Source organism: Micromys minutus (assembly GCF_963924665.1).
Source record: "Micromys minutus genome assembly, chromosome: 14".
NCBI lineage: Eukaryota > Metazoa > Chordata > Mammalia > Rodentia > Muridae > Micromys > Micromys minutus.
The window spans coordinates 53317703-53458430 of NC_137983.1; the positions used below are offsets into that span (position 1 = coordinate 53317703).

The 140728-nt window shown below is 49.8% G+C and overlaps 5 protein-coding genes across 13 annotated transcripts in view; 2 read left to right on the forward strand and 3 right to left on the reverse strand.

Annotated features, from left to right (window-relative positions):
* Nucleotides 1-25524: 25524 nt before the first annotated feature.
* On the reverse strand, nt 25525-32727 carry ING1 (inhibitor of growth family member 1). 3 transcript variants are annotated; one of them, XM_080928372.1, is made up of 2 exons: nt 32609-32727; nt 25525-27273 (listed from the first exon to the last, which is right to left on the reverse strand). In XM_080928372.1, exon 2 carries the CDS (start codon nt 27125-27127, stop codon nt 26570-26572), a length of 558 nt encoding a protein of 185 aa, XP_080784498.1. In that variant the 5' UTR covers nt 27128-27273; nt 32609-32727; the 3' UTR covers nt 25525-26569. The 3 variants fall into 3 exon arrangements, with proteins under 3 accessions (XP_080784498.1, XP_080784496.1, XP_080784497.1); XM_080928370.1 differs by lacking the exon at nt 32609-32727 and adding an exon at nt 31766-31936; XM_080928371.1 differs by lacking the exon at nt 32609-32727 and adding an exon at nt 30212-30347.
* A 5881-nt stretch (nt 32728-38608) lies between these two features.
* CARS2 (cysteinyl-tRNA synthetase 2, mitochondrial) lies at nt 38609-70294 on the forward strand. 3 transcript variants are annotated; one of them, XM_080928534.1, is made up of 15 exons: nt 38609-38818; nt 38998-39048; nt 41407-41524; nt 46821-46892; nt 47388-47493; nt 51104-51187; nt 56560-56692; nt 57265-57398; nt 60176-60243; nt 65711-65777; nt 66131-66269; nt 66749-66872; nt 68102-68200; nt 69693-69899; nt 70170-70294. In XM_080928534.1, the coding sequence occupies exons 1-15, from the start codon at nt 38640-38642 to the stop codon at nt 70239-70241; spliced, it is 1653 nt and encodes a 550-aa protein (XP_080784660.1). In that variant the 5' UTR covers nt 38609-38639; the 3' UTR covers nt 70242-70294. The 3 variants fall into 3 exon arrangements, with proteins under 3 accessions (XP_080784660.1, XP_080784661.1, XP_080784662.1); XM_080928535.1 differs by having other exon boundaries at nt 56563-56692; XM_080928536.1 differs by lacking the exons at nt 56560-56692; nt 57265-57398.
* Nucleotides 70295-70861: 567 nt separating this feature from the next.
* NAXD (NAD(P)HX dehydratase) lies at nt 70862-85887 on the reverse strand (the record flags this gene model as incomplete). 4 transcript variants are annotated; one of them, XM_080928914.1, is made up of 10 exons in its annotated part: nt 70935-71214; nt 72077-72197; nt 73418-73538; nt 74129-74233; nt 74315-74365; nt 77230-77338; nt 78677-78765; nt 80061-80106; nt 81069-81219; nt 85780-85887. In XM_080928914.1, 10 exons carry the CDS (start codon nt 85817-85819, stop codon nt 71064-71066), a joined length of 984 nt encoding a protein of 327 aa, XP_080785040.1. In that variant the 3' UTR covers nt 70935-71063. The 4 variants fall into 4 exon arrangements, with proteins under 4 accessions (XP_080785042.1, XP_080785041.1, XP_080785040.1 ...); XM_080928913.1 differs by having other exon boundaries at nt 85666-85819; XM_080928916.1 differs by lacking the exon at nt 72077-72197 and having other exon boundaries at nt 70862-71214.
* A 13985-nt stretch (nt 85888-99872) lies between these two features.
* Nucleotides 99873-121962, forward strand: RAB20 (RAB20, member RAS oncogene family; the record flags this gene model as incomplete). Its single annotated transcript, XM_080929032.1, has 2 exons — nt 99873-100350; nt 121026-121962. 2 exons carry the CDS (start codon nt 99873-99875, stop codon nt 121553-121555), a joined length of 1008 nt encoding a protein of 335 aa, XP_080785158.1. The 3' UTR covers nt 121556-121962.
* Nucleotides 121963-125145: 3183 nt separating this feature from the next.
* Nucleotides 125146-140728, reverse strand: part of COL4A2 (collagen type IV alpha 2 chain) — a 130795-nt gene continuing 115212 nt past the window's right edge. For both annotated transcript variants that reach the window (XM_080928448.1, XM_080928447.1), the window contains exons 31-48: nt 139407-139577; nt 138783-138926; nt 135784-135906; nt 135322-135503; nt 135032-135095; nt 134808-134882; nt 134389-134496; nt 133900-134007; nt 132831-132902; nt 131948-132073; nt 131300-131416; nt 130187-130348; nt 130005-130103; nt 129598-129744; nt 129348-129464; nt 128261-128452; nt 127179-127465; nt 125146-126309 (exon numbers count right to left, since the gene is read on the reverse strand). In XM_080928448.1, coding sequence (XP_080784574.1) covers nt 126052-126309; nt 127179-127465; nt 128261-128452; nt 129348-129464; nt 129598-129744; nt 130005-130103; nt 130187-130348; nt 131300-131416; nt 131948-132073; nt 132831-132902; nt 133900-134007; nt 134389-134496; nt 134808-134882; nt 135032-135095; nt 135322-135503; nt 135784-135906; nt 138783-138926; nt 139407-139577 — 2552 coding nt within the window. In that variant the 3' untranslated portion in view covers nt 125146-126051. The remainder of the gene's footprint in view (nt 126310-127178; nt 127466-128260; nt 128453-129347; nt 129465-129597; nt 129745-130004; nt 130104-130186; nt 130349-131299; nt 131417-131947; nt 132074-132830; nt 132903-133899; nt 134008-134388; nt 134497-134807; nt 134883-135031; nt 135096-135321; nt 135504-135783; nt 135907-138782; nt 138927-139406; nt 139578-140728) is intronic.

Below are 140728 nucleotides of genomic sequence, written 5' to 3' on the forward strand. Positions count from 1 at the left end.
ATGTCCAGTTGGATGCAACCTGCCGCCCATCCTCGTGGGGCTGCAGACAACACACACAGAGTCCACCCAGACACCTAAGCTGAGCGCATGTGGTTCCTCATCTTAACACTGGTCTAAGCCGGTCTGATCACACACGCTCGCCAGCCAGCCATCCTGACACAAATGCATACTTACAAGTTACCTATGCACCTGTGTATGTGATGCTCTTGGTGCAGTGCTTGCCTACTGTGCATGAAACCCTAGTTTCAACACATAGTGTGGAGCCAACCAGGCAGGCATTCAGGAGGTAGGAACAGAAGGGACAGAAGCTGTAGGCCATCCTCAGATGCACAGCAAGTTCACAGCCTGAACTAATTGATGCCACAGCTCTAAGGCAGGACAAAGTATTCCCAGAGCCTGGGGAGGAACCTAAGTGTCCAGATGAAAGCCAAAGTACACCAGTCTGTTTCCTCCATCTATCTAGGCTTTGAGGAGGCCGGGTCAGCCCCACACTTCTCTTGCCCTATACTCCTCCCCTCCTTTCTGCAGAATATGATTCGGCCAGTCCAGCAGAGTACAGAGCCACTGTTTCCTGATAAGCCGTCTCTCTAGCCCGTAGTGCCTATTTTTTAAAACATGGAGCCAGAAGAGGAGCATTCTGCTAATAGCTTAAGCTATTCTGAGCCACAATAAAAATTTTAGCCCATCTGTCTCCAGAAGGTTTCCTCACATGTCTTTCCAAAAGATGTTGATTTTCCTTGTTACTTTAAAAAACAAATCACCTTTCTCTTGAAAGTACAAATTAAGAGTGTTTCGCTACTTTTCAATGCCTGCCAAGAAGTGCGCATCTGACAGCCGTTTGCCTTCCAAACGATATGTGAAAAATCTTGAACTATATTCTCTCTCTCTCTCTCTCTCTCTCTCTCTCTCTCTCTCTCTCTCTCTCTCTCTCTCTCTCTCTCTCTCTCTTAAAGGAAACTGTTTAATTCACCTTGGAGCACAAGGCTCTTCTAACTACGTTGTTGTAAGTTAACTAGGGTAACTTTATGGTCTAAAAAGGGCTTGGTGTCCTGCCCATTCCAAAGGCTATCAGTAGCCTTCTCTACACAAAGGTCTGGTTTTTTCATCTCTAGGTGTCCAGAGTCACCCTGGAAGGCTGGAGCTTGGCTAGGGAGTCTGTGTGGACCCCTGTGCTGCCGTCTCTATTACCTTACTCTAAATCCTTTTCTTCAGCCTTATCCGGCGGTCACAGGTTTCCAACAGATAACAGCTGCATTTTAAGAAATAAGCCAGGCTGGAGAGACGACTCAGCAGTTAAGAGCACCGACAGCTCATGAGTCATGGTTGTTCAAGAGTTCAAATCCCAGCAACCACATGGCGGCTCACAGTCATCTGTAATGGGATCTGATGCCCCCTTCTGGTGTGTCTGAAGACAGCTACAGTATATATATATATAATAAGTAAATCTTAAAAGAAAGAAAGAAGCCATTTACTGTCACGCGCAGCGAGCTTTCCTCAGATGCATCGAGTGTTTTCAGAATTTAGTTTTGATCTGAGCACAGCACTACATGACCGCGATCTCAGCATCAGGAAGGCACAGGCAGGAGGATCTGGGACAGGCCAGCCTGGTCTACCTACCGAGAACTTGTTCAACCCTTGTTGTCCTCATAGTCCATAATAATACATTTAAGACACACATTGGCTATATCATGCAAACAGTGACAAGAAAGTGCTCAGTGTCTCCCCACAAGATAAACTGAGGAAGCGCCGTCTCTTTATGGGAGAAAGCCTATGGGGCAGATCAAAGCTGCCATTGGATCCATGATGGGCTGACTTCACTTGCCCTGTGTTGGGAGCTGGGCAGACACACACCCTCCAGGGGATTCCTGCCAGAGTTGAGGAGCCTCCATCCATTCCTGCAAAAGAAAGCCACGCATCCTCCAAGGGAGAGGCACCCTAAGAACCATGGCTCAGAACTCTTCAGGAGACTACGATGGACAAGATAGAGGGACGGTCCTTGATGGGAGAAGCCTGAAGAGACATTGCTGTAGAGCTTGCTCACACATGGTCCCGAGTGTAGCAAACTTAAAAGATTAAAATACAATTGTCTGGGTCGGCAAGAGGGCTCAGTGAGTGAAGGTGATTGCTGTAAGTTGATTACCTGAGTTCAATCCCTAGGACCCATGTGGTGGCAGGAGAGACCTGACTCTGGCTAGTTGTCCTTCGAGCTCCACACACACTCTATACCCCAACAACCAACCAGTCAACCAACCATCAACCAGCCAACCAACCATCAACCAACCAACCAACCAACCATCAATCAACCAACCAACCAATGTGATTTTTAAAAAGACAAATCAAAATTGTTGCACTTTTCTCAAAGAAACAAGGTCCAGGTAGAAATTAGTCACTGAGAAGCTGTGGCTAGCTTTTAATGTCAACTTGACACAGGCAGTCATTTGAGAAGGACACTCGATCGAGGAAATGCCTCTGTGAGACTGGATTGCAGTCAGTTCTGTGGGGTGCTGTCTTAATAATTGATGAGGGAGGGTCAGCTCACTGTGTTTGGTGCCACCTCTGGGCAGGTGGCCCTGGTGCTATAAGAAACCAAACGGAGCAAGCGGTAAAGATCGATCGAGCTAGTAGCAGCGTTTCTCTATAGCCTTTTCATCAGCTCCTGAGATGTACTGCAAGCTATAAGGTGGCACAAACCCTTTTGCTCATGGTGTTTTACCACTACAACAGAACCTAAACTCAGCTGAGAGGGTTGTGTCCTGGGAGCTGCCTGGGAGCTGCTTGAATCCAAGGCTTGTGCTGTAGTTAACTTTAGGGAGGGGTGTAGACATGTGAAGCTCTCTAGTTTGTGTAAATCTCATCTTTTTGTGAAAGAAGTCTACAAAGGCACCTCCACCTTTGGCCCGGCAGTCTGCAGCAGTGAGCCGAGAGTCCGGTTCCTCGGTTCCTACGGCGGCACAACCAGCTTGGCTTCTACCATGGGATTGGACTAAAGCTGCCCTGAGTCAGACCTACACTAGTCACATGTTGAGTTTTGACAGTGTGCTGTGGTTTAGGGTCCTACATGGGAAAAGTGTCTCCATTTTCCGGTGTTTATCTGGTTCTGCATCATTGGCTAGCACTTTCAGCTTCAGCAGTGTCTTGGTACAGTGATTCTGATGGTCATGTGACCTGCTGCTTTGTACTCTGTAGGTTTTCTGTCTCTTCTTCCTTTCCTTCTTTCTTTCGTCTTATGACTTTTAGGCTCCATCCCTCCAGTGGGCTCTTGCTCCACTGTCCCTGGGCTTATGGTGACGCTAGGTGCCTCAGCAACAGGACTCATACTGTGGTAATTATTAAAAAGGGGTGAGCCGTTCCATGCACCATTCCATCCACTGCCCTGGCCCTGGTGGGCCACATGAAACTATTGTGTTAGATTCCTCTCAATGGCGCCCTCCTGGCTGGTCCCACCCCCTTTGCTAGCCATAAGCCCTTGTTGTCCTCTCCCTGCGGAAGACCGGCCTCGAACTCTGCCCACACTCCAACCAGCCAGACAAATGTAAAACTCCAGAAACTTGTAATTTAGCAATGGTTTTCTCTCAAATTTTCTCAGTAAATTTTACACTCCATAAAACATCCACACCATAAACTCAGAGCCAAATTATATGCTAGAATTTGCCCTTCTAGACAAGACAAATCATCCTATACAAACCCATCCCTTATAAAATATTCATATCGGCCTGTAGCTATGCAGAGCCGCAGGGAGATTCTTCCTCCTCGCCTTCCTCCATCTTGCCTCTCTGTTCTCCTGCTTCCCTCTCCCTTTCTAAAACTCTGTTCCTGCCTATCTTTTTTTTCTCACCCAATGACAGGCCTCTTATCTTTTACCTGGTGCCTGCCTTCATCTGCATAAAAACAACCTACCGAATTACGGTAAATTAAGACTGTTTACCTCATGGTAGACAGGAAGTGAGAGAGACAGGATGGGGTCAGAGGCAAAATATCTCTGAGGAGCCAGGTGTGATGGTGTGGCCTTTAATTCCAGGAGTTAGAGGCAGGCAGACATCTGTGAGTTTAAGGCCAGCCTGGGCTACATTGCACATTCCAGGTCAGCCAGAGCTAGTGAGGCTGTTTCAAACAAACAATCCTAAGGTGTTGTAAGCTATTCACCAGAGAAGACTGTCCAGACATGGGTTTAAGCCAGTAGAGAGTCTTTATTAGCTAGCCAGCGACTACTCTGAGTGTTCTAGTGCAGCCCGGAGCCTGTGGGATGGTTTCTCTGCTAGGTATCCATCACAGCTGGGCAGGTCTGCCTAGCCTCAAGCACCATGCTGCCAGGCACAAGGCTTTCACCTCCATTGTTGGGAAGGCTTTCTTCTTAACCAGGCCCTTTCCCAGATGCTGATGAAGTGGGGGTAACCCATGAAGCCCTTGTCAACTCCGCTGAGATGTGGGGGTCATGGAAGACAAATGAGCTTCTGAGGCAGCTCAGAACAGCTCATGCCTTGAACATGTGAAAGAGATCCACACTGCCTTGAGCCGACAGCCCTATAAATCAGCCCCTGCCTGCGAGAAGGTGCCAGCATCGCTTCTGCACTCTGTCATGGGGCTGCTTAGTAAGATGTCAAGGAAATACAGCCCTGCATGGAAAGCCCTCAGGAAAGGCAACTGAGAGCACGTGAGGAAGGAAGAGGAGGTGGGAGGGAAAAGCAAGCGCAGGGCTGCTGTTCCAGAGACGACATGAGCCATGAACCAGAGGAGCCCATAGTCAATTAATTTCCTGGGTGGCTGGGAACAGGGGGCTGGTCATGGGTTCATCAGTGCTGCTGACACAAGCTACGGTTTCTGACGAAGAAGCAGAAGTCATGTGACAAAGTTAGGAGAATGGTACCAGTCAACCCATGGGGTAGCTGCCTGACCCCAGCTGCTACATACCACTGGAGAATTTCTAGTTGCCTGCAGATATTGGAAGGCCTGAGATGTCAGCTCCAGTGGGAAGAGAGAAACTCTCACAGGCTAAGTAGAACTACCACGCCTGTCCCTCCAGGAGAGCAGGGTATGACCAAAGCTCACAAACATTGGAGAAGTAGGCAACCGAGTTGCCAAGGCAATGTCGGGATATCTATAGCTCACTTCAGCCACAGGAAAGAACATCTGTTTTTACTCAGAAGCCAAGTCATACTTTCCAAGTCAGGCTCAGCGCTGGCCTTTCTTTTACTGGCAAACCTGAATGGCTTCTTGTGTAAACACTTTAGTAACTTATTCCTTCTGAAGACACACATGGGGGTGGGGGGGGAGGAGACCTGTATCAACCTCCATGCATGGTACTCTAGCCCCTGAGGCTAAGCTAAACATATATGAACCTAAAGAGAGGGGAAGCAGCTTTGTCATTCAAACTACTATATCCAACTCCTCTTTCTCTGTCTCTGTCTGTCTGTCTGTCTGTCTGTCTGTCTCTCTCTCTCTCTCTTGCTCTGCTTTCTGTGACAAAGCTTTGCTATATATCCTAGGCTGGCCCTAAACTCACAGCAATGTTGCTGATTCACCTCCCGAGTATTGGAATTGTAGGTGTGAAATAGAAACTTAAGTGTTCTTTGGAAAGTCAGTTGTGTTGGTGGTGTTTTGCTGGGGCAGACACATGAAGCAAACACTAAAGTAAGCACGTGAAAGGACATGTGATGAAGGATTCTTTACTAATGACACACATGTATTGGTCTGCCTTACAGTTCGTAGTTGGGTTCCATTTGTTGGGACTCCATAGAGAGAAACACACCAAAAAACATTAATGGTTTGATGTGGCTTCTTGTTGCTTCCATGGACTTGGGATGACTGGCAGAGTGATGCTGATTGATTGGTGGAGTGATGCTGATTGATTGGCAGAGTGATGCTGATTGATTGGCGGAGTGATGCTGATTGATTGGCGGAGTGATGCTGATTGATTGGTGGGGTGATGCTGATTGATTGGCGGGGTGATGCTGATTGATTGGCGGGGTGATGCTGATTGACGGAATGATGCTGATTGATTGGCAGAGTGATGCTGATTGATTGGCGGGGTGATGCTGATTGGCAAGTGATGCTGATTGATTGGCAGAGTGATGCTGATTGACGGAATGATGCTGATTGATTGGCAGAGTGATGCTGATTGATTGGTGGAGTGATGTTGATTGATTGGCGGAGTGATGATGATTGATTGGCGGAGTGATGCTGATTGATTGGTGGGGTGATGCTGATTGATTGGTGGAGTGATGCTGATTGGCAGAGTGATGCTGATTGATTGGTGGAGTGATGCTGATTGATTGGTGGGGTGATGCTGATTGATTGGCGGGGTGATGCTGATTGATTGGTGGGGTGATGCTGATTGGCAGAGTGATGCTGATTGATTGGCAGAGTGATGCTGATTGATTAGCAGAGTGATGCACATGAAGTTTGCTAAGTCAGACTCATGTGCTGAGGCAAGACCCATGTAGGACATGTGATGTTTGGAGGGAGGATAAAATGACTTACAGTGACAGAGGCTGGGCTTGGCTCGCTTGCACAGCTAAACACTTGTTGGCCTCTCATCTTCACCGAGCTTAGCTTTTCCTGGTGTCACAGTTGGTCCTTGTTCCTCGTGCTGACTTGTGTTGATCTGCCTGAGGCCTCCATGTTCCAGCTGGATTGTACCACTGTTGCTGCTATCCCGACACTACCGAACTAGACTGTTGGTATATCCAGGAAGTGTTTGAGAGTGAGTTGACCTGCTGCTGCTACCTGTGAACTGAACGGCTGATTTCCTGATAACACAGATGAGATTTGCTCTAAAGAACCATCTCTAAACAGGTCCATTTCCTCCACCTCCTTTCTTTTCCACTACCTCTGGTAGGTGGTGGGCTACAAAGGAGGTAAAAGCATTTAAGAACCATCATCAAAAGTAGGCGTTGAAAAAAATAAAGTTACATAGGTGTACCGCCACACCCAAAGTAGAGTATTGGGAGCTGAACTTGGGCCCTCAGGAAGAGCATTCGATGCTCTATCCACTGAGCCATCTCAGTCTGAGCATCCTCAGAAAGACCCAACACGCCTTCTTTATCTTTGGACAACAGCAAACACAGATGCCTGCCTAGTGTCCAGGGGATGTGGGATGCTTTGAAGTGAGAACGGAGGAGCTGTTTGTCTTCTCTGTCAAGAACCATCCATGTTGCTTCTAGACACACATGTGCCTGGCTCCTTGGTTGACAAAGGAATGAGATTGTCCTCCAGTTTGCTGCCATCTTGGCAGCAGGCCTATGAAACTCATACATGTTAGACTCCAAACACTGCTTTCTCTGGTTGGAGGACTTTGCTTTTAATTATATTTTGCCAGCGGTTAATGGTGCTCTTTCACGGGAATGTTTCTGAGATTTACTTAGCCAACTCCACCAGTGTCGTCTCACTGGCTTCAACTGTCAATACTTAAAGGTCAGGCTTGCTTTCTTCTCTCAACAAGTTATCTTTTGATAACACTGTTCACACATACTGATAGCAAGCCTGGGGTGTATACTCACTGGGGAACTGTTATGCTGTTGAAGCTCACTGGGAAGCTGGTTCTGGGGGTGGAGCTGATCCCTACACTTCAAACTCAAACATGTGAAGTATCCTGCAAGATCCTAGGTCTGGAAATGGGTTGCCTCCCATCCCCACCCCAGGACAGGCAGGGAGCCAATAGCAAAACAGCGCAAAAATAAGGTCCTTGAGGATAGCTGGAAGATGAACCTTTCCTAAAAGAGGATACAATAGTTTAATCTATGACATAAAACCTATGGTCACTGTGGAGGTCCACTATGGTGGTTCCTTGGGAAGAAGTGGGATCTACTTCAAGATGGACTAAGCCACTCTTGGGCATTCCCATGGCTGTTCCTGGTTGTCAGCTTAACTATATCTGTGATGAACAACAGTCCTGATATGGAAGGCTCCCCTGTGAGAGAGATTCTGCTTGACTGGAAGTGGGTGAGTCTACTTCTAGATCTTGAGTCAGAGAGACACAGCTTTAATCTGGGCCACATCTTCTGCTGGAAGTCTATATATCATATAGTTTTATATTACATAGTATATAAGGACATGGAAGAAGGAAGCTATTGCTTTTGCCTGTTTGCCCTCACCTTACTACCACAGCCATTCCTTCACTGGCATTAAAGCCTAGTTCTTCAAGATTTCAGCATATACTGAAGACCAGCAGAGACACCCAGCCTTGTGTGCCTGAACAAATACAAGATTCTTGGACTTTCTGTTTACACACAGTCATTGTTGAATTAATTGGACCGCAGCCTGTGTGTTAGTTAGGGTTTGACTGCTGTGAACAGATGCCATGACTAAGGCAACTCTTATAAAGGACATCATTTAATTGGGGCTGGCTTACAAGTTCTGAGGTTCAGTCCATCATCATCAAGGTAGGAGCATGACAGCATCTAGGCAGACATGTTATAGGAGCATCTGAGAGTTCTACATCTTCATCTGAAGGCTACTAGCAGGATACTGGCCTCCAGGCAGCTAGGACAAAGCCCACAAACACAGTGACACACCTATTCCAACAGGGACACACCCACTAATCATGTCACTCCCTAGCCCAAGCATATACAAACTATCACATTCCACTCGCTGGCCCTCATAGGCTTGTTCAAACACATAAGTCAATGCAGGTCATATCTAGCCATAGCATAATAAATTCAGTCCAACTTCCAAAGTCCCTATAGTTCATAGCAGTCTTAACAGTGCTAAAAACCCAAAGTTCAAAGTCTCTTCTGAGATCCATCCAATCACTTAACTACAATCTCCAAAGCAAAACAGAAAACCAGCTGGGCAAACTCCAAACTCTGCATCTCCATGGCTGATGTCAAAGAGGTATTCAGATCTTTAACTCCTTTTTTCATCTTTGTTGGCTGCAACAAACTGCTTTCTCCTGGGTGTTTCCACTCCCTGTTAGCAGCTTCCCTCAGTAGATAACCACAGCTCTGGCATCTCAAACATCTTGGGGTCTCCAAGGCTACTTCAGTGTTACAGCTTCTTATTTCAGTGTTTGGGATCCACACATGATCTTCTGGGCTCCTCCAAAGGGCTGATGTCACTTCTCCAGCTCTGCCCTCTGTAACACTCTAAGCTCAGGTTGATCCACTTCCCTGTCACTGCTGTTCTTGGTGATCATCCCATGGCACTGGCATCTCCAATACGCCAGAGTCTTCCACTGCAACCAGGCTTCACCAATAGCCTCTCATAGGCTCTCTTCATGATGCCAAGCCTCAAGTCCTTTGCATGACCTTTCAGTCTTGGGCCATCAACTGCAACTGAGGCTGCATCTTTACCAGTGGTTTTCTGTGGACTCTCATAGTGCTGAGTCTCAGCTGTTCTTCATGTCACCTTCATACCTTCAAAACCAGTACCACCTGGGTGACTCTTACACATTACCAAGTCCAGCTGCAGCACAAGGTACAAGCTTGGCTATCTCTGGAACACAGGTTCTACTAAAATGACCAAGAACGTGAGATAGGTGAGCCAGGGGCCTCGGGGGAAAATCTCCTGCAATCATTCTGCTAGAGAAACACAGCGATACAATGACTATTAATGACATACTGCTGTACCCATCGTCACGTCGCTCAACCCTCATCAATGAAGCTGTTTCTTGTAATAGAAGGGAATTAACATAGTGTCTTAGTTAGTGTTACTCTTGCTGTGATGAAACATCATGACCAAAAGTAACTTAGGGAGGAGAGGGTTGATTTCACTCAAAATTCCATACAACAGCTCATCATCAAACACAGTGAAGGCAGGAACCTGGAGGAGCCAATGGAAAAGCATGGAGGAATGCTGCTTACTGGCTTGATCTCTATGGCTCGCTCAGCCTGCCTTCTTATAGAACTCACCACATATAGAGCAGCTCAGGGGTGGCTCCACCCACATGGGGCTGCATCCTCACTCACATCAATCACTAGTTAAGGAGATGCACTATAGGCTTGCCTACAGCCTGATCATAGAAAGCATTTTCTCAACTGAGGCTTCCTTGTCTCCAATGACTCTAGCTTGTGTTAAAATGATATCATACTAGCCAGCACAACTGACCCATCAACTTGACACACAAACACAACAACTCCTTTCTTGTTCATCACCAAGATCATGGAATTAATAAAGACATCACAATATAAGGCATTTCACAAACTTACAAACTTTCACAGTCTTTAGACACTCAAATACTTAAATATTTCAGTCTATTCAAAATAACCAGTCTCTTTTATAATCCAAAGACTTTAAAAAATCTGATGTCTCTCAGCCATGAGCCTCTATAAAGTAAAAATAAAATAAGTTAAATACTTTCCTACTTTAAGAGGAAACAGCCAGGATACAATCACAATCAAAGCAAAGCAAAACCAAACTCCATCTGTGTAAATAATTCATGCCGAATGTCTGGGATCCACTCATGATCTTCTGGGCTCCTCAAGAGGGTTTGGTGAAGTTTTTGGCCTCACCTTTTGCAGTATACACAGCTTGTCTTCTAGGCTCAGGGCAGCTCAACTAACCAACTGACGGTCTTCAAGGTGGGCATCTCATCATACTGGCATCTCCAAAATCTGGGGTCTTCTGCTACAACAGAGATTAACTTTCACCAATAACCTCTCATAGATTCTCTTATGGTACCAAGCTGTGGGAAAACTGCTAATTAAGGTTGAAGTCTATCATGACCAGATAGCCTCTAGCATTGAGGACGGAAACTCAAGCAGAGCAGGAACTTGGAGGCAGGAGCTGATGCAGAGAATGTAGAGAAGTGCTGCTTACTGGCTTGATCCCTGTGGTGGTTTGAATATGATTGGTCTAGTGAGTGGCACTATTAGGAGGTGTGGTCTTGTTGGAGGAAGTATGTCGCTGTGGGAGGTGAGCTTTGAGAGAACTTCCTCCTAGCCACCTGGAAGCCAGTCTTCTATTTGCCTTAGGAACAAGATGCAAAAACAGCTCATCTAGTGCCATGTCTGCCTGGATGCTGCCATGTTTTGTTCGGTGGAGAGACACTGAGTGTCCACCGCTCTAGAGCGGGCTCCGTGCTCAGGAGGAGTCAGCCAGTGCAGAATGACTCTATGCTTCTGTGTGTGCTTTTGTTGTTATCTTCATGGTTTCTGTCTTTCTGGGTTTTATTTTGTTTTCTGGGTGTTTTTGGTTGTGGGTTTCTTGTTTCTGTTTTTTTTTTTTTTTTTGTTTGTTTGTTTTTGTATTTCGAGGTAGGAAGAAAGAACATGAGTTGGGTGGGAAAAGTCTTGGGGGTCTTGGAGCAGGGGTGGGAATATGAGCAAAATATATTGTATGCAAATTTAACTTTTCTTTCAAATATAACAAAAAAAAAAAAAAATAATGAGAAGCCAGAAATTCAGTCATAGGACACTCATCCATGGAGAGAGCTCAGCTGGGAACTCTGACTGACTTGTCTTAGCTCCCCTAGTCTGGGTTTGTGAGCTTGGTGACATCCTCACCATCTTGGTCTTGCACTTGGAAACCTTGCTGAGGGGCCGCTGCTCACTCCGGACTCCCCTGGTCAGGAGCTCTGGCTGCGTGCCTCAGCACGTTTCCGGGTCCAGTTTCCTGGATGTTCGTAAGCCCTGACTGGACAGTGTGACCTCCCGTTTGCACACTCACAGGCTAGACGTTGTCAGTGCCAGGCCTGGTGTGTTGCTGCCTGTCATCTGTCCCTCCAATCCTCACTATTTCTGTTTTACATTTAGCTTGCTATGTACGTAATAAACTCACTACAGTAGTAAAGCTACTGTAGGCCACTGTGGACCAGACACAACCAAGTCCACACAGCACAAAAAGCCATGAGCTGGGAAAGCTGGGGTATCGTGGACGGAAGAAGCTCTCCCACCTCGGAAGTCTCTGCTATCACCCATGCTCCCAGCGCCCTGCACAGCCCAGGTGGCAGTGGCTTCCTCTCAGCCCACTTTTTCAAGAACTCCTTCCTCAACAAGAGGTTCTTAATCCTTAGGCTGCGTCCCTGTCTTATGAGAAGCCTAATGACAAGGGACACAGCAGTCCCGGGCTGGAAAAGAGAGAATAATAGCAGAACTGGAAGACCAGCCTTCCCAACCCCCATGCCAGGGCTGCCCTCCGGGTTACAGGCTTATGTCCCCCAACTCACAACTCTTTCTACCTTCACGAGGCAAGTTAATGATTCCTTGGGGCTGTCATGGCTTGGGTTTGCTGAGTTGCTTCTCATCTCTCTGAATGTAGAACTAAGGACTTAAACTGAGGAGCAGACTGAATACACATCTCCCACTCCCCTGGCTTTTGTTGTTGTTGGCTTTGTCTCAGTCACTGCCAACACACCCACCCAGCCCTGGATCTCCAGATGTTGACAGCTTGCAGCTGACACTTAGCATTTACTCCAGGTCTCCCAGGGAACAAGGAACACGTGGCCTCTAGAAAGAAAATGCAGTCATGCAGCCCTAATATGTGTCACCTAAGATGGGACCTCCCCCAGAGGAAAAGTTCCTCACTAAGTAGTTAGAATCGTCTCTCAGAGGCCGATGCAGAGGGTATGAACGGCCCACTCCTGCTGACTCCCCTAGTTCTTTATTGAGCTAACGGGAAGGTTACTAAGTTCCTCCACTGGGAATCTCCTACTGTGGGTTCTGAACCGTGGATGTCTCCTCATCCCTCACGCTGACCACACAACAGGCCGCTCACTCTTCCTCTTCAGAAGGAAGAACACACTTCAGCCATACTCTGCTAGGGTTCACTGGATGCTCCAGCTTGGCCAGGCCCAATCCTGTGCCAGACCTGTGGTGAACATCAGGCCCCTGTGTCTGGGTCCTGGGCTCTGGCTGAGTCCTACTCCTCAAAGGTCAGACCTGCAAAGCCCTGCGAAACGGTTGCCTTCAGACTGGCTTCCTGTTCCACTCCTGCACAGTCCCCTAATAACCTCTCAGCTCCTTCCTGCTCAGCATCCCCTCTTGAGTCCTTCCACAGCCTTCCACAGGCAGAGGGTTTGTTTGGCTCAGGCTCCATGCTGGCGTGGGGCATTTTGAACAGGAAACACTCAGCTCAACAGACTCTCTGCACCCTGAGGTATGACTCTTGAGCTGAGTCAGGCCAACTTGTCAGAACAGAGTCTGGCCATCTACACAGGAAGCAGATGCTTGCTGGACTCAGAAAGGCAATAGAAGCAACAAAGGGGGCAGACATAACCATCAAACATGGAACCCCAAAAGAACAGAATTCAGGACTCAGTCAGGTACCTGTGAGCCTGGGTTCACACAGCATTATTCGGGACATCCCAAGGACGGAAGAACCTTGGGTGCCCATCAACAGACGGCCAACAAATACGTGATGTACACTCATAATGATGTATCACTCAGCCCTGAAGAGGAAGATGGTTCTGGTACACACAACACTGGACGGAGCCTCAGACTAGAAGGTGTTAGCTGAGGAGACACTAAAAGTTCATCTGCATACGGTTACCATGGCCAGATGGTCAGAACCCCTTCGTGCTGGTGCCCTGTGCTGTTCTTGGGTTGAATAAGCATGGCCCATGAGCCCCAGGTTTGACCTGCAGCTCAAAGATCTAAGGGAAGAATAACCTGCCCCCACCTGCCAGTTGGTTTCATAGAGCTGGCGACTTTAGCTGGCACCAGGCACCGTGAAGAAACAAGAAAAAACAAAACAACAACAACGAAACCCAGATTTTTTTCCCTAAGAGAATCCTGTGAGGTTTTTCTACAGATGTAAAACATATACTCAAATAAAATAAAAAATAAAAAGGCCTCATTGTGGGGGTTGGGTCAATAGTGGGAAAAAACAGCTTCTTTTTTAAAATTTCATTTTGTTTTTGAGATGACAGGGTTTCTCTGTGTAGCTGTGGCCGTCCCGGAGCTTTGCAGGCCAGACTGGTCTCAAACTCAGAGATCTGCCTGCTTCTAGTGCTAGGGTTAAAGGTGTGCCACAGGCTGTCTGGAAAACAAACAAACAGACAGACAGACACAAAAAGCTTCTGTTAGGCATATTTCACTACATTAGAAAACAGTTCAAAAAAATGGACGCGGAGTGCCGACTTCCAAGAGGCTGACCACTACCCGAGCTGCGGCTCTTCTCAGGCCACACGCCCACTGGCACCGTGTGGCTGCAGAAATCTCCCTGACACAGAAATGCACAAGGAAGGACAGACAACCTCTGGCTCCATCCTGAGGCCACACCCCTCTGTTTGAACTCACTATGCAGGTCCCTCCCAAATCAAGCTGCTGGGGGTGGCAGGGCTCAGGTGACAAAGGCTGAGGTATCACTCAATAGACCCAACATCTGACCCTCAGATGACTTGGCCTATCAAGTCTCTTGCCTGACCAGCCCTCAGCCTCTGAGACAGCAGGTGCATCAAAAGCCTTCCAGGTCTCCCTATAGACACTGGCTGGCCAGCTAATGTCACCACCCTTGTCAAAGGTACAGAGGGTGCAGGGACTCCAGTAGGTTCACCCCACGTCTTTACCCATGGATTCTGCCAGAAACTCAAGTGTTAGTCTAGTGTAAGAAGGATCAGACTCCAGCCGACCCTCCCTCACCCCACTGTATGAAGGACCAGGGACTCCATCGGGGACATCATTTACACAGCTGACACTCCTGTCCTGGACCAGCTCTTTGCTCCTTTTTAGCCCTGAAGAAACACACCCCAGGGCCACCATGTGCTTCCTCTGATGAGGACACTGTTGCTGTCACTTTGTCCCCCTACAAGAGTAGAATAAACCCTCCCAGAGGTGCTCTCTTCCATCTAACCCCCCATCTGATCCAGTTACTGCTTAAGTGCTCTGCATCCCACAGAGCATGCTCAGACCGTTCCCCAAACAGGTTGGATCTGCTACACTGGACCCCTCGGGGTGCTCCCTCACCCCTTCTCTGTACTTCTGTCTGTAGTGGCTGAAGCGAAGTTTAACAACCTTCATTGCAGGAGGCCGAAGTCTGAGGGATTCCCTGGGCTGAAGTCAAGGGGTCAGGGGTCAATGCCTGGGGACACTGGGAATGTCCCCTTCCCATCCTCCAGGCTTCCTTCTTTCCCAGGTTTGGGGCTTCTTCCTGGAGTTTGTGATCTCTACTATCACACTTGCTGTCTCCAAGTTCCTCCTTGGATATTCTTGTCCCTCCCAGAAGGACCCCCATGACTTCGGGAAGGTCTCCCAGCCTCAGGGCCTTATTCACATGGCTTCCTGACATAGGAGGCATTTGGATGAAGACCTCTCAGAATGGACATTGTTTTTCATGTAATCTCCAATCACTAATTCACAGCCCAACTCCAAGAAATGTGCTCCTGGAGTTTGTATCTCCAACCCAAAGGAATATAAGGCTTATTCCAAACAGCAACCCAGGGCAGCAGGGGGCCTTCAGCTGGGATCTTTGAGGGCCCACAACAGGTGACCAAGTCAGCTGCTCCCAGAAGGGACATCAGATGGTGTTGTGTCAGCTGCCATCACAGATACGGTGACGGGGTCTCCAGGTCTCCCTGCCTGCTGTCTGCCCTCTCCTGGTCACTTTGATGTGCTTCCTTTGCTCTCAGCCTCTGACCTGGCCGTCTTTAAGACCCAACACTCTAAGTGGTTTGCCCTCCCCATCCTCTCCTTCAAAGCCCACCACACGGGTGAGGATCAACAAACTAGCAAACGCTGATCCATGTTGTCCGGTAGAACCAGGGGCTGTCATCCTCTGTGCCGTGAATCCAGGTCTTTTCCTGTGTTTTGTTTCCTTATAGACATGTATCCGTGCAATCTGCCTTGAGCTAATTCACGGGGCTCTCTTTCCCCATGTTGGAAAAGCATCTCCAGGGTTGGGATTCCATGTGCTACCCTGTCTCACCTGCTGGCTTGAGCTAAGGAACAGGAGATTGTGTGTCTCTTGAAACATTATGTCCCATACACCCGATCCTCACTCACAGTCAGCTACGGGGTAGACTGCTGTGGACCCTGTGAGCCTCCTCCATGGCTGTTCGGCCATGTTTAATAATGGACCTTGCCCCTTACCCCAGCCTTTTCTCCTGCTTTAGGCTGGTCTGAGGTGGGAAAGGTCAGGCTCACCTCTGTGGCTCTGAAGTGGCAACAGGGTCATGGGGAGTGACAGTGGCCACTTGAGGGAGCACTCCTCTGTTGCTGAAGGGAGGGTATCATGGGGGAGACCTCAGTGTGAGGAGCCACAGAGACTGAGGCTAGACAAAGGATACTGGTATCGGGACAATAAAAATTACATATAGTCTATCTATCTACCTATCTGTCTATTTACTTTTTAAAAATTTATTTTACATGTCTGTTTGCCTGTGTTTATTTACATAAACATTTGCTTGGTAGAGTTTTTGGATGCTGTTGTCAACAGTCTATTATAACAAATTTGAGTGTACCTTGTCATTTCTCAGGGGGGTGACAAACACTTATTTACAGAGCCATAGTGAGGAACACCACGGCACAGATGGGAACTGAGAACATGTTCACGTGTGGACAGACTCGTGACTATTAAGCATTTTTATAGTATTTCAGAGGCAAATGATTTAGAGGCAAGAATGTCTATTGCCTCTGGGTGGTAGTGCAAGCCTTTAATCCCAGAATTTTTGAGGCAGAGGCAGGTGGATCTCTCTGAATCCAAGGCCAGCCTGGTGTAAAGAATGAGTTCCGGGATAGCCAGGGCTACACAGAGAAACCCTGTCTTGAAAAAACCAAAACAAAAAGCAAATAAAAAACCAAAAACCAAAAACAGGTCTATAGGTCTATAGCCCAGAAACCCAAGCTGTTTGTTTAAGCAGGTGCTGTGGCAGCCACTCCAGGCTGCTTCAGAATTCTCATACTCAGTGGGGGGCAGAGGGGACAGCACAGCCTTGAGTAGTCCCTGAGGTTTTCTTTGTGTGCTGAAAATATAATTTAAAGCACCAACACTTCAGCAGACACTGGGGAAGAAGGTATATTTTGTTTGTGGTTATTGCGTGTGCGCAATGGTTGGCCTACTCTCAGTCTCACAGTTGGACACCTGCCTTTTTCTCACATACTGAGAAGGCAATAAGATTTGCAGACTTAGTGGCTCATGATTTGATTCCCAGGAAGCCTAGACAATTTTTGAGGCTAGCCTGGGATACATAGTAAATTCCAGGCTAGCCTGAGCTACAATATTAAGACCATAGTTCCAGAAAACAAAACCAACAGAAACAGCAGGTACTTAAGTACCTCCATGTGTCTCTTAGAGATCTCACCTTACAAATCTGACATTTAAAGAGAACCGTGCCCAGGTGGGATGGCTGTAATCCCGACATTTGGAGACGGAGGCAGGAGGATCCAGGGTTCAAGATCATCCCTGGCTAGCACAGCCATTGAGGCCAACATGGGCATATCAAAATGTCTCAAAAACAAGTCACAATAACCACAAAAAAAATATTTTGAGAGGATTTCCAAGGAACAGCTGCTGGCATCTGACCATGTATGTCTTTGGATCCCTCTCTATCTGCACTTCCTGAGTCAGTCGAGAGGTTTGAGACTTGAGGTCCCAATGACGCCTCAGTACAGATGAATTAACTGTCCTAGTGCCTGTGACACAGCCCACAGCACAAGGCACCCTAGCATTCTGCACCGAGTCAGGACTAGACCCGTGCACACAGTGTGTGGAACTATCCTGTCTCTGTAGCCTCCCCAGTCTTGTGAAATGGTGAAAGGAGATGGTTACTGAGGGGTGTGAACACAAGGGCACACCCAAACTATGAGGGGAGTGTACACAAGGGCACACCCAAACTATGAGAGGAGTGTACACAAGGGCACACCCAAGCTGTGAGGGGTGTGAACACAAGGGCACACCCAAGCTATGAGGGGAGTGTACACAAGGGCACACCCAAGCTATGAGGGGTGTGAACACAAGGGCACACCCAAGCTATGAGGGGAGTGTACACAAGGGCACACCCAAACTATGAGGGGAGTGTACACAAGGGCACACCCAAACTATGACGGGAGTGTACACAAGGGCACACCCAAACTATGACGGGAGTGTACACAAGGGCACACCCAAACTATGAGGGGAGTGTACACAAGAGCACACCCAAACTATGAGGGGAGTGTACACAAGGGCACACCCAAACTATGACGGGAGTGTACACAAGGGCACACCCAAGCTATAAGGGGTGTAAACACAAGAGCACACCCAAGCTATGAGGGGTGTAAACACAAGAGCACACCCAAGCTATGAGGGGTGTAAACACAAGAGCACACCCAAGCTACGAAGGATGTGAGCACAAGAGTACACACAAGCTAGGCAGGCTGCTGTCATGACTGTATCTCCACGTGCCCCTGCTACACTCACAGTGAACTTCTGCTGCTGCTTGGATCCTGCGATATGTCTGACAGAAGAGGTGAACTTCATGTTGCCATCAGTTTTCTATCGTTTTGCACTCCGACTCGTGTAATTGGGCAGTTTACCCAGAAAATGACTCTGCTCTCCTATTGGAGCAGCTTCATGTGGTTTAAATTAAAGTACAACGGGGCCACTTCCCAGTTAATCCCACTGACCCGGCTCCTGTGAATAACCAACTTCCCAAGAGTTCCTCAAGCCACAGGGAGGTATTGAGTTACAGGATCACTGAGTCTCGAGGAGGAAATTGCTTTGATGGCTTTTAGAATTTCAAACTAATTACTTCAACTTGAAGTGACTGATTTTGGCATTTGTTCAAACTGTATTTCCAGTACACACAGGTCCTGGGAAGTAAAAAGAGTCAGTCACAGTCCCTGGAAGTTGGGTGTGATAGGAGGGTGTGATGTGACTTCCATTCCGGCAGCACAACAGGCTAGATACCCCGGAAATCCCTCAGACCCAGGTGGATCCGTGAAAATGTTTGCTTTCAGATGCCTTGCTCTGTATCCTGGGCTGGCTGTGGTGCTGCCAATGACAAAGGTCCCCACGGGCTCATTTATCTTAATACTTGGTCCCCACTTGGTGGAACTCTTTGGCAAGGATGAGGTATGGCCTTATGGGGGCTAGTGAGTCACTGGAGGTAGGATTTAAGGTTTCAAAAAGCTGGGCTGGAGAGATGGCTCAGTGGTTCAGAGTACTGACTGCTCTTCCAGAGGTCCTGAGTTCAAATCCCAGCAATCACATGGTGGCTCACAACCATTTGTAATAAATCTGATGCCCTCTTCTAGTGTGTCTGAAGACAGCTACAGTGTACTTATATATAATACATAAATCTTAAAAAAATAAAAATAAAAAACTGGCCCCAGTACCTTTTAGCCAGGTGTTGCTGGATCCATACCTAAGCCCTCGGTTACTCTTCCAACCACACACCTGCCTGTCTGCTGCTACACCGCGGTGGTCAGGGACTCACCCTCTTGAGCTGCAAACCCCAATACACTCTTCTGTAGTTGATCTTCTTGGTCATGGTGTCTCTTCACAGCAAAAGAAAAGTAAGACACTGGCCTGGAACTCATCCTCCTGCCTCAGGCTCCTGAGGGTTGGGATTACAGGTGTGAAACTTTATGTACCTTGAAAATGTTCTTTAACTGCATTGTTAAGATGGTCTGAGGTTCAGAGAAAGCCACAGAGGCTGAGACCTTGAGGGAGTACCAAAGTCCTTAATGCCAACAGTCTAAAACCACATGGACCCTACCAGATGAGTTCAAAGTGGGGATAGCTTTAAAGGCTGAGAGCAAGAGCAAAACTAGATCACACTGAAAGGTAATCCGATGAACTACTGATTCTGCTGAGTAACAGCAGACGCTAGGAGTCAGTGGAATGGGTACAGCATGGAGACTGTGCAGGCCTTTGTCCTGAACTACGGCCTCATAAGCATGAGATATATACTTATGGTCCCATATAAGCTTAAAGAGTAAGCTGAACTTCATCTAACAGACAGCCAGTGTTTCAAGCAGGAGAAGAAATCCCATACTCAACACCCAAGATGCAATAAACACAGAAAAGAAAGAAAGAAGGACCAAAAGGAAGGAAGGAAGGAAGGAAGAAAAAAAAAAAGAAACCAAGTGTACTTACTGGCTGGTTTTATGTGTCAACTTGACACAAGCTGGAGTTATCACAGAGAAAGGAGCCTCAATTGAGGAAATGCCTCCATGAGATCCAGCTGTGAGGCATTTTCTCAACTAGTGATCAAGGGGAGAGGGGAGGGGGAGGGGGAGGGCCCCGCCCATTGTGGGTGGAGCCACCTCTGGCCCCGCCCATTGTGGGTGGTGCCATCCCTGGGTTGGTAGACCTGGGTTCTATAAGAAAGCAGGCTGAGCAAGCCAGGGGAAGCAAGCCAGTAAGTGACATCCCTCCATGGCCTCTGCATCAGCTCCTGCTTCCTGACCTGCTTGAGTTCCAGTCCTGACTTCCTCTGGTGATGAACAGCAATGTGGAAGTGTGAGCTGAATAAACCCTTTCCTCCCCAACTTGCTTCTTGGTCATGATGTCTGTGCAGGAATAGAAACCCCGACTGAGACAGCCACTCGGTAGTGAATTCTGTTACCAAGTGTGAACATAAATTAGATGTATGGAGGCTCTACAAGTGAATCAGAGTGCACAAACTGGTCTTTATAGTGCTGGGCAGTGCCTCTGTGTGTGTGTGTGTGTGTGTGTGTGTGTGTGTGTGTGTGTGTGTGTGTACGTGTACGTGAAGGAAGCATTTCATTAGGTGCTGGCTCAGTTTCTGAGTCTGAGTCCCTGACCGTCATGGCGGCGAGCATGGTAGCGAGCAGGCAGACACAGGACTGAACAGTAGCTCAGAGTTTACATTTGACCCACAAGCTGAAGACAGAGAGAGAGAGCCTGGCCCTGGCATGGGCTTTACAAAACTCACCACCTGCAGTGACACACCTCCTAATCCTTCCTGAACAGTCCACCAACTGGGACCCACACATTCAGGTCTATCAGTCTTTGGAGGGCTGATGCCATCCAAACCACCACACAAGGCATGGTATGTGACAACTGTCAGCCAGTGAGAGCCCGTTGTTCGGCTGCTCACTGGTCTCTCTGCTGAGTTAAGACACTGGGTCCCTCGATACTGGCCTTTCTCTTGGCTTTTGTAACCACTGGTGAGGATGAGGTAGCTGATAGTGGCAGTGGTGGCAGCACCTGTCACACATGGCAGGCAGCTTCCTTTTCAACTCCATTCTCTCTTTAAAAGGGAGGAGGGAGAAGGACTGAGTTAAGTGAGGGCCAGTACCCATGTCATGTGGCTCAAGACCACCTGCAATGCATACACAACCAAGTAACTGTTTTTGCTTGTGTGTGTGTGTGTGTGTGTGTGTGTGTGTGTGTACCACACTCATGCCTGGCGCCCTTGGAGGCCAGAAGGGCATTCTGTTCCCTTGAATTGTGGTTACAAACGGCTGTTAGCTGCCCCGCAGCGACTGAACTCTAGTTACAGTGGATCTGAGGTCACTTCTAGGCTCTGCGGGTGCTAAGTATGCACACTGTAGTGACATGCATACACATTCATGCAGGCAAAATACTCACACGCTTAAAATAAAAATAAACATCTTTAGTAAAACAATAAAACCAGAGCTTCTGTAACAGCAAAGGATGTGAAGGCACAACCTTCAGAACGGGGACAGGCTCTTCATCTGATGCAGGGTTAATACCAGAGGATACACTAAGAATTTAATAAATTAGGCATAAACGAAACCTCCAATAATCCAATCAATGAGCAGAGGAATTGACTACAGTTCTGTAAAGAACAAGCAGAAATGGTCAATGAATATATATATATATATATATATATATCCCATCTCACCCCAGCTAGAATGTCTAGCAAGAAATAAAGACATCCGGGTGTGGTGGCATGTGCCTTTAATCCTAGCCCTTGGGAGGCAGAGGCAGGTAGATCTCTATGGATTAGAGGCCAGCCTGGTCTACATAGTCTCTAATTCACAGAGATCTGCCTGCCTTTGTCTTAACCTCCCCCAAAAGAAACAAAAATAAAAACAGCAGATGCTGGTGAGGAGAGGAGAGGGCTGGCTGAAGAGACCTTATCTCTGTGGGTGGGAGTGTAAGTCAGTGTGGTCATTATCTGTGTATCAGTTTCTCAATAAACTAGGCACAGAATAATTTTCCAACCCAACTAGACCGCTCCTGATATCTACCTAAAGGAATCTAAGCCAACATACATGAGAGGTACCAGCACATTCGTACATATTGGCAGGTTACGGATGGACAGTCAGATCACCAGGCCTGCAGGATAAAATGGCATTGCTGCCAGGGAGAAGGTGGGGAATGTTGGGGAAGAGGAATGAGGGCAGCGGGAAGGGACAAGCATGAAGTCATCATCATGGAAGCTGGAGGCACTGCTTGCCACTCTAGTAGAGGGCTCCGGTTCAGTTCCCACTGTGGATGCTGGGAGCTGAACCCAAGCTGCCTGCAGGAGCAGCAAGTGCTTTTAACCACCAAGGCATTTTCTCCACACCCTTATTTTTCAGTTGTGAGTACGATCTGTCTGCCCAGTGTATTGGGAACTAAACTCAGGTCATCTGGAAGAATACCACACATGCACTCTAATGGCTGAGGCATCTCTCCAGCCACAGGATAAAGGTTTTTTAAAGGTTAAAATACTGACCCTGGCTGCATGTAGTAAACAGAATGTGACACTCACATGTGTCCTTGTCTCTCCTACCAAACTGGGAGCAGGAAGACTTGCCTGGAGGTTATTTCCCATGGAAAGTTATGTGTATGACTTTTTTAAAAAAAATAAATATTTGTAAAGATTTAGTATATAGAAGTACACTGTAGCTGTCTTTAGACACACCAGAAGAGGGCATCAGATTCCATTACAGATGGTTGTGAGCCACCATGTGGTTGTTGGGATTTGAACTCAAGACCTCTGAAGAGCAGTCAGTGATCTTAACTGCTGAGCCATCTCTCCAGCCCAGTGAATGGTTCCTTAATGAAGAATATACTGCACTGTTAAATCAGGAGGACAGTGCAAAGACCTGGAACTATTTAGAAAATTATGTATATGGACCATGGAATAATTGTTAATTTCCTGTCTTGTTCACTTTTTGTTTACCTTAAATTATACATTTTAATTTATAATTTCCATTACAGAGCACATCTCAATTAGTAGAAAAGGAATAGATTCAAGATGGTGCCATCCATCCATCCACCCACCCACCCATCAGCCTTGCTATGTAGTTCAGCATGGGCTGAACTCACCAACATTCCAGCTCCTTCCCACACTGCCCATGGTCCACCTGCCTCAGCCTCCCGAGTCCTCAGTAGAGGCGATTCACATGTCCAGCTTTTAACTGTTTTAAACATGGTGTCTATCAGGACAAGGAGTTACTCCAGGCACAGTATCTGCCTGTCCAACTGTAATGCCTTCTATACCTGCTGCCCATGGCCCAAACTGATGCCATGTGGGTGTCTCCCGACAGCTGTGCTGCAGAGGGCATCCTTCCTGGACACCCTGGGATCTGAGACTTCTCTTACCTTCCTTTTTGTGCACTGCGGTCAGAGGCCTCTTACTTTCCTTTGCAACCAAATGTTAAATGTATCCGAAACTAAGTAATTATCAGGCAACTTCTTATACAAAACGAGAAATGTAGGAGGTATAAAATAATTTCTGGCCAGGCAGATCTTTGGGTTAAAGGCCAGCCTGGGCTACAGGGCAAGTTGTAGGACAGCCAGATTGCAAATGAACAGTCAAATTTTATAAGCAGTTGTTTACATTTTATAAAACTTTTATAAAAATATTGTGTGGTCAGAATCTCACCATATTTAGGAGTTGATGCAGAGTTGAAGTTGTATCGGTCTACAGCAAGTCTGTCTCAAAAGAAAAAAAAATCTAAGCATATTACTATCCCAAATAATCACTGCCAAATAAACACTGCCATTTATTAGAAAGACTTCCCTCCAAACAAACCACTAGAAATCCCTCTTCCTAGTGAGTTTGTGGCAAGTGTTCTGGACCCCCACGAAGTGGATCCGGGAAGAGCTGGCATTGGGAGTATAAATCCTTCTTTCTTGTGTGTGGCTGTTGGGATGGGACACGGGGGCAAGTGCACACCAGTCACATCCTAGAGCACTAGGAAAACCTTAAAGCTCTGTGTCTCAGAGCTTCTAGCCAAGCTCAGTGGCTGCTACCCCACGGGACTGGCCATAGCTCCTCTAGCTTGATCAGCTAACCCCAAACCAGCACTGAGGATGACCTTCAGGCTGCCAGGAACAAGGCAGTAAATGCTACAGAAGAGATACTTGCCCACCCTGGAACCATAGGGGGTGTGGCCTTGTGTGAATCAGGTCCCTCCCTTTATGTGAGACAGAAACTCCAAACTAGAAGGCAAGGTCCAACAGCCCTTCCACAGGAGCCGGTGACCATTGGAAAACAGGTACTTACATTATGATTCCTAACTGTAGCAAGATTAGTTAATAAGTAGCAACGTAAAGTTTTACTGTTGGTGAGTCCCCCGCATTAGGAGGGTTGGGGACTGCTACACTGGAGACTCTTTCAGGTCACAACAGGTCACAACAGGTCACTTCTTTGCTCCTGCCAGTCTGTGTTGCTATTTGTTGCCTTCCAGGAGTTAAAGTATCTGGGAAGGGACCCCAAAACCACAGGGCTGAGATCTAGATCTCTATCCTCTACCTCACCCAGTCTGCAGCAACTTAAATACGCATACATATTCCCTTCAGCTTTGTTCCTTTGCATTACTGGCTTAATTAGAAAAGAAACTGCCAAAAGACTGTGTTTTTATTTTTTTCCCCTTTGAGTGTAGTAGCCCGGGCTAGACTGACCGTCACTATGTAGGCCAGGCTGCCCCAAACTCAGATCTTTGCCTGCCATTGCAACAAGTTTTTTTTTTAAACTTGTTTTTATGACTGAGTACTTTGCCTGCATAAATGTAGGTGCACCATGGTGTCCATGAGTAAGACGACATCAGTTCCCCAGTCACACGGGAGCCGACCAACACTGACCAGCGTTCTTACCTGCTGAGCCTTCTTCTCTCTGGCTCCTTTTATCAAGCACCTTCATTTTCATTATCCTCTATTAAACTTTGGCTCACTGTAAGTAGACATTTCTTTCTTTCTTTTTTCAAGACAGGGTTTCTCAGTGTAACTCACTCTGTAGACCAGGGTCACCTCAAACTCAAGAGCTCCACCTGCCTCTGCCTCCCAAATGCCGAGTGTAAAGGGTGCGCCTTCTCCACACCTGGCCAAAACTGACTTTATACCCAGGGTTAAGAAGAGTTCTCAAAGGCATCAGCAAAAGCTAGGCTACAATGTACACGAAACAGAACACAGAAGGCACAATGATGCTACAGTGAACAGGCCTGTCTGTAAAACACCTCAACATACTCAGAACTCAAGCAAGGCACACAGCACCCAGGGATGAAGATCTCGGCTCCGGTGGGCAGTGCGGGACATGTGCCATGGATGGGCGGCCAACGTCGGCTGCCAGTAGGTGATCTCTGCAAAGGGCAGGTCTCGGTCTCACACAGGCAGCCGCAGACAGCACATAAGGAAATAAGTAAGCATGGCCGTGTTCCAATGAGTCTTTATTTATAGACACGCAGATCTTCATTTCATAGGACTTTCGTGTATCGTGAAATGTGATTTTGAAAACCACTCAGAAACAGAGACCACTCTTAGCTCAAAGGCCGTACAAAAACAGATGGTGGGGCTGGACCTCACAAGCACAGTCTCTTCCTAACCTCTGCTCTAAATACTTCTGACACGCAGTTGCCGGCACGGACAAGAAGTCTACTTCCTTATTACGTGAGATCAATAATATACAGTTTGCTTAAGGCTTTGTCTAAACTGCTGGTGTATAAATTTTTAAGACAAAAAATTTAAATTATCTGTATGTTAAAATTAAATGCTAAAGAAACAAACTGGCCGAGTTTCGTTTATTTCTTGACGCAACATCTATACAGCTCACACACGCAGCAGGACGCGCACCTTGGCTTCAGGGCAGCACCAGGCCACACTTCCGGTTATGGTACAGCAGGGGCAAGGCGGCTGGGAAATGTACATTTATACACTTCATATAAGTTAAAGGTGGCTACACCATGACCGAGGGTAGCAAAGGCAAGACTTGGACCCACTGCCTGGACCACTTACGTCTGACCTATTAAAAACGTACCCAGTCATTAAAAATGGCCAGTTGGGGAATAGGCCACGTATAAAATATGTCATGTAAAATTTACCCATTTACCTCTTTAAAAAATAAGAACATTTAGACTTTAAACCACCGACTTGTCGTGTGGATATGCATTATGGCAGCAGGAAGCACACATGCTGCACTTCTGCAACCTGGCTAATTTCTTTTTTTTTTTTTTTTTGTAAACCATAACATTTTTGTTAAAACAGCCAAATTAAATCTCTTTATACATCTGTTAGGTTACTTCCAAGTCACTCCCCAACCCCAAAAATCAGTCTGACACTTGCTGACATGTTTAATTCGAACCTGTATTTGTAGTTTCTAAATTGCTGATAGGTAGACCCAGTCTGGAAACACGGTACACCATGAAGACACAGGCTGTTTCCACCATCCAGAGGAGAGGATCCATTTCTAACATCTCTAAAAAATACTCATCTGACTGTCCTCATACTCCCGAAAAGGCAGCGACATCATAAATACACTGTGGGTCTTGTTATCTATCGGTCACGGGTGAGTGTGCACTAACTACCTGTTGTAAGCCCTTTCTTTCTTGGACTTCTCCAGGGCTTTGTCCATGGTCTTCTCACTCTCCCCGCGACATTTGGGGCAGTACCACTTGCCCTTTGGTTTATGGTTGAGTCCCACACAGGAAAAGTGGAACCACTCGATGGGGCACTCGTCATTGTCACAGCCGATCATCTCTCCGTAAGAGACCTGATTGCACAGACAGTACGTGGGCTCATTGGGGTCGATGGGAAGGTCTGCAGGAGACGCTTCCCTCTCTGCTTTGGCCTTGGAGCGTTTCTTCTTCTTTGAGGTTTTTGCCTTCTTCTCCTTGGGCGTTCCTGAGGTGATGTCATCATGGTCGTGATTATTAGAGGCGTTCTCTCGATTCTCATTGTTTCGCTGCCTCCGGGATCGCTTGTTATTTGGCTTATCTGCCTGTGTGATCGCTTCGTTCTTCGACTTGTCCTGGCCTGCCTTGCCGCTGCCGCCAGTGACATCACTGATGTCCTGGTGCGCTTCAAAGAGCTCCACGTGACTGTCCACTTGCCTGCTGCGGTTCTCCACCAGCTCCACCATCTGACTCACGATCTGGATCTTCTCATCGCCCAGCTCCTGGCTTCGGATCAGGGCCCTCTGGATGCAGTGCAGCACCCGCCTCTTCTGGGTGCCGTCCGTCTCCCGTTTGAACTTCTCATAGTAGTCATCCAACTCCTTTAGGATCTCTACAAACAGAAACAAGATGCGTTAAAACCTACTAGAAACTGCAAAGAGACCCAATACCACCTAAGTAGCCTTTTCTGTAACTCTCTAGTAATTCACCAAAAAGAAAAGAAAAAAAAAAAAAAGAAAAAAAGAAAAAAAATCACAGTCCAGCCACATTTCCCACTCACAAGGCTGAGATTCTGAGTAACAGTTCAACCTTAGGTAAAGTGCTTCAGCCTAACCTTTTCTTCACCTACCACTGCACTGCCACAATTTCCGTTCAAATATCTCCGCCGTGTTCGAATATTGCTGCCCAGCTTATCTGAGACAGTCTCACTAAATCTGGAGCATGAATGAGCTCCAAGGATTCATCGTCCTGTCTCCCAGTTGGATCAAAGCATCAAATGTCTAGTTAGAGGACGGTACCACACAGACTGGGGTCACACATCAAATGTCTGGTTAGAGGACGGTACCACACAGACTGGGGTCACACATCAAATGTCTAGTTAGAGGACGGTACCATACAGACTGGGGTCACACATCAAATGTCTAGTTAGAGGACGGTACCACACAGACTGGGGTCACAGAAGCCCTCTGCTTAAGCATCCCCTCTGGCTTTACATCGCGTAATTCTTTAACCTGCTGCTCACAATTTTTATAAACAGTCTCTCTGTGTAGCCCTGGTTGTTCTGGAACCTACAGAGGCCTGCCTGCCTCCCTCTCCCAACTACTTAAGAATACCATTTTGAGAACTAAATCCTTCTTGGAAAAACTAAAATAAGTCTGCATGCTTAGAAAATGTCATTTGGCAAATGTAATTAGATGATTCCTCAAGAAATAAAAGCTGATAAATAATCTTATAGGAAGCAAATAATTCAGCTCAGTATTATTCCATAATCCCAGTGACCCTGTCACTGTGGCAGAAGGAGCGCAAGTGTGAGGACAACCCAGGTCACAAGGACAGCCCAGGTCACAAGTGTGAGGACAGTCCGGGTCACAAGTGTGAGCGCAGCTTGGGTTACATGTCCCATGTTTCAAAAATGAAGTTTTTCCTTTGTACACAGAGTCTCTTGGAGGCTTGCACGCTTTCTCCATTTGGCTTTGCAGTAATCCACTGTCACAGCCTGAGAAGGCACTTGTGTTTGAGGGGTGATGGGCATTAACAGTGCTTCACAGGAACAGCTGGTAACTGCCCCTATCATCAGCCCTGCACATGGAATTTAACACTGCCAAAGCCTTAGAGGAGCCAAGCCTATCTCTGTGTGTTTATATCTAAGTATGATGAACCTCTGTGCGTCACGTAAGCAGAGACCCTTTGTGCTGACCGCAAATCATCCTGACCAAAGCTGGTGACAAGAAACCTGGGAAATGGGTAAATGCTGACAGAGGAAACCCTAGAGAGTGGGTGGTTACAGTAAGTAGAGCAAAGACTGTGGCAAAAGATCTCTGACCAGAGATGTCAAAAATGCTTCAAATGCCAGAAACTAACAATTAAAAACATTGGTCATTTTAAAAATAAAAATGAACAGAAGAATTAAGCATTTTGCCCTAAGTGGATTACCACAATGCCAAATTGATAAAGCACCCCAAGCCTCCAAGAGACTGTGTGTGCAAAGGCAAAACTATTTGTTTTTGAAACATAGAATATACCAGAAAATTTCTAGAGTTATTTCCCTCAGTGTATAGCATCAGATTTTTCTTGAGACCTTTGCCATCTCTTAAAGGTACTACTGGAAATGCTTGTCCCAACAGGCCAGCAGTCGGAGAGAACACCTGGAAATTCACCCTCCCTGCTTTGTGCTCTTCTGACAGGAAACAGGAATTAATGCAGAGGCCAGACCTCTCTAAGTTCCAGATTTGTGCAGGCCAGCCAGAGCCACATGTCAAGACCTTGTTTCAAAACAATCAATCAATCAATCAAACAAACAAACAACTTCAGAACTAAGGAAACCCTAGAGGACAACACAGGCCCCACACTCAAGAATCTCTCAACAGGTAAGGCTCCATTCTGGTGTTCACGAGAGAACCACAGACAAGACACACTCCCCCCCCCCCCCCCCAACGCAGGAGGCGTGTAGTCTTAGTATCTAAAAGGACATTTCTAGGTAAGTCAACTGATATAACTTACCAAAGACAACCTAAGATAGGCATTTTGGGGCACGATGGCACATACCTTTAATACTAGAAGCAGGGGCAAGTAGGTCTTCAAGAGTTCCAGGTCAGTGAGAAAAAAATAACAAAACCAACAGCAAATTGTTGTTTTTCTGAGACCCATCCTGAGTTAAGTGATAAACAATCAAAGCTGCTCATGCCTCCAGCTGTGATTATTGGCATGTGCCATCATACCAGCAATGTTTCAAAGATTTTATTGGTATTTTGTATAAGAGTAATTTTATCCATTGCTAATTTAAATGTCAGTAAATAATTGCTTCTTTCAGGTTTAATCCAGGTGAAGCTTATGGAGAAAAATCCCATCAAAAACTTACCATGAAGCTATCGTGGAATCCACAACACAGATTTTTAGTTACCCCAAGTAAAATACGCCATCAATAAGACCACTAAAAGTAACAAGGACAGCACATGGGGCGGCACCGGTCAGCTGAGCTTCAGACTGCAGCTGGGCCACCAAGAAATACTAGCAAAGATAAAAAGTGACTAAATGGGCCTGCAGTACCATCTAGTCCAATTACTTTAAGCCACTTACTTTATAAAAGGTTGCGCTTAAGTTCTTAAAAAGGCATTGCTTCCAAGGGGTAGTTTCTATGGTATTTGAAAAAGTAATTCAAGCAACAAACTCCATACCATAGACCCTCCTTTCGGACTCTTCTACATCCGAGGTACCAGGCGATCGTCAAAAACTCGGTCTGCAACGTAAGTTCTGAGCAAGGACTAGAATATTCTAGGGCCCTCATTGGCCGCACGGGCCCGGGCTTCAAAAGGACAGCAACCGACACTTACCCGCAGTACCGACAGAGGCACTCCTCCCGCTTACTCATGCCTACCGGAAACGCGAGAAGCGGTCAGAGCCTCCCGCGGGGCGCCAGAGGCGAGAAGGTAAGCACAGCAGCTTCTCGGAGGCGAGCGCCGCCATGGCCCCGCGGCCGGAAAGTGGCCGCGATCTACTCCAGCCTATGAGACTCAGGAAGTGCGCTCCGCCCCGCCTCACCGGAGGCCTATGTGAGTCGAAGACGCTGAGGGCGGAGACCAGGACAGACACCAATCAGCGCGCAGAGCCAGCGAGAATGGCCCGCCTCATCAGCGACAGAAGCCAACCCGAGGCCAGAGGACGGGCGACCCGAAGACATTCAAATCAACTCGCCTCCTGCCTCCGCCCGGCCCTCTTCCACGGAGAAAAAAAAGCAGACAGCGGAAACACAGACTGGAGCGAGTCCCGAGCAAAGCCCGCCCCCATACTGCCCGCCCCCCAATGACTCCGTAGCACAATGATAAGGACATTCCACGGGGGATGTTGCGACCAATCAAAGGGCCGCAGAGGCGGAACGTTCCGCAATATGCTAATGAGTCTCCTATAAACCGAGCTGCGAAGCTGCATCTCGGATAGAGCGCGCAGGGGCGCTTTCCTCAGCAGGTTCCTGTACGTGGCCTGTGCAGTGGCCCTCCACCACCCCCAACTCTTCCGTTTCCCTGCTGCGCAGTTCTGTAAACAAGAGTAAACTCCGAGCGGCCATCCACGTTCAAAACAGAGCCCCCTGACCTCGCAGCAAAGTTTCTCCAACAGCCAACAGTTCCCGGCGGGCACGCAGGCTCCGCCTCTCCGCCGCTCCGGGCAGCCCGGGTCTCCGGGAGGGCTGCAGGTCCCTCACCTGCCCCGCTCCTCTCGAGCCGGAGCCCATCTCGCGCCCACTGATCACAGCGCAGTCGTGCACTTAGTCGGCTGCAATCCTCCCTTTCACCCTGTTCCTCCGCAAGACACACCGCGCCGGCGCCCCTCGCAGTCGGCCCGGAGCCGTGTCCAGAGCCAAGGGAGGGCCCAGGAGAACAGGGCCTGGGTGATCGCGCGACCCCGAGTCGGGACTGCCCAGTACTTTATGTAACACTTAGATTTAGGACCAGGCGGGAGGCGGCGACTCTCCAGACCCGCACTCAGGTCCGCGGGAGTACGGCCCGCAGCCGTCTGTCTCTCCAGCCCGGTGCCCGCGCCCTGCGGCCGCGGCGCCCGCATAGCACTCCACCTCGCGCGGCCGCCTTCACCCCCTCCCCGAGGACGCGGCCGAGCCCCGCGCCCCCTCCCCCGCAGCACCGCCTCATCACTTCACTACAAAGAGCGCTTTGGTCGCGCAGCCTTGCAGCCAGCCGTTCGCGCTCCTTCCTTCTCCATGTCCCAGAGCTCGGTACACAAGGACCTCGGCGTATCAAAGGCGCTCCAGACCTTTTGTTCCTAGTCCTCCGAGGACGCTACCGGGCGCTCTAGCTTCAGCAGGACCGGTCAGCCTCGTCGCCGGGACCCAGGGATGGACGCGGCCGCCCCCGCCCATCCATCACCCGCCGTACCTTGGTATTTGGCGTCGATCTCCCGCATCAGCGAGACGTTCCTCTGCAGGTCGAAAGGCAGTGACTCGATTGAGTCCAGGTAATCCTCCACATAGTTCACCAGGTGGATCTGCTCTCCGTTGGCAGGACTCAACATGGTTCACCCCGGAGGTCCCCGGCGACTCGGCGGCTTTCCGCTTCCTCCACCCCCTGCCCCCCTCAAACAGCACTGCAAAATGCAAAGCTCTCGCCCTCCCGCGCCCCCCCCGCCGCTCCGGCCGGGCTGGCCGGCGGCTACATCTGGCGCCTGCCGCGCCGCCTCCGGGGCCGCGGGGACCCGGCGCCTGCAGGCGCGGGCCGCGGCGGCCGAGGCTCTAGCGCACACCCCGCCGGCCGTGCAGGCCCCCTCCCGGGCGGCGGGCGGCGCGGGGGGCCGTGCGTACGAGCGCGCACACACCCAAAGAGGGCCGGCCACCGCCGCCCACCCGCCACCAGCGTGGAGAGCGGAGAGAGCGGGGCCGGCAGCGGGAAGGGCGCGCTCCGCCGCCCGCCTCGCCGCACTTGTCCAACGTGGAAAACCCAAATACCAGTTTCAAACACTTGGGAAACATTCAGCCCCGCGCGCAGCGCGCATGCGCCCCGCCACCCCCCCTCCCGGAGGCGGCCCCGCCCCCACCGCATTCACGCCCCTCACCGTCCCGGGCCGGGGGGCGGCGGGCCGCGAGGCCAGCCCGCGCGGGGGCGTGGCCTGTCACTGTCGCTGGGGGCCAGGGTCGCGGAGGGGACAGCGGCGGGGCCGCCTGGGCAGGGGCTGCCGGCGACGCGAAACTTTACTAGGAGTTTGGCACTCGGTGGCGGACCTACTGGGCGGAGCCGCACGCCGGCCAGGAACGGCGGGGTGGTGGCCTGCTCCTCAAGACACGCCGGGGCCGGACGAGCCTCCAGATCGCTGCCTTCAAACCGACCAAGAAGAGAAGAACCACCCTCCTCCAGGCTCACTGCATTCCCCCGCCTCCGAGCACGGTATAAATAGGGCCCCGGATAGAAATGGCAAGAGCGACAGCCAATCGTCTTGCGGCTCTTACCTCTGCGGCCAATCTGGACGAGAAGGAGGTGTGGTGGGGCCAGCAACGCCCCCCGCACGCCTAGTACTAGAGAGCTGCCCTCTTCCAGGAGAACCGAGCGGGCGGGGCCGAGCGAGGCGGAAGTGGGCGCGCATGCGCAGCTCCCTGGCAATGGATGCGGACCCGCGCGCGAGGGCAGCTACCGACGCGCGGAGGGACCACCACTCCCAGCATCCTCGGCGGCTCCCGGCGCCTGCGCCTTTTGCCCCCACCGTCCCTTTGTGTCGCCTCCCGGTGCTGAGTTTGGAATGGCCTGGAGACAAAGGGGCCCCCGAGGGGTACTCTGTTCAGCGGGAAGATATACAGTGGGTGGGCTGGCGGGAGTAGCGCTTCCCTGATCCTTGCTCTTCCTCTGCCGCACGTCAGGCTGCCCGTGTCCTCGCCACTCCGAGGAGGCTGCGGGCACCCCGGTGCGCTCCCGCTGGGTAGCACGGCCTTCGGCTCCCCATCACGCCCTTCCCCCACAGCCGCTGGATTTAGAGCTTTCTGAAAAGCCCGGGCAGAGCGAGGGGTTGCCTAGGCGACAGGTCCCTGCGGTCCCGCCCTCTTCCTGCCTAGGCGCCGCCCTAGGGCGGAGCCTGGCCTGTGGGCTCCACATTCGCGCCTTTGTATGGCTGGGGCGGTGGAGCGGCTGTCCTGCTCGCCCCTCTGGGTCCCAGGTCGTCTGTTTTGCTGGTCCGCCTGGGCGGCGCTGCGGGGTCCGCCTCTGTGGCCTCAGTGCACAGGACTGATGCTCGCTGTCTGACTCGCCGGTGGTGTCTCTGCGGCGCCAGGTCAGCCCGCAGTCTTCAGACACCCCGAGTTTGCAGCGTTTCAGCCTCAGGCATTCATCCTCCGGCAGAACAAGATTCACCCCTTCAGAACGAGTGGATGTAATTTGAAAGGGTTTGTAACAGCTCAGGAAACACTGACATCCTAACCCCCACGACACGAGTGAAAGTACTCCATGCAACCCCGTGACGTCTCCGACATTTCCAATGCAGTTATATCTAAAATAGAGTGTTGACGAGGGTCATAAGAATGCATCAAGAGACAGTCAATTGAATTAGATCGTTCAGATTAGGACGTTGCTTATGAAGCACAGAGCAGTGCATTTCTTCTGGAGAGAGTTCGCTTGGACGTCTGGTGCTGGCTTTTCTCATAACAGAACCAACTGCTTCAGCCCTAGTCAAAAACAAGAATAAAGTTTCCACGTAACTGCCAGAAAACAGTTGCACAGAAGGCCAACAATATGGCTTGAGAACTCGACATGTGATTAAGTGTGGAGAGGGGTACAGAATGGAATATGAAATGTGCCCTTTTCCTCAGAGGTCTTATAACCAGTTTAAAGACACAGTAGCAATTAAGAAACAGGTATCTTAATCGCAGCATGCGTTGGAGCACGAATTAACATTTATCCAGGTTTAATGAAGAATAGGAATAATTAACCCTTTCCAAAGATAACCAAGCTGGAGTTTGAACCTTGTTATCTTTCAGAGTTATAATAACCATTCTATCCTGTTTATGAAGTTCATGGACACACAAACCCAAAATGTATCTTATTCAATTGACCAGAATTATTTTACAAGTCCCTGCCACATGCTAATGACAGTGTTTTTACATTCTGGAAATAGAGCAGTGATTGTGTACTAACTAGCTTCACAAACTGGCTTTCTGAGCAAGCACAGAAGACCAACTGATAAAGTCATTGTACATCAAGCATTTCTAGATATACTGTATAGAAAAGCAAAGTCTGGGGAGACACGGCTGAATTAACTTGAATTAACCGCCGAATCTACATGGTGAAAGGAGAGATGGAACCCCGTCAAGAGAGTTGGTTTTCTGGTCTCCATGTAAGTACATTACCCCATGTACCCTCCCATCCCATACACACTAGAGAAGAAGTGCAATTTTTAAGAAAACCTTTCTGTACAGTAGAGACTAGGGAAGTAATAAACACCAGCCCAGAGAGTCTGGCAAACGTTTGAGAGACTCACTGCAGTGGTTTCTGGTTGAATAAGCCTCCTCAGTGAGTCTCTGAGGACACTGGACACCCTCCTGCTAAATGTCCGTTTTCTTATTTCCCGGAGCATGAGCTTGGCTCCCATTTACAGCCCAGACTGTGGCTGTGTGCATAGATTTGTCTCTGGGGTGCTTACTCGTTTGTTTGGGACAGGGTTTCTCTGCATAGCCTTAGCTGTCCTGGAACTAGCTCTGCAGACCAGGCTGACTTCATACTGCATGCAGGCTTTTTGATTTTAGAAGAAATAGGCCTGGGATCAGCAAGATGTCTCAGCCAGAAAAGACAATCACGCCTGACAACTTGAATTCACTCCCTATGAACCCACACGGTAGAAAGGAACACCCCCCAATGTGTCCTCTGACCTCCACAGGTTTGTTGTGTCATACATATATAAATAAATTAGTTTTTGTAGAGGGTGGTGACTGGAACAGGGTTTTCACTGAGGTATATTGTGATAAATTGTCCTGGTTGCTTTCAATTCACCTTATCAATCTATGTGCAGAAGTTCAATACATCAGAGGATTGCACGTTTAAGCATCAGTAAAGAGTGGATTATATTTATCGTTTTAGTTTATTTTATAATCTGTGTGTGGGTGTTTTGTCTGCATGTATGTCTGTGTAGCCTGTGCATACAGTGCCTGTAGAAGTCAGAAGAAGGTATCAGACCCCCTGGAACTGGAATTACAGGTAGTTGTGAGCTGCCATGTGGAGGCTGAGAGTCAAAGCAAGATACTGTGTAAGGGCCGCCAGTATATATGTGTGCGTGTGTACACATGTGTGTGTACATATGTGTGTGTACATATGTGTGTATACATATGTGTGTACATATGTGTGTGTACATATGTGTGTGTGTACATATGTGTATGTGTGTGTATAGATAGATAGATAGATAGGTAGGTAGGTAGGTTAATACTAAACTTCAGGCTAGACCAGAACTCACATCGAGGCCCAGGCTGGTCTCAAAGTCCTGAAGAACCTCAGCTCGAGCCTCCCTCCAAATTCTAGAATCACAGATGTGAGCTATCACACACATCCCACAAACATCTGAACGACTCTCAGAAGGCTTAACAAGGAGCAGACTTGTTGCCAGTTAAGGTGGAACACATGAAAGGCTGCTTTGCAGCAGACAGAAAACACCATTGTTGGTTTTGAAATCATGATCTTCTGTGGCCAAGCCAAACATGCCAGCCATTCAAAATCATGGAAGGTTTGGCTCCCAAACCTCCTAGAGCTGTTTTTAAACTGCCTGCTCTGGCTCTTCCCTGGGCTTTTGCATTCTGGCCTGTTGTATCTGTGCTTTAAACAGACACACCTCATAAGAGGTTCAAAGATTTCTCTATCTCGGATTTCAGTGCCTACACAGGAAGTTTTTGAGTGACTTTCTCAGACGAAGCTCTTTGCTGAATTTGCAGGATATGGCAAGGAGTTCAAAAGAGTTTACGGTTTCATACTGAAGGAGTGGGAGAAGCCCACACTTGTAGTCCCCAAACTGGGGGAGGCTGAGGTGGGAGAGGCTTAAGCCAGGTAGGCTAGAGACAGCCTGGGCCATTGAGTGAAACCACAGCTCAACAACTGGGATTCGGGGCGCAGAAAGAGAGTTTGGCATTGCTATGGAAGTGAGACACATAAGTGCACACACATCTGCCATGACAAAATGCCACCAAGGCAGGTAGCTATGAGGAAGAATACTATTCCCGGAGAAACTGGGACATTTGGAGACCACGAATTTGACTACCATAATGCATAGAACACAATCTATATTACATGGAAGTCGAGCTTAGGAAGGCAGGCAGAGTACAGAATCTTAAGAAAAAAAGTATTCTAGGAACCACATGTCTGCCTAATCATTTGCCTTTCAAGAGAACATCAAGAAATAAATAAATAAATAAAAGGTGGGGGGAGGGGGTAAGGCTGTCTCTTTCCTTCTCTGCTGCTATAGGGAGAGGAGCCTCTGCCAAGTCTGTGCATTTGCAATGGATGGCCGTTCGGAACTACTCCAGTTTCTTTCTTTTTTAAGTTTATTTACTTATCATTTATTTATTTACTTACTTACTTATTATGTATAAGCACACTATGTAGCTGTCTTCAGACACACCAGAAGAAGGCATCAGGTCTCATTTTAGATGGCTGTGAGCCACCACGTGGTTGCCGGGATTTGAACTCTGAACTCTGGAAGAGCAGTCAGTGCTTTTAGCTACTGAGCCATCTCTCCAGCCTCCAGTTTCTTGATCAAGAGGAATAAGCAGATGTACAGCACAGAGCCCAATAACCTAAAGGCCCAAACTCCTTCCACTCAACGTGCGTTGGAGTGGAGCCTGCGGCTGATGGCAAAGGGTGGTTATAAAACACAGATCAGGTCAGCGAAAACCTGCCGCTTCTTAAGTGAGGACCACCATCAACAAGAATGCTCGGGCCACCCTCAGCAGCATCAGGCACGTGATCTGAAAGAACCGCCCTGATCTTCGTATGGCAGCCTTCAGCAGAGCTGGTACCATCCTTCCAAGCCAGAAGCCTGTGGTGGTGAAGAGGAAACGGACCCACCCCACCAAGAGCTCCTGAGCCCCAGAAGCAATAAAGAGTCCACTGACTTGTTCAAACACACACACACACACACACACACACACACACACACACACACAGAGGGGTGGCACCAAAAGAATGAAAACCTGAGCATGCTCAGTGTCAGACAGACTTCGTTGGACTAAGAAAAGGAGTCTTTACTTCTGTAAGGCACCAGTCAGGGTGCGTTTGTGAGGGTAATTTGAAGGTAACTCAGAACAGTTCTCAAGAGACAAATGATAGACCTTTCATCTCGCTTTGGTTTGTTTTTAAGGGAGAGTCTTATGTAGCTGAGGCTAGTCTTGAACTCATTGATGTTTCTGTATCTCCCCAAATATTTCCCCCCAAATCTTTGATTATAGATGGATGCCACTATTTTGACTTTAATTTTTAAAAATTATTTATTCTTATGTGTAAGGGTATTTTTACCTGCATGTCTGTCCGTGGACCGCATGTATGTAGTGCCTGCTGTGTCCAGAAGCAGCCTTGGACACTCTGAGAACAAGAATTACGAACTCTCGAGAAGCCATGTGGAGGCTAGGACTCAAACCTGGATCCTCTGGAAGGGCAGCCATCTCTTCAGCAGCCATTTCCACTTACATATTTTTGAGGAAAGGGTCATTTTTTGGTGTGGTTCTTTTTATTCTAAGCCCACAGGACAGTATGACGTATTTAATGCTGTGTATACTAAGTTGTGGACGGGTGGCAATTTGGTTTGCTGTTGATCTGCAAGTACTGATTGTGGCAAGGTACATACTTGCAGACATGCTAATAATATGATGAGGTACAGTGTGTGTTAAGACACACATGTTAAGGCTTTTGAATGAGGACATGATGACCGTAGCTGTGGTGTATATATGTCTTTGAGTGGTGTGCTGAGAAACACATACCCTGTGCTCGCTTGGGTACAAACTGTATTGCGGGGCACATCAGGTCCTCAGAAGCAGATACAAAGATGTACACCGGAACCAATTTACCCTTAAAGAAAGGCGGCAAGATCTGTGCTAAAAAGGGAAGAACACTGGGGTTCCCGCCTCTCTTCCGCTGCTACCTTGCCCAAATGCCCAAACACTTCCAGACTCCAGGCTTTGTGTAGCCGCTTCCGGGACTGGGCGGAGACCCGCGAGGCACGGGCGTGGCTTGGCCTTCGTGGGCGGGGCCTGGCCTGCAGGATTTTACCTTCGACCGGTTTGCTGGGTCTGTCCCCAATATGCTGCGGACGCGCGGGCCTGGGCCGGGCGCTCCTCTGCTCAGGGCCGCGCTGGGTCTTGGGCGGCGCGGGCGGGCATGGCTACGGCCACAAGGCCAGGACACCGGCGTTCAGGTGCATAACAGCCTCACAGGCAGAAAGGAACCGCTGATCGTGGCCCGCTCGGACGCCGTCTCCTGGTGCGTGCCCCGGGATGGGCGGGGCGGGAGGGTGCGACCCGGCAAGTCAGTCCTTAAAGCCTGACGTGTGGTCCCCAGAGCCGCACCTAAACACGGTTCAGTGAAGGTTGTTACGGAAGGCTTAGGGCTCTTTCTTGCAGATCTCACACATGGTGGGTCTTAATTAAATATGTTCACAGGTATAGCTGTGGACCGACTGTGTACGACCATGCGCACCTTGGCCATGCTTGGTGAGTTTCCTAGATTTGAACCGTTAGGGTTATTTATTATGCAAAGAGTAAACTGTTCATTTGTTTTATAGTCTGTTAAGTGAACTGAGTGACGATTGCATTGTGGGAGTTGTGAGACGCCAGAATGTTAGTCTCTTTGGTCTTTATAGCTGTTCGGAGTTGCATACCCATTGCTCAGGCCTGGACACTCAGGGAGTTGTTGTGGAGGAATGGGAGTGACCCGTTTGCGAATTAGATGTTTCTAAGGCTGGTCCAGAGACTCGAATCCAACCGTGGGCCATCATTGCCTGGCTTTGGACGGGTCACTTTTTTGCTGGAGTCTGGTTCTTATTTTAAGTGAAGACAGAAATGACAGCATAACATCTTCATGGCAGTTTCTGGAAATGTCTATGAAGTGTCCCTTAGCACAGCGCCCCCAAGTGTTCTAAGTCCTCCACCACATTGACAGTGGCATCTACTGGACAGCACTGAAACTGGGCTGAGGTTCCTAATGCCTTTGTTAACATTTCCCATTCCCTGATAGCTTACTCGCTGTCTTGCACTTTTTTTGTTTCTTTGTTTGCTTGTTTTTGAGATAGCGTTTCTCTGTGTAGTCTAGGCTGTCCTGAAACTATATTGACCAGGCTGGCCTCGAACTCAGAGATGCACCTGCCCTTGCCCAAACACTGAGATAAAAGGTCTTTGCCCACTGCCTGGCTCTTGGACAGTTTCTCTTGGGGTAATTTTAGACCTACATTAAACAGATGGAGGCCAGAGGACATCCTCAGATGCTGTCCTCAAGTGCTATCCGCTGTCTGTTTTGAGACTGAATCTCTCACTGGTTTGGAAGTCCACAAATAGGCCAAGCTGGGTGGGAAGTGAGTCCCCGGGATCCACCTGTCTCTGCCTCCCAGCCCTGGGAGAATATGGAGAATTTGAGTGAACAAGAAGGTAAGATGCTCTTGTTGCTGGGTGGCGGTGGCACACACCTTTAATGCCAGAACTCTGGAGGCAGAGGCAGGTGGATCTCTCTGAGTTTGAGGCCTTCCTGGTCTACAGAGCCAGTTCTAGGACTGCCAAAACCACACAGAGAAACCCTGTCTGAAAACAACAAGAACAAAAAACCAGTTTTGATATTGACTTTTGTATCAAGAATTTTTAACACATTTAAATAGCTGCATTTAACAGCTGTCATCTTAAAAACAGCAGTGCTATATTCTGAAACTGATGTGGTTGCTTTTGTCCCTTCTCACAAGGCCCTTCTGGGCCTCGAGGTGGGACCAGTTTGTAGGAAAGTACTCAGATCAGTTCCCTATGAAGCTAGCATCAACTGTAGCACACAGTTGGTAGTGTGATACATTGTAACACATTTCTTTTCAGGAATAATGATGATGGACCCATGAGATGGCTCCCGGGTAAAGGAGCCTGATAGCTGGAGTTTGATCCCCAAGATTCAGTTTGGCAAAGGAAAGAACTGAGTCTGGCATATTGTCCTCTGAGCTCACCATACATTCTGCACATCTGCCTTCTAGTGTGCACACACACATACACACATACAAACACACACACAGCATGCATATCATACACACAGTAGTAGTAGTAAAATTTGGGAGCTGGAGAGATAACTTCATGTTTAAGAGTACTTATTTGTAGAGGACCTAAGCTCACCCACATGATGACTCACAACCATCAAACACACACATGGTACACACACATGGTACACATACATACACATAGGCAAAACACATGTACATGAAATAAAACAAGTTAATAAAAAAATAGCATAATTTTAAAAAGCTGGGCAGTTGGGCTGGAGAGGTGGCTCAGTGGTTAAGATCACTGATTGCTTTTCCTAAGGTCCTGAGTTCAAATCCCAGCAACCACATGGTGGCTCACAACCAGCTGTAATGGAATCTGATGCCCTCTTCTGGTGTGTGTGAAGACAGCTACAGTGTAATAATATATAATAAACAAATCTTTAAAAGCTGGGCAGTGGTGGTGCATGCCTTTAATCCCAGTAGCTGAGAGGCAGAGGCAGGCAGGTCTCTCTGAGTTTGAAGTCAGCCTGGTTCTAGGACAGCCAGGGCTACACAGGGAGACCCTGTATGGAAAAACAAACAACAAACAAACCAAAAATTAGGTTAAAAATAAAATACTGGCCAGGCGGTGGTGTCATGTGCCTTTTATCCCAGCCCCGGTGAGGCAGAGCCAGGTGGATCTCTGAGTTCGAGGCCAGCCTGGGGTACAGAGTGAGTTCTAGGACAGCCAGGGCTGCACAGATACACAGAGACACCCTCTCGAGGAACCGAAACAAGAATGAGTAAGTTAACGCTGTTGGTTGTGTGTGCTGAAGACAATCTGCAGTTATCTTTCCTTCAGCTCATACGTTAGATTTGACATTATCCGAAGGATCCTGACCAGCGTGTTTGGATGCAATGTGCTCATGGCAATGAGCATCACCGACGTGGATGATAAGATAATCAAGAGAGCTAACGAGGTAAGCGCAGCAGCCCTTCCCTGTCCCCAGAGACAGTGGCAGGTGTGAAGAAGCTTCCCCTCCAGTGGTGTCCACTGTCCTCTGAACCCGGTCCCCATCCCTCCCTGTGGTGAGTACCTTGCTCCAGCTCTACCAAGACCCCCTGGGCCCTGACTTTGACCTTGGACACCCGTGTGCTTATGCTCTGATGCCTCGCTTCCATGTTTCCTTTGTTTTGTTGTTAGACAGTCTTACTCTAGCCCAGGTTGCCCTCCCCTCGGGAGTGCTACAGTCTGTTTCTTGACCACTAGGAGGCGCATGTGTGTCTCACACCACCAAAGTCTAGGAACAGCCTGTGTGCCAGGCAGGCAGAGTTTATACTCTTGTTTATGTATTTACTTTTATTTTTTCTTTAATTTTAAAATAGTTTTTTCCATATTCTATATTCTGATTATGGCTGTTCCTTCCCCCAGCTCCTCTCAGATTCTCCTCACCTCACCCACTCAAATCCACATCCTTTCTTTTATTAGAAAACAAACAGGTATCTAAAAATATAAGAAAATATCAAACCAGAATAGGACAGAACAGACAAACAAGCAGAATAGCAACAACAACAATAATAATAACAACAGCAACAGCAACCAACAAAAAAATCACAAGGAGGCCATACAGACACAGGGACACGGATATCCCAGAAGAACTCATGGAAACCATGATCTCTGCAAAAGACCTGCGTGTACTGAAAACCGGTTTTGAATGAGGTCATCTGTATTAACCCTAGGCAGATTCCCGAGTTACCCAGCCACTTACATCCTTGTAATGTGCCAACTATGATACTCCTTTCTGACTGCTCCATTGTGCCCCTTCCAGACCCGAGGACACTGGCAAGCATGACCACCTTCCTGGTCAGGAGGTGGGCATCAGTGTATTGAGGTGGTGGCACAGCCATCCTCCCAGAGTCCCTACCCCCTGGCGACTCCCTAGAGGCTGTTACCTCAGACATATCCCCAGCCTGTCAGCTTCTTCATCCTCAGACCTTCTCTGACATTCCATTGACTGTCTCAGGGTATCGGGACCTTCACTTGGAGTTTTTTCCCCATTTGTACAGGAATATGTGTGGAGAGCCAGAGCCTTCAGATGGTGTGGGCCTTGGAGTGGGCCAGGCTTCCGACTTCAGCTCTATGCAGGCAGGACCTTCACGGTGTGCGTGAACAGCTTCTGCTTGAGGCCTACAGCAGAAAGCATGTCTTTCCTGCAGGTGCCTCCTTAGTCTAGGCCCCACACCAGCGTGCTCCGAAGACCTGGTGGTGGAAATAGTTATCTGGGTTCTTCTGGTGACTGGGCATTGTGCCCTGAATGCCACCCTCACCAGAGGGCTTTCTGGGGCTCCTTGACCTTGCCTTTCACGACTTGCCTTTTCAGTGAGGAGGCTTTTTCTGAAATGTTTGTGGGGTGTTTGCTTGTTTGTTTGTTTCTTTTGGGTTTGTTTTCTCGAGACAGGGTTTTTCTGCATAGCCCTGGCTGTCCTGGAACTCAGGCTGTAGACCAGGCTGGCCTTGAACTTAGAGGTCTGTCTGCCTCTGCCTCCAAAGTGCTAGGATTAAAGTCCTTTGCCACCACCGCCAGGCCTGTGTTAACTGAAGATGACCTTGAACTCTAACCTCCACCTCCTAAGTGCTAGAATTAGAGGTGTGAGCCACCTCCACCCCACCCCACCCCACCCCCCACCCCCTTGCTTTACAGGACATTTTGCCCATCTTCACAACTGAGGGTTACTGTGAAAGCGCCAGTCCTTTGTATTTATGGGGCCTGTATACCTTAATACCTCTCACACTCTTTCTTTCCCTTTTTTTTTTTTTTTTTTTTTTGAGACTGAATACTTGTCATGTAGACCAAGCTGGCCTAGAGCCCCACCTGCCTGTACTTCCCGTGTGCTGGCATTAAAGGGACCCCTGGCTTTGATTTTCTTGTCTTGAGTCTGGTGGAGGTCTGAAGTGAAGCCAACCTCAGTGGGAACAGGGCTTCCCCAAAGGAGTCTTGGGAGACCTTTGGCCCTTGGAACATGTGTGGGAACACCTCACCTCCTGTGTCCAGCTCCACAGCGGGAGCTGCTAACTCATTCCCTGTCCTTTGTGAAGAAGAAACAGGCTGGGGCTGCCAGCTGCAGCTCATGGGCCCATGAAGATCTCAAGATCCACCCACGCTCTAGCATGAATCAGACTTCTTCCAACACTACTACTACTACTTCTTCTTCTGCTTCTTCTTCTTCTTCTCTTTCCCCTGTTCTTCCCTTTCTTCTTCTAATTCTTCTTCCTCTTCCCTCTTTTCTTTTTCCCTTCTTTGTTTTTTGGTGTTGTTGATGAGACAGGGTTTCTCTGTATAGTCCTGGACCTTGTTCTTGTTCTGTAGACCAGGCTGGCCTCAAAGTCACAGAGAACCACCTGCCTCTGCCTCCCAAGTGCTGTGATCAAAGACATGCACCACCACCACCTATCAATAGCTTTTGTTTATATATGTGTATATACGTGTGTGTTGTATATTTGCTTTCTCTGGACATAGCCATTAGTATTCTGAACAAGAGCAGCTGGGATCACCTTAGCATGGGACCCTTATACGATCATTTCTACTAACATTCCCTCCTGCGGGAGAAGGGAGGGAGGCCATCACATCTCATGAGATCCTCGGGTCTCTCACCCTGAGTCTGCTCACTGGAGCAGGAGTCTTTTTTTTTCTTTTCCGTGCAGGGGATTTCATAGTTGCTTGGCGAGTCACCCATGTTCCTGCTCGGAGCCTCGGTAAACTCGCTGGTTCAGCATGGACTTGAGTGGAATCTTCCCTTTGGTCTTCTCTGTGTTTCCTTCCCTCTCCCCAGCAGAAGTCACATGACACTGTGTGTGTGCATGCACGCACAGGGCTCATGTGTAGGAGGTTGTATGCATTGTCTCAAGGCAGACAGCTTGGTGGGAATTGAGGTGTCTGTGCCCTTCTCCCTAGAGGGTCCTTCGTCCCCTCATCCTCCCTCCTCTTCCTGTCTCCCTCCCATTTCTACAGCCCTTTCTCCCTCTGTCAGAGAAAGGTTGCTGCAGTCAGACACTGTTGTGCAGAGCATGAATAAACAGATGATGGAACATAGTGCAGAGCCCAGAAATACACAGAGTAATTAATGGGAATTTGTTTCATGATAAAAGATGGCATTTCAAATCACTGGGGTTGGGGGAGGCAGATTATTCAGTAAATAGTGTTGACAGTTGGGTAGCCATCTGGAGAAAATACGAACCCAAGTGAGATACATTCCACATAGCCAATTTAAGGCAGATGAGAGATTAGAGATAAGAAGGGTGGAGCCATAGATTTCTCACAGAAATCCCAGGTTTCTGTGGCTTCCCGTGGGGAAGGGTTTCTCTGTATGTCTGAGAGTGCAGATCCATTTATGTAGAAAAACTGAGAAATAGAAAAGACTAGAAAATGTAAACCAAGTTTTCAGTGTGCTGTGAATGACCATATGGTTAAAAGCCTGAAAAGAAGGAGCTGGAGAGATGACTCCGTGGTTCAGACCATGGTTTGACCTCAGCACCCACCTGGCAGTTTTACCGTCTGTAACTCAGTTCCAGGTGATCTGATGCCCTCTTATGGCTTCCTTGGGCATTGCAGGCATGTGCTGCACAGGCAAATACAGGCGAACATCCAGACACATAAAATTAAAAAGTTCAAAAAAAAAAAAGGTGTGGTGGTGGTGGTCCACGCCTTCATTCCCAGCACTAGGGAGGCAGAAGCAGGCAGATCTCTGGGTTTGAAGCCACCCTGCTCTACAGAGCGAGTTCCAGGATAGCCAGGACTACACAGAGAACCTTGTCTTTAAAAAAAGAGACAAGAGAACTAATGAAAAATGAAAGGTATCAAGATCAAAATAAAAACAAAACTCAACAGAATAAGTGAAGTCATGTACAGTACACACTGTGTGTAAACGAATCAGTAGGAGGAAAGCCAGTAGGAGGGCGTTTGGGGCGTCTGGCCATGTGGGGATGTGCTCCTACTTACTCAGAATTGGAAGGAGTAAAGAGGGCTTTGGGGGCGTGTGTGTTGTGCCCTACAGAGGGAGTGTGAACACGCTGAGAGCCAGGGCAGCAGCAACTCTGTGGTGCTATGTGTTTTACCCGGACATCCATCTTCCCAGCAGCCTAGTGGGCACTGTGGCTCGTGATGGGCCTGGGGCCACAGGGTTGGAAAGAAGCTTCCTGGCCTCCCACTGTCCTGAAGTCCGTCTCAGCGGTTGTGGTTTCTGCCTGGCGACTGCACGAGAACCCTATCAGTCCGTTGGCCACAGGCTCCATCCGTGTAATGCTGAGAAACTCGAGATTCCTGATACTCCAGAGCAGAAATTTATCATGAATGAGTTGTGTTTCATGAGGTAGCTGGGTGTACTTCAGGCAGGCAGAGGATAGCCTAGCATACAGTAGGTGCTGCATAAACGCTGAGTGTAGGTAGACACTGGAGTCTTGTACAAGATGTGCAAGAAGCTTGAGTTTGTTTGTTTGAAACACTTGGTGTATTGCCTTGGGTAAGGTGGAACTCACTGTGTAGACGAGGCTAGCCTTGAATTCAAAGATCTGCCTACCTCTGCCTCCCAGTGCCAAGATTAAAGCCGTTTACCAATAATATTTAGTGCCTACTTCTTTTAATTTAAAATAAACTATTCTTTGACAATTTTATACGTGTGTGTGTGTGTGTGTGTGGGTGGGTGGAGCCTCACCCACCCCTCCCCCATAATTCTGGGATTATTTACAAAAACTCTGCTTCTGGGCCAGAACTTCTGTGTCCCCTGCTCAGCTCTTAGAGACCCAGGTCGCAGCTCTAAAGGTCTGTGTTCCCAGATGGCCTCCCTGTGGCAGCCTCCAGCAGCCTCAAGGGCTCCAGATGGCTCTGAGGACACGGGGTCTGGTCCCCTGATTACTGTGTCCTGTAACTTTAAGGTACTGTCTATGGCTTTAAAAAATTTTTTTCTTCCTGCTGTGGTAAGGTGACAGGTGAGATAGAAATTCACTTCTTGTCCTTTGGTGTGCAGATGCTTGCTGCACTCACGGGGGACAGGGATTGGTTTGTCATGTGGTAAAAATGTCACTCACCCACTTTTCTCTGTCCCCAGAGGGAAGGGCCCATAAACCCTCTGACTACTGAGCTTTAGGACAGATTTAACACCCAAAATGAACACTCAGATCTTGAAGCTGAGCCGCAGTGGGGCACGTGGCCACCATCCTGTCTGCAGGGCTGGCCGGGTCTTCCAGATGTGCTACTGATGTCCTTGTCTGACCTCCTGCAGATGAACGTGTCGCCTGCCTCCCTCGCCAGTCTCTTTGAGGAAGAATTTAAGCAAGACATGGCAGCCCTGAAGGTGAGCTGCGGCCTACCCTCTGTGAGGGGCAGTGGGAGCTGACTCGTATGATCTAGAACAGTCGGTTGCCGTGGCCTGAGTTCAGACCCTGTAGTGTCAAAGACTGAAGCAGGGGACAGATCTAGGTCTGCAGATGGGCCCTGTGGTGGGCTTACAGGAGGGAGCAGGTCCCGGAGCAATGGGACGAGCTGGGTTCTTCTCAGCGCTTGGAGGAGCCTGTGAATAAGTTGGTCTGTATCTTTGCCAGAACGCCTGACTTACCTTACCTTCCTGTCAGAGTCGGACACAGTCCTGGCACCTCGGTCTAACTGTCTGGCTCCTGATTCCCCTCCTTGTTCTTATCTCTTGAGAGTTGGTGGGAAACCACGCAGTGAAAAGCCCAATGGATCACTGGGGCACTGCGGCATCATGGCTGCCGCCCCGTCTTGCTCAGACTGTGCACAGATCCTGAGCTTGGAAATCACCCGTGGTGCCCATGTCTCTGCTTCCTCCCAGGTTCTGCCGCCAACAGTGTACTTGAGAGTCACCGAGAACATCCCTCAGATCATTTCTTTCATCGAAGGCATCATCGCTCACGGCCATGCTTACCCGACAGCCAAAGGTAGCACGAAAGTAAAATCTGATCTTTGCGGAGAACGCTGGTGGGGTGGTGAGACGCAGGGCTCGCCTGGGCTGAGGCGTGCAGACGCTTTGCCGGCTGTGTTGATGTAGGCTTGGTGCGGAGTCTGCAACAGCAGTCCAGTTTGTTTTTAAATTTTTTGTTTTTATTTATGTGTTTGTGTGCATTGATGTGTGCTCGTGGAAGGAGTCAGCCAGCAGCTGAGGTTGGGAGCAGCCCAATGTGGGTATGGGAAATATTCTTGGGTCCTCTGCAAGAGCAGAAGCATTCTCAACCACTGATCTCTCCAGCCTCTTGAGTTCATTCTTTTTTTTCCAGATTTGGTTTTATCATTTTAAATGATATATCTCAGGGTCAGGGTTGTGTGTGTGTTATAATCATGTGTGTGCAGGGGCCTATGCCTATATACACACATGAATTGAGAGAGCAGAGGAGGAGTCTGATAAGTGTCTTCCTCTTTCACTCTCTACCCCGGTTTATGTGCATGTGTGTGCACACGTGTGTAATGAGGTGTGTTAAATGCTATGAAAGAAATGCATATTTATTCAGCCTACTCAGCCAAGCAGTTAGAAGCAGAAGTCTCTGTGCATTCTTCACAGTCTGCAGAGGCACTTAAGCAGATACCAGATGTCTAAGTGAGGGTGTCTCTTGCTGCAGCGAAACACCATGACCAAAAAGCAAGCTGGGGAGGGAAGGATTTATTCAGCTTACACTCCTACATCACTGTATGTCACCCAAGGAAGTCAGTACAGGACCTCAAACAGGGCAGGAACCTGATATAGAGTCAGGAGCTGATGACCGTGGAGGAATGCTTCTTACTGGCTTGTTCCCCGTGGCTTGCTTAGACTGTTGAGCACGGGTACCACCAGCCCAGGGATGGCACCATCCACAATAGGCTGGGCCCTGCCCCATAGATCACTAATTAAGAGATAGTGCAATGGCTGGAACTTATGGAGGCTTTTAGTCTAGCTTGTGTGAAGTTGACGTAAGCTAGCCAGCACACCGCGTAGAGACAACCTTACTTGGTTTTAAGCAGCTTCTCCATTTCAAACTGGTCACCTGCCCTGGTTGGTACTCATGCTGGGAGAACTGTGGAAGATACAGCCTTCGCCTCCTGGACACTAGAGGCCTGGGCACCAGTTGCCTGCCGTGTGGCCATTGCTCCAGCAGCTTTACCAGCCGACTCTGCCTCCCACATGTGTGGACAAGGAAGGGTAACAGTGTCCTCGCTGCCACATGTGTTCTGAGGGCACATGTGGTTAGGAGCTGACCACATGGCTGGGAGGGTGCCTTTCATCGGGGAAGTAGTTGCATTTCAGTGTTGACACTGGGGCCTCACTGCAAAACCAATGCAGCAGGGATGATACCAAAAGTCCCATGTCTGTAGCTGAGCATGTCCCTTAGGAGGTCACCCAGCATTTGTTCATCCAGACTCAGGCAGCAGAGTGGATCGTTAAGACTCTGGGTTATAGAGCAGGGGCCTGTACTTGAACCATGCGTACGTGGTGGCCACTGCTCCTCTTCCACCCCACTTTTGGAGAGGGTCTCTCACTAAGCCTGAACCTACCATTTTAGCAAGGATGGCTGGCTGGGGAGCTCCCAGGATATGCCTCTCTTTACCCCAAGCACTGGGGATACAGACATGTGCAGCCACATCTGGGTGCTTGGGATTTGAACACAGGTCCCTTGATTTCACAGCAAGCACTCTTACCACTGAGCTACCTTGCTATCTCTGTTTTGTATGTAGTTCTTGCTGGCCTGGAACTCAGAGATCCACCTGCCTTCCTTCAGTCTACCTTTGCTGCCTCTGCTGGGATTAAAGGCATGAGCGAATGATGCCTACCCTTGGATTGCAGTCTCTTATGTTACTGCAAATTTAATTCACAGTAGTCACTCAAACTATGGTGGCTTAGGCTTTGTGATAGTTCTTCAGGGCTTAGCTGTAACATGATCTTTGAACTATATGGAAAACAGTCTGTTCAGCGAATCAGTCAAAAGAAGGATGCTGCCTCTCAGGCAGGCCATGTCTTTCTGAGCGCGTCAGAGCGTGTGCTGAAATGTTGGAGACAGCTTACCTGGCCCCAGCCTCTCCCATCTCCACTCTGCCTGCATCTTGAATTAGCTGCCTGGGTGTAAGGGTAGGGCGTAGCTCAGCAGCGGACTCTGTGACCAGGGCACTCAGGGGTGAGCTAGGATGCTACTTGTTTTAGCCGGCTGTGTTTTCTAAGCCACCAGACCTCCTCTCCCTGCAGAGACCACTGTCCCCCAGAAATTTTGGGCTGTAGCGCAGACACTCAGGGCTGCTTGAGTCCACCAAACACAGAGCTATCCTTGCCTTAAAACCTGGCGTATTGAAGGCCAGTGTTCCCAGGAAGGACAGAGCAGGTACGAATCAGCAGGCAGACAGGCCGATAAAAGGGTGGGAAGAGAAACGCCTCTGTAGGTGAGAAATGCTCCTGTGCATGGTTTCTGGTGACAGTCACTGATGGTGGCCTTCAGATGGCTGCAGGGAGCACCTTCGAGAAGCATGGCTTCTGTCAGGACACTCTAGCTGGGAGGATGCAGGTTGAGTGTGGAAGCAGTTAGTGCGGTGGCGGGTCCCAGCTCCCCCCGTCCCCTTATCTCCTGCCTCTGGAGATTCACCCTGGCCTGAGGTTGTCCAGGTCGAGGTTCTTTCCGTAAGTCTGAGAGGTGGATGGTCATAGACATCTGAGCAGAACATCTCGGGTACAGCAGCGTGCAAGCAGTGTTGCTGTCGAAGCCTGGATGGAGATTAGTGTCTTTTTGTGTATGTCTGTTGTGTATAGTGCTGCGTGTTGAGCATGGATGTACACACACACACACACACACACACACACACGTGCCAGGTTTGAAACTGGATCTCTCACGGAACCTAAAGCCCATTGATGTAGTAGGCTGGCTGCCCAGTGAGCTTCCTGGATCTGCCTGTCCCCACCCAGCCTTGGGCAGGGTTACTGGCACACACTCCCATGCCTGACTTTTTATGTGGGTCCTGAAAATTCGAACTCGGGTCCCCATGCTGCATAGCAGACACTTTATTGACAGAACCATCTCTCCAGCCCCAAGGACAGTGTCTTTAAATTGGCATTCAAGTAAAAGCTGAAGAACTGAGTGGGGGAGGGGTTGCTGTTTGTTTTTGTTTTGTTTTGAATTATTTTAAATTACACCAGAAAAGGGCATCAGATTCCATTACAGATGGTTGTGAGCCACCATGTGGTTGCTTGGAATTGAACTCAGGACCTCTGGAAGAGCAGTCGGTGCTCTTAACCACTGAGCCATCTCTCCAGCCCTAGGCATATCCATTTAAGGCTTCTTATTTTCTCCTCCCCACTCTTCTCCCTACTAAAAGGACTTGTGGCACCTTTTGCAGAGAGCACTCACGTGTGTTCTCACCACTGCACCTGCCCACGCTGTGCCCATGTTAACAAGAGGCGGTGCTGCCCTTTTCAGTCCTGGCCTGTTGGTGGCCAAGCACCATCTTCTGTGCTGAGCTGTCACTGGCTGCCAGGCTCCTCGGACGCGCTGCCTTGGACAGGGAAGCGCTAAACTCACAACTGTCTCTGTCAAACAGGCAGCGTCTACTTTGATCTACGTGCACGAGGGGACAAGTATGGCAAGCTGGTCAACACAGTTCCCAGTGCGACTGCAGAGCCAGGTGAGTGATGGTGTGTGTCGGAGTGTGGGCTTCTGAGAGATCTGGAGCCGGCAGACCTGGGCTGCCTTGGGTTGTTAACCCCGATGTGGGGTTAATCGGTCTCCATGAACAGATGAGACTCATGGAGGACAGTGAGAATGCAAGCTCAGCACCCCCTGTTTCTGTCCTGCCCCCAGCCATCTTGTTTATTCTCTCTCCTTGTGGAATTGTCTTTGCGTGGGACATGTAATGCACGTCACTGTGGGATCCTCTTCTGTTGCTGCTAGACACTAAGTCCCCAACATAGGTCAGTCTATCCCTGTGTGATTTGTGCTTTAACAATTTGTTAGGTCAAAGTCATTTCTATGAAGAAGAAATCATAAACGTGTAGAACTAATTTTAAACCATTAAGGATCCTGGGCATGGCAGAAGCTGCCTTTAAGTCACCGCTATAATTCATGACCTGCAGGTGTGTCCCTTTGTATCCCCGAATCTTCTCTAACATTTCTCCTGTATTCCTCCCCCACACTGCCTTCTGCCATTCTTCTGAGGAACCATCTCTGGTCCCTGATCGCTCAGTGAGACTTTTCTGGCTGTGCTACTTGATGCAAAGGCTTAGTCCATCCTCGAGTGTCTGTGGATAGATCTAGCCTTTTGTTTTTAAGATTTATTTATTTATTATATAAGTACACTGTAGCTGTCTTCAGTCACACCAGAAGAGGGCATCAGATCCCATTACAGATGGTTGTGAGCCACCATGTGGTTGCTGGGAATTGAACTGAGGACCTCTGGAAGAGCATTGCTGTTAACCGCTGAGCCATCTCTCCTGCCCACTATTAGTTTTTGAGGCAGGGTTTCATTGTGTAGCCCTGGTCGTCCTGGAACTTGCTATGTAGTTCAGGCTGCCCTTAGAACTAGTCAGGCCAAGTGCCAGGAATAAAGTTGTGTGGCTTAATTTAAATCTTAATAGCCTTGTTTATTTGTCTCTGAAATGATTATACCCTTTACCCAGTCAGTAGCCACCAGTTGTGCCCTCTCCCCATCAAGCTCTCCTGGATCTCCATACCTATGGCAGTGATTTGAGATGGGTTTGGCTGTGCCTTCTGGGAAGAGGCCTTAGGGAGAGTTACCAGTTCTGGCAGAGCCAAGCTAGTTTTGTTGAATTGTATCTGGTTGTGGGGAAGAGTCTCATGTAGCCAAGGCTTACCTGAAACTTGCTGTACGGCAGAGGATGGCCTGGATCTTCGGATCCTACTTTTCTCCCCCAAGTGCAGGGACTGCAGATGTGAGCCTCCAGGCCCAGCTTTTGATTGTATTTCCACGGCTTGTGCTTTCAGTGGCACGTGGGGCTCATGGTCCAACAGAGGGAAGGCACAGAATTCCTTTTTGGCCTCTTTCTGCCCAGTCCCATCCTCCCCTAGAGCAGTCCAAAGGTCAGGTCGGTGAGCCGCATCACTCTAGGAAGTAGTTCATGTTAGTGCGCCCCTTGGTCTGGATAGTCTGTACATTTGGATAAACACCTCATGTCGTGTCATGTGCAGTGGTTTCCAGCTTAGAGACCATCTGTGCCCAGTTCTTCCCTGTCTCTGTTACCTCAACCCAAGTGAAGTTTCTCCAGGATGTTGCAAAATTGTAAATATTCACGCTTTCCAGGTTGGCCTCTTTCTGCTGGTAATATAGGCTTTTGTGACTTGCTTTTTGGAGACAGTCTTGCTTGATACTATGTAGCCCAAGGTGGCCTTGATCTTGAGGAGGTCTCCCTTCCTCAGCCTCCTAAGGACTGGGGTTAGAGGCAGGACCACCATGCTCCCAGGCAATAATTTCCTTTTGAGCTTTGTAGACGTTTGCATGTGTAGCTCGGCTCTCACGGGTAATGGATGCTCTTTCATCTGTGTGCTGGAGTTTCTAAGTCCATCCACCGAAGTCCTTCTGGACTGCATTCATGTTCGGGCCGTCAGGGATCAGACTGCCTGAGCATTCATGTGCAGGGTTTTGTACGACTGTTCTCAGCATCTTGGGCAAGCACCAAGGAGTGTGATGGCAGTGTCACATGGAAAGCCTGCCTGGGTCTGTGAGGCGTTGCCGACGCATCTCTCGAAGCAGCAGCACCGCCCTGCATCCCCAGCAGTGAGTGAAAGGTGCTCCCTCCACCCACCCCCACTCGCCCACCCCCACTCTCACTGTTGGAAGTGCCTTATTCAAAAGCACAGCGTGAGTAAAGGTTTGAAACTGCGGATTAGTGTTTAGCAAAACAAAGGCACTGAGCCCTTCTGGCTCCAAAGCTCAGGTTTGTCATTCTAGACCAAGGCTTTTCCCTTCAAATTTTGAATTGTAGCAGTAACTCAATAGGAAAGATGAAGAAGTGGGTCCTGCTTGTGACTTCTCCTAGGATGAGGTCCTGTGGTCACCTAGTGATGTGGCCCTGGCACTGGGGTACCTGCGTGATGCATTTGCATCAGCCCTGCTGGGCCCTGGCCCCTGGGTAGCAACCTTTCCCTATGACTGTGCTTGCCTCCCCTCCTCCCCTCTCTGGATGCTCTGCCTTCCCAGTCCTCCACCCCTCCCCCAGGTCTCCCCTCTCATTCCTTTTCAATCCTCAGCCCCATTGGCTCACTGGGATCTGCTAGCTGTGTTTCATGGTTTTTCCCTTCATGCCACAAGCTTCATACAGGTTGGTAATTTAATTTACAGGTTTAGCACAATTCTGAGTATCTGCAGATGTGGGTAGTGTGTTCATCACCAAAAGACGCAGAAGGCCCCGTGTCCTCTCTTTACATTCCGTTAGCCATGGAACATACATTTTTGACTGCAAAGAGTTTCTGTGACAGAGGTGTTTCAGCTCTGTCATTTTCTTGTTTGCTTCCTGGAGTACTTTACATAAGACAGGCTGTTTCTTGGTTATTGCTGCACAGTTTCTATGGGAACGGTGGAGTTGTTAGGGAAGGGCTGGAGAGACCACTCGGTGGTTAACAGCTTTGCCTGTTCTTCCAGAGGACTTCTGAGTTGATTCCCAGCACCCACTTAGCAGCTCACAACCATCTGTAATTGGGGACGTGACACCCTTTCTGGCCCCTGAGGACACTACAAGCTAAGTAAGGGTCTAGATCAGATTCTCCTTCTCTGCCAGCCAAAGAGTAAAGTGGCAGGAAAAATCTTGTGTGACAAATGGCAGTTGAAATTCTCAATCATAGAATGAGCAGGTACAGAAAGGCCTTTATTAGGGGAGAGGAAACTGCACATTCACAGAGGAAAACCAGCTTAGGTCCAGCTTCTCCCTGAGGGCAGGGGTTTTATGTTCCTCTCCTGATTTAGGGTGTATCTGTTTGAAGAAAGATGGGATAGGCTGTTGTGTGACTTGTTGAACCTGTCCCTTAGCTGAGGGCCTGCTGGCAGGACACAAAAGCTTACAAGATCTTTGTCCTAAGTTGTGATGCTTTTGTCTCAGGTCAGGAGGGTGTGGAAAATCTTCATTACCTGGTCTTGGCCTCTCTTCCTGTCTGTCTGCTGATCAAGGATTCAAACTCCTAGTCCCTCAGCCCATGCAGGCAAGCACCCATACACACAAAATGTAAAGAAAGAACAAGTTGGTTCTGCTCAAAGTTGCCCTTATTCCTCTGAAGCGTTAGGCACTGATTAAATACAGGCTTCTTACGTTCTTCCACAGTGAGGTTCGTTCTAACTTTTGAATTGCTCTCCTGTCATTCCATTTAGTTGTGGAGTGAGCTCCCTTCACATTCTGGAGGCTCCGTGATCCCTAGTAGGAGATGAACGGAGTAGGTGGGCACTGAACCCCTTACAGCCTCTCTTCCCCGCCTCTCTCAGCAGGCTGAGAATGTAGCTGTGTGTGTTCCAGTGAAGTGGGGTGTTGATCATGAAAGCTGTCACTCAGGGTTTGGTGGGTCCCTTCTGCTCAGGTGCCAGTCACTGCAGGCACTGAGCTTGGCAGGTAGCCACTGTCCTCTGTTGGTCCAGTAGTCTGCGTGGTTAGAAGGCTCCTTTGTGTGCATTTCTGCCTTCTGTCATTCAGATCCGTTCTCTCTCTCTCTCTCTCTCTCTCTCTCTCTCTCTCTCTCTCTCTCTCTCTCTCTCTCTCTCTCTCTCTCTCTCTCTCTCTCTCTCTCTCAGTGAAGCCTGACAGCCTCCAATCGCCTGTGCCTTGTGTGAGTCACCCTGCCTGTCTGGTGCCAGTGACTTTACCTTTTTCTTTGAAGTGTAGTGGTTTCACAAGCTTTAGACACGTGACATACCACATCTAAACCAGTGGGTACTGAAAAATCCGTCATCCTGCGGTGCCCAGAGCTTTACCCAAAGCCTGCATCAGCCTTGCAGGCAGTCAGAGTTTTCAGGGGTAGTCAGGGTGTTTGGGAGTTAGTCAGGGTGTTCAGGGGGTAGTCAGGGTATTTAGGAGGTAGTCAGGGTGTTCAGGGGTTATTCAGGGTATCATGGGGTATTCAGGGTATCAGGTTATTCAGGGAGTAATCAGGATGTTCCTGGGGTAGTTGGTGTTTGGGAGGATAGTCAGGATGTTCAGGGAAGCCCTATGATTAGAGCCAGCCCTGGGTCAAACGGGAGACTTGGGGAACACAGGTAGCCCCACCTGGGGCAGCCAGCTTGCTAGAACACTGCTGCTTGGTCATTTGCTTTTGCACGTTGCCTCTGCCCAGACTGATCTCTCTCTTGGAATAACTGCCTCTCTCCTTCTTCCCTGGCCAACTCCTGCCTGTTCCTGCCACTTTGTCCCACATCCGCGTGCTGCAAGCCCCGTGTTACTCTGGGCCTTCTGTGTCCTTGCCACTCCATTGCTAGCCTGCAGCTCCCCTCGGGCCTCACCTCGCACTGTGCTCCGTCTGTGTGGACTCCAGACTGACCCAGTGACCTCATTTGTCCACATGTCTAAGTAGGATAGCAGATCCATGACAGCCAGGAAACAGTGACTGGAGTAGGACTGTGGCATTGGAGAGAGGGTGGAGTTTGTCCAGGGGACTCACTGAACCCTTTCGGCTCTGTCCCTGAGGGACTGACACATCTCTGCTCGCTCTTTGCTCTCTTGGCTTTTGTCCTCTATCCTGATGTCACCTTTGCCCTCTGGAGGACTGTTGTCATTGTGGGAAATGTCATGTAGGAACTCAGTCCCTCTAAAATAGCTGAACCGAACTGTCCAGGCACTGGGCTCTGGTGCCCTGGTGTTTGCGGTCTCTGTGGATACTCCAGCTCTGCCCTGCCTGTTGGCACGGAGGCATCAGCCCTGCTGGCCCACTGGTTAGGAGGGGCAAAGTAGGAGGAGGCATGAGATTTGTGAGAAGGAAGATACATGGAGCGGACACGCCATTGTCATGGCTGGGGCGCGTGTGGAGAGAGCTCCGGTTCCTTACTCAACAACCCTCTGTCACCAGCAGTTGACTCGGACAAGTGGCACAGCAGCGACTTTGCCCTGTGGAAGGCAGCCAAACCTCAGGAGGTGTTCTGGGCCTCGCCATGGGGAGCCGGCCGGCCCGGATGGCACATCGAATGCTCTGCCATGGCCAGGTAAACCCAGCGGTTTCTAGGCTGCAGACGTTCAAGCCTGGTGTGACAGAGTGGCCTGGCTGAGGGAAAGAGCCATCAGGAGGCTAGAGGGGGCTACTGGAGCCATGAGGGGGAGTGCCCTGCCTAGCCCAGAGTGTGCCCAGCCTTCCTGTTTAGTATAGCCTCCTGCTAGCAGAAGAGACTCCCGCCGTGTAACAGCAGGCACCTCTTGGTCTCTTACAGCTAGCTCAAGCATGGAAGTGGCACCTCCGAAAAGCCATTTTGAGAACGTGGATGTGCCCATGCTGTGTCCAGCTCACCCCTCCTGAGTGCAGAATTGCCACTGTCTCCGGAGTAGCCCTTCAGCCGGCTGGGAGGGTGGCACTACCCTCCCTGTTCTCAGGCCACCCCGAGCTTCCCTAGGGTCCCAACAGCTCCAACAGTTGGTTCCCCCTCCTTCCCTCCACCCTGGGAGATCCATGTGTAGCTGAACAGAACATATCTCGTGGTGTGAGCAGGGCTGCCGGGAGTTACTGTGCGGTGTGAACCCCGATGTCGGGGCTGCTCACGCGTGCTTGCGCTCTGCCCCACAGCGAGGTGTTTGGAAGCCAACTGGACATCCACACTGGCGGCATAGACTTGGCTTTCCCACATCATGAAAATGAGATCGCACAGAGCGAAGTCTTCCACCAGTGTCAGCAGTGGGGAAACTATTTCCTACACTCAGGTGAGCCTGACTTGAGGCAAACGTCTTCTCTGGTTCTGTCAGCGATGCCTTTGCCATCCATAGGGATTGGGTTTTTGTAGAGTACCTTTCTTTCCTCTTTGCTAGTCTCATGTATGTATATAGTGTATCTTGACCGAACTGATCAGACCACACTCCCGCTTGCCCTGTTGGTTTCCTCTTCTGTTGTAACCGTAGCTGAGCTCGTGAGTGCAGCAGCCCTGCCCTGTCTGGAAGACATCTTGCAGCCCTCCTTCCCCACCCCCCAAACTTCTGCCTCTTAGTCTCTTTCTATTCTTTTTTTTCTGAGAGGTTCTTTGAGGCTTTTGAGACAAGATTTGGGGCTGGGCCCTTGACACTTGGTGTGAGTCTGTGCTAACTGCTGCCGCTGCAGAAAGGGGCTTCTTTGGCCCAAGCTAAGAGCAGCGCTGACCCATGTGTATAAATATTTAGAAGGTAGTTTGATACAGTGTTGTTCAACAAAACCACAGTAGTGAGCTCCCAGCTAGAGCCTGTCACTCGTGAGCCATGGGCTTTTGCCCAGATTCCCTTCTATGGAGCAGGCCTCAGATCCAGTCAGAACGTGCTGGCTCCTACACTGGTTAAATGAATTAAAGAGAACCTCAGAGGCACCGAAGTGCTTTGATGTCACAGTAAGGAGAGGAAACCCAGCATCTCCCCTCGGGTTCATTGGACATGTTGGAGTTCTCCTCTTCTGTCCCTGTGGTCTCCGTCTGTCTGTCCCTCAGTGGTGGTTTCTAGCTAGTCCGTCTGTCATGTGTCTATATATGCTACCTGGTGTCTGATTAGCATTTCTGTGTTTTGTGTATCCACCAGAGACCTTTGCTCTGAACTTATGGACTACATGGAGAGTTGAGGGGTGTGTTAGAGAAATCTTTTACCAGTTTTAAAGGAGTGAGTTATTTACTCCAGCCAACCCCAGCTGACCTGCGAGCACTTGTTCCAACCCCCCCCCCCCCATCATGACATTTCACTGTGTGCTCCTGCTTCAACACCAACAGTGGCTATTTGTTGAATAAGGTCCCCTCTGACCTGCTTGCTCTTTTAAGCAACTGATTATTATAACATACATGTAGTCACGCATGCATTTCTCCCTGCGTCAGGGGCATGCTTATTAAAGCTATGCATTAGCTTAGGTTGTAAAAGTTGGTTACATGAGAAATCCCAAGCAAGTAAGTTTGGTTTTGATGTGTTGAAGGCTGAGTACACACGGTCAGCTATGAGCTGTCTTCAGTGACCTCAAGGTGTATGACTAACTTGGCTGAGGGCCAGTGAACGCTAGTGTCTGAATATAAGAGGCACTCTCATAAATGATTGTCACAGGTTACCGTGACCTCCTGCCACCATTGCAGCAGTGGGCGCACCTTCCCTGCGGGTCAGTGTAGCAGCCTGCTGAGCTCACTGCAGGTAGATGCCACTAATATCTTGTCCCCTCAGAGTCAGCATAGCCTTCTAGTGCTGTGAAAGTAGCCAGCTTGGGGGGGTGGTTCAGGTCCGGCACTGGGGGAGGAGCAGAGGCAGGCAGGTCTCTATGAGTTTGAGACCAACCTATAACATAACCTATAGAACGAAGAGACCTTGTCTCAAAAAGCCAACGCCCTCCAAGAACCTAGGACCCAGTGGATTGGCAGTGGCTGTGGTCCCCAGAAGCAGGTCAGGGGTGGGAATGAGCCTGACTCCGAGCTTGGTGGTATCAGAATTCACAGTGGTCAGCAGGAAAAGGCACAGGCTGAGTCTCCTAGGGTCACAGGGTCAGCACTGCCTTTCAGCGGTAGGCAGTGTGAGTGTTTGGCAGCAGTGGGGTTATGGCGTACCAAACACAAGCATCTACAACGTGGGGCATGTGCAAATCCAGTTTTATTAAGTCTTAGAATTTGGAGGCTGGGTGGGGCATTAGATGCAGGGTCGCTCTGGTGATGTGACTACAGAAGGGAGGTCCCCACAGAGGCTGCTGCAGGCCACATTCCTGCCGTCTTGTGTTCCTGACCTCCAGAGCATTTCAGTTGGCAGATCTGTCAGTCTGACATTATATACAGTCAGAGGCTCGTAGTGGCTGTTCTTTGGAGAAAGCTGTTTTATTCAGTTCTCAGCCAACTCTACCTTGCAGCCCCCTCTGCGTGAAGGTCTGTTTGCAGAAAGGGAAACCCCTCCGTCTGGAACAGCAAGGTTCTTCTCTGGAGGCAATCTCTGTTGAGACACATCCCACATTAGAAGTTCCCTACATGGGTTTGGTTTTCTCCCGCATTTTATGTACCTGTGAGAACATGGCATACAGCTGTGGAGAAGCCTGGAAAGACATCTGAGGCGGAAAAATCTGACAGCCACACTCACGGCTAGACAGGTGACCAGCCAGTTCCATTAGTGTTCAGGGTCGGAAAGGGCAGGGATGCATGGGTGAGCAAGTGTCTTGCATGAGGGTCACGTGGGCCTGTAATGGCATCCCCGAAGTCCTGGAAAAATGCACACAGCACACACTGCATGTGCAGGTTCCTGCAGGTGTGGGTTACTGTCCTACGTCCTGTGGCTGCACGGGTCCAGCTGTGTCTAGCCTCAGGGCTATAAATAGAGAAGCCAGACTCCCTTCTGGTGTCCTGTTAACTGCGTGTGTCTCCCCGACTCAGGATGGAGGATCGTCAGCCACAGCCATGGCGGGCTCAGGGATGCCTAGAAGAGGCTGTCACCGTCGGAAGGTCTCCATCACCTGGAGGGGATGCTTCCTGTCACCCAACTCAGAGTGGATGCATCTTTTTTGGTTTCAGGTCATTTGCATGTGAAAGGCAAAGAAGAAAAGATGTCCAAATCCCTAAAAAACTACATCACCATTAAGGTAACGTTAAGCGTGTGTTCCCGTGATGACTGCTGACGTGGTTTAGGGCCTCTGTGGGATGAAATCACATTACTGGACTCAGTTCCAGCCCTGCATGAGCTGCCTCCAGGGAGTCTCAAGGCGCCTCCTTCCGGGCTATTGATCTTCCCTCTGCTGCTTCCTCCATGGACCCGCCTTTCCTCTCTTCCCAGAACACACCTCTCTCCCTTTTCTTTGCTGCTCTCTGTCTGTCTCTGTCTCTCTCTTCCATTCCATTCTGTACATGTTTTAAAGATTTCACTTTTATTTTATGTGTCTGAGTGTGATATCTGTATGTCTGTACAGGACAGGCATGCTTGGTGCCTGCGGAGACCAGAAGAGGCTGTTCTGTTCCACCTCCGTTGGAACTGGAGTTACAGACGGTTTGGGGCTGTGCACCTTCATGTGGGAGCCGGGAATCCAGCCTGTGTCTTCCATAGGAGCAACCAGTGCTCGGCATCTCTTTCTTCCTCCCTCCTCTCCTAAATTTCCTTTTGAAAGCTGGTTCTCAGTAGCTCCGAGTGGCCTGTATCAGGGCAGGTATTCTGGGAGACCTGGTACCCTTCTCTGTGTGTAGTGCACCCACGCTTGAATACACACACTTGTTGGACTGTCAGGAAACCCATGTTTGTGACATTTCTTCATTCTTATTGCAACTCCTACCAGCGAGGATGTTTTCCTACAACCTAGCAGGCCAGAGTCCCTAGCAATCCCACAATGCATCTTACCTGTATTCTGAATGCTGCCCTTGTGCTCAAAAATACGTTTTACCGCTTTCATCCTTTTTAAAACCAGGACCCAGTGACAGTCTGGGAGCTTTGCTTGGTTGCCTGGTCTTTTGGCTTTCAGGCTTTGCGCTATCTTGTGCACATTAGGCTTCTGGCTTACACAGATCCTCAGATCCTGTTTTAGAATTGTGTATGCATTTATGTGTGTGTGTGTGTGTGTGTGTGTAGGGGGGAGAGATACATGCATATGAGGGCAAGTACCCTTGGAAGAGGGTGTCAGAGACCCCGGAACTGGAGTTATGATTGGTTGTTTTGTTTAACACCCTGTGCCGGGTTTGTCCTGCTCTTTGCCGTGCCATTTCATTGTCTCTCCTGTGTGCCACACTGAAGGCGATGCTCACAGGTGCGCTTCTATTCCATGGGATGGAACGCAGCGTGAGAGCTGCTCTGTCACCATGCTGTCCTACTGGGTTATGCTCAGTGGTGGCATATGGCCACTGTGTTACAGATGCCACCAATCCTTCCATAGTAGAAGGCTTGGCTCCCTCCTCATTGCTTTAGGGATCTGAGTCAGCAGGCCTTGCTCCCCAGGATCCTTCCACCTTGGGGTTCTCATGGCGAGGGCTCTGATCTGATGCCTCTTTCACATTTGATTTTAGAGTTGTGTGAGTTGCGTGATGCAGTGTGAACTCAGTCCTGTTCTTCTGGGGGTGCCATGTGCTCCCACACCCATGGACATGTCTTGCTTTGCCTCTGAGGGACTCTGAATATGCTTTTTACTTGCCTTCTTGTGGGGGTCTCACTGCCTTCTTGTAGGGTCTCACTGCCTTCTTGGGGTGGTCTCACTGCCTTCTTGGGGGGTCTCACTACCCTCAGGCAGGGGTCTGGGCACACATCATGCTGACCACTGCAAAGACATCTTTTCTGACGTCCTCGGGGGTCAGAACTGAGGAAGACCATAGATGGTGCACAAGAAACAAGTCATGGTATTTTATTTGGATATATTTGATCTGTCCGAATCAAACTTAATATCACAAGTTTTTAAGTTTTAGCCTTTTCCCTTTTTACTAAAAACATTTTCCCTGTAACAGCATATGAACTTTTTGCTTTAAATTACATTTACACAAAATAAATTTTAAAGATTAGTGTTACAATATAACAATTTACAGTAAAACAAAAGAGTAACTTTTAAGAGTTCTGTTCTCTCTTACTTCCTGGGTGGCAGGCACTAAGGATTAGCAGGACCTCCCTTCTAGGCAGCCACTGTACAGCTAGACCACATGTGTAGCTCACAAACTTGCTTTGCAGTCCGATTCACTCTGACACACACACACACACTGAATATATGCACGTAGCCCCTCCATACATGCCGGAATCTGTCCTGAAGACTCCTGGTGTCTGATGTATACACACCTGTTACACAAATCACTGTTGTTCAGGGGAATAAGGGAAAGAAAGGAAGTCTGTGTGCTCAGCACAGGTGTGCTCCGGTGTCTGGGTGGTTGAGGTGTTGGTATGGAGACCATGGATGCAGAAGGTGGGATGTAGGGACCTGTATGTAGATGACACATCCGAGATCACGCACACATGGTGTGCCTGGATAGAACTGGCAATGAGCAATAAACACTCGAGGAATAAACACTCCGCTGTACTGAATGGAGTACCTAGTTTTGACATACTCTTCAGTGTCAATAGAAGTGTCACATCGTTCCTGCTCATTTCTTCAGAATAGCAGGTGGATCTTAATCGTGTTTGTCTATTAGCTGTGTGGAGTTTTTCTCCCCTCTCCTGTAGCAGTAGTTAGTTAAACTGCTTTGACTCCTGGTAGGTGCCATGTACCCACCCTGGAGCTATCTGGATTCGCAAATGATACACACAACACACACAGGTCCACACACACTCACACACATGCTAGCTCAAAGGCTGGGCAGTTCTAATCCTTCCCACAGCTAGCACACATTTCCCTCCTGTAATTCTGGCTTAATGCCCTCTAATTCTGTGTCTTATCTTTGTTGCCCTGGCTCCTTATGGGCGGCTCCCTAGTCTTTGCTGCTCAAGATGCTTCTGGGCAGCCCTACCCGGGGCCCGAATTCCTTCTCACCTACCTTTCAGATGATTTTCCTCTGCAGCCCTAAGTCTGATCCATCTCCCTCCAGACCATGGCGATTCCTCTCCTTCCGCTCTCTGTCCCCAGCCATTAAAAATCTAAACATCCCGCTTCAGTCCACCTGTCCACCCATTGGCCGATAGTGCCTTATTGATCGATCAGAAAACAACTGAGAACAAGGACCTTCAGCATTTGGACATGCAGATTCCTTCCTAACTTTTAGCCAGTCTGCATCTGCCCTTGGCCTGTGGTTCTGTGGGGTAAGATGCTCCTGTCTCACACGTTAAGGATATCTCTCAGGTTCTTAGTGGTCCTTGTTCTGGTGACCACAGTCTTAGTCTGAGTCACAGTTGGCTTGAAGGCTCACTTTCTAGTTCAGTGGAGGGGGAACCCATGTGGGAGCCTCTGCATCTGGGGTCCCTTTGCTGGCCACTGTCTCTCCAGACTGTAGCTCTCTTTTAAAATTTATTTATTCATTTTACTTCCCTATCGCTGTCCCCCCCCCCCGCCCCTTCTCCTCTGACAGGGTGGAAGCCTCCCCAAGTGACTACACAGGTTGGGGTGCCTGTGAGATGAGATTATGTAAAGAGCTTAGCTAGTGAGGGCCTGCCTGGCCTGGGAATTTCCCGAGCATGGGGTCGTCTGGTGCCAGCTCCTTCTCTCTGCAGGTCTCCATGGTGGTGCTGATGACCCCATGCAATACCCACTCACATACGTGTACACATACATGCATCACTCATGCGCACTCATAGGCACACACAAACTTGTCATATATGCACTCACACATTCACACTCATACACAGACAGAACTTTGTCACATGATGTAAACATGAGTGAAGCATGTGGATACATGCTGGCACTGTGACACTCTGGAGTGTGCACACTGTGTGGCCTGGCACACTGCTCTGCTGGCGATCTGCAGCCAGGCTGACCTGAACCCTCCTGTCCTTGGCAGCCATGGTTGTGTCTGGTGCCTCGGATCATGGTGTGGCCTTAATAAGTGACCGCCATCCTTAAGCAGTGGGCCTGGGAGCCATGCCTTACGTCAGACTACCCCCCACCCCTGCTGAATTCTTACCATGGCCCAAGGGGACCATAGAACCCAGGATTAGGGACTGGTCAAGTGGCCTTCTAGTGACTGCCACTGCTGTTTGAGAAGTCAATGCAGGTGGACGAGTTCTGGGGAGGCTCCCACCCAAGGAGTGTGTTAAGGGTCCTTTACCCGTGCCCTTGTGCACTCCTGTGGAGGGCGATGGCCCTGCTCTTGCAGCTCTGGGACCAGAGGCTAACTCCTGAGCACAGCCTGCATTTCAGCTCTGCTCTTTTACTACACCCTTTCCCTCTTCCCCGTGCCCGGCGCTCACACTCATGGTCTCCTTGTCTTTGTTGCTGACAAAGAGGGAGAGAGAAAGCGAGTTTCTAAACCTGTGACTACAACTTGCTCAGTCTGTATGTTACTTATATGTGTGTTTTCAGGGCCGAGCATTAGCCAACTGGTGTGCTCTTCCCTGGGGAAGACTATTTTTCTTGCTCACATTCCTTAGTTCCTTGTAGTTCTTGGTGTGGCTGAGGTCTCCTGGGCTGTCACCTGTCTATCGTCCTTGTTCCGACCACGTTGTCATAGTCGTGTTGGCGAGACTTCGTAGTGTGGCTTCTATGGTGTTTCTAGGAGACTCAATCTCACAGGAAAATCCCTGTTCCTCTGGCTCTTAAAACCTGTCTTCCACAGGATCCCTGTGCCTCAGGGGCAGGGATCGTGTTCTACACGGATCAGTTGAAACTGGGCTCCTTCTTTTATGGTTTCCATCTGGCAAAGAGACATTTCTTTGATGAGGGGTGAGAACTACATTTGTCTGTGGGCATATGGATAAATATTTAGAACATAGTTAGGAATTATGCTGGTTTAATAAAGTGGTGGCTGTAGGTTCTTCTCCAAAATCTATGACTTCACTAGCCATAGGTGGTTGGCCCAAGTGAGCCTAAGTTCAGTGAAGGAGAGTTGTTGGAAACCACCCTTAGGCTACTGTGGCTCACAGGCACGGCAGCTGGCTTCCCTCCCTTGGAAACTTGCATAGCACCTCTGGTACCGTGAGAGTTGTCCCTGAGGAAGAGGCTTTCAGGTTAGATAAAGAATTTCACGGGTAATCTGCAGGGAGGTGCCTGCTGCGTGCCGGACACAAACTTGGGGCATCCTCACTGTTCAGGCCTCAGTGCTATGACATGGGGTGCACACAGCCCTCCTGGTCCCAGTGTGAGCCCAAGCCTGGCTGTCTGCTTGTTCTAGCCCTAACTGAGCTGCTGCACTCAAACGTGGCCTCTCTCTTCCACTGTGCACACTGCCACAGTCACTAGGTCTCCTGGTAGCAGCCAGTCCCCACTCTTGTGACCGTGTCAGGTAGGGCCCGGTCTGCAGGGGTGTCAGCTCTCTCCCCTCAGCCCTTCCCACAGGTATGAAGATGCCCATGTGAAGAATGCTGCAGAAGCTGCCGGGAAAGCAGCGGCGAGGGTTGGGCACAGCGAGGCTTGGGTGAACACCCTCCACGTCATGCACGCCCTGCATCGGCACAGCCAGTGCTACAATCCTGAGTGACAGCTGCCCGTCTTCCCTTTCTAGGACTTCCTGCAGACCTTCTCCCCTGACGTCTTCCGGCTTTTCTGCTTGCGCACCAACTATAGGTCAGGTGAGCTGGCTCCTGTGTGCCTGGGGAGGCAGAATGCCAGCCTGTGGTAAGCCTGGCAGTGTGGCTGCTTCCTTTCCCTGGGCTGACTGGAGACATGACACCGCAGGAAGCCTCACTGGGACGCACACCCCGCGAGGCTGCTCTTCCCAGAGTCCACTGTCAGGTCTGCCCATCTACGTACACGTCTCTGAAACATGAGCCCTGTTGCCCAGGAAGTTCTAGGACAGCATTGGAACCTGTCCAGGGGCAGAGCCATGTGCCCAGGCAGCCCTTTGGCCACCGCACAGTTTGCGGTTGGGTTCTCGGATACACTAGGCATTTTCTCAGTGACCACCTCCTCTCTTCCTTGGCAGCCATTGAATACAGTGACAGCACCCTGGTAGAAGCCAAGCACCTCCTGTCGGGGCTAGCCTCCTTTGTGGAGGATGCGCGAGCCTACGTAAAGGGGCAGCTGACCTGTGGCCCTGTGGAGGAGGACGTGCTCTGGGAGAGGTAAGCTCTGGGGACAGGTGGTTGGAATACAGGTCAGCAGGAACACCTGAGTGAGGTGGTCTGCGCATTCTCCTCACCTGCGGGGTGTCAGCCCCACTCCCCTCCGCTCTTCAGTCCTGCACAGGCCGAGTTCACCTAGAGCTGGGCACGGTTCCTTCTTGTTCTGGTAGCTCACTATTGCCACCATCGGAAGGGAGGGGACTGTCACTTCTGTAGTTATTACGAAATCACTGGATTGGAATCTGTGTACTCAACAAATGGGCAGGTTCCCTTCATTCAAGTTTTTTATTTGGCAAAGGTGGTAACTGAGATTTTGTTACAAAATCGTAAACAACCTAGGAAGGGTCCCTGAGTTGAAATATTTTTACTTCTTAGGGAAGGATATTTGTGTATCCAGGGTTGGTACCAGGCCAGGCTGGGGCACCAGAGAGCCCCTTGCCTGCCTCATCATCATAGGTGACTCTCATATCCCACTCCAGGCTGGCTAGCACCAAGAAGGCCGTGAAGGCTGCTCTAGCCAATGACTTTGACACACCGAGGGCAGTGAACATTATCCTGGACCTTGTGCACCATGCGAACAGACAGCTTAGGGCAGTCTCCAAGGTAAAGTGAAGGGTGCTGTGAATGTCAGGGTGGGGCTTGTCCTACAGAACGGGCTCTGTCAATCATCCAGGTCCCTCAAAGCTCCCTCCTGTGGGACTTAACAAGCTCAGCCCTCGCACACATTCAGTAGTAAACACGAACTCGGGCAGCAGGTGGATCAGCTTGTGCACAGGTGGTTGTGTGGCATGGCTGCCACCATGAGTGTTAAGCAACCTTCCTAGTGGCTTGGTGGCATGTGGAGGGGCTGGTGTTTGTTGAAACAGGAAGTTAGGTTGGACAAGTAGCTCAGTGATGAAGTGTTTGTCTAGCACAAGCAAGGCCCTGAGGTCAATCTCCAGGATCCATTGCCTTCCCTCTACAAAAAGAAAACACCCCAAAGCAGTAAGGTGTCTGCTGAGACCTGGACTCAGATTCCACCCAGCAGCTCCAGGGGGACCCAGCTCTGGGATCTAAGTGAGCACAACAGGAAGCCATCTTCCCTGTCTGCTCTGCCTCAGTGCTCCCAGGTTGGAGGCACAGCCTTCTGTCCCCAGGGCTTACAGTCCTGTACCTCAGTCAGGAAGTCATCAGTCTCTGGTCCCAAGCTCCCCAGGTGTTGCCATGGGAGCCCCCATAATGGCAGCACTCAGGTGGCCATGCGATCGTAGACCTTTCTTCCCTGTGGCGACACGGGCTCTAGTGCTGGGCTGTTTCTTGGTTGGGCACCATTGTGGTGAATGGCTCCTGGTGGCCATGAAGTTTTGGACGCTTGAGTAGATTCCCAGACTTGGCAATGTCAGTACCGCAGGTGAGCAGTGTCTCCTGACCAGGGCTCCATTTCCACACAAAGCACCAGACAGACCGTGGTACCTTTCCTCTGAGTCCCCTACCTGGTCACCGCAGCCCTCCCTTGACTTCCAAGCATCACTTCCTTTGAGTCCCACACCACCCTGGGGAAGGCGAGCACAAGCTGGCTCGTGTGGGTCTAGTCAGTGACTGACGTACGGCAGACTTTTGGAGACCTGTAGCTCACATCACCTTCCCATTACCATGCCCCATACATTGTCCCCATGGGCATGTTTACCTATAGGATCCAGGCGTGCAAGTGCAGACATACTGTGGAAGGCGGGTAAGCACACGTTACCAGCACGCGTGGACTGTAGTGTAGGGCTTTCCAGTGAGCCTAGCTGTGCAAGAGCCCTCAGAAACTGACGCAGAAATGCTCTGACCTCACTCTGACGCTCTTACAGGAAGCTGGTGGCCCAAGAAGTCCCACTGTGTTTGGGGCCATCATTTCCTACGTTGAGCAGTTTTTCGAGACCGTTGGGATTTCTCTGGCAAATCGACAGGTACATCCATCTCTTTCTCCCAAAACTGCCTACGTGCTGCACGCCGGCCACTCTCCTCTGAAGTGTCCACTGAAGGGTGACTAGTCCCTGACTCGCTGGAGGTGCACGGTACCTGACCCCCAGCACTGACAGACTTGCAGCAGAGTTGGAGTCACCATTCTGCCGCTTGTTCTGACACTCCATAGTACAGAAGGGGGCGGGAGAGGACATTTTCCCCAAGCCATGTAGAGATGGCAGTGGGCACGAGCCAGTTATGTAAGAGGTCCCGTCCTGTCCGGCTGTGTCGTATTTCCTGTGTAGTAGTTCCTGGCAGGGATGCTAGGGCCAGACTCTGGCTGTCCTCAGGACACTCAGGTTCCCTGCCCCTTTCTGTGATGTTCTGGAAAGGGCAAGACTACCTGGTCCTTCCACAGCTCTCTCCTCCCTAAGAGGGACGATGCCTGGATGCCTGGAGCACATCAGAACAGACAAGTTTCCTGGGTCTATTCAATTCCAGTTCAGTTAATTACATGGCTTATGGCATCCATGGGGCTGGCCGTGTTCCCTAGGCGTGTCTCACAGTCCTCTGGATGCCACTGTAGAGTTTCTGGATTAGTGTCCATGCAGGTCTCTCAGTGCACGGAGGTGAGGTGTGTGCACACGTAGCTGCTGCATGTATCTATGGATACTGAAGCTCAGGGTCACTATCCACTCAGCTCCAGCAGATTTACCAGGAGCTCTGCAGGGCCGCTCTTTTCTCAGGCCCCTCTGTGCACAAAATTCCATTCTGCTCAGATTCGCTGGCTCTGTGTTCTAAAGTCCGTTAGGGTCCCTTTGATTCTCACTTCGCTCTGCTATACCTGACAGCTTTAGGCTGCCCCAGAAGGATAAGGCAACGGGCTTAGCCATTGTCCTGGCTATAGCCAGTCTGTTCCTGTCGTGGTCAGCTAGAGCATCACTTGATAGCAATGGCAGCCCTGCCAAGGATTCTGTATTCTGTGGCCTCTCCCAGGGCTTCCCGCTGGCTTCCAGGAAAAGGTGCTTTCTGCTTTAACAAGGCACTGCCCTTTTGTCCCCTTAGTTAGTGTGTGCACAGCCAGCCCAACTGCTCAACAGACAGACAGACAGACAGACACACACACATGGCGAGGGTCACTTGAGATCGACCCTGGCTTACATGCTTGGTTATGCATGCTTAAGGCTCAGGCAGCTAGATTCTCTGGAGTTGACAGGATTCTGTTGACACTTGTCACAACTTATGACTGTTGCTGAGGTCTAGGCGGGCAGGGTCTAAGTGGACACTACCAGCTTAATGTAAGCCAGTCAAGGCATGAAGTCTTGCTCTGAGCTGATCTTGCTAACCTAACCTCCCCCACATACTCTCCAGAAAGGGCCAGCATCAGGAAAACTGATAGATTTCCAGGTCTCAGCCCAGAATCTAGTCGTGTGGTCTCCCAGGCTTATCAGGGGTCCTGCCTCACTGGGCAGTCTCATTTAACAGGATCTGGCTCAGTGTGTTTCAGGCGACAGCAGCACAGTAGCCCTGCACTGCGTGGTAGATGAATTGGTGCGCTTCAGGCTGAAGGTCCGCCAGTATGCACTGGCCACACCGGGGGCTACCGGGGAGGCCCGGAAACAGCAGCTCCAGGAGAGGCAGCCCTTGCTCAAGGCATGTGATGCACTCCGCCAGGACCTCATCACCCACGGCATCAATGTCAAGGTAAGCAATCCTGCAAATGCAGGGGATACCAATGTCACAAAAGACAGTAAAGGGACAGACAGTGACTGGTCAGCTCAAGACAGATGTGGAGGGCTGTAAGGGGGAGGTGTGTAAGCACCCTCATAGTCGAGGAGCTGGCCCTGTCAGGCAGTGTTACCCCCACCTCCCCACCCCACACCCGAATCCTTCTGCCTCCTCTGGCTTTGCTTTCTGACCTGTCGTCACCTTGAATAAGAGGGTGTGATGACTACCCAGAGCCTTCTCCTTCAGGACAGAGGCAATGAAAGCTCCACATGGGAACTCCTGGATCCAAGGACGAAACACCAGAGACCTGGGAACTGAGGACGAGGCGGCTGCAGCCCACGTGCCTCCATGCCATGGCATCTGGTTTTCTGTGATTAAAAACTTTATATTAAAGTTGCCAATTGTGGCTGTTTGGCCAACAGTAAAGTGAACCTGTGTTCCCCACTGGTGTGTATTCGGAGCGGCCACATTTCAACATTCCCTTCAGTAGTTCATGTCTGTTCAGGAGACATTCCTGGACATGCTTAGATGTGCCCAAGGAGTAGACTCAAAGGCAGCTAGAGAGCAGACCCCCACTGACTTGTAGCTGGCAGGCCACACTCGGGAACACACAGCGTGAACACACGGGCAGCAGACCTGTGGTGGCAGCCAGGTTTCCCGCCCTCCCCACAGGCCTCTGAAAGCTCTCGTGTGGCCACTGTGTCTGAACTACTTCACTGAGTGAACACTTGGTCACTGAACAGAACATAAGGCCCACGAATGCCCATGGCCTCCTCTGAGCCTCAGTTAAAAACCAAACCCTGCTTTCCCCAGCCACCCGAGGACTGTAGTCCCGTGAGGGTTACTGTCCAGTAATGGAAGGGCAAGGGAAGCAGAGAACAACCACAGACTCCAAATGTTTTGTTTCAGAGCCCAGTTCCAGTTGGGCTGCTGGGAGGGATTTTATTCTCGTTTTTTTTTTTTTTCCCTCAGCTATTTCTGAGAAGCCAAGGAAACCATGAGTACCTCAACTCTACTCTAGTCAGAATAGACAGCTACATCCTCCTAAATCCTGTCAGTTCAGGCTAAAATCCATCACGTGCTGCTGAGCCCAGGCTAGGCCACTGGAGGGGAGTGTGTGGCGCCCTCAGGCTGCACGGCTCAGGTCGTGAAGAGCCTGCTGAAGGCAGTTCCGATCTCAGCCAGCATGTCTGTGGTGGTTGTGGCACGTCCATACCTCTGGAAGGCCTGGTGGTTGCACTCCCTTGTGAGTGTGCAGGCGCCCCAGGCAGCCACCAGGAGCGGGCTGGAGCTACAAGACAAGAGCACAGTCAAAGACTTTCTTGCTGTAGAACACAATAGGGGATCTGGGCTCTGCCTGTTCACCCCGTTTCTATCTTCAACTCCCAAATAGCAAACTCAAGTCAGCCGGGCTTCTGAGAGGCCACTTCCCTGCAGCACTGCAGTGCCACGGCCCACACATCTCGACAGGACTGGGATAAGCCTAAGAAGCACCATTCCTGGAGATGGGTCGGAACCCAACACAGGGAGTTTCTCCAGGTGTGTGCTGCCTGCGGGTCGTGGGGTCTTTAATGGTGCTCACTGGTGCTCTTGGGATGTGGCAGAATGCCTGAGGCCTGCATGCAGACCCACTACCCCACTGCACACTCCATTTTGGGCCACAGGACAAACTAGAACCACCTCTGCACCACTGCCCTGCATATCTGAGTGAAGGTCACCGAGACCCCGTCTGCACCAGTGGTGTCGTGTGGGCCCCAGGAGCTGCACTTTCCACACCTAGCATGTGTGACCCTAATGGTCCCATAGGACAGGTCAGAGGCATGGGGACTGTGAGCTTAGCATCCTGCTGTCTCAGACTCACAGCTATGAGGATGAGTGTCCAGGAAGCCATTCCTTAAGCCTGTGTGTTCTCTACCCTTAGTTTATAGAAGCCCCTGCTCAACTCCCCACAATGGTGTCATCGATCAACCATAGCTGCTTGGATTAGCACCAGTGCTGGTAGATATGGTTCCAGCAGATGTGTGTAGAAGCTCCCGAGGGCAGGGAACCTTGGCTTTACACATCTCCCATGGAGCACTGACAGTTCACCAGGGATATTAAGAGAACCAACACAGGACCAGTATCAAAGTGGGACAGACAAAGGTGCACCATACCCATTTGTTTTCTCTGGTCCGGCACGGAGGGCCCAGTGCACCATGACACCCAGGGAGCCTGACAGGAGGTCGCCTTGCCCTCCACACCTGCGGCTGCTGCCTTCGTGGCTGCACACAAGCACTGCGGAGAACAGACACCACGAGCTGCCCTCCCTGCTTGCTCCAAGGAGGGATCACACCTCACAGCCTACGGAGCTTGAGCCCCTGAGAGATGCCCAAATGCCACCTCACATCAGGCCTCCAAAGTCCCCCCAGCAACACCCCACATGGATTCCCCAACAACCACTAGACACCTGGACACATGAAAATGTGCTTCTTTGGGAAGTGTCTTGAGATTTGATTGTGCTGGGATTAGGAGCCCCCACTGCTACAGGCTGGGTGCCGAGAACATTCTGTGCATTTCCTGTCCTGGCTCTGGGTGATATTCATGGGGTCATAAGCGTGACCACATACACATGGGCTCACTGCTGCTGTCTCCAGACACACCAGAAGAGGGCATTGGATCCTACTACAGACAGTTGTGAGCCACCGTGTGATTGCTCTGAACTGAACTAAGAGCAGTTGGTGCTCTCAAAGCTCCTAACCGCTGAGCCATCTCTCCAGCCCATCCCTTGGGGTTCTATGAACTCATCTCGCTAACAGCTGCCTGTACTGAATAATATGACGGTGACCGTCTCTGAGAGCGCAGAGCAGCAGACGCACTAGGGATACCCACACTCCTCCCTGCTGCCACTCTGCTGGGGGCAGTGTCATTTCCAGTTCATGTCAGCTGAGGGGTCTTTCACGTCCTAGTCAAGACAACACACAACAGGAGACTCAAATGACTGTTATTAGGTGAAAGAGAGGTGACAGACTGGGGTAGTAGCCTAGGACTGTATAGGATCTCTGGCTCAAACCTGCTTCCAAAAATGTGGGGGTTCTGGATTCTGTTTGCTTGTTTTGTTGTTGCTGTTGTTTTGGTTTGTTTGTTTGTTTGTTTTTGTTTTTTTTTGTTTTTTTTTTAGGAGACAGGATCCTTCCATGTAGCTCTGGTTGTCCTAGAACTCACTAAATAGACCAGATGGCCACACACAAAGATCCACCTGCCTCTGCTTCCTGAGGACTATGATTAAAGGTGTGTGTGTCCCCTCGTGTGCATGAGAAAAAAGCCTAACAACACTTGCTAGCTTAAAACATGTCATGTGGCCACCACAGCCCTGTGCAAAGCTTTAGGAGTGAACACAGAAGGACTGTAAAGCTGTGGCTGCCACGGTCAATGTGTATCCTCACCATGTGTGAGCGAACAGAGGTCTCCGGACCCACGCCGCCCTGGCCTGAGTGTCATGCGAAGTCCTCACTCACCCTGCTGGCCGTTGGAGATGAGGTCCTGTTCTCCTTTCTGGACCACAGTGATGTTCCCCAGGGCCTGGCTGAGCTTCAGTACGGATCCACTGAGGTTTTGGGTGTCCATAGGACTATTGAGCTATAACACAGATGACAGTCACACAGGGCTCACTGGTGGCAAGGTGAGTACCCACCCTGTCCGTTTAGAGTCTCAGACGCTCATATCCACAGAAATCAGGCACTGGTTAAGGGCTAAGGGGGTAGAAAGTGGCCAAGATGTCAGTGCACCAAGCTCTCAAAGGGATGGATCCCAGCACTTACTCTAGAGCACGTTCTCTGAGACCTGGCTGGACCAGGTTGTGGACACAACACAGCTCTGGATAAGGATGCTGTGCATGCCCCTCCCACTCAGAGCCCAGGCTTATGAGATGGCTGCTCTCAGGATTCATGGCTTCATATTACTTCACAGGCTCACAGGCTAGCACTGCAGCACACAGTGAGTGCCTTGGCTGGTGAGCACAGCAGGCAGTCCCTGGCCCAAGCCTGCCACACAACATTCATCCAATAAAGGAGGCATAGGAAGGCATGGTGGATCGCAGGGCAAACATACACAGTCTCTCTGCACACACAGGCCCACGGCCTGAGCAGAGCTCAACTGTGGAGCTCACTTCACCCCAGGCCAGGGCCAAGAGGCTTCTGTCCCTTCTTCCTCGAGGCCCATGAACTCACCACGGCTTCCCAGAGTCTGCTGAATTCCACATGGTTGGGGGTGAGAATGGCCTTCTGGTAACCGTGGATGAGGGCTGGCTGCTGGGCAATCAGCCACAGGCCATCCTGTGCAGAACAAGGATGCACCTTCACCGGCAGGCCTCAGAGACCCTGTGCGGACTGAGGGAGATGAGAGGCCACACTCACCGCATCAATGACCACAGGGATGTCCCTGGCCTTGGTTGATTCCAAAATGCCCTGCAGAAGAGCAGACAGACAAGACTGTTCACAGTGTAGAGGGCAAGAAGGCCTTGTGCAGACAGAGAGGCACTGGAGAAGCCAGGAATTTAAGCCCACAGCTTACCTACCTTCAGTGGAACAAGGTGCTCAGCTGATCAAGGAGTGCCGGGAATGATGGAGTTACAGCCTGGTGACCCTTTGTTGTCTGGCGAGCCAGGCTCTGCCCATGAGGCTTTACTCATCCCAGACCCTACCCCTAGATGTTGAGCACTGCTTCTAGGCCATAAACTCAGCCTTATGAGTGACATCACTGTGTATTACAACAGCCTAAGTGACTGCTGTGTTCTCTTAGGGCCAGGACAAGGCTGACACCACAGGCATTATGTTTACCTCAATCTTCATAGACCCTAAATCTGGGGCACCATCTCTGAGTCCACAGCTCTTGTGGAAGAAGCCAGATGCACTCTGTAGGAATCTCAGTGTAGGCTTCAGTTGTGCACAAGGACCTAGTTGTTCTCTGAATCCTGTTTTCCAGAACTGTGCTGTGCTCAAATATGGTTAAAGCTTGGCTCAGGCTCTAAGGAGTCTTGGCCAGTTACCAAAACCAGGCTGATCTGAGTTCCATTCTTACCACACTGACCATCTCCCTGCCTGCTGGAAAGCCTGCAGAGAGCCTCCTACACAGCAAGTATACCCCTCAAGAGGCAAAAGAGCAGACAGCGCTTCTTTCCCGGTCACAGGTCACAGGCAAGCAAACTAAACAGGATAGGAGATTAGAAAACATCAGGGGCAGACCCAGCATGTGGCTCCTTGGCCTGCCTATGAAGACCATCTACCACTGCCAAATACCTAGCTCATGTTCACTTCATACTTGAAGGCTGAAGTTTTAGGAATTCTCCACATCATCGGCTATTCGTTTTCCTTACCATTTTATTTGCATGCTCTTTAATAGCAAGTAATTGTAATAATAGTGAACCATTTTCCCAACAGATAGCTTGATCCTATACTGAAAGCTTCAGAGGTTTCCCACTTTAAAACTTCTGACTCACATATAATCATCATAGTTATTTATTTGCCAACCAATGTGCTATGAGAAGGCTACACATGCCAATCAGGTGAGCTAGAAAAATGGCCAGATTGAAGGTACCTGCTGCCCAACAGAATGGATGCCTGCAAGTTGACCTCTGACCTTCACCCACATGCTGTGATGTGCACATACACACATGCAGCAGCACACACAGCACATTCTTACAATTGAAAGAAAAAAGTGATGGACAAGAAGAACATGAGGAGACAAAGCAACTGGAGCCTGACAGCCTCAGTCCTTGTTTCTCTAGGGTCCTGGTCAGGGAGACTGCTGCCTGACCAAAAGCAACTTGGGAGGAAAGGCTTATTTGGCTCACACTACATCACAGTTCATCGCTAAAGGAAGTCAAGGCAGAAACTCAAACAGCAGGAACCTGGAGGCAGGAGCTGATGCAGAGGCCATGGAGGGGTGCTGCTTACTGGCTTGCTGCTCATGGCTTGCTCAGCCTGCTTTCTTAGAGAACCCAGGACCACTCACAGTGGGCTGGGCCCTCCCCCATGCATCACTAAATAGGGAAATGCTCCACATGCCTGCAGCTGATCTCAGGTTTCCTCCTCTCTGATGACTCTAGCTTGTATCAAGTTGACATAAAACTGTCAGCACACTGAGAAATGTGCCTGGGCAAGAAACATACAGTTTGCCTGACACTAGCCCAAGTTCAAAAGCCCCCTAAGCAATGTCCGGGCACTTGAGCCTCAGAGACGTCAATTTCCTTCCTTAACAAAGAACTGCCTGCTTGCTGGACCTCTGGCTTTACTGTTAACCCACAGGGTGCTGCCATTCAGAGCTTCGGTCCATTTCTGATTTCATGGTATATGGCAACGTGACACCAGGGTCTCTTCTATTTGTCCCTGATACAGCAGAGTAGCAGCCCAGAGCTAACATCAGACACTAAGGTTTGCCACAGCCAGCCATAGCACCAGGAGCAGAGCCCCGTGGAGATGTGTGTGAACACAGACATCGCTTGAACACACAGCTTAACAGTAAGTACACCGTTCTGAGACAGCTATTAAAGTTGTTTAGGAGGCAAGTCTCTAGGACCCACAGAACAAGCTGCAGAAGAAACATGCTGTGATGAGGGCATTCTAGAAAACTTGGGTTCATGCGAAGCTTACTGTGAATGCAGCAGTCCTGGGGAACTGTACTGGAGGGTGCATGCAGCATTAGGAAGGTTGAGACCCAGTGCTCTACAGGGTCAGCTCCCACAGCCCCAGCCTCTTCTGTAAATCAAGAGACTGATCCTCAGATGGGGAAAGTACAGACTCCACCGGAGCCAGACCCAGACCCACCTGTCACTTAGGGCACTGGGTTCCACCGGGATGCTGAGTGATGTCGGAAGGAGATGCCTGACACACTGTAATATGAACTACAGATGGGACAACATGCCGCCCAGCCACAGCAGCACGGAGTTTGTTCCTCATGAAACTGACAGATGCAGAGACTGAATCACCACCTGGACCCCTGGCAAGCAGGTCACACTAGAAGGGACACAGACCTGACGCAAGCCTGTCCAAACCTCAGGTTTGCTGCACTTCCCTGAAACCAGGCAGGAAACCTCATGCAGCCCGTGCTCTCTGCAGCTGCTCGTAAGAAAGTCCCAGAGCAGAGACTGGTCCAACCTGCCCTGTTCGGTAAGTCCCTCACCACTCCTGGTGACCTCTCCTCCCCTCTGCCCCACAGCACATGTCTACTCACTTCCAAAGACCAACAGTATGCACTGGGCCTGAAGAACCAAAGAAATGCTTGTGCCTCAATGTTGTATCTAAAGGAGGGTGCTTAGCAGGACACCACTTACCCTGACATTGTTGAGAAGAAGGTCATCCCTCCCTAGGCCGGGTCCCACGACAAGGGCATGCAACCTGGGGAGCCATTTCTCCACCTCCTCAACAGCATCAGAACTGTCACTAACAAAAGAAAAAGGCAGATGATTTTCTCAAGTCTTTCATGTTGTAAGTGTGGTACTGGGGACTGAACCCAGGACCCCGAACATGTAGGGAATTGCCCTATATCTCAGCTCTAGAACATCTTATCGTGAAAATAATTTAGGTTGATAGTGAGTGTGTACACTAGTGCAAACGTTTCCACAGACCCCTTTCCCTAACCACTGCCCACGTGAACATCCTACACACTCACATTCTGGAATATCACAAGAAGTTAGGGCTGGCTCAGCACCAGTGACTCAAATGCAGACTGTTGGCTGAGCAACTGACCCACAGCCCATCCTTTCCTTGCCCCAGAAGCTGACCTTTGCTTCTCCTCCATCTTCTCCATGGACTGGTTTACTTTTGCTTTAGCTTTTTAAAACTGCATTACTTCAGGCTGGAGAGATGGCTCAGTGGTTAAGGGCACTGACTGCTCTTCCAGAGGTCAAATCCCAGCAACCACATGGTGGCTCACAAGTATTTGTGCCTTCTTCTGGTGTGTCTGAAGACAGCTATGGTACATTTATATAAAATAAATGAATGCTGAAGACAGTTACAGTATACTTATATATAATAAATAAATAAATCTTAAAAAACAAAGACTGTATTACTTCATTAAATATTTTGCCCCTACATGTATGTATGCACACTACATATGTACCTAGTACCCATAGAGGTCAGAAGAGGGCATCAAAGCCCCTGAAACTAGAGTTATAGATGGTTGTGAGCTGCCATGTAGCTGCTTGGAATAGAACCTGGCTCCTCTGCAAGAGCAGCCAGTGCTCTCAACTGCAGAGCCACTTCTTCAGCCCACTTTATTTTTATTGTGGTTAAAGTGAGAAAAACACTTGATCCTGAGCTCCCTTAGGTGTGTCTCAGTGCTTGGTGGCACTGCCCAGGGAGACATGGGCCCTGTCATCAATGAAGGTCTGAGGAGCCCCTGGAACTCTCGCTGCTCAGATCAGAGGTACCCACTGAACCCTACAGAGCCCAAGCACTGTGAGCATGTGCCTCAGACAACCGTGCTCACACAGGCCCCAGAGGACGCTGAGACTGAACCCCCCGCCCCAGCACAGCATCTGTGGCTCCTCATGCTCTAGGTCTTTCCTGTGAGCCCTCTCACTGATGCTGATGCGAAACAGTGGACTCACTAAACCTTTTACAAGTTTCTTTTGAGATAGGATTGCTAACTGTCCAAGCTGGCCTCTGCCCTGAGCCCTAAGTAGCTGTGGTGACAGGTGTGGGCCATGAAGCCCACATGAAGCAGACACAGGAGTGACAGTGCTGTCACAGGGAAAGACACCCATTCTGCACACTTACAGGACTGGGTGGACGATCAGCTCTGGGCTGTAGGACTTGATCACTGCCGCGGCCTCCCGGGCACAGAACACGTGGGTCAAATCTGCACCCTGCAAAGTGAGAGGTGGACTCAGGGAAGTCCATGTTCAGCAGACCACGGCTGCTGCACACACCAGCTCTCACGCCGTAACACAGTGTCTACCTGTGTTACTGTTCAGGCCTCAAGCCCAAATGCAGGCGAAAGTAGACAGCCAGTGGTTGGGGAAGGGAAAGTGGCCTAAGAAAATGCTTGGAGTCACAACCAGATTATTATCCCCTCCCAGGCTTGGGGACAGAGCCAACAGCCTGGTGTGGTCCGGCCTGCCCAACATAAGCCACTTTACATTAGCAGCTCAGCTGGATTACAGTATCAGCTGTATCCTACACAACCTAAAGAGGCCTCCCAGGATCCTCCAGGTGAAGCACAAACCTCAGTAGTAAACGGACAAATAATGCCCAAAGCAGTCACATTCTCCTTTAAAAGGTAAATTCGGAGGAGATTTTAACAATAAAAATAGAGCTAAAGAGAGATGGCTCAGATTTTAAGAGCACTGACTGCTCTTCCAGCGGTCTGGAGTTGAATTCCCAGCAACCATATGATGGCTCAACAACCATCTGTAATGGGATCTGATGCCCTCTTCTGGTGTGACTGAAGACAGCTACAGTGTATTCTTATACATTAAATAAATAAATCTTAAAAAAAATAAATAAAATCAGCCAGGCATGGTTGCGAATGCCTTTAATCCCAGCACTGGCGGCCAGCAAGGTCTACATAGCAAGTTCCAGGAGAGCTAGGTTTACATAGAAAGATACTGTTTCAAAACCAGAAACAAACAAAAGCAAACCTCCAACCCCAAACAACCCCACTGTATTGCAGGTTACCTGTCACTGTAGACAGGGCCAGAGCTCCTTTAAAGGGCTTCTCTAGTGCACACCATTTCTCTACAATGTTACTGAATCTATCATGAAACATTTGCTTTAGTCATGTATGAACAGTTTAGCTCGTGTGTGTGTGTGTATGTGTGTGTGTGTGAGATGGTGTGTTATGTAATTGTACATACACACATTTTGGTGTATATACTTAGAGGCAAGAATAGGCACTGGGCATCTTCCTCTGTCACTCTCTGCTTTATTCCTGAGACTGTCCCTCAGGGGAGCCTGGAGCTGGGCTGGTAGCCAGTAAACCCCTGAATCCTCCTGTCTCAGCATGCTTGGGATACAAGGATATATGGCCATGCCACATTTTTTGGTAGGTGGAAGGATGTGAACTCAGAACCTCATGCCTGGGAAATGCCAATTTCCCAAGTCCTTAAACAACCCAACTTTTAACCAGAGAAACCCCAATGAAAGACTGAGGTAAACATACCACTTTCAGAGCTGAGATTCCTGCAAAATATGGGGCTCCTGTGTACCTGAAATGGAGACACTGGAGTCAGAACCTCAGCGAAGCAAAAGCATTTGCCAGTAATATGTTACCAACAGAAGCAGATAAGAACTATATGTCAGCATAAACAAGTCATCAACAAATGACAGAGGCCTTAGCTCGAGACGGAGGAGATACCTCAGTAAATACTCGCACAGGAGCAGAACTAGAATGTCACATGATATCTGTGATGGATTCTCAACCCTGGTTTGTGTAACTGAGGTGTCCGTACCAAGTACAGCCAAGAGCTAGCTGGCTGCAGGCTTCTGTCGGGGAGAAGGTGGAGATGGGCTACCATTGGGGCAGTGAGCAGACAGCAGGTCCTCAGAGGGGGGTGCTGCCTTCTCTGAGTGACATGAGCAGAAGCCACACTAGCTAGCCCCTGCAGCCTGCTATGTGGTTCCCTAAGCACAGCAGACATCCTTGGCAGGGTGTTCAAATACTTCAAATGCAGAGTTTCTGTGTTCATTGCTGCTCCCCCCCCCCCCCCCCCCCCCCGTGAAACAAGCCAGGGACAGATACTGAGCACACGGTACTGGAGGCTGTTCTCACTCTCCTTATAAATATAACAGCACAGCTTGAAGCAATGAACTTAATGTGTGCAAAAACCAGTAAGAAAGGCCGCCCACAGGAGCTCGAAGTCCGCCGTCCACACAGCACATGGACACACTGCTAGGGTGGGCGGGTCCAAAGCATAACAACATCAACACCAACACTCACTGCGGGGGAGCCGTCTGGGCTCCTCAGCCTACATCCTGCTCGGACAGGTAGTCAATAAGAAGTACTTTGCATCCCATCAGACTGCATTTGGAAACAGTCACTGCACGTGGGTGACGGACGGACAGACAGACAGACAGACAGACAGACGGACGGACGGATGGGGAAAGGTAGGTGCACAGAGGAAGGCAGAAGGCAGGAGGGAAGGGCCTTTCTAAAACAGGCAGCACTCACTCTTGACAGCCCCCAACGATGCCGATTCTTCCATCTTGCCCCTTGTGTTTCTTCGACGTTAGAGCAGGCACAATGTTTCTCACCAACTGAAAAAGGTTTTCCATGTCCTTGGCTGCGTGTGCTGTATGGAGGGACAGTGTTCTCTGTAGCACTGCGGAACAGGGAAATGAGCCATTAGAACGAATCAGAGACAACACGCTTCCCGAAGCTGATGACCAACTTGAGTCTACCAGAAGTTTCACTCTTACTTCTGGAGAAGTAGGGTTCAAATCCACAGGTTAACAGCAGCATACTGTCCTCCAAGCTTTCTGTGACGTGCCAGACAATTGTGTGGATGTGGGTGTGTGTGTGGGGGGGGGGGGAATGACTTCATCTTCCAGAAAGTTTTATCAACCTAAAAATATAGATCACTTAACACATTTTCTTTCATTTCAACGCCTACCTTCCCTGGAAAAACAAGCTCCCGCTTGCAGCCTTCCATTTAGTCAGAAGCCTGACAGAGCCATCCTGTTACCCTCAGCTACGTCTCCACACTCAGATACTAATTAAATAATAACTGGGAACGCTCTAAGCACAGCACATCTTAAATCAGGTTCAAGGTGGCACTGTGGAGCAATTGCACCGCGCTCACTTCTGTTCAATCGCCTCCGTTTTAATTTCCGTCCTTGAAAAGCTCCCTGTGGATGTATGCTTTGTCTCAGTACAGCAGCTCAGCTGTAGGCAGAGCCCAGAGCATGTGTCCTCACAATCATGAAGCACGTGTCTGAACGCACTATCTACACAGTCCTTAGAACTCACGGACCCCTGGAAACAGAAACACTATTTTCCATGGGGGCATGGGTGGTATGTGCACAAGAAGGCAGAGGTCAACCTTGGAACTGTTCTTCAAGAGCGGCCCATCTTGTTTTTTTCCTGTGTGTGTGTATGTGTGTATGGGAGGGGAGTGTGCACATGAGGCCTCAGGTCAACAGTGGGTGTTTCCCTCAGTTACTCCCCGCCTTACTTTGTGAGCCAGGGTCTTTCATTGAGCGCAGGGCTGTTTGCTTTGGCTAAACTGGATGCACAGCAGGTATCAGGAGCCTCCCGTCTGTGTCCCCAGCACCAGTCCCACCCCTGAGCAGCAGTCCCTATGGACTGAACCATCACCAGTTCCACTTTACTTTTGGATCCAGGGTCTCTCATTAGGACCCAGGCCTTGTGGATTATTCTCAAGTGGCTGGCCAATGAGTCCCAGGCATCCTGTGGCCCCTCACAACACTGGGATTACGAGCACACACCACATGCCTGACTTTCCATAGGGGTTGGAGGTGGACTCCAAGTCTCCATGCTTATGTGGCATGTGCTTTATGGACTGGAGGATCTCCCTGACCTCGACACATACACACGCACAGCCACAAATGCACTGATTACCAATTCCACAGCCCACACACTGTGAAGATCTGATCCACAGGGAACCTCTGGCAGAGAAAGGCCCCACCAGGCCTGTCATCGAGAGCCACTTTCTGTCCTTGGTGCTCCCTCCCACCCAGACTGAGCTGTTCATTCTCACCTTTCCCCAGCACCCAACAAGCCTGGCCTGTCTCCACCACAGAGGCCCTCGCCTGGGCCCCTGGGATACACCTGAATGAAAACACTTTGCAGAAGTATGCCACCTGCATAGGACTCAGCGTCCACTGCAGTGGGAGAGACATCTGGGAAGATAGTTTGTGGCTGTCGTAGGAGCAGTGGCTCTGAGCGAACACCTGCCTTCCACCAACCATCTTCTCACCTACCTGAGACCTGTCCACACCTGTCATAAAGCCCCCTCTCCTGCAAGCCCCCCATCACCAGGGCAACAGCACGTTGTCTCAGTCTTTGTGGATGAGGAACAGATGTGTCAGGCTGAATGCTTAAGCTCATACCGCTCACTAACAGCTAATTCCTTCCACGTACAGAGGAGGAAACAGGCTTCAGCAGTTTTAGGATGCTATGGTCGGCTGCTAAGCGAAGCTGGCACCTTTGAGGCAAACTCCTCCATCTTTGTACCTTCAGAGTTGTTCCTACTGTTTCTACTAATACCAGAAGAAACTTGCAGAGGCAGCCGGGGTCACCCGGTCGTTACGACTTTTAGACAACTAAAATAATGACTCATTGAGCATGCCTAGAAATATTTGTTTCCATATTTATGACCCCAAACTGAGCACAGCAATACGGCCTTGCTTCCATCATCTTCAGCCTCTGAGTAAGGACCCTCTTACTTTTTTGGTAAGCAGCCAAGAAACATGTCTAGCACCCTTCCTTCTTGAATATCCTAAAGTTGAGCACACTTGGAAAAGTACAGCTTAAACTAGTATGTGGCAGCCCCTAAAACACATTCTAGAAACAAGAAAAGCCCCTCCCCCAAGTGGAATCTCCCCACTTGTACGCAGGCAGGGGCTGCTCCTAGAAGAACTGCAGCTGAGTCCTCCAATCTTTATCTCCTGGCTGTGCTTTCTGACTCTGCGCTCACCGTATGAACTCAATGTATTCCATTACTCCACGCTACCAAAATGCTGCTACCTGAGAGTAAAATAACTTGTTCTTCAACCAATGATTCACCCGACTAATCAAAAGAGTAAAATCTTTCTCAAATGGTCTCTAAAATCATTTGGGAGGGATTAAAAAAAAAAAAAAAACTTGTCATGAAGTTATGCCAAATAAAATCCAAACCACCAGCCAGCACTGCCCTCCCTCTCCTGACTCCGCCTCAGTCTCTTGAAGCAGGTGGATCCACCACACAACACGCCTACATTTCGAGAACACTCCAGTTGTGGAAGGATGGCACGTTATCAGACAAGGGGTACTTTAGGGAGTTTAACATTTACTTAGTTCCTTCACAGTCTCTGCCTCAGCCTGACTTCCCTGAAACATGGCTGCGACCGGGAAATAAGAGTTGAAATAAACCTCTTCTCCACAAGTTGCTTTTGGTCATGGTGATTACCACAGCAACAGACAGCAAACCAGAAGTCTACACCTCAAAAGTAGAGAGTGCTAAGAATACAAGATGACACCTGAGAATGACACACACTCTGCTGCTTTCCTGTCACTGAATGGTGTGTGGCTCTCTCCCGAGACTATGAATCTGTTCCACAACACGATGCCATCAGGATAACCTGAACACATCCAAGAGTCAGGCTCCTTATATCAAGACAGAACTCTATTAGAAAAGGCTCCAGGAAAGTCTATTAGATTTCCCAACACTAAAACTTCAAGTTTTAGTTGGCTCGCTGCCACACCGGTAGATTTATCCCCTAGAGTATTAAGAGGCTACTTCTATTTACAGAAGTGATTTTGTTTGCCACCACAATCCAGAGTCTGGAAAAGCAGGTCCAGCCCGTTTGCATTTCGTTGGCTTTGAAGAAATTGTGGCTGAGATAGACAACCATGGTTTCTGCGCCCCATGTGCTTTAAGTTAATGTGATTCTAAACTAGGACATACAATGGCAATCCTTATATTAAGTGAGATTCACCCTAAGCACAGGCAGTTTTAAGGTCTAAAGTCCAGAACTCTACCAGGTCTCTGGCAGAAATTTAGCAAGTCAATTTAGTAATGAAACCTTAGTAAGTACAAAGGAAAAAAAAAACTACTAATCAGAATGGCTAAAAATGAAAGGCAATTACCAAGAGAAAAATAAGTTTCTAAATAAAGAGGTGCTTAGAAGTCATCTTACGGGTGTGACAGACAGTACGGATGGAGGCACCAACTCTCCAGGGCTTTCAGAACTACTTCAATCGAAAAACAAAACGCCAAAATGCCTACACATTTTATTTCTAGACCGTGATCAACATGTTTGTAGTCCATGGCCAAACCTCCCCCAACGAATCCTACATCGGAACAGTGCACTTTGGCATTTCAGTTTCGGGGAATGCTGGCTAAATCGCTTTTCCAGAGATTCATTTAGTGTCTACAGAAAGATGATGGACAACTGCTAGCGCTCACCCGCCCACTTTCCCTCCCTCTTTTCCTCCTCTGCCTAATAAGAAATGGGTGTTGTGCTGGGGGAATATTAGAAAAGTAACTTTCCACAAATGGATGGACCAAAGTCATATAAAGAGACGTGAGAACCAAATGTCCCATTTGCTCAATCCATGAGTTCTTCCTTCATAGTATATCCAATCTTAAAAGGCACCCACCCACCTCCGACTCCCAACAGTTGGGACAGGGTCTTAGATGTGTCTGGCTGCTCTACAAAGCGAGCTCCAAGCTAATCAGGATTACATAGAGAAACTTAAAAAAAAAAAAAATGTCTAACCGGGCTCCGAATCCCAAAGTCACTTGACTTAGCCCAACACTTAAACATACAGAACGAACACATCTTGACTTCACCCACCTCCTCCAAACACTCGCACACTCTGAGCTAGGGCAGCCTGTCTCCAGCATACAGGTACTGGCAAGCCAGTGTGTGTACGCAATCCAGCTCATGTAACGGCCCGCATCTCCCTCACCTCTAGCCCGAGCCCCCAGTAAATCACAAGAGCGGAGCAGCCTAGTCGTCAGGCAGGCCGGCCCCACCGGCTCCCTGCAGTTAGACGCGCCAGGCAGAGCCCGCCCACCCACCCAGGTGGCCCCGGCCGGTACCTGCGTGCAGCGGCGACCAGTGGAGCGCGATCGCGGCGGAGAGCATCGCCACCACGGCCGCCGCAGCCCCACACGCACGAACGGTCATCCGCGGGACGCCGGTATCGGTCTTACCTCCTCCACAGGCGCGGATTGCTACACAGCGAACGCCCATGGCGGTCCAGCGGACTTCCGGGTTCCCAGCTGCCCCCGCGCGGCCGCCGGGCCACCGCCATTGGTCCTTCTTCCGGGTTCCGCCCGGCGGCCCCCGCTTCCGGCAACGCCGGAAGCGTGCTCCTGACTCGGAGGAATCGTCCCGCCCCTGGGGTTAGTGTCCACCATTTACCTCCACTTGTTGCTCAGACGACTGACCAGCAAGACGCGCAATCCGGCCTGGCCCCAGATTAAGTATTCTAGCAGCCTGCTCACTGAAGAACCTTGGCGGTTTAGGGTCCTATTTCCTTTTTATTCTGTAGTGTTTTGTCCGTGGGCGTTATGGGACACTTGGAGGTCAGCATCCTTGGCAGCCTGCCTGTATCTCTGCTGCCCAAATAGATGATGTCCTTGCCCCTGGTGAGTCCCTCAGCTAGATCTACAAGGCCTTAGCATAGCATCTCTCAAACCATCTTTTGGCCCCAGCTCCTCGAAGTCTTTGTCATCTCAACAGAAGATAGACATCTCATGATTACAACAGCTTAAGTCCCCAAACCGGAAAGCATCCTGACAACAGCTCTTTCATACACATGCCTCTTGTGGCTGCCTGTCTTTCATACTTCCACTTGGATCCTGTAGGAAGCCTGGGGGATGACAATAGTCGCCAGGGTTGATTTCTACAAAGTGACACAAACCGATGGCTTAAGAAGTATAAACTGGCGTCTTGACTTCTTCGGGGTATAGCTAACCAGAAGGATTTTATTGTAGATGAGAGATAGAGACGGAGAGAGAGAGGCAGAAGCGTCTGGAAGAATCCGGAACAGTAGACTGAATATGGCCAGCAGACTGGACATGGCCAGGCTATCTGTGAGAGAGGAGAACAGCAGGAGATAAAGTTTAGAGTCTAGTAAGAGAAGCAGAGCAGAGAGAACAGTGGGGTTTTATGGAGAACAAACGGGTGGGGAGCATGTTAGCTGGAGGGAGTTGAGGGTCGTTAGGATGTGACCGAACAGTGTAGCAAGTACCTGGCAGGTAAGCCATGTGTCTGTCCTTTGTGCCCAGAGGCCTAGGGGAACCAGCTTCACAAATTCCTGAGGAATGCTGATTTATCTAACACCCAGAAATCCAGGATGAACTCATTTCTGGATATTTGGATTGCCCTTTAGAGTCTGGGGAACTGATGCTTCCTTTAGACCTAACGTTAAGGAATGTTGGACCTTCTGGCATTGTGACACTATTGTTGCAATGCGTTGGTATTGCAGTAATTTTATAGGGTGTCTCTGCCCACTCCAGCACCCCAGGATAAAAGACACAGAAACCCCGTGTTTTATTAATAAGCTGTCAGCACTATTCTGGGCAGGTTATGACCTATTCTAACCAGCTGTAGGCTCGGTGTTGCTTGCTTTGCTCCATGTGTGCCTCAGGATGATTTTCACTTGGCCACATGCTCATGATCCAGCCTGCCTCATAGAGACCTCCTTTTTCCCTTACCTTCTCCCTTCCCCTCATGGTCCCTACCTGAGACCCCCACTCCATCTCTAGTGCTGACTTCTCTCTCCCACCCAGTCACAGGATCTTGCCTTTTATTGTCCAATCAGAGTTTATTGGGGAGCATTCTTTATAGCACATCGGTCAATACACTACCTATGTCCAGACTGCAACCTGATCTTAGGGCACAGAACTCAGCATCTGAATACGCAGTGCACACAACCAACCCCAATATCACCCCTTTTTAGTCCAGTATAAGATTCTCTTACAATAATGAACTATTTACAATAAAAACAAGTATAAAAATGTATAAGAATTACATTCACAGGCTGGAGAGATAGCTCAGCAGTTAAGAACACTGACTACTCTTCCATAGGTCCTGAGCTAGATTCCCAGTAAACATGTGGTGGCTCACAACCATCTGTAATGGGATCCTGTGCCCTCTTCTGGTGTCTGAAGACAGCTACAGTGTACTCATATATATAAAACAAATCTTACAAAGTTACATTCACCCAGAATTATTACTAAGTTTTATCTGGACTGCTCTTTGCTCCAACTGTGCAGCCCTCAGGACCATACTCTCCTTTCTCTTAATTCATGACGGCTTGCTTTCTTCTTTCCTGCATGCTCTTCTTCTCTCTGACCCCAAGACCAGGAAGCCTAAAAACCACCTATATCTGTCCTTCCCATCTGTTGGCTGTTAGCAGATCACAATTAACTGGGGGCAGGGTCACTCAGTATTTTACATACAGACTCTCTTATCTTTGGGGTAACCAGTTTTGGGGGCCCAATTTAGCATTAGAATACAGGCAGCATTGGACCAACCCACTACACAGGAACTTCAGGATTCAAAGGGTCATAGGTTTGGCACCATTGGCTGAAGGAAGCCCAGGATAGGCTATTGATGAGGGTGCAGCAGAGACCCAAGCATATTGGAGATAACCATACCACGGGACAACCACCAAAGACACCTATAGCCACAGACAGGAGCTGGCCTGAGCCAATGTAAATAGAGTGTGAATATCCAAGCCCTTTGGAGCCCAGACTACTGTGAGTGAACCCCGGACATTGGGTACCCAGTTCTTTGTAGTACTGGAGTTTGGTTTTGCTTTGTTCAGACTGTGACTGTGTTCTAGCTTTTCCCATTTGGAACAAGCCAGTAAGCAGCACTCTTGCATGGCCTCTGCCTCAGCTCCTGCCTCCAGTTGCTGCCTTGAGTTCCTGCAACTTCCCCAGTTGATGATGCTGTATACAAGGTGAAATAAATCCTTTCCTCCTCAAGTTGCTTTTGGTCATGGTGTTTAATCACAGCAATGGAAACCCTGTCTAAGACAATACTAGCTAAGAATGTGTGGGTGGAACAGACAGCCCATCCTATGAGACTAAGAACAAAACTTGACTGTGGAGACAATGGGTCATCTTCTGTCACTGGGCTATCATCTCATAGGCAAAAAATGACAGGGGTGCTGGCCATGTTGACATTTAAAGATTCATTTTAGTATCTTTATCCAGGATCCCTTCCTGAAAGTCCTTCATCCTCTAGGGATCTCATGGTCAATAAGTTAGGTTAATTTATGGATGAGCTCTTAAAAAAAAAAAAAAAAAACCTTAATATATTTGTACTGGCTGGTTCTGTGTCAACTTGACACAACTGGAGTTACCACAGAGAAGGAGCCTCACTTGAGGAAATGCCTCCATGAGATCCAGCTGTAAGGCATTTTTCCAACTAGTGGTCAAGGGGGGAGGGCCCAGCCCACTGTGGGTGGTGCCATCCCTGGGCTGGTAGACCTGGGTTCTATAAGAAAGAAAGCTGAGCAAGTCAGGGGAAGCAAGCCACTAAGTAACATCTCTCCATGGCCTCTGCATCAGCTCCTGCTTCCTGACCTGCTTGGGTTCCAGTCCTGACTTCCTTTGGTGATGAACAGCAATGTGGAAGTGTGAGCTGAATAAACCCTTTTCTCCACAACTTGCTTCTTGGTTATAATGTTTTGTGCAGGCATAGAAACCCTGACTAAGACAGCATTTGCTGACAAATTTCTCAATTTTCCATATCTTTTTTCCCCTTAAGTTATAAAATGTAACTTGAATTTCCCTTGATAAATGGGTGATATTCAGTGAAGGTTCACAGCCATGAGTTAAGCCATGACAGCTGGAAACTGAGAGGAGAAAGAGCAGCAGGGCTTTCCTCACATATTCACAGCCCCCTTGTGTTATGAAATGTGTGCAGATCAAACACACCCCTCTCACACACACCTCTCTCACATAAGTGCATGCACACATGTACACACCCATCCACAGACTTCTCTTACACACACATGCACATGCACACACCTCTCACACAAATACATGCACACACACACCTTTCTCTCACACACACATATATACACACCTTTCTCACCTCTCCTTCCCTCCCTCTATCTTTCTCTCCCCCCACCCTGGCACTTTCCATGTGGATCTCATCCTTGAGGCTAGCGAATTCTGTCTGATACAATGAAATATTTTAGGACATCTGCGGGTATGCTCAGGAGTTTCTGAGACAACACAGACATTGTGTTTAGAACAAGTTGGTTTTCTTTGCACAAGTAAATAGCCTGTGTAAGGGCAGGTTCAAAGTCACAGCACAACTTAACAAAAGTCTGAGAAGTCCTTAGTTTAGACAAGCCATGAGAAAGGTGATTGAGGAGTAGGTGGCCACATAGAGCATCCTGGAGAAAGCTGAGGAGGTGACTGTCCAAGCAGCAAGAGTGGGACGTTTGTCTTAAGTAAGGCGGGGATGGGGGAGGCTTTAAATCACAGGCAAGAAGTGGTTATGCGGTGTCCTTCCCACTGCTGCTGCCTCTTCATGGGTCACCCTGCGCTAGAACTCAGACAGGACATTTCTGTCAGTTCCTATCAGTGGGAACACTGTAGTTGGGTTTAAAACAATGTTTTTTCTGACTGACCCAAAAAGCAACTGTTGCAGTAGCTCTGTGTTCCCTTAGAAGTGTTTGTGTCCTCCTGGCCCGTGATTTTAACAAGCCAAGCATTTGGGATTCTTGATTCTTGCTAGGCCATGCTGTTCTGTGGGACAGTAGTAAGAATTACTTCTGACATTAATGAAAAATGGTTTAAAAATTAAAATGAGCAGGTCGTGGAAGGATGTGCCTGTAATCTAGCATTTAGGAGACCCTGTCTCAAAAGTACAAGATAAAATAAACATTTAAAGCTAAACAGGATGTGGTGGTTTGAAATCCCTCATAGTTTTGGGTATCTGAACACTTGGTTGCCAGCTGGTAGCTTTGTGTGATGAGTCATAGGTGAGGTGGTGGTTTGAAAGAGAACAACCCCTAAAAGCTCATATTTGAATACTTGGTTCTCTGTTGGGAAGAGTTAGGAGGTGTGGCCTTGTTGGAGGGGGTGTTTCAGAAGACCCAAACCTCCCCATTAGCTCTGCCTGCTTCCTGCCCATGCTTCAGAATGCAGGGTCTCAACTGCTCTGCTGCTGCGCCTGCTGCTGTGCTCCCCACCCCAGTGATCACGAACTCCAACCCTCTGCAACCCTCTGAGCTGGACGTGAGAAAAACACATTTGCTAAGTCCTGACCCAGCTCTGGGCTAAAACCAAGGTCAGCCTGACCCTCCAGTACACACAGGACATTGCGGGAACCGTAACTCACCCATCATTGTTCCGTATCTCTACCCCCAAGGGTTCAGGCCCCTCCCCAATCAAGCAGAAACACCTAGGTGGCACGGCTCTGCCCTATTCTTAATAAAAGTTTATGTCCTGTCACACTGGCTAACAGCCACTGTAGCTATATCAAGGGGGATTTACCAAACTTGTGGTCTTTGTCTCTATAAACCCCAGGTGACTCTGCTTGGGACCAGCTCTTCAGACTTTCGTACCTCTGGCCAGCCTGTGTGGCTCAACGAAAACCATAAAAACCTATAACTTCAAATTCATAAGGAGCTCATCCTGGCCTTTTCCTGGGAGAAGAGCCCGGCTCCCACAAGCCCCAGAGAACACGCTTTCTGTCATACGCTGTCTTGGTCATGGTGTTTTGTCATTGTCATGGCAAAGGAAAAGCCACCAGTATGCCAGGAAAAGTCCCTTTTACCGTATGTTTTTAAAGACTTAAAGAAGGAAAAGAAAACCACCAAGGGACTGGGATATCACTCGGGGGTAAAGCACTGACTCCTGGGAAGCAGGCTAGTCCCCAGGGACCAGGGCAGTGTCCATGAACTTAGCCTGGGCTGCCCTCCTCAGGCTGGACAGACAGCTATGTGACTAGAACCAACAGTCTCGAGTTAAGGTGTCTGCCCCCAAAACCCACAGAGGAGCCGCCTCTGGTGGTGAGGTGTTCCTGGGTTTCTCAGTTTTCTTTTTCATTTAGTACGGTTTCATTGCCTCTGGACAGCAGGTCTGCCCATGTCATGGGCAAGCAGCAAGCACAGCAGAGCATCTGCACCCCTCAAAGGCAGGCCAGAGAGGACCTCAGCTGAGCTGCCTCAGAGCTCACCAGGCAAGGGAGGCCTTACCGTGAGAGGAAAAGGAACACAAGGACTTAGTACCCTTTAAATATGTTCCAAAGATTCATTTTGTTGGTATTTGAACCAAAGTCCTACCCATAGACAGAGGCAAAACCCTGAAGAGAGGTGGGAAATCAGCATCTTACTCTCCTGACACAGCGTCTGAGAGTCCACCCAGACACTCCCACTGCACCAGTGGTCAGAGAAAGTGAGTTGGCTTAAGGCTGGATTCGCTGCTCCCACGGGAGTCTGCTGATCCTGAGATGGGGGGCAGGGAGTCTTTGGGGTCCCACCCGTTTCATTCCACAAGGAAACAAGAACAGAAGAGAGCAAGATGCTATGGCCTGCACCGAGCTAGGTCTTTATCGCTGTTTCTCTGACCCTTGAGGCAGGCGACTAGTGACTGACACAGCACATACACCTGGCTTAAAGCTACTGACCTGCTGCCACTTGGAGACCCAGCTGTCCTCTGAACTCACCATCGTGACAACTCCATCAGATGAAGAGCTGGTGCCTTGCACCATCTTTCTGTTGCCCTTCCCTGGTAGGTATGCATAGCAGTGGCCACGCCCATCAGATTCAAACTGGTCTTGACTAACAAGGGAGGAACAAGCTCGCAGATGCCACAGGTCCTTCAGCACCGTCTCCAGGGTCATTCTCACTAACATGGTAATACAGGCTCCGCAACCGCAGGCAGTAAACAGACCATTACCCAGATTGTTGGCTTTCTCCTATCTTCTCTGCCATCTCTGCATTCCTGTTTATACCGACTCAGGCTTCACATTTCCCATTTACACCAGTCCCATATGATCTACTCCTGGAGAGTCTTAATGGATCACATAAGAAATGACCCTATTTACAACATAAGGCCGCCTGCTGAGGTACTGGGGTAGGGTCTGGACACTTTAGGAGAACATAAGTCAGTTGGCAGTTGGCAGCCGAGCTTCAGGTCTAGTTTGATGTCAGGTGACACAGGGAAGGAAGCCCTTCCTCGGTCTTTTCCCTCCCCCACTCACAGACCTAGCTTCCATGTGCCAAGGTCATACATGGCCAGGTGTACACTGCAGGACCATTATGGGTTCCCGCTCAGGTGGCCCTGCACACAGTTCCAAAAAACATCTCCAGGAGGGGCTGTTCAGTTGGAGGGGGCTTTCGAGAAGGGAGGGCAGAGGGTTGTGTCACCTCCACACGCTTATCGGAGGTGGGACTCTTGCTGTGAGAGAGGACCCCTTGGACCCGCACTTTCCACCTGGGACTGCAGAAGGTTCTGACTACCACCAGTAGGGGGCGCAAGAGGCTGATGTGGAAGCCACTAACTGGGCTAGTGTGTTTGTTGGTAGCTTTCACACGTGGCTGCACATTAATAACATCTGGGACTGTGGGTTCTTTCATAAATACTATTATCTGTGGAAAGACTTGAAGAGTCTTTTCATCAGAGACACACAAAGAGCAAACACAGGTAAAGAGGTGATTGTCATCTAGGGAACCCTGACACGCCAGCAGGTGAATGGGATAAAAAGACCAAATGATGTCAGAATGAGAACTCAGAACTCTCACGCTGGCGGACGGCAGGACACTCGTGGCCAGAGCCGGGGAGCATAGCCCGAGTGTCCCACAGGAAGTGGACCAAGACACGGGGTCCACACTGAAATGAAAAGAGGCCACACCAGTGCCATTCATGTTGGAGGGGCCGGAGTACGAGCTAGGATATAAGCATGTTTATAAACATTTGGAAAATTCCAATTAGTCTGAAATTACAGAGGCCCATGTTTGGCAGAGACCAGGAGGGATGGAGAAAGTCAGTTTTAGATGTGATCCAGGAGTTTAAGAAGCACCATGGGATAATTGATGTGACCAAGCTGTGGCCCCATGGCTGAGCACATGTCAGATGTATCTAAGTGTGCACTTTGAAAGCACACGCCATGCCTCTTATCTACACTTCAGTAGAGTTGTCAAAAAAAAAAAAATGGGGTTGATGAGATGGCTGAGTGGGTAAAGGTATCTGCCACCATGTTTGATGAGCTGAGTTTAGTCCCCAGGAGGAGGGTGAGGACTACTGAAAGTTGTCCTCTAACTTACACACACACACACACACACACATACACCATACACACACATCACACACACCCATACACCATACACACACATCACACACACCCATACACCATACACACACATCACACACACACCACATACACACCACACATACCATACACACTACACACATACACACAAATGCACACACACCACACCACAAACCATACCACACACACAAACACACACACACCAGCCATAACAATGGCACTGGCCATTAAACTGGTTGTTAAACTCAGGACTGGGTATACCAATCAGTGATTTCTGAGAATTAAACTCTGCTTATATCTAGCTCCTAAATGTGAGACTCATGCTAATACTCACATCAGCAGTTCCAAGTAGGGCTTGTTCCTGGCCATCAACACTTGGTTCTCTCAGGGGTCTAGATAGCAGTAGACTGGCTCACTTGAGGTTGGAAACAGTCACACACTGGGACCCCTCCCTCAATGTCACACATGGGCTAGAACCTGGACCAAGGCTTCCTGACTCTTCTCTAATGCACAAAATAGGGGTCTTACATTTGAATATGCTTGGCCCAGGGAGTGGCATTACTAAAAGCTATCATCTTATTGGAACAGGTGTGTCACTGTGGGCATGAGCTTTAAGATCCTCACCCTAGCTACCTGGAAGTGAGTCTTCCACTATCAGCCTTCAGATGGAGATGTAAGAACTCTCAGCTCTGCCTGAACCATGCCTGCCTGGATGCTTCCAATGCTCCTCAACCTTGATGATACTGGACTGAACCTGTAAGCCAGCCCCAATTATATGTTGTCCTTATAAGAGCTGCCTTAGTCATGGTGTTTGTTCATAGCAGTAAAGCCTAACTAAGATAAGGGGTTAGGCTGGCACATAGCCCCATGGCAGACATTTGTTTAGCACCCAGGGGATACCATCTGTGTTTCAGACACACAGATACTTCAGCGCTACACCACAGAGGATTTCCCAACATCAAGGAGGAAGCCTCAACCGGAGTTTCGGTGGCATGGTGGCTCTTCAGAGGGGGAGTCCAGGGTTATAGTGAACAGATGGTGCCCTAGGCTCTTCCTGGTCCTGTGAGTGACTGCCTTTATTCCCTTGGCTGCCCAGGTCAATTTAAAACTGGGAGATAAAGCCACATTCGTTTCTCTTCTATAACCTAAAAGTGTCAGTGCCTCTCAGCCTTGAGAATGAAGACCGAAACATAAGATGAGAGTTAAGAGTCTGGCCATTTTCTCTCAGAAATACTGACCATGGCTTCTCCGTGGGCAGAGAAGTCTCATCGCAGGAAGGGAGCTGACAGCCCTCGGCTGGCTTTACAGCATGTTTGGCCAGGAGCCCGCCTTGCCCTGCTCTTAAAACTAAACACAGCCGACTAACAAAGCCGTGTACTGAGACTGGAGAGGTGCCTCACTGTAAGTGCTGCCTATTCTTGTAGAGGACCAGGGTTCAATTCCCAGCACCCACATAGTGGCTTACAACCATCTCTATCTCCAGTTCCAGGGATTCCAACTCTTCTTGACCTCCTTTGGTACTAGGTATGCAGTCAAATAAACTATTATTTATACAGCTATCCCAGTTAAATAAACACACACACGCACCCCAAATCCAAACATCAGTGTTGTGAGGCGAACTGAGACTACACCAGTTAATTTCCCCTGGAATGACTGTCGCAGGCATCTTTGTCTTAAACCATAGTTTCCAATTCACACCCAAATGTAGGCCGCACGGAGTTACAGGCTTCTCTGCACAACTGTTCCGTAGCATAGCAAAAATAAAAAATTTAAAAGTTCTGTTGTAAGCGACAGGAGCCAATATGCAGTTTCTGTGTACTGGGATTCTCCAAGACAACACTCTGGATAGATCAGAACCATGGAGTCTGATGAGGGCAGGTTGAACGTGCAGCTCACGAGGAGCGGCAGGCTACCAAACCTTCTGTGTGGGTCTGTGATACACCCAGTGGTTCCTCCTGACCAGATGGAGAGGTCCCCAGGTGACTGGTAAGTCACACCTGTAGCCTGCGAGCCTGTGAGAAAGTGAGGGAACTTTGGATGGTGTTGGGGTGTGTTCTTGTTACACCTCTCAGCTGTTGACCTCCATGGTGTTTCTGCCTCGCTATGGGTTTATAAGCAAGAGCCTTGCGACCCTGAACTGAAACCACAAGCCATCATGGCTCCTTCCTTCACAAAATGTGAGGTTGGTGTCCCAGGAACACAGACTCAGGGAGCCTGGGAAGGCATCTTCTGATATCGGAATGGCTGTAAGATTTTATTAGTTACAAAGAAAGTCATAAATCCAGGCAAACACATTGGTAGGGATCACAGGTGGGTGCAGGGCGTGGGGGGGCTGTACAGCAAATGGAGAAAATTGCTGTCTACTGTAGGCCTCAGATGCTATCTGATGACACCCCAAGCTTTGGGATTGGTGGAAGCTAGTAATGTGCTAAGAATACACTTTAAAAGTTTTGAAAGTCACAAGGCTGTTAGGTCAGACACTGGAGTGGCTTTCAAAGGGACTAAAATAGTCTGAGAGATAACGTAACTCTGTTCTGCAACATTTTAACTCTCTCGGAGCAAGAGGCTCAGCCTCTTGTCCTTGGGGACAGGCAGCTATTTGTCCTTGGGGACAGGAGTGGCATTCTTTTCTCTCGGAACTTCAGTTTCCAGTAAATGAGGATCTAGTCACCTCCCAGAGACTGTTATCTGGCACAGAGTTCCCTTCGCATGGTCTTAGTGACACTGAGAAAAGAACTCTGAGAGCAGACCCAGGAGAAACATGAGGACAGTTGCTGGAGTTAGAGAGAAAGGGAGGTTCTGAGATTTAGCACCAGGGTGTCTGAGGGAGGAGATGGAAGGACCGAGAGAGCTACATTTTGGATAGAGAACAAGTGGGAAGTGGAACCGTGGCTTTTGTACTTTATAGATTTATTAAATAAGATGGTAATGGGTCTTGGGCTTGAAAGCAGCACTGGGTGTGTTGCTGTGTGTGGCCAACAGTCCAGACAGGTTAAGAAAAGAAGGAACCACCAACCTTAGCTTATTGTTGTGGGTTTGCGGGCCAGCTTTGTTAGATTTGGGTGGGGAAGGAACAGTTAATAACTGTTCCCCGTACCTTCTTCACCTTTACCCTTTATCTTTGTAGATAGCTTAGACCCCTCCTCATCAGTTGAACTTTAACCTTATGTAGCCTTTGGTTCTTTACCCCTCACTGAAAGGCCAGTTCTGGCTTCTTTTGACCTAACCAAGACAGCGCTGGAGATCTGCACCCTTTAAAAACTGTAACTCTCTGCTCCCCGGGGAATTGCTGAGGTCCCGTGTGCCATTTGCTTTAGAGGAAGCTGATGCATCGATATTTCTGTCTCCAAAATGCCTGGGAAGACAATGGCTTCCAAGACCTCTTACATCAGCTTTCTTCCTGCCCCCATTATTCCATCTCTTGGATCTACCAGCCGGGGACTGAGTGTTGAACATGGGAGCTTTGTGAGGAAACTCGATATAAACCTTGGAAGTTTCAGGACAGGTTCTCCTTCCCCTCCTTATCCCCCCAGACAACACTTCTGTGTGTAGTCCTGGCTTTTCTGGAACTTGCTTTGTAGACCAGGTTGGACTCGAACTCAGAGATCAGCCTGCCTTCGCCTCCCTAAGGCTGGGATCAAAGGCATGGGCCACCTGCTCAGCTGTTCAGGTTTTCTTTAAACTCTAAGTTCTAAAGGATGTTCCTGGATTTTAAGAATGTTCCTCTTTGGTTTGAGACTCTAAGCTTGCAGTTTCCCAAGGCCGTTTCACTACACAGCAGAGGCTGATCATAAACACAGGAGCCTCTTGCTTTAGTTTCCCAAGTGCTTATAATATATGCAAGTATCATGTTTGTGTTATCATGTTAGCATTCCTTCTGGGCTCTGCCCAAAAGTTACCTAGTAACAGCCAGGTAGGCCTGGCTTGCTATAAAAGGGACTGGCCTCTTTTATTCTCTCTGCCCCCTTTTCTTTCCTAGAACCCTTTCTCCCTCTCTCCTCTTCCCCCTCTCTAAGTGTTCCCTCTTCCCTCCCCCTCCCCTCTCTTTCTCTGCTTCTATTCCCTTCCCTTTTCAACTCCCCTTCCCATGCCCCCAAATAAACTATATTCTATACTAGACCCGTGCATGGCTAGTACCTCAGGGGGAAGGGATGCCTCAGCTTGGGCCTGTTGCGTTGTCCTGTCCCACCATACCATGCTGCACTCCAAAAACATATTATTGGTTGTACAAAACATCTCGATATGATACTGTGCTTGGCCCGAACAAAACGTGTGTGTCTCACAGCCCTCCTCCTCTCCCCAACACATCCTGTGCATAAGCTATTCATTGATCATTTGTCATCTGTCTATGCATATCCTGATTGCTCATGTAGAAATACTATTACCTTTAAATCATAAGTGATGCCCATTTATGGTAGGAAATAGAGCAAACCAGACAGGCCACCTCCTACTCCAGCCCCATAGGACAGCCCTCACTCAGTACTCCTCTGGCTGTCATCTACGCACCTGTTTTTGTTTTGACAGGGTTTCAGTGTGTATCCCTGGCAGTCCTGGAACTCGACTCTGCTGGCCTTGAACTCGGATCTTCGCCTGCCTTCACCTACCCCCACCCCGAGTGCTGAGATTAAAAGAGTAAACCCGCACACCTGGCTTTTATGCCATTTTATTTTTAAGTATTTGTTTTTTGTTTTTGTTTGTCTGTCTGTTTGTTTGCTTGTTTAACTGGATCTCCACTGGGAGGTAGCCTCTCTCCACTAGTATATCATGTAAGTCGGATGTTTCACCTCTGAGAAAGTTGGAACAATTCTGGACACCAGAAGATCCTCAGGCTGCCCACCTGTCAAAGGGGTGCGACAGGGAGGTGGGGGTAGAGACTCTTGCGGCCCCCTGACCTTGGTTTAGATGTTTACACCCATCTCTCTTTCTCAGCTTCTAGGGGACAGGTTGTCTGGTTGCTCCCACAGCCTGGCCCTTTAACTTTCAGCAAGAAGACCTTAATAAATTGGAAGTAACTTAAATTTTTCTGGGAGGGCGTGCCGAGAGGCGGGGCGGCTATCAGAAGCCTGGGGCTCAGAGGAGCCTTCCACGTCCAGAACGTACTCTTTCACCACATTCCCAAGAGCATTGGTCCTCAGTCCTCAGGCAGGGTCTCGAGGCGTTGCTATCTCGCCCCAGTGGAATCTAGCATCAGTACAGGGAGAAGATCCTCGGAGCAGAGCCTTATCTCCCCTTTAAGGAAACAGAACCCGCTGGGCTTTGCCTCCCTGCGTGCTTGAGCCACTGGAGGAAGATTTTGAACGCATTTCACGGGTTCTCTGTTATAGGAGAAAGGGAAACCTTCTAGCAGTCACTGCAAATGCGAAATAAGATTTCCGGTTCTGAACAGCAACTGCTCTCCATTGCGATACAAAAGGTTTCTTGCAGAAGTAAAACGCCCACCTAGCAGGTATCTCCCAGTGTCCTGCCTCCTCCGCGTCCTCCCTTAAATCTCAGCCGATTTCCAAGGGACATTCCCAGCCTGGCAAACTCCACCTGTGTGGGTGCAACCAAGGTGCACCGAGGAGCGCTGGGAAGGGGCAGGGAAGCAAAACAGAAGACGGTGACCAGACAAACACCAGGTCCTGGGCCGTTTTGCGCCTACCCGGGCTGTTGGAGAAACTCGAGTGTCCGAAGGAAGGCGCTCTGGAACTTTCACCTTCGGTCCCGGGTCCTAGGCTCCAAGCTCGGCGACACACAGGGTCGTTCTAAGGGTGGGGGCTAAGCGACACTGTGATCCTGCTAGAGTTGGGGGTTCTGGGAGAGGGGGTTGGCGTTGATTGGGCCAGTGGAGAGGGGTTCCAGGAAAGGGCTGGCTGGGCTGGAGAAGGGCTTGGAGAAGGGATGGGAAGGAGTTGGGGGCGGTAGGTAGGGGCCAGAGCTCTGGAAGGGGCACAAAAATAACGGAGTTTGGGATTACAAGGACGCAGGAGGGTCCTTGAGAGAGAAAGGAGGAGGAAGAATGGGGAGGAGTGGGCGAGGCAGAGGTGATGGAGAGTTTGGATGGGACTTGAGAGAGGGCTGGGGGCGGGGCTTGGGCGGCCCAGGGGGCGTGGGGTGGGCGTGGTGGCCGGGCACCCCACGTGGTCGCAGGGCTGAGTTCACCCTCGGTTACCGAGCCGTGGCGCGCTTTCTCTTAGGCACTTCAGTGAGTTCAGACCTCAGGCCAGGGCCACTAGAGTTCTGGGTCCCTGGAGGTCCGGGTCCGCGTCCCCTGGCATTCTGGACGGGTGACGGAGGAAGCGCAGGGGCCACCTCCTCCGCAGCTATGCGGAAGCCGGATGGGAAGATCGTGCTGCTGGGGGACATGAACGTGGGTAAAACGTCGCTGCTGCAGCGATACATGGAGCGTCGCTTCCCAGACACGGTCAGCACCGTGGGCGGCGCCTTCTACCTGAAGCAGTGGCGCTCCTTCAACATCTCCATATGGGACACCGCAGGTGAGGGCGGCGCCGCCGGGACTGGCGGTCTTCAGGCCTCCGTGGGGTCGACGAGTCATCTATGGGCAAACACGGGGTCTCCACCTTGGGCTATGACATTCATTGCCGCTCTGTCCCCACTTGCCTTGCTTTGCCGATTGAGAAAATCTCCAGTTCAGCTCCACTCTGCGTCTTCGCGAAGATCCAGGTCTTAGGTGCTTTAGCGTCCCCCTCAGGGTGCCCTCCTTTGGTGTACAAGGCAGCCTTAGGATTCGAACGGCGCTGCTATTACCAACCCCTTTATGAACGAGGAAACTGAGGCAGAGAGCGCTGGATCACTCTGCTGGATGTAAGGCGACTGGAGTAGAGTTGGAATCGCCTGGCCTCTCCGACTCACGGTTATTTACCCAGTGCTGGTCTTGGCTGGTGCGCAAGTCACGTGAGTGGAATAGCTTCCTGTACTGGCATTTTTAAGATAGGTAGTGAATTATTTTTAGTGCGTGTACAACTTCGTCTTGGACTTTCCAGATTAGTTTGTTTCTGTCTTCTTCTCTTTCCATGATAGAGAAATAAGCTACTTTAAGTGAAACGAGCCCGGAAATAGTATAGTATAGTTTCAGGGAGAGAGGTTTCTGGTGTCTGAAACTCCAAGTTCTGACTTTTTGTGTTGTTTAAAGAGTGATATACTCAAAAGTCTTGCTCCTAGTCCCTGACGCCTTGTCTTGGGCATATCAATCTATTGAACATGTAATAGATCCTGATTAAAGCTGAGCTAGTGAAGATCTCTGGAACCTTCCCCCACTCCCCTGTCTTCCCCGGTCCTTACTCAGCCACCGCGAGAAATGGACAGATTCCCACTTTTCCGTCTTTCCCCTGACTGTTCTTTACTCCGGGCTGCAGGCAAAGCTTCCGATTTTTCTCGGGCTGTCCAGCGGCCCCCCACTGAGCACCCATGAATGCAATCTCTCAGAGACTAGGCAGACCCTGGACTCCTTTCCTGGTCTCGAACAGAGCTCCGCCTCTTTGCTTGGTTTTAACAGTCTTGCCTGCTGCTCTTGCTTTATAAGGGGAGAAAGCAGAAGGGTCCTCTTTCCCCACACCTCTCAATGTTCCTGGAATAGCCATAGATGTGTGGCCACAGCACTGGGTTTCTGTGTCCCCGTAGGGTATGAAGTAGCAGTTTCAATTTGGTGGGTGGAGCCACTTTCTTCATCAAGGCTGAGGATGTGTTGAATCCGGAATCTTGGTCACCAGAGGATTTTGTAAGACTGCTGATGTGCTGCCTTGAGAGCTTGCTGGTTTCCCTTCATGGGGGCGGGACCAGCTCAGCTCATTTCCCAGCCTCCTTGGCTGCTTTTGTGTTCCTGGAAGCCTAAGTGTGAAGGTTGGAGCCATGCCGGGTGGCCAGGCCCCTTCTCCACATTCCTGATGTCTGGGTACACGTGCTCAGGGGTACAAGGTACAGAGTCAACAGTGCAGTGGTCCATATCACCAACTTTGCGTCCGCTTTACTGGTGACTTCTGGGCTGCCAGACACTTGGAGGGAGCAGAGAAGAGAGGTTGATATTGTTCAGGATTCTGTGTGGAATATCTAGCCTAGAGGGTTACCTTTCCTGCCCCATGTACTGTTTAAAATCCCTGTCATTGGCTTTTAACAGAGCAGAACAAAACTAGCCATGACAGGCAGGTGGGAGAGGTGGCAGCTGGCAAGTACACACCCAGGAGGGCTTTGGGACCGTAGACAGCAGCACTTGGTTAGTTCAGGTTTGACTCTTGACAAAGCCAAAGCTGAATGCTTAGCACCCGGAGCTGCTGAGTGCGGCTGGAGGTTGAAGGACGTGCTTGCTGGCTTGCAACTTATCTATATCTCTTGGTGCAGATTCCTCAGAAGTAGCCCAGTGACAGGCAAGTGGGGCACAGGCCATGTCTGTCTGGGTACAGGCATGTCCCCCCCCCCCATTATGCTGTGGTGACTCACACCCCTTTCTAAAGTGCTCTGATAGAGAGAGGGGGCACTCACCCTTTGTGGTGTGCTCACCGAGGATCAGAGCTGCCAACAGGATGGAGATGTTACCTGCTATTAGCAAATAGATACCAAGTACCATTCACATGCTAAGTTCTGCTTCTGGCCCAAACCAGTACGTGTGCTCCGTGTGCTCCGTGTCAGAGCTGGGCTTGTTGACTATTTACATGCCCTCATATAGGGTGGAGGGTGGGGCGTGGGGTCCTTACTTGAGTATGCAGCTGCTCCCTGTCACCTGTTGTGTGAAAGGGCTTTAACTGTGTGTGGCCTGTAGATAAGCTAGAGTGTATAGGGAAGACCGGGAGGAGGGCTCCACTGATGTAGGTGCCACTCACCTGAAGCTCTGTAAGGAAGCCCATTAAGCTCATTGGTTGCCCAGAGTAAACTCTGATGGCATCCTGCCTTGGTCTGTCCTTGGGGCCTCAGGGGTAGGAAGGAATTTTAGTAATAACAGGCAGCTCGGTTGCTGGTCTTTGTGCTTCGGGTTCCAGAAGAAAGGAATTGCAAAGCATGCATTTCTCACTATTCTCTGAGCTGTTTTGAAGACAATGCGGCAGGATGAGAAAGTGACCCTCGGGTCAGCTCTGACCCCTGTCGCTGGACTCCATTCCTTTTGTGTTGTCCTAACCCTTCCTGACTGCCTCCTCCAAGTCACCTGGCTCCCCCACCCCTCATTCTGGGTGCTCATTCCGGGTGCAGGGACATTGCAGATGAGCTGGGGAAAGCATCTCAGGGCCCCCAGCTCAGATCAAGGGTCTGGTCCCCATCCATGCTCAGCCAAGTATCAGCTCCCTTGCATGGTGGTGTTGGTACTGCTGGTGGGAGCTGAGGATCTTGGACTAGAGCAGACTGGCTTTTGCTTGTGGGGAGGGTGAACCATGCAGGTGTGTGGGAGTGAAGGGGCCTTTCTCTCCCTGGAACCCTGGACTGAGGCCCCGGCCTCCAGGAGCACTCCTGGCTCTGAGGTTAGCAGTCTTGGTTTTACCCTCCTCTCCGTCTTCTGTCTTTGTAAACCGTTTTAGGTGGGCTGTGCCCAGGGATGGGGGTACCCTGCTCGCCAGCTTGAGCACCCTGGGGCAGTCTTCTTGTATTTTCCCTTTTGTCACAGGGTGAGGTGTGGCAGACGCTGTCATAGGTATTTTGGAATCTCCCAGACATCAGGCTCTGTGGACACTTTGTGTGCCTCTGTGATGCCCATTTTGAAGGGCGATATGATTTCCTCAGAGCCTGAGGCTTTTGTAATTTAGAAGTTCTATAACTTCTGGGCAGGGCATCCTGGCTGGTAGACTCAGATGGCTTTGTGACTTAGTCTTTGTTCACAGGCTTTCTCTCTCAGCCAGCAAATACGCACAAAAGTGGAAGCCGCGGGTTACGGCAAACTACAAGGTCCATGTGTTTGCTTTTGAAAATCAGGTGCATTTACCACACGCATTTTGTGAAATGCTCAAAGACTTATTAGAATTTTTAAAATTTTATCACACTCACCGGGCCATCTTGCCAGCCCCAGTTTATTAGAATTTTACTGAAATGTTTGAGCCTGGAAAACTTTCTAAGTTGGTCATTTTCTTGAAAAACGACGGGCCTACGTGGAGTTAAATGACCAAGCGTGAACTGCAGCTCCCCTGGGTGTTTTATGCGGAGTCACGGTGTTGCTGGGGCACAAAGAGTGTGGTACGGTCACTGAGCTGGCCTAGCTAAGGTTCCATTTCCCTATTTTGTGGATTGGCTTTTGTTTTCTTTCTGCTTTACTTACAGATCAGCTTAAGTGCATGGGTATTTTGTCTGCGGGCCAACATGGTGCTAGGGACTGAGTATGGAAGAGCGGTCAGGCTTTTAACCGCTGAGCTGCACTTCCAGCCCCTTCCTTACTTAGATTTAAAAGTGTTTCACCTTATCATCCATGTTCACAGACATAAATAGCCTCTTGTGCAAGTAGCTTCCACTGATTGGAAGTGAATGTCCTTGGGTGAGTCAGGTGGGTGTCTGGGATGATGATGATGATGATGATGTTTAGCTCCTGTCAGCATCTGGGATCCTTTGCCTTCCTCCCTACCTCCATACAATCTTCTAAGGCCTACACAACATAACACCCTCTCGGGGGAGGCGCCTTTCCCTTAGAATATGCCCTCATCACTCTCCTTGCCATTCAAGGGCCAAGGCAAACTGCCGCTTGGTTCTTTCCTGCAGGGAGTTTACAGGCTGAGGAAGCGGCTGAGGTGGAATCTGAGCCTGGGGAAATGCCTCAGAGTTTGTGGACCGAGTCACCCACTGTGCCCTCCTATGCTCTTCCCAGAGTGACATCACTCTGAAGAGAGGGCAGAAAGAAGAGTTGCTATGTGTGTCCATGACCCCTGTGTGGGAGCACACATGCCACACTGTGTAACGTGCATGCCACCTTTGGGAGCGGGAGGGTAGCAGCAGTGTGCCAAGGTGGTAAATTAAAAACCGTCCCTCCTTAAGGCTTCTTGTCACAACGACTGGAGGAATGCGTCAAATACCCCAGCATCTTCTCTCATCGAATGCTCTTCCCAATCACGCTTGTTCTTTTGAGCATCTGAAGTCTTCAGTACCATGCTTAGCATGGCCATGGGGCAGGCTGTCGAGGTCCCCAGGCTGGCTGAAGACTGTGCCCTGTATTCAGGGGAGCCCTGCACCCAGCTCCTGGTACATGGAGTCCTGGAGACAGAGGCACATTTTCGTAGTTCCATGCCAAGGTTCGGGACATGCTGCTTGTGATCTTGTGAGGCACAGAGTGCTGTCTAGGTGTCACACATCCATGCCTGTCCTGGAGGCCGAGCGCTCTCACAGGGCAGGGCGTGCCTCAGTAGAACAGCAGCTGGAGGACTTTGTAACTGCTTCACTGGCTCACAGCTTTCCTGGAATGACTGTTTCACTTCCGATACAGGCATGGGGCTGCCTGTCACAGCTGCACCAGGACTTTGCCGAACTCTGAGGGCGGGGCCCCAGCCTTTACTGCTTCGTGGGAAGAGGTGGAAGCTTTTCTCTCAGAAAGACTCCATTCAAGATAGTGCTCTGAGGGAGTGCTTGCCACAGCAACAAGGCAAGAAAAAAAAAGGCATTAACTCTGGAAAGACGTGAGATGGTCCTTGTCTGCAGACACCATGCTTTTGTGTACAAAGAAAAGCCTGTTAGAGCTGCTGGGCACCAAACAGAATGTGACGAGGGCATGACCCCCCCCCCCAGGGTGTGGCTGAGGAGAAGGTCTTTATTGTAGACCTGAGGGAGAGTACAGCCAGAGGCATCTGGATGAGTCCAGAGCAGGAAGAGAAAGAAGGTGGTGGACAGTTCAGCAAACTGGCTGTGAGAGGAAAGCAGGCCGGGGGTGAGGGGGGGAGAGGACAGGGGCCAGGAGAAGCAAGAGAGAAAGGGGATGGGAGGATGGGGAGAGGGAGGAGCAAGACAGAGAGAGCAGGAGGAGGGAGAGGGGAGGAGGCAGAGAAAGGTGGGAGAGAGGAGGACAGAGGAGGGGGAGGGAGAGAGAGGCAAGGCAGAGCAGGAAGACACACACACAGAGGTTACTAGGAATGCGAACTCAGGAACGGGAAGTCCACAACTGGAGAGGTTTAGGGTTGGGGGCAGGTGAGAAGAACTGAGGGGAACCAAAGGTGCGGAGTGAGGTTGGAGACCAGCATTTGCCCTTGGTGAGGTGACAGGCACCGTTTTTAGCCATTTGTGCCTGGTTTGTTTTGGACCTGTCATAAAAGTTGGTGGTATTTTCATATGCCAACAACGAACTGTTTGAAAAAGACATGAAGAAAGTGGTTGTTCTAGAACAGCATCAAAAAAAAAAAAAAAAAAAAAAAATAAGCCAAATATTGGAAACAGATTTAATCAAGGAGGGGAAAAAGCCGTAGTGTGAAACCAAAGTATTTCTGACAGAAGCCGAAGAGGGTAGAACCGCATGGCGGGGCTCGCGTGTCTGCATGGTCAGACTACTGCCGAAATGCTGATACTAAAAGTTATCTACAGATTCAATTCCCATGCTATTTTCTCACAAAAGTAGAACAAGTTCCCCCCCTCCCCCCAGATTTCTGTAGCACAGCAATGATCCGGAATAGCCAAAGCGATCAGACTGAGAATAGTGCTGGGGTCTCCACACCAGCTTCCTTCAACACACCCCAAACAGGAACAGACAAGCCAAAAACACTGAGCGTGGCAGGGAGCCCAGAGTAAACTCGTGCATTGGTGGCCGGTTGATTTTTAACGAAAGGCCAGGACATGATGGGGAATGGGCAGGCTCTTTAGTGGTTCTGAAAAAGCCGCTGCGCTGCCGTAGGAGACTGGACACCCCTCAAACACCCGAGAAAAATGCACAGACGCAGGACCCGGAAGTGAGGACGTAGGAAAAGACTCCAGACTGTTCCGGGCCCTGTATCTTTACTTTTTTGTGGTCCTCAAGCAAAAGCAGGCAGGGACTACAGAGATGGCTCTGCAGGTAAGGACGCTGGCTTTCCATGTGTGAGGAGCTGAGTTTGGAAGGTCCCACATGGGAGGCCTGGCATTCTTGTGTGTTCACCTGGAACCCCATGCTGGGGTAAATGTGGGGGTGGAGGTGGAGAGCTGGGGTTCAGCCTGGCTGGAAACCAGCAAACCTCAGCTTCAGTGAGAGACCCTGTTTCAGAGGGGAGACCGAAGGGAAGAAGATGTCAAAGATCCTTTTCCAAGAGCCTCACAGGCGAGGGTGCACAACCACACCCAATGCTCAGCACACAACAGACAGATAATCAGGAAAATGGTGTTACAAGTTCCTTGCATACGGAGACTGACCACAGTTCCAGACCGTTTGTCCTGTCTTCACCTTTCCATCCATCAGAGCTGGTGACCTGTCACTTGCTTACCAAGCCACATTTTCTACAGAGACTGCAAAACACATTCCAAACTTAATTAATTTAAAATCTGATTAACTCGGGTCAGCTGTAGTGATGCCATTCTTTCGAAAGGGCCTTTTACCTCCAGAGACTGGAGCTTTTGTTGGCCTCACAACCCAGTTAATAGGCCTTGAGTGACATCCTGCTGTGTAGTCAGCCTGTGATTTGTCTTCTGTATGGCTCTGGCTGGCCTGGGACTCCCTGTGTAGACCAGGCTGGTATTCAAGCTCCCAGAAACCACCCCTCTCTGCCTTGTGAATTGAAGGCTGGCATTGAAGGCGTGCACCACCACAGCCCCGCCTAGCCTACGAACTTAGCCTGCCTTTAAGAGGCCAGTGTAACAGTCAGCCTTCCTGTCTTGGATTTCCCACAGAATCTTAAGTTTTAAGGCCCAAACTAATACACAGCTCCTAAGTTATGTACTCTTCCATGTTCCTGGCCGGGAGTAACGTGTGCATGTGTGTTCATGTGTGTGCGTGTACACGCTGTGGTGATCACATGTTGAAGACAACCAGAGGATTTTAAAGCAACCTTATATAAAAATATCTGACATCAAGTTAAGAGCAACACGGATCTACTTGGTCACAGTATTTTTTGCAGTACGGTTTGTTATCCGGGTCAGCTGGGGTCAGTAACTTAATCCTCAGTAAAATGTCGGTAAAGATTTCTGTATAGCATCTCTTTCCCATGTGATGCTTTCTTTAAGAAAACAAAGATCATTTTTAAAAGATTTATTTATTTATTATATATAAGCACACTGTAGCTATCTTCAGACACACCAGAGAGGGCATTGGATCGCATTACACATGTGAGCCACCATGTGGTTGCTGGGAATTGAACTTGAGACCCCTGGAAGAGCAATCAGTGCTCTTAACCACTGAGACATCTCTCCAACCCCCTGAAGTTCATCCTTATACCCACCTATAAGTGTAGCCACCTCTCCCTTAAATACCTCTCTTTATAGCAAACAAACACCACCTCAGAAAACCTCGGTTGGATAGAGGTCAAGGAATCATGGGGAGCTGACCTCCAGCAGACACGCCTACATCACAATCCAGCATCTCTGGCCAATGAAGATCATGGGAGAGAGAACAGAATTCTTTCAAAAGCCAGAATACCAGGAAGTCTGCCATGAGACAGCCTGTCCCAAAAATGGTTGAACAAACAGGGCCAGAACAATAGCAACATCAATGGATATATTAGCACTGAAGGAGGCAGCCTTCCCGGGGTCACACCACTGCATAGAGGCCCACAGGCAACTGTTAGCTTATTAGGATAAACTTCAGGACGTAGCAAGGAATTATGCTGCTCCAGCAAAAGGGCTGGTAACAGATTCTTCTCTAAGGCCATGGCCTCACTCACCCTGGGAAGTTGCCCTGGCTTCTAGAACCAGGCATGCTTTTCCTCCTCTTAAGTCCAATTAGGCAGCCACTGGTTATGATGGACAGGGGCCAGCCTTTAAGTCTATCAGCTATTGCTGCTGATTGTCATGGTTCACAGGTGTTGCCACTGGAAAGCGCTGGTTAATTGCCTCCCTCTGGTGGCAGCTTGCAGAGTACTTTCTGGAGCCATGGGGGCTAGAATCCAGGAAAGAGGCTTTCAGGTCAGACCCAGCTCACATTGTTCAAGTCCTGTGTCCTAAGTGTCTTCAGCAGCAGGGGCTGATTCTGAACCCCTGACAGGTAACCAAGGGGTACACCGATACTCTGTACTGTTTAAGGAGTCCCAGTCATTTGGAAGGAGGTTTCCTACGCAAGGCACTGCATTTGTTTATTTGTTTGTTTGTTAGATGATGATTCTCGTGGAGAGCATTATCAGCCCAAGCAGATGAACTTCCTTTTATATGTCTATACATCTGTCTGTCTGTCTCTCTTTCTCTCTCACACACACACATAAAATATACACATACTAACATGCATTGTATATAATTTACAATTATAAATTATTTATATGATAAATAATATGATGCAACATTTTCTGTGCTGTTCAATAAATAAAGGACAAAGTCCTTCATTAGGGACAGACAGGACACAGGGAGAGAAGTGAAAATTCAACCTCGTTCACTCTCCGTCAAACTAATGGGGGGTGGGGTGGGTAGCTGAGTTCTCACTTGTTGGCGGGTCTGCAGTGCATGCTGGACTTCTGAAGTTACCTTCATCTGCCAGAGCGTGCTGGCTCCTGATTTGTCAACCTGACACATCCTGTCCCTGGAGACATCTGGGAATCTTGACTGAGAAAATGCCACAAGATTGACCTGCAGGTAAGTCTGTGGGGGCAGTTTCTTGGTTAATGATTGGTGTGGATAATGCTAACCACTGGGGGTGCAGTCCCTGCTACAGGCAGTCCTGAGCTGCATGAAAAAGCAAGCGGAGCAAGCCATGGGGAGAAAGCCAGTAAGCAGTGCTCAGACCCTGCTCTGCCTCACGGTGAACTGTCTGTATGCAGTTGGGTGAAATGAACTCTTTCCCCACTTGGTTCCTTTTGGACCTGGTACTTATCACAACTATAGAAAGACCAAGGCAAATTTTATTGAGGACAACATTTAATTGAGGTTTAGTCCATTATCACCATGATGGGAAGCGTGGCAGCTTCCAGATAGACATGGTGCTTGAGAAGGAGCTGAGAGTTCTACATCTTATCTCGAGGAGGCTCTCTTCTGAATTGGGTGGAGTTTGAGCACTAGGAAATCTCAGCTGCCTAGTGACTCCAAGACCACACCCATTCCAAGGCCACACCTCCTAATAGTGCCACTACCCATGGACCAAGCATTTTCCAACCTCCACACCATCCAGTTTTTCTGGGGTTGGTAGCTGTTGGTTTTCTATCTGTTACAGAGCTTGGAAATTGCGGTTTAGTGCCATACCCAAATTCACCATTTTCATCGGTGGGGTGTGTGCAGATACATTTGTGCTGTTTTTCGATCATCACCAGCTCCACGATCTCCCCCTGAAGCTGGAGGATGAATCCAGGGACTCGAGCTGGCCCAGGAGGGGAGGTACTGTCTACTGTGCCAACCTGCACACCCCTTACCCTCTGGAAAATGGCAGTCTTCTGAAAATGTCCTGTTGCCTTTCTCTCCAGCTCCTGGCTATGCGCATGCACAGTCTACCCTCTGTCACAATGAATCTGACAGTTTTAGGTATTTATTTTAAAATTTCACTCCTGCATACTTCCTGATGTTATATTTTGACCTGATAATCAGTTCTTATAAAATACTCAAATATGTAGTAAATGGGCTTTGCAGGGGTCTTGTTGCCCCCCACCACTTAAATGACAGGTGACTGAATGTCTGAGCCTCTGTCAAGTTCTTTCTCTGGAGAAAAGGCTGAATAGGATGCCCTAGGGACGGTACTGAAGAGAAAATGCCTGTACCCTTCTCAGAGGGCTTTGTAAGCTGCAGAAGGGAGTTATTCCGGTCAGCGAAGACCTTAGAGTTCTGGGGTGTCTGCAGAGTGATGTACCCCCATTAGAGGCTCTTCTGAATAATGCATTTCAAGAACACCCCTTCTAGACTCTTCTTAAAGTGGTTCATTCTTGTGGTCCAGTCTTGACTTTGAAGCAAGTTAAAACTTGTTTGAAGCTGACTTTAGCTTCCTGCTTTAATAAGGAGACTTTGCAAGAGACTGGATTTTTCTTTGTTAATCTCCTTTGAGAATCGGTAGCCAGCAGGCCACACAGTGCCTGCTGAAGGAAAAGGGGGTCTGGACGAGGCTCTGTGAGGGCTTTTGTCTGCCTGCTCAGTCGGTTATGTAAGTATTTTTCCTGGGTGTTACCGGGTTACCCTCAGTAAATCATTTCTTGAACACATATGGTTCAGGTGGCACTGCTGAGCTGGGTGACAATACTCAAGTGTGTTTCACTGTGAAGTACACCCTGCCTTCTGTGATCAGGGTGTTTAGAAGTGGCTTCACCTGTCCACATGCTGGCTTTGGGTGGCCCGGCATTTTGGACTGATTCAGCTTAGCTCTTCCCACAGAGTGGCAACCCCAGTCCTCTGAGCCAGATTCACATTTCATCTCCAGTGTATACAACGCGATGCCTTGTGTCTTGCGTTTCCACTTCTGTCCATGTCCTCTGTGGGAGGGAGGAAGCTCCGTCTAGCTTTTCATTCTTTGAGCTTCTCTGGCTCTGTGGGTTTGCCTGACCGATTATTTCTTGAGATTGTGACATACCAATATTCTTTTATTTTGTGTGTGTGTCTGTGTGTGTGTGTGTGTTGTATGGTTTTGTGAGGTTGACTTGGAGTGTCTTCCCCAGCTATTACCTTCCTCAGATTTTGAGGCAAGGTCTCTCACTGAACCTGGGGCTCACCAGTTTAGCTAGATGGACTGGCCAGTGCGCCCCGAGGACCAGTTCGTCTTCCTTCAAGGCGCCAGGGTTACAGAAGTACATTGCCATATCTTGCTTTGTCTTCTGGGTTCAAGGTCATCCAGACTCAGGACTTCCTGCCTGTAGGCAAGCACTTCACTGACAGAGCCTCTCCCGAGGCCAGCAGCCTTCTTTTTTCTGACATCTGTTTCCCCAACATTTCAGAGTAGGAAGGTTGCTTTCAGAGGTTGACAGGTCACATGGTATGAGGGTCAGGGACCTGAACTCTGACTGTAACCTGCCCTACTGCCTGAATGGCGGGGCTCCTGTGACAGTGGCTCCTGTGACCATAGAGCAACATTGCCTCATAAGCTTTAATGCCCTAGGTTCTGTGGCAGCCACCCTGAGGTTTACACCTGCCTCCTCACAGGTCTCAGGGTTGCTTCTGTCCCCACTGTGCATCTAGGGAGGCTTTGACCTCTAGGTCCTTAGCCTCCTGCATAGCTGTTCATGGATAGACCTCTTCCTTGTGTCTGTCAGGAGTGATAAAGGACCAGACTTGGTTCTTCATTTATCATGAAGTCAGAAGGGAGAGCAAAGGTCATTCCTTAAGTGGCCATGATGGGGTTTAAGGTTGAGAAACAAAGTCAGATGCTGGTGTCTCTGGGATCTCTGTACTTGGGTAAGTCCTGTGCTCAGGAAGTGAGTGGCTTTGCTGACTTGGTTCAGGGGTAGCATTTGGGTTTTGTGACGCAAGTCCAGTGTCATGTGATCGATTCTTACCAACTTTTCCTTGTTCACTGAAATTTGTGATTGGCTTGTCTTGATTTTGAAGGTGGGACAAGGGGTGGCTGGGCTAGGAGGAAGGAACACCCCCTTGCCCGTCTGACCCTTGTACATTGTGAGGACACCGAGGAAAAGGAAGTGCGACTGTTGATTGGTTCATGGTTTCTGATTTCCCGATGAGGGTGAAGGGTGGCGGCCCCCAGTCTAGGCCTGAGTAGCCCAGGGCTGCTTTAGAGAATTTTACACAGTCTGTGGCTTACCACAATAGAAACTTGTTCTCTTGAAATTCTGGAGTTGGATGTCTGAAGTTCAGGTGCCAGTGGCTGGCTTCACCACAGAGCCAAAACCAAATATCACTCTCCTCTGGGGGATCTCCACAGTCCTGTCCCCAAGTCACAGCCTGCTGAGCACTGGGTGCTGTCTAGTGTGATGAGATCTTAGCTAATTGTCTCCCCCAGAGAAGGTCAAGACACAGGGTGGAGATGAGGACTTGGGTTATCTTTTAGGGGCATAGCTGAACCCACATTAGTGACCATAGTGTAAATTTGTCTGTTTTTGGACATTAGTGGTGCTGTCCTACTCTTTTGCTCACCTTTCAAGAAGGAAGCGAAAGTCGGGACTCTGTCAGGGTTCTGAAAAGACACAGTGTCCTAGGTGCCGCTTCCCATGTGGGACTGAGAACAGTGTGGTCGGACAGTCAGACACCCACCTGACCTGCACTGGTGGACAGGTGCATGTGGCCTCTGCTTCAGAGACTTTAAGTTCATCTGTGCTGTTTAAACACAGCCACGGTCCCATGTGAACTGAACAGTGGAGGTGTCACATGGAGTAAAATGCACTCCAGTTCAGAAGCGGTGGCTTAGACAAAAGACATGGTCTCAGTCGCTTTCCGTGGATTCTATATTGAGGTGGTGATATAAGTTATGTTGGTCAAATAAGATACAAAATTAAAATAAACACTGCCTTTCATTGTCTCTAGTGTGTGTATATACACATATGTTTTATGTGTGTACGTATGTTTGCACGTGCATGTATGTGCACTGCATATGAATATACAGGCCAGAGGTCAACCTCAGATGCCGTTCCTTGGGATGTGGTTCATCTTGTTTTTGAGACAGGGATTCTCGCTGAACTGGGTGGGCTGTTGGCAGCCGCAGGGGCTGGTGGTGTGAACCAGGTCTCAACCAGTGACCCATCTTCCTAATGCCGTGACCCTTTAATACAGTTTCTCATGCTGCGGTGACCCACAACTGTAAAATCATCTCTGTTGCAGCTTCATGACTGTAATTTTGCTACTGTTATGAATCATAATGTAAACATCTGTGTTTTACAATGGTTTTAGTTGACCCCTGTGAAAGGGCCATTTGACTTCCAAAGGAATTGTAACCCACAGGTTGAGAACTGCTGGTGTAGACCAGTGTCTGGGCCACTCCAGACTTTGTCTACAGGGTCATAGGGTCTTCTCTTCTGTGTGTGTTTTCTGTGGACACTTGTAATAGGGTTTAAGGCCCTTGGGATACTTCAGAAAACTTTCTAGACCCTAACTATTTCCTAATAAGATTCTATACATTGGTTCTGGGGATGAAGGTGGGGACGTGTCTTTGGATTTATAATGTAGAAAATTCCCTTTCTCAGGACACAAGCTTAAAGGATAATAAAGGAGGAGGAGGTCACTTAAAAACCCAGCAAACAGCTCAAATTTTAGATTCCTTGTCATAGTTTTCATCACCCTTAACCCCTTCAATTGTGAAGTGTGGTCCCAGACTTGAGGCTGGCTGCTGATCCCGGTAGCCCCGCCTTTTCTTTCTGGGCCCTCGAGTTGAACTCTGAAGGCGAAACCAGTGTTGGACAGCTGCCAGGCCTTGTGGCTCCTTATACTTTGAAGGCTGAGAGAAGTCTGTGTGCTGCAGGGAATTTCCACCATTGGACTTTCGGTAGAAACCACCAGCTAGGTCAGGAAGTCAGGAAGAGAGACTGCCAATGGGGAAGTGGTCAGTGGGGGGGGGGGGTTGGTCCTGAGCACTGTTGTATTGATGTGAAAGAACTCAAGGATCAAGGCAACTCTTAGGAAAGGAAGCATTTAATTGGGGGCTGGCTTACAGCTTCAGAGGTTTAGTCTATTGTCATTATGGTGGTGAGGGCATGGTGGCAGGCAGGGAGGGATGGTGTTGGAACTGTGATGTCAGCTGGCTGTCTCAGGGCCCCCACCTCAGGAAGTACATACAGTATGTGGAGATATTATATCCTGACCTACAGGTTAAGAGAGACACGCTGGACCTGGTGGGGGCTTTTGAAACATCAAAGCTCACCTCCCAGGAGCACACTTCCTCCAAGTAGGCCCCAACTAGAAGGATTAGATTTAATCCTTCTAATCCTTTCCAACAACTACATTCCCTGGTGACTAAGCAAGCATTTAAGTATATGAGCCTATGGGGAGGGGATTCTCATTCAAACCACCACAGGGCAGCACACTACTCCTGGTGTTTGAAAGTGCACAGCCTTGTGGGGCATCATATCTGGTGTATGAGGGTCCAGTTACCCAGCAAACTGCAGCTCTCTGAGGCTATGCCTCTGTGTGTGCGTTGGGAATGGATTTTGATGGGTGGTCTAGAGATGATGTACCCAGGAAGTCGGGCTGCTGAGACCACTTACACTTCATAGGGAACCCCAACAGTTAAATGCACCTTTTATCCTGAGGTATAGGTCTTATGAAGCCAAAATGTTACTTTGGTAGTATTAGGCCCTTCCCTCAGGGAATAGCTCAGGCTGAGATCTAAGGAGGATGGCTGGGTTTCTGTCTGGGTACTAGGAACATCCTAGGGGTCCTAGGGGATTCCCGAGGCAGAACCACTAAGTGACAGAAGGTTCCAGCTCATCTGAGACATTGTCAGAGGAACAACCAGACGTCGCTGGACCAAACCCTGGCCTGTGGCCTGTCTACGGTGGCTCGTGCCATGACCTATTGCAAAGAATGTCATCAGTGGTATGATTTGTTTGTCTCTGAGCTCACTGTGTAGACCAGGCTGGCCTCAAGCTCACAGGGATCCACCTAAGTGCTGAAGTGCTAGGAACACTCCTGCATGCTGAGATTTAAGATGTGGGCTATCACGTCTTCAGTAGCGTTTTCTTAGAGAAGCCCTCGTGCATGGAAGAGTCTCAGATGGAGCCTGTCAGCGAGCCTGTGGCTTCTACCCCACACTCTGTATATACTGCCTGAAGTGGGACCATAGGCCTGCAGGCAGCCCATCTCGTGAACCTAGGTCAGTGGTTCTCAGCCTTCCAAATGCTGTGACCCTTTAATACAGCTATTCATGTTGTGGTTAAACCCCAACAGTAAAATGCTACATCATAACTGTGATTTTGCTACTGTTGTAAACCATAACATCAACATCTGTGCCTTCTGATGGTCTTAGGTGACCCCTGTGAAAAGGGCTGTTTAATCTCAAAGGTGTTGAGACCCCACAGGTTCAGAACCACTGGCCCAGGGACACATAGAGCCCCCTTTTCCTTGTTGCATGAAGATTTCACTATAAGGTTTTGCAAACATCCCTGGAGAGCCGTGACTTCCACAGAGCATCCCAGCATCAGATACTTTAGAAACAGATGCAGATGGTGTGTTCTCCATCTTGTGTATTGAAGGGAGTTCATGGCTGACTGTAAATGTTGTTTGAAATTCACTGGACTTCATGAAGTGGAACTCAAATAACCTTTCTAGTAACATGTGTGTGTTGAACTTGAAAACACTGGGGTATCCATAATTTTATGAAAAAAGAAAGTCTACAGGAAGACATGTCGCTGCTCGGCCCAGGCTGAGCCATGCAGGTCTTCAAGGCTGGGCTCCTGGCTCTGACCTTTGTCCTTGTCCCCACCTCTGCTTCCGTGGCTCTTTTTGGGTTATCTTTTCTGTTTGCACAGGGATTCTGCTGGCTCCCGGCTAATAGGCTGTGGGGCTGCCTGGGGTAGAAATTGATTGACAAAATTCCCTTTTTCTCTGGGCTTGCCCGGAGCTTATAGAAGTGATCTGAGTCTCATGTTTCAGGAGTTACTTCTAAAAAAAAAGTGTTTATTTTCTCTGGTTCTGAGTAATGCAACCCAGACTGGTGCCTCAATTCTGGCTGCACACTCTATCGATCTCATGTGGATCTAGGATCGGAGTTTCTGCAGTTTTGAAAGTGCCGCCTTCCTGTACCCCGTTCATTGAGAGTACGCGGGCAGGGTTGTCCGTGATTTCTGAGGTTACAAACCAACACATTCAGAGATGGAGCACAGAAGTAAAAAATCACAGATGTTTGGACTCAAAGACTGTTTGGCTGTGGGGACTGGGGAATGTGGCAGAGAGTGACTGGGCTCTTTTCAGAGTCCCGGGAGCTGACCTGGGTTACTGTAGGACATTTCTCCAGATTTGCTTCTGGGCCTTTTTAAACCCCTGAATCAGAGAAGCACCCAGATTGGGGAGAAAGCCATTCTCAAGAACCAGGAAGACTCAGGGCATGGGTCAGCTGCCCAGGCGACCAGCCAGCCGCAGAGACAGTCAGCAGAAGTGTATCTGGGAGAGTAGAGCCTGACTGAATGTGTACTCGGTGAGGGGGAGGAGTCAAACGATGTATTGATCACATGCTAGGTCCAGTGCTAAGCTATTTGCCAGGATGAATTCATTCTCTTTTCTCAACTTCACCTTGACAGGTGTTTCTACATTTCAGCTGTGGGGAAACTTACACTGAGTGTGAGAGGCTTGCTGGGCTCACAGGGACTTTCTGTGTAGATGTTGCAATCCCGGGGAAGTGGTCAGATGTTGGTTGCCAATGCTAGTGTCCAGGAAGGAGGCCATAACACACTGCCTGTGGTATTAGCTTAGTTCTTAAGGAAGCCAATCTCCTTGGCCACGGACCTAGGAATCTAGTGCGAAGGAGGCAGGGTAGGGGGATGACATGCCCTTGTCTTACCAGGGGGAGGGTCTCGGGACCTGTTCAAGTCTGTCTGACTGCGTACAAGTTCCAGGACACAGAGGAGGACTGTGACTTATGAAGGCAAAACGAGTGTGGAAAAGCCAAAAGGTAGAGACACCTTGTCATCCGGTTTCTCTGCCTTGTCTCAGTGCCCAGGGTCTCGTCATGGTGCCTGTCCCCTTTATCTGGGATCGTCTCTCAGTGGACACTGCCCACATCTGTGCCACCCGAGAGTCCTGTTAGCCACCGGAGATCTGAGTGTGAGGACGAGCCGGGAAGTCCATCTGATTTGCTGATGTCATTATATGATGTCATAATGTGACGCGCCTGGCTGATTGGCCCTCCCTCTGCTGCCTTCGGGGTTCTCATCCCACACCTACTTCCTTCAGCATTTGCAATCCTCATTTTATATGACCACTGTTTTCTTTTCCAAATTCGAATCCTACTTTTTTCCAGGACAGGGTCTCACTGTGTAGCCCAGGTTAACCTACAGCTGGCACCCCCCTATTCCAGTTCTCCAAGTGCTGGGTTGCAGGCATGTGTTGCCATTTCAGGCTTCCAGTCATTCTTATCTGGGACAGAAGCTATTTGGGGTGTGGGCGTTAATACAGTTCTTTCTTTGTCCTTAGTGAACTATGTTACAGAGACTTGAAAAAATTCCTTCACGCTGGTGGAATGTCCTCTTTGTGTCCTTGGGGCTGCTCTCCAGTGGAATCTGTGGTTAAATGGATAACATTCTAGCTGTTGGAAATTTTATGATCCTGGACAAGTTGTCCTGAGAGATGTCTGGTATTTGTGTGTATGTGTGTGTGTTTGCATATGTATCACATATATGTTCATGTGCACGCATGTGTGTGTGTGTTTGAGTGTATTGTATGTATACATGCATGTGTGTATGTGTGTATGGACACTTATGTGTGTGTATGCATGTGTGCGTATGCATGCATGTTTGAGTATGTTTGTGTGTGTTGGAGGAGCATTTCTCCTTTGTAAGCAAAGGTCTGTCTTGTCAGTGTTGAGACTCTGTAGCAGGACAGTAGCCACATGTTTGGAGGATAGCACGGTTTGGCTGGGCATAAGTACCCCTTAAAAATACAGTCATTTCAGAATGGTTGATGATGGGGTGGGGTTTGTTGCTGCCTGACTGAGAATAGTGGTGGGGAGGGGCCAGGGACACCATCATTTGTTTTCCATAGACTCCTTGACTCAAATGGGGTGTAAAACCTTTCAACATAGTCAGGATTTTACTGTGGTGAGCAGACACCATGACCAAGGCAACTCTTATAAAGGACATTTAAGTGGGGCTGGCTTACAGGTTCAGAGGTTCAGTTCATTATCATCAAGGCGGGAGCATGGCAGCATCCAGGCAGGCATGGTGCAGGAGGAGCTGAGAGTTCTACATCTTCATCTGAAGGCTGCTAGTGGAAGACTTGACTTCCAGGCAGTTAGGGTGAGGGTCTTAAGCTCACACCCACAATGACACACCTACTCCAACAGAGCCACACCTAATAGTGCCACTCCCTGGGCCAAGCATATACAAACTATCCCAAACATCTCAGTGGGATGAGCCCAACATTTACTCAGATAATAGATTAAAGGGCATTAGCTACAGACAAAGGCGACTCTGAAATACAGTTGTCTGGATGTGCTTAAAGATTATTACTGATTTTGGGAAAGTGGTGTTGGGAGGCAGAGGCAGCTGAATCTGAGTTCAAAGACAGCCTGGTCTACACAGCAAGTTCCAGGTCAGTCTAGTGATAAAAACATGGTGAGACCCTGTCTAAAAAACAAACAAACAGCCCCATACAGTTGGTATGTGTTTTTGTTGGTATATATTTTACTATCACCATAGTAAATGTCTTAGTCCCTTTCCCTGTTGCTGGGCTAGACTCCCTGACCAAAGCAACATAGGGGAGAAGGGGTTTGTTTCAGCTCACGTAAGGGTGCAGTGGGTCATGGCGGGCAGTCAAGGCGGCAGGAAGAGGTTGGTCACATGGCATCCACAGTAACTGAGAGATGAAGGCAAGCTGCCACTCACCCCCCTCTCCTTTATACAGTGCGGGGGGGGGGGCAGCCAGGGAAGGAGCCGCCCACAGTGGATGGTCATCCCTCCTAAGTTAGAGCACAATGAAGCAGATTTCCCACAGGTGCTCTGAGGCTGTTTCGTTGTGGCTCTAGATCCTGTCTAGTTGCCGGCCCATGGTAATGAGATCCAACCACAGGTGGAATAGCTACTGTGGCTTTGAAATGGTTACATTGTGGTTTTTGCATGGTTGGTGGGATGGAAAACATCCGTCTGTGGTGATAAAGGTTCCTCAGGAGCACTGCTGCGGCTTGACGCTGGTCCCTGTGGCTGTGGAGTGCGGCATCGAGCAGTGGCTCCCCCTGTCCTTACATCGATGCTTCCTGAGTGTGTCCCCATGTCACAGCACAAATGCTGCAGATGTGAGAACGCTCCTGAGCTGACGGCTGGGATCCTCACCCAATGAGTACAGACCATCGCGTTTCCTCAGAGTCTGATCTGACTGGGACATTGCAGAGTGTGACGGACTGTCACTGTTAGAGATCCACTGTGGGGCTGTAGCTCAGTGTCGGGTACTCATGTCACATGCACAGTGTTACACATACACACATGCACCCAAAATCAAGACCCATGCGGGCAGCATTGTTTTAAAATTTTTTAAAAAGATTTATTTATTTATTTGTTTGTTTGTTTGTTTATTTATTTAATGTATATGAATACACTGTAGCTGTCTTCAGATAGCATCAGAGGGTTGTGAGCCACCATGTGGTTGTTGGGAATTGAACTCAGGACCTCTGGAAGAGCAGTTAGTGCTCTAACCACTGAGCCATCTCTCCAGCCCTGTTTTAGATTTTTAATATTTTATCTGTATAGGTGTTTTGCCTGCAGGTATGTCTGTGTACCACTTGTGTCCCTGGTACCTGCAGGGGACAAAGAGGGCACCAGATCCTCTGGAACTGGAGCACACATAATTAGGAGCCCTCATGAGGGTGCTGTGAATTGAACCTATGTCCTCTGGAAGAGCAGCCAGTGCTTTTGGCCACAGAGAGAGAGAGAGAGAGAGAGAGAGAGAGAGAGAGAGAGAGAGAGAGAGAGAGAGAGGTGAGCATGTGTAGGTCCAGGCTTGCACACGCTATTACCGTTCCTTCCACACAGTGTCTTTCTTTCACTGAATCTAGAGCTAGGACAGTGCTAGCAAGCTCCAGCAATTCTCTTGTCTTTCTTCCACCCCAGGGCTGGGTTTATTGGTATGCATGTGGCCACATGTTTTTTTTTTTTTTTTTTTTTTTTTGAGACTGAGTCTCGATATGTAACCCCTGCTACCGGGATCTCAGAGGTCTGTCCTATTCTGGGGCCCTAGTGCTCCTGAGGATTGAAGACACGTACCACCACTCATGACCACAGACATCTTTTTACATGGGTGTGGGGATTTGAACTCAGGTCCTCAAAGCATTTTGTTTCAAAGTGAGAAAATGCAACTACTCTCGGATCGGGAGGCACCTGTGTGTCCCTTGTCCCGAATACTGACAACAGCGGTGTGAAAAATGCTTCTGGTGCCTGGGGCCAGCTTTAACCAGACATGCGGTCCTGTTCAGTCACCTGGGCCAGCTTTATGTGGGCACCGGCGGCTCAGTCTTCTGCCCTGGAGTCCTAAATGAGCACCGTTTGGTAATGGCGTATCCTGAGACTAACAATCGTCTTTCTCTCATTTCTTCCTCCAGGGAGGGAACAGTTCCACGGTCTGGGCTCCATGTACTGCCGGGGAGCGGCTGCTATTATCCTCACGTACGACGTGAGCCACCCGCAGAGCCTGTCTGAGCTGGAGGACAGATTCCTCAGCCTGACAGAGACGGCCAACAATGACTGCCTGTTTGCCATTGTGGGAAACAAAGTGGACCTGACCACGGAGCGGGCCACAGAGGGCGGGGAGAAGGAAGGACAGGCCTCTGGGAAGGCAGGCAGCTGTGTCTCCCCCAAGGTGCCCAAGCAGGTGCATCCGGAGGACGCGATGGCCCTTTACAAGAAGATCCTGAAGTACAAGATGCTAGACGAGAGGGAGATGCCAGCCGCCGAGCAGATGTGCTTTGAGACCAGTGCCAAGACGGGACAGAATGTGGACCTCCTCTTTGAAACCTTGTTTGACCTGGTGGTACCTATGATCACCCGGCAGAGGGCTGAGGAGTCATCTCAGACTGTGGATATAACCATCTGCAAAACACCCAAACAGACTAGATCCGGGTGCTGTGCCTAATGGCAGGAGGTCTGTCTTGTCCTCTGGTGTGTGTGGGAGCCACTGGGCTGAGAAGTTTCACACAACACTGTGTCCAGAGGACAGTGGGCGGAATGACCACCAGCTGCTGATATAGGCCTGAGTACCCAGCAACCTCCGGGCATCTGGAGGTGGCACTCAAACCCTCCGTGGGGCCAGCCTGGTGCCACCTCATCTACCGCCCTGTGTCTCTCTCATACCGTCACGGAGCCTGCAGCCGGAAGACACGCCTTGAACTGGTCTTGTCTCTCGAAGTCTCTGCACCCTGCATGGTGGTGTGTGTTCTCAGAGGCCCGTCTCTACTGTGATTCATGTATGGTCTTCCCATTTGATACCTGTACCTTGATATGTTAAGATGATGACTCTCCACATTTAATTTATATAAATCAGGAAAGGCTGTTTTTTATACTGGGTGAAGCCAGATGGGCTATACATTATTAAAAACGATTTGGGGGAACGCCTTGTTACTGGCATGTTTGACTTTATTTGAACCATAGGAGATTCCTTAATTCTAGGAGGAGTGGGAGGGTGGGTGGGGGTGGCTACCATGAACCTGTCTTTAATGTGACAGCGAATCTCTCTTTTGAGATTCAGGCCTGATCAATGCCAGGACATTCGGTTGAGTCTTTTACCAAGTTGTCTGGACCGCCTGGACTGTCATGGCGGCTGCACCCATAGCTTTGATCCTGATCTGACTCCCGCATCCCCCGTCCCAAGTCAAAACCCCTTTGTGGTTTTCCTGTGGGTGGTGAGTTAGCGGCTCTGCAAGAAGCTGACAGGTGAATGTGGGAGACAATGCCTGTGTTCTTAGACATTCATTGAGAGCAAGCAGGCAGAAACTGGGGCTCCGTGAGGCAGAGAGGCCAGCATTGTGGGTGGGTTTTGCTGACGCCTTGGTTGGCCTGATTGCTGTAGGTCTGAGTGGCCTTCCCCACAAAGCCTGCATCTTTCAGAAGAGACACTGTTGCACCTGCCAGCGTGGGTTAGAGCATCACAGCAAAGGCTTCCTCCTGCTGAAGCATCTCAGAGCCCCCAGGTTCAGTTTCACAATAGCTTGTTAAAAACTGAAAGTGAGTCCGCTTCCCACGGAAGTATCCCAATAGAGGCAGAAGCTGTACTTCCTGTCCTCGAGATATGTCTTGTTCAGTAACACATCTGGGAAGTGTGTGACTCAAAGAGCCTGGGGTCATTCTTTTGACACTGGAGAGTGAAACTGTGCTCACATGACGTGGGTTTTGCTGTTCATGTTTAAGGTCCTGGATGGGCAGGTGAGTTTCCTGGACCCTTTCTTCACAGGATTGTCTTTCTTGTCCTGTCTGCATGAAGTTTCTCAGCTGCTGAATCACCACGTGCCCAGGGGTTGGTATTCAGGGACAGAACGACACATCCACTTTGGTATGTCACCTGTGTTTGCTACTCTGGAAGTAAAAATAGCTGTGGGCTCTTTCACTGTCCGTCACCGGCCCTGTGTGGCCTGAGTGAGGGACAGTTGACTCATCAAATGCCTGCTTAGCAGTCTGTGTGCCATCGAGTGACACAGTGTCCTGAGCAGTGCTTCTTGGGGACTTTGTAGATTATTAACTTTGGTTAGGGTTAGGGTTAGGGTTAGGTGCGGGAAATGGTCTGGGATCATGCCTCCCAACACACTACTTTCCTTTGTCCTAATGTGGTAATCCCGGGAGCCAGGAGCCAGGGTTACAGTCAGGGACCTTAGAAACCTGTTGGAATTTTCACTCAAGCTCCATGATGTCCTCAAGCAGAGGGACAGTCCCAGACATTTACCACTGCCTTTGAGGAATCAAACCTGGCTGTGGCGGCAGGGAAGTTTGAGGTTAGCTGTGTTAAGTTCTGGCTGCTGCCTGTCTATAGCCCCATTTCCTGGGACCAGCTCCTTAAAAAGCCATGCAGTCTTCTTCATCCCCGTCTCCCTAGTAGTGGAAGAGCTGCAGACGGACAGGAGGCAGTGCAGACGGACAGGAGGCAGCGCAGATGGACAGGAGGCAGCCTCGGACGAGGACCTTGTTCCCACTTCGTCCACTACAGAGTCTTGCTTAGGTGCTTTTGAGGAAGCTCTTGAGACAGGGGAGAGAGAGGGTTTCTCTCCCACAGCGGAGGGAAAATAGCACCGAATATATCTTCAGTTCCTTAGTCCTTCGGGTCCCCAACTGGATGGATGACCGTAACTCTCTGAGAAGAGGCCCTGGAGACCCAGGGCCCTAGAGACCTTAGCTGGGTGTGTGGCCCCCACTCTAGGCATTTGTGCCTATTGAAGGTACATTGGCTCCAGCCAGGGTGGGGTAGTCTGGATAGCACTTACCCTCCATGCTTCCTGCCCTTGGCTGCTGTGGCTGCCCCTCAAGCCTCTGTAGCACACCCCCTCCCTTCCTACACTGGTTCCTTTCGACCTCCCAAGGAGCTCCAGAGCACACCAGCACACAAAAGCCCCTTGGTGTTTGTCTTAGGAGTTTCCCAGACTCCTCCTCAGGTTATTGGTATGTCTGTGTGGGTTCACTGCACACGGAACCCACTTCCCTGTTCCTCAGAGGCAGCCCTGGCTGGAAGCCATGTTTGTTCCAGGGCAAGGACTAGAAGCTCACAGATTGCAAAGGGCCCCTGAGGCCATTGTGTTGATAGCTAGAATGAACCTGGTGTGGTCCTCAAGCCAAGCACAGCTGCACTGTGCTCCTCTTGACTGAAGGGGAGGGTATGACGCAGGGGTAGGGGTGGGGCGGGGAGGTATGCGATTGATTCTGCAGGTCAGAGGCTGCACTCTAGTGGCTGGAGCTGTTTCTGTCACATGCATGCCAAATTTTTCTGCTGCTCCTAAGGGTCTCTCCCCTGACTTTGGACAGTGCAATCCCTTCATTTCCCACTTTACTGCCCTCTCAGCCCTTCCCTTTGGGGAGACACAGAGGTCTGGAAATCTCTGCGGGGAGTTGAATTTGCTGCCCTATTAACACTGGTAGAGCTCTTGGAAGCAGTGGGATAGGAACGCTCTAGGGATGTCCAGGGGCCTTCCAAGTGTGAAGTAAGGACTAAGCCCTCATAAGGCCAAAGGACCACCACAGCCCACCACAGAGAGAGGCTGGGCCTGTCCCTTGAAGCAGCATATGGCTCTGTGGGAATCAAGGCACTGCTGGGCTGGCACACACCACCACGGCGTTAGTCTACAAGGCTGCCTCCACCCTCTGCAGCCAGCCTTCGTTCTTGGGCTTTAGTCACAAAAGGGACAGAATATTTCCTGTCACTCCCGAGTTCGGCAGAAGTTTATCTGCAGGTGGTGTTGGAGCAGGGGACCAGCGGGGTGCTCTCTCCATGTCCCTGTGTGGCTTCACAACAGTGCCTTTCCATTCTACACACACACACACACACACACACACACACACACACACACACTACACACCTTTCACATACACTACACACACACACCAGACACACAGACCACACATATACAAACATACCATACACCCCTCACAAACCCTACACATACAAAACACACACACACACACACACACACACACACACACGATGATGCACCTGGGGTGGGGGTGCAGATAAGATACTCAGCCAAATACTTAGATTATCATTTATTTGTGGTATTACACAGGAGTCATAGAACAGCTTGCTGCAGGGAACAAGGTTGTGGAGGGAGGTGGTTAGGGTGACACAGGTTGAAGGACACCACTGTGAATGACTTGCTAAGTGGACCTTCCAGCACATGCTGTTGAGGGCTAGAGAGATATCTGCTTCCCTGTGGGTTTGCCTAGAGCCAACACCATGTGCCAGCCACTGTCAGGGTCTTAGACAGTCGGGGCCAACTATGTGGGGGCTCGGGAAGTGGCAGCTATGGGTTTGGTAGAAAAAAGTGTTACCATCCCCTCCACCAAGAAAACAGGACTAGGGAGAGCTCACTGCATGCATCCTTGGGTGGAAACAGGTGTCAGAGCCCCAGCCATTACTGGCCAAAGTCTCCTTTGCTGTCCCTTAGGCTTGGGAACACACAGACAGTTATTGTTGAGTACACCTGCTGGCATGATGTTTATGTCCTACATGGTGAGGGGTCCACAGGCTGCTCTGAGGTGTCGGCTCTAGGGAGTGTGTGTTAGCAGGTCTGTGTGACCCAGGTAGAGCCCAGAGGAAGTAGTGCCCACTTGCTGGCAGACGGTTGGTATGAGTGCTGGTGCAGAATTGCTTTGGTAGTTTGGTTTTTAAAGAAATACTAAGATCGACTTTGGGATTGGCATCTGAGGTAATACGTTAAGAGTAAGCACCAAGCTGGGTGTGGTGGCGCATGCCCGTAATCCCAGCCTCTGGGAAGCTGAGGCAGGAGGTTTGCCACAAATTGGAGGCCAGCCTGGGTTACATAGTTCCAGGCTAGACAGGGATGAAAAGTGAGACAATGTCTCAAACAAAATTGAAACACATAAAAATGAATAAGCACCGAAGTGGCCACACAGCTGCTGGGCAGGGTGGATGGCTCAGAGATTCTTCATGCACACTTGGCAGCGGCTGATGTGTGTGCGGATGAGGCCGGCCTTGAGCGTGTCAGCGGATGGTGTGCTCTGGAAGTTCTGCTCAGGAATTGTGGTCAGCCAGAAGCTGTACTTGTTAGCGAAGTAATGGCAGGTCCCACGGCCCCCGTTACACTCGATAAATGGCGTTGCGCGGAAGTCCTCCAGACAGCTGCCTGGTGACACCAGTGACTGGCCACCGCCTTCGTCCCCAGCTGCAGTGTGCTGCAGAGAGAGCAGGAGGTGGAGTGTGTTAGGGACCACATGCCTGAAACACCCAGGCACCTCTGCCAGCTGTGTTAATGACATACTTTTAAGGCAGAAACTCACTATGCTGCCCTGGTTTGTGTTGAAGTCCTGGACTAAAATTATTGTTCTCCTCCTAGGGTCCCGAGCAACTCACATCAAATGCATGTACCGCCGTTCCTAGTTTTTATAGTCTGTCCTGTTGCCCAGGCTGGCCTCAAACTCTCTACATAGCTTAGGATGACCTTGAACTCTTTCCCCTCCTGCCTTCTGTCTCCACTTCCTGTGGGCTCCTGTGCCCAGCTTATCTGGCACTGCAGATAAAGTTCAGGGCATTGTGCATGCTGGACCAAGCCACGTCCTCCATCCCTGTTTGGTCCCTGTTTGTTCGTTAAGTCAGTAACAGTTCAGCCCAGATCAAACTGAATTATAGCCCTCCTGCTCCAGGTGTGTTTGTATGACACACAACTTAAGCAATTGCCACGTATGGTGTGTGTGTGTGTGTGTGTGTGTGTGTGTTTGTGTGTCGTCTGGAGGTCACGGGTTGAAACTGGGAGCTTTTCAATTGGTTCCCACCTTTTTTTTTTTTTTTTTTTTTTAAGAATGGGGTTGCTCCTTGCATCTGGTGCTTTTTGGACAGTCCAGCTGGGGTCCTGCTGTCTGTCTCCCAGCACAGACATGCTCTGCCTCACTGGGGAGTACATAGCAGCTGGGGACCCACACTTTACCCTTGGAGCTCAGATCTGCTGCCCTGGTTTTTTAAATCCGTGTCCTTTCTTTGCCTCAGCTAGGAGGCGGATGGGGAGAGTTCCACCTGGTCCCATGTGGAACGGAGAAGGGACACATACCATGAGGAATGAATATCCAATCCACAGACTCCTCCACCCGGCCGGGCAGTGGGGTATAGAGACATCTTGGCTGTGGACAGCGATGGCCACAGCTGGAGCTTCACACACAGAGCAGCGGCTGATGTAGGGCTTGATTTCCTCCTCAGCCACGGGCATCATGGGCAGCGGGGCCGTGGTGGAGAGCCAGTAGGACTTGTCGTTGCGGCTGGCATAGTAGCACACGTCACCCGGATTGCAGTAGAGGAACGGCATAGTGCTGAACCGTGCCAGGCAGGAGCCCGCCAGCCCTGTGTGAGGAGCACATGAGAATAGAGCCCTGCCACCATCTTAGCTGAACAGCCATGAGGCACAGATCTGGACTCCGACCGTGCCTGGCCAGGCGCAGCTGTGACTTCGTACTGCAGAGCTTTCAGACAGGGTCCACCCTCTGCAAAGCAGCGGAGGCTGAGGCCTGCCCTCACCCTGATCCTACGGCTATATTGGGTCCCATCCTTGTTTGTCCTTTCTCCATTGCATTGTAAAACTTACTGTGGGAAGGGGCCACAGGCGGGACGCCCACAAGGATAGCATCCTGTTGGTATACTTCCAGGAAGCCGGTGGCCCTGGTGTCACCAACAGGGACAAAAATACCCTAGCCTTCCATGTGCACCTTGGCACTCTGAGGGACAGTAGACAGACACTTGGTGTGTTTTGTAGTTTTAAAAAATCCTCTGAAGTCATGTTCATGCTCTTTAAAGACACACATGACAAGCCTGGTTCTGGTTCTTCTTCTTCTTCCTTTTTTTTTTTTTTTTATCTGTGTGGAGAATTCATTTAGGTTTGGGTCAAAAAGCAACTGGAGCCTCCAATTTGGGGAAGGGCAGTGCTGGATCATCGTGAGACCTGGATGCTGTCTTAAGCTCAAAGGCCCTATGTGGAGGTCCTGAGTCTGAGGGTACAGTGAGACCTCTGTCCCCGGGGCCCTCTCGGCCTCTCCTGGGCCTGGAGAGGGCAGTGGCCATGTAGCTGAGAGAACCCTGTCGCTGGGGCTCACAGCCTCATCCTTATCATCCTCAAGCATGGGGCTGGACTGCAGTACCTACCCAGGTCCTGGTTGTGTGCTTTCTCCTGGCCCTCGAAATACAGCAGGCTGTACCCACTCCAGAGCTTGTTCATGCCCACGGGGCACATGGGCTCCTGGTCTGTCTGGCTGTGTTTCACCAGGAGGTAGCCAATGCTCACACTGCGTCCCGGCATCCCTGGCAGGCCTGGGCTCCCTGGACGGCCTCGCTCCCCTAGGACCCAAGAGAAAGTGGGCACCACTCAGCCGCCATGAGCCCTCGGGGTCCCAGGGCAGAGGACAGCATCCCAGTTCATTTAGGATTCCCTCTCTTCTTTCTCCCCGAGGCTTCGGCCTCAGCTGGGCACAGATCAGCGCAGGAAGGTAACAGAACAATGGAGACAACACCAAACAAGTACCGGAAGGGCCAGGAAGTACAGTGGTTACAGGCATACTCTCCAGGGAGAGCCAGGGGCATAGCAGAACTGGGGCTCCTTGGGGTCAGAGGTGTTGGGGACAGTCAATGCTTAGGCCACTGTCCTTCCAACAAGGCCTCTTCCCACAGGATGGTTGTTCTTAGTGCAGCAGCTCAGGGCGAGCGAGATGGTTCAGGGTTAGAATATTTCACGGGAAGAGTGAAATCCGTCTGCCCTGACTGTCACTAAGGACCCCGTTCTACCCAAGAGCCCATGAGAGCACCTGCTTTGTCTTGGGACTCCCTTTCCCATGACAGTCCCCTGGACCAACTCTGACTTGTCCCTGCTGGAGCATGTGTGCCTCAGTGGTCATTCACAGCTGCCACCACAGAGCAGCTCACTGTCCTTTGACTCGTCTTGGTGACATCGCTGGCGTTTTGTTTTAACATGGCTGCCGCCACTCAGTTACTCAGTTGATTAAAACAACTTTTATTGGGGGAGGGGTGTATGCAAACTGCTGCTCGGGGCCCATTTCCTCCTGCACATGTAGCAATGATTTTAAGAAATAATACAGGTCTTTAAAGCACCCAGGCCACGCCTGGGCTGAACCTGCGTCTGGGCTTGGGAGCTTTTATGTCCCAACTCTGCCAGGTCTGTTCCTCACCCTGCAGACCACCACAAAGGGTGTCCCCACCCATCAGCCCTGTCACATACCTTCCTGGCCAACTGGACCCTGGTGTCCCATGGGCCCTTGGTCTCCCCGGAAGCCTGGAACAGCAGACACGCCACCTCTGCCCTGGGGCCCAGCCTTGCCTGGGGCTCCTCGGAAACCTGTACAACAATGTCAGATAAGTGGGTGTTACTTTTCTTAGCGACATGGTGTCCTGTTGAGTACAGAGGTGGGTACAGAGTAAAAGGGACAGGAGGCCACAGGGGGTCACAGGGTCAAAAGCCAGAGTCCTACCTGGATCTCCAGGAGGGCCCTGAGGCCCTATCTCTCCCAGTACACCGGGAAGGCCTCTTCTGCCCTGGGGACCCATGGCCCCAGGCTGGACAGCGATCTTCTGGGGGATGCCTGGGATGCCCGGGGATCCCACGGAGCCAGGAGCACCTGCAAGGCAAAGAGAAGCCATGAGTTCGGGAACAGAGAGCTTCCTCGCTCTTCTACCTTGACCTTACCTGTTTCTTCTCACTGAAGCCACCCTGAGGGCACACAGAGACGCACCTGAAGGTCCCCTCTCCACAGACCTCTCAATACTCAACCCCCATCGAGGCTCTAAGAGCACTCTCAGCCCACCCGGCTTTCCTCTCTGCTCTTTAGAGAATGGGGCAAATGCCAGGCCTGAGCTGTCACCCACGGGCACCACTCACCTGGAAATCCTTGGTCGCCTTTGGGCCCTTTGGGGCCTCTGTCACCCACGGCCCCAGAGAGTCCGTTGTTACCCATGAATCCTTGCTCACCCTTGGGCCCTGCGATGAAGACAGGATAGTTAAGACCAGTGCACAGTATAGGTTCTGCTGTCCCCTGCCCACACACCAGCCCCTCACTGTACCTTTCTCCCCGGGAAGACCGAATACACCAGGCTGGCCCTGAGGCCCTGGGTCCCCAACCCATCCTTTCTCTCCAGGGAATCCTGTGGCTCCAGAGCTCCCCGCGTCTCCTTTGATTCCAGGAAGTGCATTTTGCCCAGGTGGGCCTGGGGGGCCTTGGTAACCTAGGAGAATACGTCACAGTGTAGAAGGATCACCACCATCGGTGGACTCTGTCCCTAACCTCAACCCTCCACATCCTCCTGGACCATGAAAATAGTCTCTCCGTGGGGTTTAAAGCTCCAGTGACCTATATGCAGAACCACATGATGTTTATTATCCTTCGTGAATGGGAAAATTCATGGACCATTCTGGCCTCGTCCCTGTCATAGTGGGCATGTCAGAAACTCTATCCTTTCAAAGGCCGACGATTGTGCCCTAATGTGTGTAAACTGCCTTTTGCTTGTTTTTTTTATCTTTTACCGATGGTCATGTGGGCTGCCTGTGTCTCTTAAATGTTTTAAATAATGTCTACAGCAACCTGACACTTAAATAATTGTTAGTTGGCAGCTGGGTCTTTATGCAGCTCCTCTCCTGACTAGTTTTCATGTATGGTCTCAGTATGTGTTTGCGTTCCAGATGTTCTTGCCTCCCCAGAGTGCTGGGATGAGCTACTGCATCCAGATCTCTGTCCCTGTCCCTCTGTCTTTCTGTCTCTTTATTTTTTTTGTATGTGAGTACACCATTGCTGTCTTCAGACACACCAGAAGAGGGCATCAGATCCCATGACAGACAGTTGTGAGCCACCATGTGGTTGCTGGGATTTGAACTCAGGACCTCTGGGAGAGCAGTCAGTGCTCTTAACCACTGAGCCATCTCTCCAGCCTCCCCCTCTTTAATACTTAGCTAGGTCGTGGTGGGTGTGGTTGGTGATTAAAAATGCAAACACTACATGTTGAGAATGGAGAAAACTTTGGACATTTCTGAGGCCACCCAGGCAGGTACATGACTTCTCCCATCTTGTGATGTCACGGGGACCATGTGGTGTGGGTAATGACACTGTTCCTTTGCCTGTCTTCACAGTGTGAAATCAAACTGCTCCCCGACGCACGTCAGCCCTCACAGCCCCTGCTTACCTTGCAAGCCAAATATTCCTGGTGCCCCTACGTCACCAGGTAATCCAGAGATGTTGGATGGTGGAGAGATACCAGGGAAACCCTGAAGTCCTGGGATTCCGACTGGGCCACGTTCCCCTTAGGAGGAAAACAGAAGTTAATTTAGTACCACCTGCCCACTTTCAGGGACTCCATCCCCCTATCCTTGTATTGTTCTCTCTAGGGGGACAGTGTAGAGGGTAAGATAGGCATCCTCAAGACAAGGAACATTTTAGGAGAGGAAGAGGCACACGGCTGTGCTCAGGAGACTGAACCCCTGCCCCTTTAGTTCCATGCCAGCTACCATGAGTCCTGAGAACCCACGAGAGGGTGTGGTCCTCAGACACTGCCAGGAGAAAATGGCCGTCAGAGCCCATGAGGAGGGGATGCTGGAGTGTATGACCACAGTCCATTCAGGGACTCCAGTACCAAAGGTAAGGAGGAAGGGGGAGTAGGTGTCTTTCAATAACTGTGTGGCTGCAAAATGAGTCAGGAAGAGTGTAAACTGAGAGTTCAGTAACAAACACAAGCGCAGAGTTCACACCCGTGGATTCTCCTCGGGGGACCTCGTCCATGTAGCTCCATTCACATGCTGTGGGTTCAGTTTGTGGAGACAACATGGCTACTTACCCGGGATTCCCCGCTCCCCTTTCTGCCCTGGAGCTCCCACAGGGCCTGGAAGTGTGTTGGCCTCTCCCCGGTCACCCCTGTCTCCAGTAGGGCCTGGGAACCCTGGTTCTCCTTGGGTGTCAACACCTGAGATAAAGTCACAACAGCAGAGGTTGGTGCCAACTTCATTCACCGGGGGAGGTGGCCTGCCCCGTGTGGTGTGACAATTTTCAAAGTGTGAAGCAGAGAAACAGAGGCAGTCGCCACAATGTTTCCAGTTCTGGTCTCAGCATCATGGGATCTGAGGCTCCAAAGGGAGACCACAGAGAACAGGGCAGAACCTTCTCTCTATGGACAGGAACCCTCAGACCTGCAGAGGGTGCGAGATCATGGTGGTAGCCATGCTGGGGGCCACCATCCCGGGTCTCCTGGTTCTGATGGCTGTGCTCTGTCTTTATTGGGTTTTGGAAACTGAAATTATTTAAAACATTCCCTGTTCACATGTCAGGTGCTCAAGGCAAAGGGAACAGCCATATAGTATCATGATTGCCACAGCCCCACGTGACCATTGTGGCCTCTTAGTGATACAGCTTCACTGTGACCGCCACAGCTTCCCAAGGACTGCTGTCATTTGCCCATTGAAACTGCAACCCACATGTTCATGGGAACAAGTGCATGGATTTCCCTGCAGGTGGATGAATGTTTAGTAATGTAAACATCTCCACAGTATGGCTAAACAGCAGTTATAAGATGTTGCTCCTCCTTTCTTGTTTAAATATATTAAAAAACTTCCCCACTGAACATGCATGATTTTTATAAATTGTAAAGAGGGTAATAGTCTGGCAGTCTCAGGCCAGTGCCTTCTTCTCAAATACTCTGATGTGGCTGGGTCGCCGCTGAGTACCTGGGGATCCAGGGAAGCCTTTGGTGCCTGGCAGGCCGTGTAATCCGCTGATCCCCCGGATTCCTGGAAAACCTGTAGGACATTGGCCTACCATTAGTCATGCCGTGTAGGGCAGCAGGGAGCTGTGGCTGGGAGAGGTCCCAGGACACTTCCAACATGCTTCCCTTTGCTCCCGTGAGCAGCGCTGCCCTTTATCTGACATGCAAACTGTCACTCGTGTGACCCACGATCCCATGCATAAACATTTTTCAGACCTCTTAGATTCTTAGAGCTGGCAGGGGACATAGAAGCATCGTCTTTGAGATGCCGGTCGTAGCCTATAACTGATTTATAAACGCTGTACTTGGGCCAGCGAGTTGGCTCAGTGGGTAAGGGCACTTGCTTTCATGCCTGACAACCTGAGTTTAGGTGTTCAGTCTCTACGTAGTGGTAGACAGAAAGAACTCACCCCACAAGCTGACCTCTGACCTTCCTTACTCACCCCTGCTAGCTGACCTCTGACCTTCCTTACGTGGGCCATGGCATACCCTGCATCCTGTCGGTTTTATGTGTATGTGACACATGGTAAAAGTGATTTTAAAGAGTAAGGCTTTGCTGGGAGCCTTCCATCCTATTTGTTTCTTAGGCACAGAACGCAGGAGCCTGCTGGGGTTGGGTATGGTCATGGGAGCACAGGGTTTTGTCTCAAGGTCTTGGAACCTGGCATGTGGCAGCAGGCAATAGAACATGAGGACACTGTGTATGTCCTGATCTGCTAATACAATGTGTGGACTAACTAAAGAAAGACCAAGTCCCCTCTGGAAGCTTCAGGTTCCCTTCCTACAAGCATATCCTCTCTCTGCTGAAGAGTGTGTCTGGCCTTTTGGCCAGTGGATTCCATAGCTGCAAACCAGCCTTTTGATGGACCTGGGGGCACAGTAGTCCCTGACACACCTGCCCCTGTACCTCCCAGGGCTCAGAGATAGTAACCTATAGAGAAGTTCCTATTCTTGCAACCTGGCAACTTGGCTCAAAGTATTGAGGGAGGCGGTTGTCACTTGTCTCGCTTCCTGGAAAGAGCATTGCTTACCCGGTAGACCTGGCATCCCTGGCCAGCCGAAATCACCCTTGTCACCGGGTATTCCAATCCGTCCCGGCTCCCCCTGTGGCCCTTGCAGCCCCGTGAGCCCCGGAAAGCCTGTGGAGAAATGTTCAGGTCAGAGATCTTGCAGGCAGCGCAGGTCTCTGAGGCGCCTCCTGTGAGGTCCGCAACTGGCCATACGCATCCCGCGTTTCTAGGGGTTATCGCAGCTCCTGTGGGGTCGCTGTGCATTACAGGTCTCTGCACAGAGCCAGGCAAGTGGAAAGCGTGTGCAGGCTAGTCTCCTGGAGGTGAGTGACTGTTGCAGAGGAGGAACTAGCAAAAGTGACTGGCCACTGGCTCCCTGAAGCCATATATCCCTGAGGAGGCTGTGGCTACAATCTTTCTTTTCTTGGATAATAAGTGACCCTTTATTTGCTGATTATAACAGCAATGAAAAGTGTTTCCCCGAGTTGATGTCAGTGGCTTCAGTCTTACCTGTCTGTCCTTTAAGTCCTGGAGAGCCCTGAGCTCCAGCCATGCCTGTTATCCCAGGAAATCCAATGTCACCCTCAGCTCCTTTCTCTCCAAAGTATCCCTTGAGACCTGGAAGCAGAGATTTGCTGTGAGGCACGAGTGTGCTTTCCACCCGTGTGACACGTTGACGTGTGTGGTGTATCTTCTGCCTCCCAGACACTGGCTACAGTCACTCCCACAGCGTGATGGGCATAGATTTCCTGAGTTTGTTCTTCAATTAAGCAAACGATTCAGACTCATTCATGCACATTGGCTTTGAAGGCCTCAGCCACTCACTTCAGCCTCTTCTGACTTTAGCAAATACTAATACACTCGGCAAGCCGGGCCCAGGGGTACCCTCTGGGCTGCTGGTGACTGTAGAAATAAAATCACTCATGTACCTGGAATTCCGGTGACTCCCCGTTCCCCCTTCAGGCCTGGGCTTCCTGGCAAGTCCACAGTGTCCCCGATGTCACCTGCAACACGCAGAGAGGATGGTGAGGGGCTTTGCTGCAGGGAGGTAATCAGCTTTGGGGCTTCTCCTGTGCAATCTCGCTCCAAATGCCCCGCAGCAGCCCCAGGCCTGATGGCGGAGCCCTGCTCCCACTGTCCCAATAATACTCACCAAAGTCCCCAGTAGGGCCAGTCTCTCCAAACACCCCTGCTATTCCGGGAGTACCCTTATCACCCTAACACAAAATGAAGGAGAAGCAATATTAAGGCTTCACATACTGAAAACCCAGGCCAGGGGCAGTGGTGGCTTCGGAGATCTCAGGCTGCCACAGGCACAGGGGAGGGAACCTTGTCCTTGTGTTGGCTCACAGATTTTGGAAACAGTCAAATCTGGGGATTGATGCCAGAGCAGAGGCGGGGAGTGGATCTCATGGGAGAAGCTGAGCGGAGTCACCTACTCACCCGGCTTCCTGTGAATCCTGGGAACCCGGTAATTCCAGGAGGGCCAGACACCCCAGGAAATCCTGGCAAGCCTGGTGTGCCAGGGACTCCAATGTCACCCTTGGCTCCTTTGATGAAGCCGGGCCTCCCTGGTAGTCCAGGGATTCCAGACAGCCCAGGCACCCCAGGCATTCCTTGGATGCCTGTAGGGACAGCAGTGAGTTAGACCTGGTGAGGGTGGCCATTCCCTTCCTGCTTGCACGGGTTCTCTGGGCATGTCGTCCTGTGTCCAGAGGAACCAGGACACAGAGGGGGGCATGGCTGTGGAATCAAGGACAGGGAACTGCACAGACACTGAGCTATGGGAAGACTTAAGTACAAAGGAAGCCTGGCAGAGGGCAGGGCAGCCCTGGCACCAAGGCAGGGTGGGGCGGGGCAGGGAGGGACAGGGCAGGGCGGGGCTACACATGGCTGCTGTCTTACCTTTTAAGCCCAAGTAGCCTTTCAGACCCATTGGCCCTTCATCTCCCTTTTCTCCCTTGATGTCCTTCATCCCTGGCAGGATGAGAGGAGGTGGTCCTGGGGGACCCCGGTCCCCTCGGTTTCCTGGAAGGGAATAGAATTCTGTCATGTCCCAAGACCCCAAGGATGGTGAGAAAATCAAATGGTAAACTGGTCTTATCCTCAGAGCTCTGGCTGCTGATTTCAGGGATGGACATTCAGAGGAGGCTTCTGGAGCCACAGTGAGGGAGAGAAACCCACAGAGCACAGGGCAACTGAGTTCCTAATTTAACTGAATTGTCATTTTCAGCCTTTTGTTCTGTTTTCTTTTGAGATATGATTCCATGTAGCCTAGGCTGCCCTGGAAGTCATCATGCATAGATCTTTCTAAGTCCTGGGATTACAGGCATGCACCACCATGCCTAGTCCTGATTTCATTGTAAAGATCAACTGCTGCTCCATGGCCTGAAATATCTAAGTTATCGTGAAAATTATTTAAGAACACAGGTGTGGGTTACAATCTTGGAACAACTAGTTTGCTACAAGTCTGTTAAAATTGTAAATTTTAACTAAGTGCAGTGGGATTGGGCCCGAGTACTGGCCGGTTTTGTGTCAACTTAACACAGCTGGAGTTATCACAGAGAATGGAGCCTCAGTTGAGGAAATGCCTCCATGAGATCCAGCTGTAAGACATTTTCTCAACTAGTGATCAAGGGGAGGGCCCAGCCCATTGTGGGTGGAGCCATCCCTGGGCTGGTAGACCTGGGTTCTATAAGAAAGCAGGCTGAGCAAGCCAGGAGAAGCAAGTCAGTAAACACCATCCCTCCATGGCCTCTGCATCAGCTCCTGCTTCCTGACCTGCTTGAGTTCCAGTCCTGACTTCCTTTGGTGATGAACAGCAATGTGGAAGTGTGAGCTGAATAAACCCTTTCCTCCCCAACTTGCTGCTTGGTCATGATGTTTGTGCAGGAATAGAAACCCTGACTAGGACAGACTGCTATTCCAGCTACTGAGGGGCTGAGGTTGGAGGTTTGAACCCAGGACTTCAAGCCAGACTTGGGTTTTGGGAACTTTAAAAAAAATTTCTCTGCATGAGATTCAACCCTGATCTGTATGCACATGAGCAAACTATAGACCCATCCCTAACCCATTGTTTTGAGGCAGGGTCTTACTCTAGAGTCCTGGCTGGTCCCCATTCACTATGTAGGCTGTCCCCCAGCTCACACAGAGCCTGTCTCTAGGCTCCCCCCCCTTATTTTTCTTCTTCTTCCTTCCCATCTATTCTTTTTAAGCATCTTTGTCGATGTGAGATTTATGTACCACACAACTCACTGTTTTTTGTTGGTTTGTTTGTTTGTCTTTCTTAGACAAGGTCTTGCCATAAAGCTTTGGCTGTCCTGGAACTCAGTACTGGGCTAGCCTTGACCTCACAGAGACCTGACTGCCTCCCAAGTGCTGGGATTTATGCCATTACACTGGGCTACAACTCAGTGTCGTAAGGAGAGGGGTTTAATGGTTTCCAGTGTACTTGGCTGTGCAGCCCTCACCAAACCTAACCTTTCACCAGAGATTAAGCCTGGATTCATTTGCAGCTGTCCTCCGGTCCCAACCCCTGGGTGCTTTTCTCCTTTTATCTAGAGGCACGCTTATTCTGCACAGCACACACACATGGAACTGTGGGAGCTTGTTCATCTCTGCATGTCCTGCGTCTACACCACATCTCACGTATCTGTGAGTGGGAGGACTTTGGGTTGCTTCCATTTCTGGGTATTCTAAATGAGGCTGCTGTGAACACTGTGTAAAAAACAAAAATCTTCTCAGAGATAAGTCTTTAACTATCTTTTCCAAGGAGAATTTCTGGGTAACTCTGTGTTTACCTGTCCTTCCTCTTGGAGTGCTATCCCTTCCTCCACCAAAGGCACACCTCCCTTCCAATCCTGCTGCCTTTCTCCATGTGTCTGTCTGTCTGTCTGGGTTTGTTTGTTTGTTTGTTTTTTGAGGTAGGGTCTCACTATGTAATTCTATCTGTTCTTGAACTCACTATGTTGACCAGGCTGGCCTCGAACTCAGAGAGATCCGCCTGCTTCTGCTTCCCGACCACTAGGATTAAAGCTGTGTGCCACCGTGCCTCTGTTTCAAACCACACTCCTCCCCACTCTGGCCTCTGCAGCTCACACTTGCTACAGCACAATTATGGTGGAATGGGCTTTTGTGACAACCTTAGTTCTTAACACTGCCATTTTGCTTTGGAGACCTCTCCTTGGAAAGAGTTGTAAGATGCACTGTCAGTGTGGGGGGGAGATAGGAGGAGACTTGTCGCTGGGATCATCTGATTGGCTGTGTGCAGCTTTGGAATGCTAAGGCCCAGAGGGAGCCCTCCCAGCAACACGTGCTGTTCCCAGAATCCTTTTGTTGTTATGTATTGATGCTTCTGGGGGTGGATCTGCAGCCTCCTGCTCATTGGATACACCCGGTGGCTAAATGCGCTGCCCCTGATGCCTTTCATTTTTAAGACATTTCTGTTTTGACACATGGTCTCACTAAGTTCTTCAGGCTGGCCTAGAGCTCATCTGTATCCCATCCAGGCCTTGGACTTTCAAGTCTCTTGCCTGCACCTCCTTAGTAGACAGGGTGACAGCTGTCACCATCATACCTGGCTCATTTGCTTGTTGGTTAGCTTGTGTTGTACGAGGTCACAGGACACACATGACACACTTTGATCATGGATGCTTATCTCCCCTTTCCCCTCCTGTTGGTTCTCTTCCTGTCCTTGTATTTTCATGGCATATGTGCACATGCATGCACATACACACATACATGCACACTCACATGCACACACACAATGCACACATTCCCTTATACATATATATGTATAAATTTATTCTACATATGAGAGAAAATATGATATTTGGGTATTTTCTCTGCTAAGTCTAGCTTATTTACCAAACACAGAGACCCCTGGATCTTAAGCAAGGACACACCTTTAACACCGGGCTCGCCAGGCAGGCCCTTCAAACCAGGAACTCCAAAGAATCCAGCTTCTCCTTTGACTCCTGGGAAGCCCGGTCTTCCCTTAAGTCCTAGCATGCCCTGGAAACCATCCATTCCAGGTGACCCTCGATCGCCTTCGGAGGAAGAGGAGAAGGAAGTTAGGGACATGTCAGTCTTCCTGTGTCCTCAACACATGTCACACAAGAGCCTGCAATGACCCTTCCCCTGAGCAGGGAATTCAAGGTTTGTTCACAGCATGGGCAGATGCCAAGGGCTATGCAGACATTACTAAGGTATTTCCAGCAACTTACACTCATACAAAGGATCACTTGCAATTGTTAAGAGTATGTGTGAAGAATTCAATACTAGGAGCTGGGTGTTCAATAAAGACACCATTCCCTGGGATCTAAACCTGTTTCCAACAGGTTCTGTCTAGAACTTTACCTGTGTTGATAACTCTGAGGGAAAACCACCTTTCTAAGTAAGGTAGCCTGTGGCTTTAGGCCTGCAGGTGTATGAGGTCAGCTAGCAGCCATCTGTGGGGGGCCCCAGGACAGCTGCTGGGGTCAGACTCAGCCCCAGCAAGGGAAGTCCTTGCTTGACTTCATATTTACCTTTCTGCCCAGGGATACCAGGCATCCCTGCCATTCCTTTAAATCCAGGACTTCCAGGATGACCACGCTCGCCCGACATACCAGCGTCACCTCTGTCCCCAAGCAGACCTTTCATGCCCACAGGGCCAGGGACACCAGGGTCACCAGGGTCACCTCTGTCTCCAGGCAAACCTGTCAGAGAGAGAAGCAAAATTCAACAATGGCACAGGGACAATACACAATGCCTTAGAGAAGATACATTTTCTTGGAGGAAAACCAGAAAATTGTCCCAACAAAGATACTAAGCTTACATCAAAGCCCGAGAGCCCTGTGGGGATAGGTTTCCTAGAGGTCACCGTGACAAAGGGCTGACCGTGAGGGACAGTCAGTGTGGCTCTGCCCAGGTATGTCTTCTTGTTTCCTCAACAGGGATCCATGGTGATGGGATGGTGCACTGCCGGCTTTGACCGGGACAGTGACCCAGGGTTGGCGGAGATCATGTTTCAGGGCTCTGCTCTTTCCTGATTTTCTGCTCAGTCCTGACTGAGGCAGACAACCACTGTCCTTCCATACCTCCTGCCACCCAGGTTCCCCATAGCAAGGAGCGGTGGGTGTCAGATCCCCCCTTGTTTGTCTGTGTCAATTCTCCAGGAACCCCCAGGTTGCTTTCTGCCTCTGCCAACCTCCTTGCCCACACCACTGCCCCTCTCGAATGAGCTCTCAGCTCAGCCCTTGGGCACTTGCGCCTCTGTTGCCCCTTTTCTTACGTGTTCTCTCCCCTCACTTCAGTGACACCTGCCTCCTTCTCTGTACCAGGACTGTCCTATCTGCCTGACTCCTTGGCTTTTGGAATAGGCAGTTCCCAGTTCCAGCCTCTGCCCATTCAGAATGAGACCATCTACCTAGTAAAGTGTGGCTCAGTTAGAGCAGGGTCTTTGTAGTTGCCTCTCTCCTGGATCTTTATAGACCACATGTGGGACTAGAAGGTGGCGAGCTCTTGGGAACATGTTAGCAGATGGCACCTTAGCACTTGCCACTTTGTAAACTCAGGTGTCACATGACACACAGGAAACCTGACTTCTCTGGGATCCAGGCAGCAGTTTTAACACAGACAAGGCCACATATAGAGATTCCCTGAGATCAGGACACCAGGGAAGGCCTGGCTTCCAGGTGGGGGCAGAGGGGGGGACAAGGGGGTCTGTGTATACAGTTGATTGCATAAAAAGACATCAACGGCAGCTGCAAAGTCACTCCCCGACTGTGGTAAACCAGGGAATACGGGAGGATTAGAGACTTTTTAAAGTTTAGGAGTAAACATTCCTTTAAGAACCTTCTCATTTGTT

Bases quoted from the DNA above. Each gene is read 5' to 3' on its own strand.
- ING1 (XM_080928370.1), bottom strand. From the start codon at position 31,901: ATGTTGAGTCCTGCCAACGGAGAGCAGATCCACCTGGTGAACTATGTG. The intron at 27,274-31,765 runs GTACGGCGGGTG...TTCTGTTTGTAG, and splicing joins GATCGACGCCAAATACCAAG to AGATCCTAAAGGAGTTGGAT.
- CARS2 (XM_080928534.1), top strand. From the start codon at position 38,640: ATGCTGCGGACGCGCGGGCCTGGGCCGGGCGCTCCTCTGCTCAGGGCC. The intron at 39,049-41,406 runs GTGAGTTTCCTA...TCTTTCCTTCAG, and splicing joins GCGCACCTTGGCCATGCTTG to CTCATACGTTAGATTTGACA. The intron at 57,399-60,175 runs GTGAGCCTGACT...TTTTGGTTTCAG, and splicing joins AAACTATTTCCTACACTCAG to GTCATTTGCATGTGAAAGGC.